A 144,179-nucleotide genomic window follows, 5' to 3' on the forward strand; every position below is an offset into this window, starting at 1 on the left:
TACTTTGGAAAGAGAAATGGAGGTCATGAGTAAGCTGATAACCAGAGTATAAAAACAGTGTTTGACAACAAATCCCAAGTTGTATCAGAATATCCGGGACCTCACTTGGCATCAAATACAAACTTATTGGAGTGCAACAACAACAATAATAATAGAAAAAGCAAGATGAATGAAGCAAAGCCTTTTCCCAGGTAGTCCTCATAACACGTTCATTCAAAAATGTCACAAGTGCATATTATATCAAGTTATCAAAAAGATCTAAAATAGATAAACCTCATAACATAAAGAGGTATTAAAACCAAAATCTTCTATGAAGCCTTGCACGCATCCTTTGCTTACAGAAACACTAATTTTCGTTCTCCCTCTTTTTGATGGTCTACCTCTACCTCTTTTTTCTTTCTCCACAACTTTTATTACAGGTGAAACTTGTACTGCAATTTCATTAGGCATTCTTTGATATGAGCAGAAAGACATAGCCTTCATTTGCTGCAACACCTCTGAATAACACTTTTCAATCTACAATAAAAAAATTAAAATTATATATCAACAAATTGAAAGTTAAATAAGAATATACTACATTTAGAAACACATATTGTTTCAAGTCTACCCTACAAATTTTCTACATTCAAAGCTAGCTGATGTTTTTTGTTTGTTAAACTTTCTATCTATGCTCCAATAAAAAAAGATAAATAATTATTGATAAAATATGACATTTAAAATAATTAAAAAAAACACATTCTAAAACAATTTTGCACAGCCTTTCTTGAATATATTTACAAGCTTCTGTATTTTGCATGACAAAGACACACATTCTCATTAGGAGAATATTTTGTTTCTTAACTTTGTAAAAGTTTTATTAAGTGATCAAGTTTATCTTCCAACTTCTTCTTTTCAGAAACTGCTAAATTGTTTGGTACCTCCTCAAATACAACAGCTTCATCATCTTTGCCACTTTCACTAAACACAACTGAATCAATCAAACGATCAATTTCCTGTTGTTGACTATCTGAAACCGAACCATCAATCCTTACAGAACGTCTAACATTAGCATTAATGCCTCTCTTCCCTTTCCTTTTTGAAGAAACATCTACATCATTAAAACAATGATCTCCTTTTTCATTGCTATCAAGATTAAGACTTTATTAGAAAGACAAAAGAAAAAAAAAAAAATAATTAAAATATATTAACAACTAATTATAACAAAATAAAGATTTACAACCAAAAGAGAGAGAGAGAGAGAGAGAGAGAGAGAGAGAACAAGATAAACCTCCTACAACAGTCAAACTTCTCTTCATTTGGTTAAAATATAACTTTTGCTGTTATATCATTATCCAATTAACTAAAAGCCTTTTAAATAAGGAACACATCAACGAGAAATAAACTGAAAAATATTAACAACTTTTAACAACTAACTCATATTCTTCAGCACTACTAAAATGCCTATGTACTAGATCTAACAAGTTGACTTCTAAGGACCCACATCAAAGACAACTTTGAAAAAATTGGTAACAAAATATCCTTTAAACTGATGTTTTTCCTTAATTTACTGGTACAAGAATCAAACTTCCCTTAATTTCCTTACAATAGAAAACCGTAACTCACTATTCTGTTAATAACAACAGATTCTACATGAAAAAACAAAATAATGGTTCCATTTTTTGGCATTCTCTCGAAATAGACTATTTATGAAATTAAACACTTGTATTTTACAATAAACCTACTCTCTATAATCATAACAGTCAACAATAGTAACCAAAAAATAAATGAGACAAAACATAACAGAGAAATAAGACAAATGATGTAATCATCTTTGGAGTAAGTCTCAACAACAACGCCAGACGCCACTAACACAACTTTCAATCTTCAAAGAGAGAAAGAAATTAACAATGCCACTTAATGAACACAAAACGAAAAAGGGAAACGCAAAAAGTAAAAACGTAAACAAACAGATAAACCGGTTCAATATCCGGTAAAAAAACACCGGTTTAACAATTACAAATAAACCGATCCAGACATGCCAATTCACACTTACAAATAATTTACTGAATTACTAAAACATGTTGCTATTATTACTAAAAATTGGTCAGACAATTTCCATATAATTGTACCCATTGTTGAACAATTCTATTTAATCCTACAATTTTTAACATTGCTTAACAATCCTGTTATATGTTAACAGTCAAAGATGCAAAGTCATTAGTTTTTATAATACATTAACAAATTGAAAAATACTTCTTTATAAACAATAAATATATAATATTTATTTCATATATAATATTTTATTTATTGATTTTTTAAAGTATCAATTAAATATAAAATGAACTTTAATACAGAAAATAAATATTTATAAAAAAAAATGTAATTAAATATAAATTAAGCTTCAATATAAAAAATATATGGCTGCGTTTGGTTGGATATTTTTATTCATATTTTCAACCAAATTTTGGAGATAGCGTTTGGTTGAATATTTGTGTAATAGAATCTTGAGAATATTAACCTGACCCTTTTATGACCGTTTGAAGACAGTTGCAGGCCTAAAGTTATTTCACAGGTTCACTTTTCTTCTTTCACTGCTCCTTCCACTTTTCTTCTTTCACTTTTTCTTCTTTCTTCTTTCACTGCTTCTTCACGTCACCTATTCACCATTTCAGTTTACATTACGACAGTTTCAGTCCTCCTTTTATTTCACGGTTTCTCTTTTCTTCTTCACTGCTTCTTCACTTCACCATTTCAGTTTACATTACCAGCTTTTTCACTGCTCCTTCACTTCACCATTTCTGATCACCGTACTAGCTTCTTCACTTCAGCATTTCAGTTTGCATTACCAGGCTCTTCACTGCTTCTTCACTTCACTATTTCAGTTTGCATTACTAGGCTCTTCACTACTTCTTCACTTCAGCATTTCAGTTTGCATAACCAGCTTCTTCACTGCTTCACCACCGTCAGTTTGCATTACCATTTTAGTTGCCAAAGGATCGTGACAACCCCAGCGCAACCACCAACGGACGACTCAAATCTGTCACCGTCAAGCCACAAACTCATCAAACCGTCAGATTTATCACTGGAAATATCCGATTTCAGTGAAGGGAACAACATGAACTGGAAAGGGCTGTTTTGTATTTTTTTTTTTTTTTTTTTTTGTTTTTCTTGCAGGTTTGTAAATGTGTGTACATGTTGATGAGCGCGTGAATTGGTTTGGTGCTGGAGTTGGCGAATGAGTTTAATCTGTCGTTTTTTTTTTTTGTTTTTGTTGCAGGTTTATAATATGTTGTAGCGTGAATTGTTCAAAGAAGGGAAAGGCTGTTTTGATTTTTTTTTTTTTTTGGCAGGTTTGTAAATGTGTTGTCTGTTTATGTGCGCGTGAATTTGTTTGGTGCTGGAGTTTGCGAATGAGTTTAATCTGTTGTTTTCCACTACAAGAAACTGGCATTCTGCGTAACAAAATTAGACGCAGAAAGTCACATTTAGACGCTAAGCCTTTTTTAGCGTCTAAATTCGGTTGTCGCCCCCTTATGTGCGTAGGCTGGTCGCAGATTCATAGCGCGTCATATTGTGGTTAAGACGCAAAAGTTTTTTTTTGGCGACTATCAAATAGTCGGAAAATATTGTTCAAAATAGTCCCCCCACTTAGACGCTAAAAGTTGAAGGGTAATTTGGTAAAATTGTATAGTGACTAATCAATTAGTTGCAAAATGTTAGTTTTAGTGTCTAATAATTTGTCGCGAATCCCACACAAATTAGACGCCAAAGGTGTAAGGGTAATTCCGTCAAAGGCTTGCGCACTATTTTATTAGTCGACGAATGTATCTTTTTGTGACCAAACTTTAGTGGCTATTGTAACTCTTTTGATGCTGAATGTAGAATCCAAACGGTTTTCGCGACTATTATATTAGTGGCCGAAGGTATCTTTTGGTGACTAAAATTTAGTTGTTAATTATAGTAATTTTAGATACTGAATGTGGAATCCATAGGTTTTCGCGACTATTTTATTGTGGCCGAATATATCTTTTGATGACTAAAATTTATAGTTAATTATAGTCATTTTAGACGCTGAATGTGAAATCCAATAAGTTTTTGTGACTATTTTATTAGTGCCGAATGTACTTTTAGTGACAAATTTAGTGGTTAATTGTTATCATTTTAGACGCTGATGTGAAATCCAATAAGTTTTTGTAACTATTTTATTAGTGGCCGAATGTATCTTTTAGTGACAAATTTAGTGGTTAATTGTTTTCATTTTAGACGCTGAATGTGAAATCCAAAATGTTATCGCGACTATTTTTTAGACGCTGAATATGAATCAATTATACTAATTACTTTTTGCTACTAAAACATTAGTTGCAGAATGTGTTTTTTTTTTAGCATTTCATATTGGTCCAACGGAATGCATTTTGCTAAATGACTTTTGCTACTAAAAATTTTTGCAGAAGGTTTTTTTTTTTTTTCAGCATTTCGTATTGACCTACATTATACATTCACATGAACAAATATAGACACAATATAAAAATCTGATCACTAAATCAAAAATCATATTTTCATACATATATATAGTCCATACATGGATTTTTATGCATGATGGCAATAAAAATCCAAAATGCACTATCACATGTGCATAACCCAAAAGACAGCATGCACCCATATTTTCCTTTCTCTACTATCTATCTGTGCATAACTACAAAAAAATGCCCACCCATGTACACCATCTAACACATATATGCAAACAATCCGAAAAAGATGGTTTCACCCCCATGTCAAAATATCTTTTGTCCATACAAAAAAAAAAAACCTTCAATACCGTTAGCATGTCAAGTGTCACCACTTCTGGTATTTGAAATACATAGCTGAGGAGGACGAGTCATCATCACTTCGAGAAGGCAAGTGTTGTCGAGTTGGAGCTTTATCAGATTTCTCTAGTTCAAGGGATATGTTAGCTACTTCATCATCTCTAACAGGATGAATTGTTGGTGTTCAAGGCTTTCTATTTTCTTTTTGCTGATCAAATAAGATTAATTGGTCTTCCAACTGTTTAATCTATTTTTTTGTTGCACAATGCACCTTAACTCAGCTTCTGCTACAGTGGATTGATGCTCAATATGTGAAAATCAAAATTCTTTTTAAATCCGGAAGCTTTACCCAGACTTCCTCACATATCTCAGCTTCTGTTTTTTCACTTTCCCCTGCTGTGGTTTCCTCTTGCAGCTCTATCATTTTTCCTACCATCAATTGAATGCATAATCAATAAGTCAACCAACAAACTAAATAGCAACTAAAAGAATACAACAGCAAGAAAAATAAGTCTGATGAGTAGAGAAGCAAGTATCTCAAACATTATCAATCTAATACTAAAAGGAAATTTCTGACATAAAGTTTTTTCTATACACATATAAGCAACAGATTTACTTGTATATGTTTCAGCCGTGCACTTCTATACATGCAAACATGGTAATTGTGTTGAACAAAAGTTGGAATGGCTATTCTGAAAATTTGATTTGATGGATCTTGAGGAAAACTTAACAGAATTCTATGGAATGTTAGATGGATTCTTTTTTACTATTGGAGGTCAAAGTCTAATATATCAGTTCTACTGGCATAATTGAGTCCTACAAATGAAATTATATTGTTTATAAATAAAGAGTACCTGTGTAAAAAATTGTTAGGTGTCAAAAGTGTTTTGTTTAATGTATTGTCAATTATTTACCATCATACCAGCAAAAAATTATCAAATTGATGGAAACTGATGGTGTCAACAGTATTATTTCATCTAATTGCTTTCCAATTCATTCATTTCTCTATTACAAAAAAGTTAATGGATTCTTCATATCAAAAGTTCTGATTCAAATGCATAGCCTAACAATACATTATAATTATAATACTGTAAATTCATGTATGTACAACTGCCTACATGCAGCATTGAGATGAGAAACAAAGAGTTGATATCTCTGTATGGATCTAGGTTTTAGCTGTAGCAGTAAATTGAAGACAACTTAATCAAATTAGCTCTGTAAAGGATTAGATTCTTTGAGGCATCTCATTTTTATTGTTCAGAATGATCTTAAAATTACTTCATAATTTTATCTTTTTAATTTTTTGTAGCATACTCATAAAACTCCCAATGTATCTATGTTTCTCGGACTGTAGTGAACTCAGAAAAATCATACTAAAGTGGATACAGTATTTTCCTACTAGCCATGATACAAGTTTTTCCTACTAGCCAACCCAGCAAAGTTATAAACCAGGATACAAGTTTTTCCTACTAGCCAACCACAGCAAAGTTATAAAAGTTTGGTAACACTCAGGAAAACTAAATGCCAATATCAAACAAATCATAAGCAGCAACATAATTACAGGTGATCAAAAGATGACAGGAAATGCAATGAGACTCAAATAAAAACAAATCCAGCATGGCAATATGGAACAGTTACGAAAAATGATCAACTTACATATAGCTCTCTTGCTTGTTCATTAATCCACCCTTTCTCCGCACTCCAACGAGTGTCATGAAATAATTGTATAGACCGACAGATCCCCAACTTGTTGCGCCTTAACAATTCATATCGTCATTGACCATAAATGATAAATTTAGTAACAGGACAACAATTTGTATATTTGCATAGGTGAATCATATTAAATACCTTCTCCTTTTTGTGCTGGATAATTTCTTGGAACCACCGCGGTGGTTACACCTCATCTTCGACCGTTCTCAGAGTAAGTTTTTGACCGTGCCTAACACCACAAAATCATGAAATTAAAATACAATACATATATAACAGCATTAAAATCATGTTGACCTTACCTGAAACTTTTCACTCGAAAAAAGGTCACAAAGATATATCCATCATCAGGATCTTTAATTTCTTCTGGTTTATTCGGTAATGCTTCCTCCTTAGTAGCATATGCTTTGAATTTCTTGTGTAGGGCACTCCGGAAGCTGTTGAATCTCTTACACAATTTGTGCTTCAGCCTTTCAGTACATGGGCTCCGTGACATCAATGTCAACTTGGTCTAAATTCATCAATAATGTCATGCATTAAACTTATATGGGTATTATATATATTATTTTCGTAAGGAAGTATACAATATGGATAATGATATTAAACTACATTACCGTGCCGAGCAATCATTTGTTTTTCGCATCGTACGGAACTTCTTCCAAGTAAGCCCTCTTATGGGGGCATAGTTCCTTGCACTATTCCTACCTCAGTACTCAACTTTGATGCATTTCTCCAGTAGGTACCCATCTTCTTTCTGAAAGTCTACATGCAACTTTGACTCGCTGTTTGTAGAGTCTTTCACATCCAACTCCTCTAGTCTTCCCTCTCACGTTCTTCGCCACTATATTCTCTACAAAATCAAAATAATGCTCAACAGTTAATACTAGTTATCACAAGGACGGTTTACATGTTGGTAAAGTAAAATGTATTCTTAAATTTTAACAAACATTGTACTCGATATCTAAAATCCAAGTATATATTTCAGTATGCTTATATGGACCAATATCATAACTTTACCGTGATTGTAGCAATTTCAGTGTGCGTACAGACTATGATTCTCTTGAACAACATTTGCACGTCTAGCTACGGTCCTTCTTCTACCAGGAGCCATCTTCAGAATCGTCAAACATCAACAAAGAGAAACTGTACCAGGTAAGATATATGACTTTATACAATTAATCTCACGACATTAGATTAACTATATTTACACATTCAGAAAAGAGTAAAGAGTACATATAATCATACAGCATACCATCAGAAGTTGTTATCAGAATCACTCATTAAATCAATCTTATCAGTACAATAATCAATCAATGTATCATCTTCTTCTTCAACATCAGCATTGGCATCATCTCCCACCACTTCGCTCCAACATGTGTAATTGTTGCACAACCAAGTCAGGATCAATATCCTGTCTAATGAAATGTCCCCTGTCAAACTCTCTCTGAACAGGAACAATATCCTCCTCTTCTTACAGTAAGGGTCTTTCATACACTTCCATGGAGCAAATTGTACGGGACATACCACGGCCACATGCTATATAGAGCTCATGTTCACAAAAGATTAAAACCATCAGTTGCAATACCCATCCACATTTCGGGCATCTTGTGCAAATGAAGGGTAATTCTTGTCAAATTCTTTCCAATTCAGAATCAGCAGGATGCCTCACATATCTTCTGTATTTAATCGTTTTTCCTTATGCCACACCATATCTTCAGCTGTGTGCCTTGACATGAGAGTCGTTGGAGTCTAGGTTTCAGTGGGAAGTACGCAAAACCTTATGTGCAATTTTTTTGCCCTTTCCATCATTAATCTTATATCAGGTTCATCACATACAGGACATTTATCAGCATTCGCATGCTCCTTCCAAAATAATGCACAATCAAACCTACATGCATGTATTGATTCATAGCCTAAGCCTAATTGTTGCATATTTTTCTAGCTTCGTAGTAGGATTCGGGGAGATTGGATCCTTTAGGCAACACACTTTTTATCAACTGTATTATCAAGTCACATGATTTATCAGTCATGTGAGTAATGACTTTTATATGCAACAATTTAACTATGAACTCTAGGATTGACATGTTGGTGCACCCTGGATACAATTCTTGTTGAGCATATGCAAACATGTCATCAAATTTCTCATAGTCTACAGTCCTAAAATTATGGGTTGTACTACCACCTACATTTGATGAATCCCCATCCATATGCATGTTTAATGGACCAGAGCCATTAAGCATGTCCATGATGTCATCATCATCTTCATATTCATTTCGACTTCGTCGCCAGACACACATCAAATATGGTTCCAACATTCAGTGTTCCCCGTGAAAAGTCCATACATCATAACTCTTGAAAACCCATGTCTTACAAATGTAGCTGAATGGTGTATATATCATGTGATCTTGTATTCAACAAGATCTACTGGGCACGGGTCTTACCCTCAGTATCCAATTTTGTTTGCAATGTCTATGAAAGAGTCAATTCCTTGAATATATTCATCGCACAACCTATTAGACAACCAAATCCATCTTCTATCCATTGTGACCTTCTAGGTTCGCAACAAAACATAAATTCAGTACATAAATATGTTCTATCCCAAAGCCAATAGTCAACCCAAATAAACCACATTCATCCATACAAAGAATATAGTACTAGTGATAATGTAAATGGGTAATAACGTCAATAAATTAATTAAATATCAATTTACGTAACTTATACCTTTTTGTTTGGTTGTAGTAGCAGTGGTGCCCGCAGTCTTCTTAGCTCGGTCTTCAAGTCAACTTTAAGATCCTCAAATACCTTTTACAACAAAATAATTAGGTTATAATTTTATATTTATCAAGAATCTCATTTTCCTTATATGAAAAGAAATACCACACTCAAAATTAAATGAATCAGCAAGCATGGCAAAATAAATTCAAAGGTAGCCTCAAACAAGCAACAAAGTATGAAATACCCAATGATAGCTATATCAAAGTGATGTATCTGTCTTGATAAGACTTAAATTGGCATGAGATGCAATCATCTGCATTTGTTTTTTGGCTTAGAAAAACCACAGCTATGAATAAGAAGGCAAACAACAGGGCAATAAATGAATGAAAATTGCTTTTGATTGATCCCCTGTTCCTGCTACCTAGTTTTAAAGTCCTTTAAAGTGCTTAGTTCCTGATTTATCACCCATATCCAAATGATTGACAAACTAACTGAAGTTGTTTGTAGCAAGCACCTTTGCCCAATCAGCATAAATGTCATTCAAACAACAATACTTTAACTCACACCTTCCCAAATACTACCCAAGAAGCACTATTGGTAAAGCATACATGAAATTTAAAAATATTAAAGAAACAAAAGAAATCTGGAAATCACATTTCTGCCCTGAAATCTTAATAGATTAACCCCTTATAAATGCAATAAATAAATGCAGGTTGTGAAGTGCAGAATTGCAGTTTGTGCAGGGTGTTAGCTGTTGATTGATTGTAGTTCTTGTAGAAATGCAGTTTGTGAGGTGCAGTTTTTTTTTTTTTTTTTTTTTTTTTTTGTAATTGAATGTAGTTTTTTTTTCTGCAAAAATGCAGTTTGTGCAGTGTGTAGCTGTTTTGACTGCAATTTTTTTGTAGAAATGCAGTTGGTGCAGTGTGTGAAGCTAATTTGTGCAATGTGTGGAGCAGTTGTTGACTGCAGTTTTTGTGAAACATTTTGATGCATTTTTCTGTGAAGAAATGCAGTTTGTGCAGTGTGTGGAGCAGCAATTGACTGCAGTTTTTGTGAAGAAATGCAGCTTTGTGAATTGTGTGAAGCTGATTTGTGCAGTGTGTGGAGCAGTTGATGACTGCAGTTTTTGTGAAACATGTTGTTGCAGTTTTCTGTGAAGAATGCATTTTTGTGCAGTGTGTGAGCAGTCAATTGACTGCAGTTTTTGTGAAGAAATGCGTTTTGTGAATTGTGTGAAGCTGATTTGTGCAGTGTGTGGAGCAGTTGATTGACTGCATTTTTTGTGAACATGTTGTTGCAGTTTTTTGTGAAGAAATGCAGTAAAATTATCAGCATCACAAACCATAAACTAATTTTATTGCTATTAAACAGAAATAAGAATGGCAATTGATCATATCATAAGTCCAAGCACGCGCATTAAAAAATAAAAAGTCACAATCTTTAACTTTGATACGATATTTGCATCAAACCTTCCAAGTGTTTCTACATCCATTTTAAGATATTAGACCAAATCTAACATTTAGGTCCTTAACAAATTAGGCTGTGATTAACATGCACCACAAACATGATTAAAAAGAAAAAAAAAAACTATTATTATATACTTTCCTTTTAGTAGGATTTGACTCCATTTTACTTGCCCCCGCAAGATATTGGCATCGCCAACTTCAAACTTGTGCGTCCTATTAGCAAAGATCTAGTCCACCAATTGATAGGGATTTATTTATCTTGATTCATCGAATTTAATGGAAACTCTATACAGTCATAAATTAGATTGAACAGAATTATACTTCTATGCATCACCAACACAATATATAAAGAGTTCCAAATCTCATAAATAAACATTGCAAACACATAAGAAATTGATATTTGCCTTGCGCAGATTAAAATGAAAACATAGGACTAGCTTACAGTTGACATGTCTATCTATAAAGGGGGAGATTGACCGAGAGTGCTCACAGTTAGAATTACGCAGGAAGAAACTTGTATTGATGTGTCATCTGAAGTGGTCTGCATCCACCCAGGATCACAAACACATTCATAAAAGAAAGTGCTTCATAAAGTTGGCAATCTCGCCGTCCACATTCCACTTCTTTGCACACACTATCTGCACCCAAATCAAACACAAACACAAGAACGACATCAGTCTTCAAAATCAAATTGACCCAGTTGCAAAGTAGTAATTTAATCTTCAACTTCTTATCAAAAATAACAATATTGCAGTAGCAATTAAACACACCAATACTTCAACTTCTATCATCACACCACAAGACTTCAATCTTCTTATCAACACACAAACAACTCTAAGTGAACAAAGAAAGGACGCGTATAATAAACAAATCAATGCAATGTCAATAAACGAAAAACACAGCTTCTAAAAATTTGAAATCAGATTCAATATTACCATGTGAGAGAACTAAAGAATCAAAATTGTACTTACAGGAGTGAGGGACTGCCTCTTATTGGATGAATGAAGGAAGCCAAGAACATCAATTGAAAGATGCAGATGCGGAGAAGAGATGAAGTCGGTTCGCAGTTCAGAAATTCGGCCAACAGAGATTAAGATGAAAAAGCGTTAGATCGAAGAGATGAAGATGCGTGGGGAGTTCGAGAATCAGGTTCTGTATGTGAAATTCGCAACACCGACGCAAACATGCTTCAGAAGAGATATGAAATTTGGGTTGTGCCTTGGGAAATTTGGGGAAAAGCTAGGGCAAACATGCGTGGAGAAGAGATGAAATTGACAAAATGCTTGCTTTATATGTTAGGGTATTCTGTAAATAACTTAAAACCCTAAGGGTTCTAATTAGTTATTTAATTTTGAAATATATTTCTATTATGCAAATAAGTCATTTGTAACTAAAAATTAGTCAGTAAAGAATAATTTAGTTGCCTATAATTTGTCTGGCGGGAACATAATTTGGAGGGATATGCATTTTTTTAGTTAAATTAGCAACTAAATCAAATTTAGTTGTTGTATATACTTTGGGGCCTTGTAATTACTGTTCAAATATGGGATTTTGGTAATTTCATTTTTTTACAACAATCATAATTTTCTAATAATTCCTAATTATTCGCAACTAATTTTGCTACTAAGGGTAGTTGCAAAAAAGTGTTTTTTGTAACAAAAATGTAGATGCAAAATATATATTTTAGATGCAAATTATAAAATTTTGGAGGGAAAAATCATCAAAAAAATTGCAACTAAATTTATTAGTCACTAAAGCAACCGGTTCTGTGACTACCAAAATAGTCTCAAAACCAACTTTAGATGCCAAATGTTGGAACATGTGGGCCCTAAAATGTTAATCCTCTTTGCTCGACTAATGTCAATTTAGTTGGTAAATGTAGCCTTTTTGCAACTAATTCTGGTTAGTTGCTAAAAAATTGGTTGCAAAATGTCATTTTTCTTGTAGTGTTCTTTTTTTTTCTTTTTTTTTGCAGGTTTATAAATCTGTTGTAAAGAGACCCGTTGGCTTTTGCGAATCCAGTTAGCTTCTGTGAAGACACCCAACGCAATTGTACTTATTTCTATTTTAATTTTGCCATTGTTAGTACTTTTTTTGCCTTTAACACAGGCGTCAAAAAATTGTGTAGCTTCATATGTTCTGTATGTAACATTCTATATGTAATGGATAAATTTTGGGTGTAAAAAATTATTGGATTATTAGAAATATTTTTTTTCGGATTTCACTAACTGATATATTTGTTTTGTAGATTCGACATCGTTCTTTAATCGTAACAAAAAATTACACTCATATGCACAGATGTCAGTATAATTTGTCTCGATGTCACAGGGTTGATTACTACTTGCAATAGAGGCGAAAGTTTTGACGTTTTTCCAGCCTTGGAGTTCGTCATACACCCAGTTGGTCAATATTGTCTATATCTGCCCCTGCATTGATGTCATCAAGCAGTGTCAGATCGAACGAGGTATAAGTTTATCTGTGTTTACTTGATTACCACCACATGTTAGTATTATATTTTGTAATGTGATTGGTGATTCGTATGGTGTCCCAATGTTGGTTGTCCCTCACTGTACTGTCCTTAGATGAGTGATTCTGTGGCCTGGTCCATTGAGATGACCCACAAATTTCTAGTCCTATTATCTGAGCGAGCCAAAACTTCGCATAGTACTGCAATAAAAATAGCAGATTACTAGGAAATGTTGGACGATATATTTTCAGTGGCTGGCAGGAGACTCAACGTCACACAATTAACCTCTAAGTTCTTTAGCTTGCGAAGATCAAGCATGGCAAAAATTGCTACAACACACGGGGTTCGGGTGAGATCACGAGTCACAAAGTCCAACGTATCCCGTTGAGGTTTGACAAGAATATGTCAAGGTAAATTTTCATATTTTTTAACTAATATTATTCAACGACACCGTAATTGTACACATTTTTTTTTCGGACTGCTAAATATTAATATATTATTCTTTTAACTTACCAGCAAAACCCAGTGGCGCAACAATTTTACCACAAGGAGCTTTATGAAATTATATTTGAGAAGCAAACTGCCACTGGGAGATATGCGTACACATCTACATCTCAACTGGCGGGGGCCTCCAGTTATTCCAATCAGGGTGCGGTTCCCATTGATGATAGCGACTTTGAACCTGATCCAGATCGCACGACAGGGGAAAAATGACCAAATAGATCTGGCCATGGAAGAGTGAGAAATAGGATGAAAAAAAGCGGCCCAGGACAATCACTTGCGGATGTCCTTGGTAGATTGATGGACGAGCTTGTGAAGAAGCGGACTATGGGATCAAGGGCTAGCAATTGCAGTGCAGATGAGAGGGACGAAGAGAACACCAGTGCTCCATCTGATCCTTATTGACATCATGACGGCCATGCAAGTACCAACACAATTTTACCTGCCGGTTGTCTAGTACTTATATGAAAATCCAGGGTGGCGGGAGATATTCGTGAAACTCCCGCTCAAGGAAAAGGCTAACTGGATTTATAACAAATTTCCCAATAAGTAGATGACACTATATTTCCTAAGTGTTTGGCAACAATTTTGTATGCGTCAGTGAGCAGTTGTCATTACAATTACAATTTATAACGCTACTGTATGAACTTATTAACTGTGGTACTATTTTATGTGATATTACCTGTTTAAACACCATTTTGGATTGTCATTAGAATTAAATATTGACTGTTATATTTTGCTAAGTAGTACAACAACTGTTAATTGTTGATAATTGTTGATAAATGTTTTGCAAATGTGTAGGTTTAAATGGCGTCGTCTAGCCGCACAGGAAGAAGATGACGTGCTACAGATGAGAGGGACGAAGAAGAAATACTGACAGATATAGCCATTGCACTCTGCGGTGTTGCCGCGTTAGAAGCAAGTGGGTGTGAACTACGACATGCATCCGTATTAACTGGTCATCAGTACATGTTGGAAGTACTCAATGGTCATCCTGACAGGATCTATGATAAGTGTCGCATAGACGAAGACTGTTTTACATACTTATGTGAAATTTTGTTCGATCAAGGCAAATTGCAACCAACTAGGAATACGAGTTTGGAAGAACAAGTTATGATATTTTTAACAATCGTTGGAAAGAACGAGACAATCAGAACGATGATGGAGGATTTCCAACATTCGGGTGAGACGATCTCTAGATATGTTGCCGCAGTTTGCGACTCTATATGTGAGTTGAATACAGAGTTTATTAGACCACCTGACTTCAATGATGTTCCATGGGAAATATCAGCCAACAGAAAATATTACCCTTTCTTTAAGGTATTGGTTCATTATGTTTTCCATTAGTAGATAGTTAAGTTCATTGTGTTATTAATTTTTATAGTCCGTTAATATGAGTAAAAATCAATTTTCATGATAGGAATTTATTAGAGCCATGGATGGCACACATGTAACCACTTCGATTCCACATGAATTTGCCGATAGGTACTGGAATTGCAAAGGAACGACGTCACAGAATATAATGGTTGTAGCGACTTTAGGATGATGTTCACTTATATCGTTACTGGATGGGAAAGATCTGCACATGATTCAAGAGTTTTAAATTCAATTCTTGATGATCCTAATTCTGGATTTCCACATACTCCACTAGGTATAAGTATTTTCTTGACGTATTATAGCATATTTGCTCCACTGTTGGGGCCCTGTAATTCAAATAAAATGTATGATATTATTACAGGGAAATACTATTTGGTTGATGCGGGTTATCCAAATAGAGATGGGTTCCCCGCCTCTCATAGGTGAGTGGCGTACCATATTTTTTATCACCGTCGCAACCGAAGGGGGCCACAAGAGTTGTTTAACTACAAACATGCTTCACTCCGCAATATTGTCGAGAGAACCTTTGGTGTTTTGAAAAGACGGTTCCGTATTCTGAATGGAATGAACAATTATCCGTTGGACAAACAAGGGAAGATTGTTATGGAATGTTGTGTACTTCATAATTTTATCAAAATGTACAATATGGACGACCGTATCTTCGAACAAACCAATAATAGTACAGGAAATGAGCAAGTATATTGTGATCGTCAAAACGGGGCAGAATATGGCCGAAATGGAGAAGGCCGAGTCAACCGCAACAAGGTATTATAGACAACATGACGACTGTACGGGGTAACATAACGAATGCACTGTAGGTAGCATAGTGGACTATGTCGTAGTTGTTAATGGAGTATACGTGTAAGAATGATTGTAAGGGTTGATAATTAGTATTTTTGTCATATATGTATTAATATAATGTGTTTTAAACAGTTGGATTAGTACTTGAAATTAATATGGGTTTTTGTTTTTTAACGGGTGACAAAATTACCAATAAAATGTTTAATATTATTAAAATGTAACTTAATAAGTTATATATATAATAATATATTATTTTAACAAAATGCAACAAAATATTATATTAATAATCACTTATAAAAAAATATATTAATCAAATGTTTAACATAAATATCAAGGTCAAAATACTCTATCAAACACATATTTGACAAATCCTATTATCGTAATTATAACTCTACTCAATTATCTAATATTATTTCTAAAATCTTATCTAAAATAATGAACCAATAGCAACCTATACTTTGTAAGTCGATTTTTATCCAACCAATGGCATTGATTGGAAGTTCAGTTGCCGAAAATTCCCGGTCGTTGACGTCATACTAAAAGCATCTTCATCTGCCCTCCCAAATCTTCCAAAATAAAGGAGCAAATTATAATAATAATAAAAAGAATCATTTAATTCAAATCTTAAATTTCCTCTTACACACTTCCCAGCAGGTCTTGACTGGAGCCCATTTATTTCTCTTTTGACGGATAGAGATTGAGATTTGGGCACGAGGGCGAACACAAACATGGAGGTGGAATCAAATGAGGGCAAGACTAGTAAACGACGCGCGTAGGCTTACTCTACGATGACAGGATGTGTAAGCATCACACGCCTGACGGTGATCATCATCCTGAGAATCCCTATCGTATTAAAGCTATTTGGAACAAGCTTCAAAAAGCTGGCATTCCTCGAAGGTATATTTTGATATTTATAATGTTTTTTAATATCAAATTTATGCTCTTTTAGCTGTAGTAATTGGTTTGTTTGGTTGCTTATGAGATGAAGGGAAAAGCGAAATGAACAGGAACAGTTTTGAGTGTTTGGTAATGTTTCATGTATTTTTATTTTTTTGTGAGGCTGAGCTGAAATAAGTCTGAATTTTGTTTCTTTTCCTTTTTCTTGCATTTTCTTGGTAACCAAACAGACCTGTAAATTTGTTATTAATCTTCTGTTTAACGTTTATCTTTGTGAACTTATTAATAAAAAGAAAAAAAATGGGCAAATCTGGTTTTCACAGCATGAGTTTTGACTAAATTAAAGTCTCTCTTGCTAGGGAAGTGTATTTAAATTTTTTATATAACTTCTGAGGAGTTTGATAATGATTCTTGAAAATTCAGGAGAGATTACATTAGTTAAGGATTTGACATTAATTTGACATGAAGTGTTATTGACCTGTCTAGTTTTATTTTCATTTAGATTTGCTTTTATCTTTCTATGTTTTTGGTACACTAAATTGTGTTATAGCTTACTTGTATACAGCTTTTTAATGTGAATAGTCTCGTTGGTTGGAGGCCTTAGAATTTTTTTTTTTTTTTTTTTTNCAAGAGAGGAGAGTGGCGTTGGAGAAGAAGAATGAAGGGTTTGCAATGTCTTAATTCCTTTTAATGAAATTTATACACAAGCATTCCCATTTTGCCCTTACTCTTCTTTGGGAATTCTATCTATATCCTTTGATTCATTACAAACACACCCCCATATCAACATATTCTCCATGAAAATTTCTTACATTTTACTCCCCACTTTTCCTGCTAATTAGGGGTAAAATGGTCAAATTGCCCTTAGGGAAGAAAATATCTAAAACTTAACAAACATTTTGGTCGGCCTGTCGCCGCGGCGAAACTGTCCAGCATGTTTCCCCGTGGCTTCAACACCTCTTTGCCGCGGCGAAGATTCTTCTTCGCTCCAGCGAAGCTTGGTACACTGAACTTCTTCTATTTTCAACCAATTTCAGGGCAAGTATTCAACACAACACTCAATCAAAGGTCAACCAAACAATATTACCAAGAAACCAACTCAAATAAGAGCAAAACAAGAAACAATAACTACGTACCTCAAGTGGGGCGTTACAAAATCAAAACCTGTAGCAATGGATCTAGTTTCGGTTTTGGGTACCCTGTAAAATTACATGACCCCCCAAAATTTTTAAAAAGGCAAAAAACCCTTAAAAACTTACAAATACTCCCTCACCTGGCACTTGTTAACAAAATAAAATTACAAATTATAAATTCAAAATTACAAACTCCATTACTTTGTAAAGGTAGATTCTCAAAAGTCAAACCAACTTACTTTAAATGTTATGAAATATAAATATAAATGTATTCACGTTACTTTTTCTACAAATGTTTTTATTAACCCCTCTAATCTTTAATTTTATTTTATATTAGTCTCGGTTTCCAATTCCGGTTCTAGTTCCTATAGTTAGGAATCGGAACCGCACAGTAACGATTCCAAAAATTTGGAACCAGAACCTACCCATTGACGGCTGGGTCTAGGTAAGAATCGGAATCAAACCCCGAGTACCTGTCGGTTCTGGTTCTAATCGGTTCTTTTGAACACCCATAGTAAAAACTATATAAGAACTTGGAATTTACTGATAATAAGGTTGTAGATGTTAAACATTTCAAGCTCGCGGTACTTCAGAACTATTGAGTCATTTGAGATGATATTTCTCAGGTTGTATCACTTTAGCGAGGCGATAAAGACCTTCCCAGTTAGGCCCCAATACTTATACGCTTGGTTCTCGAGTATCGAGAAGGACTTGTTAGAGGACCAAGTCGTCGATCTGAAAGTCTTTTCTCTTAATTTTAGAGTCAAAGAACCTCTTAGCTTGTTGTTGATAAGAAGTTATCCTTAACTAAGCCTTATTGCAGTGTTCTTCAACTAAGTCCGGACTTACACAAATAAGTGTTTCATTGTCTGTCTCATTGTTAAACTTTCTCTAAAAGGAACTAGTCCTTACTTCAATTGAGACCATTGATTCGCAGCTATATGCTAGCGAGAATTGTGTTTCCAAAGTAGAAGTTCTTGGATTGGTTCTATATGCCCATAAAACCTTTAGGAGATTGTCGACCTAATTGCCTTTTGTTGCGCTAAGTTTGGCCTTCAAAGTGTGCTTAATGGTCTTGTTGACAACTTCAACTTGTCCATTAGCTTGTGGTCCTGCTACTAAGCTGAATTTCTTATGAATTCCCAAGTTTTCACAAAACTGCTTGAACTCTCCATTGTTGAACTGCTTCCCATTGTCTGAGATAAGAGTATGAGGAATTTCATAACGGTACATTATGTTCTTGAAGACAAAGTCTTTGAGTTTCTTTTGGTGATCACGACCAAAGGTTTTACCCATTTCATGAAATAATCCACTACGACCACTGCATACTTGACGCCACCTTTACTGGTTGGTACAGGACCTATGAGATCGATTCCCCACATAGCAAATGGCCAAGGGCTGGTCATCGTTGTTAATTGGTAGGAAATAGCTCTCAGGATGTTCGCAAATCTCTAGCATTTGTCACACTTCTTCACAAAGTTGTAAGTGTCTTCGTGAATCAAGGGCCAATAATATCCTTGTCGGATAATCTTATTGGCGAGAGATCGTGCGACAATATGATTACCATAAATCCCTTCATGTATCTCTCCCATGATGTAGTATACATCTTCATCTGTCACACATCAGAGAAGAGGAGTGTTAAATCCTCGTTTATACAATTGATCTCCGATTAGGGTGTAACGAGCAGCTCTAGTCTGTAGAAGTCTTGTCTCAGTCTAGCTATTATGAAGAACTTCCTCTTTGAAATACTGAATAATTAGAGTCATCTAAGATACAGATTTGGTTGTAGCCACTGTCTGGTCGGGTGAGTTGATGCTGGGAACTTTGATGTATTTGACTGGGATGTTATCTAACACATCAGAGTTTAGCAATGAAGCTATCTTTGCCAAAACATCCACAATAGAGTTGCTATCTCTTGGGATTTGCTTGATCATATATTGTTTGAAGGACTCGAGTTCGACCTTAGCTTTCTTCAAGTAACTGATCATATTCTCTTCTTTGGCTTGATACTCTCCAAATATCTAATTGACTACCAGCTAGTAGTCGCTATTGATGTCGATCACTTTTGACCCAATCTTTTTTGTTAGTCGCAGGCCAACAAATAGCGCTTCATACTCAACCATATTGTTAGTGGCTTTGAACCCAAACCTAAAGGCTCCATAAATGCGAGTACCCTCAAGACTGATGAGCAGAAGACCAGCTTCGACTCTTCTTTTGTTAGAAGATCCATCAACATAGAAGTTCCATGTTGACAGATTTCGAACAGTCTCTTGGACAACTTCACTAGTTGGCTGATCAGGTTCCCGATCTGGCTGATGAGAGAACTCCGATATGAAGTCAACTACAACTTGCCTTTTGATTGCTACTTTTGGCTTGAAATGCAGATCGAACTGACTTAATTCCATAGCCCATTTAAGCAATTTATCCGAGGCCTCTAGTTTTTGAAAGACTTGTCTAAGCGGATAATTGGTTAAAACATGGATGGTATGGGCATGGAAATAAGATTGCAACTTCTTAGAAGCGATTAGCAAGGCAAAAGCTAAACGCTCCGTTTTTGGATACTTTAACTCAGCGTCCAGTAACCATTTACTTGTTTAATACACAGGCCATTGAATTATGTTTTCTTCCCAAATAAGAGTTGCACTAATCGCATATTGAGAAACAGACAGGTATAGAAATAAGATTTCCTTGGGAAGTGGCTTGGACAGAAGAAGTGGCTTTTTAAAAAACGTGCTCACACGTTGGAGTGTTGGCCTTGAGTACATTGAAGAATAGCAAAAGAAGATCTATAGCTCTTGATATGAAGCGATTGAGAGTCACTATTCTCCTATTCAAGCTCTAAACTTGCTTAAGTTTTATGGGATTCTTCATATCTAATAGAGCTTGGATTTTCTCAAGGTTGACTTCAATTCCCCAATGTTTAACCATGTACCCCAAAATATACTTGAGGTTACTTCGAATGAACATGTAAGAGGATAAAGTTTCATTTTGTATTTTTGAAGTATATCAAACATTTTTGCAAGGTGGGCTACGTGATCTGAAGCGACATGCGACTTGATCAGCATATCATCGACATAGACCTTCATTGTTTTCCCTATCTGCTCGAAAAATATTCGATTAACCAGTCGCAAGTAAGTTGCCCCTGCATTTTTGAAACCAAAAGGCATGACTTTGTAGTAATACAGCCCTCGATCTATGATTAACGAGGTGTGTTTCTCATCGAGCGTGAACATCGGGATCTAATTGTATCTCGAATATGCATCCATGAAGCTTAGCAACTCGTGCCCGAAAGTGGCATCAACCTGGTCGATTGGGCAGGGAAAACTATCCTTGGGGCAGGCCTTGTTGAGATTCATGAAAACAATACAAGTTCGCCATTTACCATTAGGTTGTTTCACCAAAATAAGATTGGCAACCCAACTGGGGTAATGAGCTTCTCGAATGAACCCAATTGAGATGAGCTTGTCCACCTCACTTTTAAGAGTCGTATAGCACTTTGGGTCCATGGCCTTCTTTTTTGGCAAACTAGTTTGATCTCACTGTCGATGTTAAGTGCATGACAGATGACGTCGGGGTTGATCCCAATTATGTCGGCATGTGTCCATACAAAAACATCAATGTTCTGTTTGAGAAAGCTCACTAAATTGGCTATGAGCTAAAGACTGAGATTACTTCCGATTCTCAGCACACGAGTTGACTCATGCTCGTCGACAGGTATCTTAAACAAAGTCTCAACTAGCCCATTGTGGGAATACTCCTCTTGCACATGATGATCAATGCTATCTTCTATTGGACCAGGTTGTGGCTTGATCCTATTGATCGTTATTGCCTGCTCGGGCTTGCCTCAGGCTTCATTTTCCCCTTGCATGCAATCTAGACTGCCTGATTATAGAAGTCACGAGATTCACGCTATGATCCCCTAACTCTCCACACCCTGTCGGAGTGGGGAACTTCATCTTTTGGTGATAGATGGAAGTGATAACTTTGAAGTTCTGCAATAGAGGTCGTTTGAGAATGCCATTGAATGCTGACGAACAATCCATAACTAAAAATTATGTCATTTTGGTCACTTTGCGGGGGTCTCCCAAAGTGACAGAAAGAGTAATCATTCCTCGGGGAGTTAGATGGTCCTTGGTAAAACCTTAAAAAAGAGTAACTACAAGCTTCAGGTATGTCTCTTCCAGCTTCATCTCCTCGAAGACTCGCTGAAATAGGATATTCATAGCACTCCCATTGTCCACCAACATCCTCTGGGCTTCACACCTACCTATTTCAGCCACGATAACCAATGCATCCTCATGAGGGTGGTGCATTCGTTTCACGTCTTTTTCAAAGTAGGTAATCTCCTCTTCTTTGCGTTGCTTATGAGGTCGCAATTCCAAATTGAGAACATTGTAGGGCTCATATTGGGTTTCTTGGGCATACTTATCTTGTGCATGCCGAGAGGTCCTTGTAATATGAGGTCCCCCAATGATGGTCCCTACCAAGTAGAGACCTTTACGACTTCTATGCCTTTCCTCATCATCCTAATCTTTCTCCCTCACGAGAGTTGGACCATTAATATACTCCTTGAAATGACTTTTTTGGACAAGATCTTCAGTTGTCTGCTTGAGAGCTCAATATTTATCGGTATGGTGCCCATTATCCTTGTGGTAGCGATGGTATTTCTTGCCGCTCCTTTTAGACAGGAGTTTCTTCATAGGCTTAGGTTCTTCAAGCAGATTGGCTTCTGTTGGCTTATGTTGAAGTAGCCAGAATGGCTAAGACTGATGCATTGAGTGGAGTAAAATTGATTGCGATTGCGACGAGGAAGTGGTGTATAAGCTTTCTTAGGCTCAAACCATTGCTTTTTTCCCCTTTCTCTGATCGTCATTGGCCTATTTTCGATCATTCCTTCTACTACTCTCCCCTTGGAATTCATCCCTTCGACTGGGAGCATTGGTCGAAGGCTTAGGTTCGTGGCGATTTAGATCTGCCACAAAGTTTTTAATCCTTAGATATTTTCTATGAGATTGTAGAAGTGAGTAAGGGAAATATTGTCTTCCGATTGCAGCTTGTTCCACAAGTCGGTTTGCGGGTAGACTCCGACAATTATTAGAGTTCGAACTAAATCCTCAGGTATATTAGCCATCTTATTCAAATCCTTATGGAACCTGTCAATGTAAGACTGGAGAGATTCATTCTTCTCCTGTTGTATGTTGCTTAGATAGTTGAATGACATTAAGAACTTTCGATTTTCCTGAAGGTGTCTCAGGAACAATAAGCTCATTTGCTACCATGAGTTGATAGATCCTAGTGGAAGCGATCTGAACCAACATTTAACATGGACAGTCAAAGTCAGTGCCAAGCAGTGACACTTCGCCAAGTTTGAAACTTGGTGAAGCTCTATAAGGTCATTAAACTCATAGAGATGATCTTGAGGATCAACATTCCCGTCGAATGCCTTCATGTCGGGCATTCTAAATCTCGATAGGAGAGGTGCTGTCAAGATTGCTAGGAAAAAGGGAGACACATCAACGATCACTCCCTGCTCATTATGCTAAGCTCGAAGCTGATCTAAAGCTTGTTGTAACCTCTCTATCTGAGGAAGTTAAGTCCTTTGGGGATCACTCTTCGCAATGTGGGTTTGCTCCCAACGATTGCGGTTGATGAAAGACCTTAGGTCGATGCTTTCTCTATTTTGGTTAGAGCCTTCATGCCTTGACACTTGTGGGTTGGAGTCTGCAAAGGCGCTGAGTGGCTAGGGGAGTTTTCCCTATCTCTACGGTGGTCAGAAATGACGCACTGATGATGGATACTTCCCTCGCGGTGATGGTCGGAACCATCATGCTGACGATAGTGGAAACCTCCCTGGCTGGCGCTTTCATGGGCGTGCCTTTGCGACATACTATAGGACTACTCTTGGCGTGAAGTACTGTTGAGTCATTAAGCCAGAGGTTTCTTTCCCTGCTCGCGGTCAGTATTCGCATGCCCTTTTGAGTCTGTCTGCCTTTGCTCGTCCATTCGTTTACCCTTATTCTTTTGTGCTGTAGTGCACGTGATACGAGACTACACTCGTTTCCACTTTTTAGAATGGCCTATAAGCATCTTTGGGGGTGGTACCACCTTGTATGAATTTGGTGGAACGACCTAGTCCAACAAATCTAACCTTTGGTTCATCGTTTGGAGGGTATTATCAAACTTCTCCAACGAACGGATCAAAGCAGGATTCGCCTAAGAAGTTGAAGGGATGCTCTTCGCAACATTCTGGGAGGTGGAATTACCTTGGGAGGAGTAGTTTCTTGATTGTGGAGAATCTCCTCGTTGTTGGTGCTAGTGCGCTCAGTTTCAAAACCTCGAGCCATGGAATTTTGTGTTGATCTTTGAAGATGAAACTTACGGATCAGTTAAGATTATCGGACAAAGAGCTGATGTGAATCTGGGCCCTCCTTCTAGCGCCAACCAATTGATGCTTGATTTTGATACCGACGACTTTGCACGTGCAAAATGTTGAGCAGATCTTAAAAATTACACGTGAAATAATTATAGGAGTTGAGTGAGGTACTATTCTCACATTAGCATGCAAAGATGTAAATAGTAAAGAAGACAGTAAAGTTTTTATAGTGGTTCAGATTCTTAAAGCGAATTCTACATCCACTGTTATCTTTTATATGAGTGTTCTTTTGGTCTTTAGCCAAAATTACAATAGGTCGCGAACTGTAATCTGAGGTTACAGGTGTTTGGTGTTCTAAGTGTTCTTAGAGAGTGTCAAGCCAATCTTTTTCTATTGGTATGACTGCTATTTTTTTGTTGATTACAAGGGGTTTGATACAAATTTTGTGAGGGGGAGCTGCCTATTTATACCTGTTGTGCTTAAGGTAATGATTACATTTCTACAAATCTCTCTTATCTTCCCATTGGTTGAGAACTTAAGAAATATCCTTAAATTAAATGGGGCTTGGACAGGTGTGCAAACCAAATTCATTCACAGACAAAACTTGAGTCGGCTGAGTTGTTGACAGCTATATTCTTTTTGTTATAGACAACGTGGCAAATTCTGGGTGGTGCAAAGCCTTCTTGAATTCAGATCTGTGTTTGTTGACATCAGAAAACGTCAACCCTTATTTTTCGGCATAACATCCTTGGACCTTGACTAAAGTAAATTTCTTTTGTTAGTAATGCAAATTTTTCTATCAGCAATGGAATTTTGACTATTGATGACGAAAACAAGCAAAACATGATACGATTTAACTACGTGGAAGCTTGATGTCGCTATTCTTTTTATATATATTTCTTATGACAGCCTAATATCAAAACAATAATGGCTGGAAGCCTGGAACATTGGGACTTCAGCAGTTTCTGTACCTTGTTGTAGCGAAAGCAATATTAAAAATAAAAAATTTCAACTGAGCTCTTCCTTATTATGTTGAGATATAGTGGTTTCCTTTCAAAATGCTATGTTAAATCTGTAGTTTCCAGTATGCATTTTATGTAAAACATTTCTATTCCAACATTCATATAAATGTTCATAATATAATCAATTATAAACATGTTAAATACTCATGGAATATTGCGGAAGTAATTTGCAAACCTCTAGCCATAGCAATTATTGTTTTAGTCTTCTTGCTTCTATCACTTCAGAATACAAAGTCTTCCACTGACTGCAATTTTTCAGGGCGATGGTTATAGGGAATCAAATGAATTAATTACATCAAATGTGGGGACCTGTAAACTCTCCCTTAATAAATGCAGTTGTCTTTCCATCAAAGACAACTGTCCAGGAGAAACAACTGCATGTAATTGCTCAGCAGTTACCCATTTACTTTATATTAAAAGTGTAGGACCAATCCAATTAAAGAATTCTAATATAATTAAAATTCTAACATTCTCCCACTTGGTCCAAACTTTTATTATATAATCCACAACATAGGAGTTGTATAATTTGTATGTTTAATCAGAAAATAAAAATTACATGAATAATCGCGGTAAGTCCCTTTTAAATAAGTATTACCTTTCATGTATTACTATGCAATTTTTCTCTTTCTAAATAAGCACTTAAATGTGGAATATTACTTTATAAACAAACCTCAAATGTTTGTTCCAGGTCCTCCAAAATGTTTGTTTGTCTCAAACCAAAATGTATACAACTTAAAAGAGAAAACAAACTAAATTACAAAGTTTCAAAGAATGAAAGTATTACCTCTCATAGTGACAAATCGGGACGTAGTCACATTTGAACTACATGATCCTTGAACGTCTTTGTTGGCATGCCTTTTGTTAGAGGATCAACAATCATCTGCTCGGTATGTATGTGTTCAATGAGCACTTCTTTGGCTTTAATGTGCTCCCTTATTGCTAAATACTTAATGTCGATGTGTTTACTTCGACTTCCACTCTTATTATTCTTAGCAAAGAATACAGCAACTGAATTGTCACAATACAACCTTATTGGCCTAAAGATAGACTCAACAACTCCAAGCCCAAAAATGAAACTTCTCAACCAAATACCTTGTGTAGTGTCCTCAAAACGTGAAACAAACTCAGCTTCTATGGTAGAAGTGGCAACCAAAGATTGTTTGGCACTTCTCCAAGATATAACACCTCTAGCTAGCATAAAAACATATCCGGATGTTGATTTCCGAGAATCAACACAGTCAACGAAGTCTAAGTCTGAATATCTGACGACTTCTAAAATGTCGGACCGTCTATAAATAAGCATGAAACCTTTAGTTCCTTGAAAATACCTCATGACCTTCTTTGCAGCTCTCCAATGATCCAATCCTGGATTACTTTGATATCATCCTAACATGCCAACTGCAAAAGCAATGTCAAGTCTAGTACAGACTTGAGCATACATTAGGCTTTCAACAGTTGAAGCATAAAGAATAATTTTCATTTGTTCCTTTTAAATCTCAAGTGTAGGACATTAGTTCAGATTGAACATGTCACCCTTAACAATGGGTGCAACACTGGGTGAACAATCCTTCATCCTAAATCTCTCAAGAATTTTATTAATAAGACTTCCTGAGATAGTCCCAAAATATGTTGAGACCTATCCCTATGAATCTTAATGCCAATGACATAAGACGCCTCACCCATATCTTTCATACTAAAATGTTGAGAGAGAAATTGTTTCACCTCATGCAGCAAACTCAAATCATTAGTTGCAAGTAGAATATCATTTACATATAACACAAGAAAGATGATTTTACTCCCATTGATCTTGTGGTATATACACTGATCTATGACTTTCTCTACAAAACCAATTGAAGAAATAACAGTGTGAAATCTTAAATACCATTGTCGGGAGGCTTGTTTAAGTCCATAAATTGACTTCTTAAGCTTGCAAAACAAATGCTCACCATCACTTGAAATGAACTCATCAGGTTGTTTCATATAAACCTCTTTCTCCAAATCTCCATTGAAGAAAGCTGTTTTCACATCCATTTGATGTAAATCTAAATCGAAATGGGCAACTAATGTCATTATGATGCGGAAGGAATCCTTTTTAGAATCTGGAGAAAATGTTTCTTTATAATCTATCCCTTCTCTTTTCGTGAACCCCTTGGCAACAAACCTAACCTTGTATCTCTCAATGTTCCCTAATGAATCCCTTTTGGTTTTAAATACCCATTTACAACCAATAGGTTTCTTTTCAGTAGGCAACTCAACAAGGTTCCAAACTTTACTATCTACCATTGAATTCATCTCGTCAATCATGGCATTATACCACAACTCAGATTTACTACTGTCCATAGCTTGTAAAAACGTGTATGGGTCATCCTCAACACCCATGTCACAGTCAAACTCTTGCATTTACACTTCATAATCAGTAGGAATTGCTGATTTCTTTGTTTTAGTAGATCTCCTCAATGTCGTATCAACAGTCTCTTGTTGAGACTGTTGCACAACTAGTTGTTCCTTCTGTAGCGGAGGTTGTTCAAAATGATCTTCTAAAACAATCTCATCAGAACGTGGACTTTGATTGATTGGTTCCTCATTTTTCACCCTATTTGGATGAACAACCAATCTTTTACTTGATGTAGGAGCATTATCTGAAACATCAATTTTCTCAGGGACTAAGTCTCTGATTTGATCACTCCTACTAACCACTTCATTTTCAAGAAATTTGGCATTTCTTGATTCAACAATTCTACTGGAATGATGTGGACAATAAAACTTATATCCCCTGGATTTTTCCGCATATCCAATAAAATATGCACTAATAGTCCTAGGATCTAACTTTCGTTCTTGTGGATTATAAACTCTAACTTCAACTAGGCAACCCCAGATGCGTAAATGATTTAAACTTGGTTTCCAACCTTTCCATGACTCGAATGGCATTTTGGGAACCGCCTTAGTTGGAACTCAGCTTAATATATACGCTGCAGTTTTGAGAGCTTCAATCCACAAGGAATGAGGAAGTTTGGAGTTACTCAGCATACTCCGTACCATATCCATTAATGTTCTATTTCTCTGTTCTGCTACACCATTCTGAGATGATGTGCCGGGCAAAGTGTATTGAGCCACAATACCTTACTCTTGAAGAAATTTAGCAAATGGACCAAGTGCTTATCCTGTACCAGTGTATCTACCATAATATTCACCACCTCTATCAGATCTCAGGATCTTAATTTGTTTTCCACATTGTTTCTCTACTTCTGCTTTATATATTTTGAAAGCATCCAACATTTCATCCTTGTGATAAAGCAAATAGAGATACATATATCGTGAGTGATCATCAATAAAGGTGATGAAATATTTCTGACTACTAGAGCTCATGTCAGGGCAACAAATATCTGTGTGTATGATCTCTAAAAGTTCAGAACTCTTCCTGGCACCCTTCTTGGATTTGTTAGTCTGCTTTCCCTTAATGCAGTTTACACAAGTATCAAAGTTAGTAAAGTCAAGAGTTTCAAGAACTCCAGCATTTACCAACCTTTTAATCCTATTAATGGAGATGTGTCCTAATTTCCTATGCCGCAAAAAATAAGAGTTTTCATTCATAATAGTACGTTTAATTCCAGTACTAACATGTGAAGTCATAAGACTATAAGGAACAATATCACTTAAATGAATTTTAAACAAACCATCAACCAAAGTACCATTTCCAACAATAGATGAGTTCTTAATTAAATTAAAAGAACTACCATAAAAGTTGAAAGAGTATCCACAAGGTACAAGTTTAGAAACTGAAATTAAATTCCTAGAAAAACTAGGAATATAAAAGGTTCGTTCCAAATCCAAAGCATGATTAGTACTTAAAATAATTCTAAATGTTCCAACAGCTTCAACACGTGAAAGCATCTTGTTTCCCGAATAGATGCTGCATTCACTTCCCAACGGTTTCCTTTGATCCAAAAAACCCTATATGGTATTAGAAACATGGATTGTAGAACTAGAATCAATCCACCAATCATTTGTGAAACACAAATCATATTAGATTCATAACACACAAGAGATGTGATGTTACCTTTCTTGTCAAGCTAGGTCTTTCTTTTAGGATAATCTTTCTTCATGTGTCCCTTCTTTTTACAGAAGAAACACTTAATGTTGTCTTTATTTCCTTTGCTCGTAACCTCATGCAGCTTGCCTTTTCCCTTCCACTTCTTATTCTTGTTTGAAGTGTACTTGACATTTCCTATCACCAGATGTGCAGTTTCATTCACTTCCTGAAACAGTCTCTCCTCCTCTTGAACACACATGGTCAAAAGCTCATTGATTGATCATTTATCCTTTTGTGTGTTATAAGATATCTTGAAAGGAGTATAATGAGACGAGAGAGAGTTCAGGACATAATGCATCAAGAAATCATCATTAATCACCATCTAAAGGGATCTCAACTGAGCAGAGATGTCCCTCATTTTCATAATGTGCTCACGAGCTCCTTTAATACCTGTGAGCTTCATGGATGTCAATCTACTCATTAGGGTGCTACCTAATGCCTTGTCTGATGTTTCAAACTAAGCATGAATTGCATCCATCAGATCCTTGACATGTTCACACTCCGGTATCGACCCACGAATACTACTCGTAATGTGAGATTTGATAAACATCATGCTTAAATGGTTGGATCGCTCCCACCGTTCATACAAAGCAATCTCAGCCTGAGAACTAGTATCCGTAGGTGTAGGTGGCTCTTCCTTACGAAGAGCATAGTCAAGATCAATGTACCCTAAATGAAGAAGGACATCCTCCCTCCAAGATTTGTAGTTATCACCATTTAAACAAGGAACCTTATCCTCAACCATCATCAAAGTTTGATCAACTGTAGGTATCTCAACAGACATGCTTACTAAATAAATTATGAGGCACAAACCATCAACAACAATTATAAGTTTACCAATGTAAAACAAATAATAAATCATATATGAATCGACATATCATAAAATCTCCCTATGGGTAAAGACATTACATATTATAATTCATTATCCTTTAGCGATGAAACTAGAAATTATTAATATTTCATAATACCTGAGGGCTAATTTAGAAATAAGAATAATTTATATTTCATCCCTAATTAATCATGAAAATATAACATTCCCTGTGGGTAAAATGATTATATTAATATGATTAACTACAAAACGATGTTATTAACTTTAATATGATCATAATTAATATTACTTAATGCATATATTATCATAACTTAGATGTTGTGGCTACTTTAAATTAATCAAATATATACGATCATAAAACATCATATAGTATTATTACATATAATACAACATAACATAAATCAATACAAGAATAATACATTATTTATGTATAAAAGACTAATACATGACATAAAAACCATCACACGCGTTGTCACCAATTCCCATGCGCCACCGTGACAAGACCACACGCAGCCACATGACTCTACACGCCGTCACGTGCCTCCAAAAGACAACACATCCTTGCACGCACCTTAACGACCTACCATGCGCTGCACAACCTAAACACTCATCCCCCACGCACCTGATACAAGCACACACACCTTCCCGCGCTCACACACGCCATAAGTCAACACAAGTCAGTTTGACCCGTTTAACCAGGTTGGGTTGACCTTTTACTCGGTTTGTGACCCAGTTTGACCTATTTGACTCGGTTTGACTTGTTGACTGGTTCGTTGACCTGCCTGACTCGTTGACTGGTTCATTGACCCAATTTGAGTCGTTGACCGGGTCGGGTTGACCCATCGGGCGGTTGGGATAGTTTTCCCTAGTCGTTTTGACCTTTGACCAGGTCAGTTTGACCCGTTTACCCAATTGAACTGGTTCTTCTTGACCCGTTTTTCTGCAACTTTTGACCCATTTTATGCAGATTTTAACAACCCGATTCCGGCCATTTTTTTGGCATTTTAGAGGGGAAACTTGAATGTGGACGTATGACCTATGTTGCTGACACCCCAAATGACATTTTCGTCCCAAATCAGCACCGTAAATGGTTACCGAAAACACCCAAACGGCAATTTTAACCAAAACTTTAAACTAGCATAACTTTGCAACCATAACTCCCTTTTTGACAAATAATATATCGTTGGAAAGTTTTTTCAACAAGGATTCCAATAACACCAAAATCGAAAACATATTCTATTTATAATAAAAGTTATGCTTGATTTACAGTACGGGTTTTAATTGGAAAAAATCCCAATTTTATGCAATATTCTCCAAATTTGTATCAAACAATTTCATGCTAGGCAGAGATTCAAATAAAGGCTCTGATACCAAATGTAAAACATTTCTACTCCAACATTCATATAAATGTTCATAATATAATCAATTATATACATGTTAAATACTCATGGAATATTGCGGAAGTAATTTACAAACCTCTAGCCATAGCAATTGTTGTTTTAATTTTCTTGCTTCTATCACTTCAGAATACAGAGTCTTCCTCTGACTGCAATTTTTTAGGACGATGGTTTTAGGGAATCAAATGAATTAATTACATCAAATGGAGACATGTAAACTCTCCTTTTATAAATGCAGTTATCTTTTCATTAAAGACAACTACCCAAGAAAAACAACCGCATGTAACTGCTTAGCAGTTACCCATTTACTTTATATTAAACGTGTAGGACCAATCCAATTAAAGAATTCTAATATAATTAAAATTCTAACATTTTAAGATAATTTTATGTTATGTCCGGAAACTGCTAAATAGATTTACCATGCTTGGCTTTCATGGCATCAAATAGAGTTATTTCTAAACTCGTGTGACTCCATGGGTGGTCGTAGTGACTCTTTTGAAATGATTTTTCTGCGATTTATAAATATTTCTAATGTAATCGCTGGAACAGCGGTTGGTGATCCTATAGGGGGTTGTCATGTCACACCATATGGATATTCAGTTATGTTAAAGGTGGTCAGCACTAAAATTTAATCATCTATTACTTTTTGGAAGTATGTTTATGGTGATGTTCCCTTAATTGCTGAATGAGGAGTTGTAATTTGTAAAGTTTTATCGTCAACAACACAGATGATATAGTTCACTGTTTGCGTCATGCTGGGTTTTTACTTTGCTGTTTCTTCTGTAAATGCTGATTATATATGGGGGTAGACTTTCAATTATTAAGCACATTCCACCTCCTGTGTTTTTCTTTTATACAGTTTATGTGTTTTGCTCGAGGTAAGATTGCGTTAGCATTGGAAGGAGGCTACAATCTTGATTCTATAGCAAATTCGGTCTTGGCGTGCATGGAAGTTTAGTTGGAAGACGAGCCTGTCACTGAATCCTCAGATGCCTCTCCCCTTGAGTCAACACGGCGTGTAATACAAGCCATTAAAGTACATATCTTACAATGTTATGGCTTCTTTCTGCTTGTTGAAATTTGAGTACACCTAGCCACTCTAATTCATTAGTGACAAGTTTTATTGCTTGCTAAGGCATGTGTACTCTTTATTTTCAGGTTCGTAAAAAATTATGTGCTTTTTGGCCAATACTAGCCGAAGAATCATCGTGTTCGATCTATGGAACAGGAACTTCATGATAGGTATTTGAAGGAAGTTGATGTCTCTTCGTCCTAATTAATTCAAAGTAATAACTTGGAGGCTCAAATTCAATTGCTAAAACAAGAGCAAAATGCTGCGCTGGTAGTGAAGGTGACTTTCTTCGCAAGGAACATGACAAACAGTTTATTCTTCGTGAAATAGCTGAATTTGAGACGGAACAATTCCAGGAGGAAATCTGCCTTTTGCAGAAACAATGTTAAGAAAAATGCAATTTAGCAGAGTCCGATGCTCACTATTTGGCTATGCTACAAGAAATTATCGATGACCTTAAAGCAAAGGTAGAATGGACGTTCGCAAGGGGTTGATGTTACCCTTCCTGCTCGTCTTCGTTGTTTTGATCCCGACAGTTTCAATATTTATATGGATTTAGAACCTGAACAATATTCTCCTGAATATCACTTCAATCGTGCTGCCAAAGACCACCCTGATTATTACTTGAAACGCTTTGATCGTGCTGTCGAAGACCAAGAACGCAGGATGAAGAATGCCGTTAAAATTGGGTGTTTAGTTTTTAACAAATAGTATATGAAGCTGTTCTTAAGCATTTTGTGAATTTTGGTACCTTAATGGATTTATTTCTATATATTTACGTTTTGATGTAACAACTCCTCCAAGTTAAATAAGTTTTCCTTAGCCAGTGATGCACCTTGTCCTTGATACCAACTGAAATGAACTTGTTCTAAGTTGCTTTGCTTTCATGAACAACGAAATAATTTTTATCAGCCAAGAACAATTTTTTCGGGATGATAACAATTTATCCCTCAGGTTTGGTCTAATAACTTTTTAGTCCGTTGGAATTTTTATAGTAATGATTTGGTCCTGAGGTTTGATACTTACAGACACAGACTAAAATGTTACTGAAATTTTGTGCTAGTTAAAATCAAATACAGGGATGAAATTGGTATATCTTTATTTCATTTGTGACTCGATCTGCCATGCTTCAAATAAAGAACCAATTTGAGCCAGGATTGCCCGGGTTAGGCTCCATGTGTAACTAAAAAATGAGGGTCTGGGCTCGGAAAAAGGCTCACTTTCTTTATACCCTGGCCGGGCTTTCCCAGGTTTTTTGTCCCATGTATTTTTATATTGGATATGATTGATAATTATTAAATTTAATACTTGTTGGATTTGACTTTAGGTACTCTTAATTTAATCGGGTGGTCTTTTAACATGTATATTGGATTTTGATTAAGACATATGTTGAATCCACATAAATATAAAATGTTATTTCAATATAGTAACAATTATCATTTTTAAATAAATTATATTAATATTATTAACTTTTTGCCACATACTAAACGATGACATTAATTTGTTTTTATAATTGCAAATTATTGGATTCAGACTCACTACTCAGTTTTTTCTAAAAGTTGATTAAAGAAATCGATTACATGAATTAATTCGTAGTTTCAAGATCCTGAAAGATTAGTTGAGATATGCGTAAATTGATCTGAACACCCCCTATGAAAAAAAAAAAAAATTTCCCAATGTTACATAATAGCCAGGGAAACTTTGATACGATTTATATAACTTGTATTTATATAAATTCAGTAAATATTATGGATATAAAATTGGCATTCTCAGCCAATAGCTGACATACAGCTCTCATAATGTTAAATCAATAATACTATTCATCTCAAAACATGTCCTAAAAATTATATCCCAAAATAACCTGTTATTATATATGACATTATTTGTACAAACTTTCATATTTGTGAAAATCTTAGGATCTATTTAGTACGGCTTTTTCAAGTATAATTTATGGACGAAAAACTTATTAAAATAAAGCTTTTATGATTATTTTGTTTGTTGTTTGGTTAGAAAAAATGTAAAGATTTTTTTCAATATTTATTTACTTAAAAGGGCTTTTTGTATTAAAAAAAAAAAAAAAAAAAGAGTAAATTTTATAAAACAAAATGGGGATGGTTTTGAAATTTTAATAAACATTTTTCAATATTTATGGTTTAAGCTTAATCCATAAGTCATAAAATAGGTTCTTCAAAATCTTATAAACATCTAAACAGTGGAATTTTTTTTCAGAAATATTTAAAACTTTAAATAACCTCTTTGAACCAATAAATAAGTCAGAGCTAATGACATCAATCCTCTTAAAGTATGATATAATAACAAAAAAAATTTCTAAAGTTTTTGAAATAACATAAATCCCATTATCATTAACGAACTTTTAATAAGCTATTAAAATTTACATTATTAATTACTTCTGGGTGATCGGGCGATTCGATAAGAACTCTTGGGTGTATTACTCAAGAAGACCTAAGTTCCGTTTATAAAATAGTAAACATTATCCAATTAGCTTTCTTCCGTTTCTTTTAACACTTTAATAATGGAAATTTCTATTATTTTAAAAGTCTCAAAAAATATTTATCAATATATATATATAATACTGAGGCATAGGCTGAGGGTGTTCAAAAGCAGTTAACCGAACCAGTTAATCGCTTTTCTGAACCGAACTAGTTTGGAGGGAAAACTGATTTTTTGGTTAACTAAAAAACCGGTTAACCACTTTAAAAAAAGCGGTTAACCGGTTTTCCTTTTTTTTTTTTTTTTCCTAAATTAAATTGTAAATATAAACAATATATATTCAAATAAAAATTAAACATTCATACATATCCATTAACCACTACTAACAATACATTAAAAATTGATACAAATAAAAGTCCGAAATGAAATTGTTTTTTTATTTAATATATAATATATATTTTTATTTATTTTTAATATATATACCGGTTCAAAAAACTGGTTTCAGTTAACCGTTTTTTATTTTTTCCCGAACTGGTAACCGAACCAGAAATCTGATTTTTTGAATTTTTTGAACCGTTTTTTCGATTTACCGGTTTTTCGATTCGGTTTTTGTATTTTTTTGAACACTCCTAACATAGGCTATATGATTCTCAATTTGAGGAGGTAAAATTCTTTCATTTTGTAACGTAGGAAGATTGTCTTAGAGATGGTTGCATTTGATTGAATTGGATTCTTAACATTTGGTTGAATGTTATTGGTCATAATGTGTAATAGATTGATGAGTTGGATTTGATAGTATATATGGTTTATTGTAATTGGTGTTTGATATTGTTTGTTAGTAATGACAAATATTAATAACGTTATTGATTGTTATGTGAATTTAAAGGGTTTGATAAGTTTTATTTTGTTACATTGTATTAATATCACATACTGAACATCCAAAAGCCTAATTAGAACTTGATTAATTTCCATAAAAGACAGACTATTCACATTCACATAAATCGTTTTTCGGACCTTTGCTTCTCCCCATCTTAACTGAATGAGAGAGAGACTGAACAAAATAGAAACAAAAAAAAAAAAAGAAAAAAAGAAAAGAAGAAGAATAAGAAGAAAGCCGCTCAGATCTCCGATGAAGATGACGACGACGAAGAGCAATCAGATCCATCTCTGACACTCAATCTCAGAATCACAACGCTTGCTAGAAATGCAGAAGACGGCACAAGCATGGTTTATTGAAGGTCTGAGCACCGGCAACTCAAACGGCCACCAACAAAAGCCTTCGTCTCTGCTGGCCCTCCCATCCCAGGAATAATTGAAGAGAGTTATCTCCAGTCACCAACATTGGCATAAAAAAAGTATGGATAAATAACACATAAATCGATGGTTATACGGATCCTCAGACATATATGAAATCAGAAAAATCAAAGCTCACAGAACATGAACAAAGGTCCAAGAAATTTCAGATTAGGCTCAGGGAACAAGAAAGGTAACAAATCGCAAGCTTTTAATCCAATATTAATATTTTGTTTTTCTACCCCTCATGAGTTTATGTTTTCTTTTTTCTTTAACTATGGCATTTGCAGCCATGAAGGAGAAGAAAGTCAAGTTTGATAATTCTTCAAACCCCGTTGGTTCCGCAGTTAAGTTTGAAAGCAAGCAGCTACCGACGAAATCGGAAATATCTACACCGAAATCAGAGAAAACATCTCAATTAAATGTGGCTAGAGAATACATATCAATTGAGGGTTTTCTGGTTCTCTTCCTATTTGTATATTCTTTATCCTTCGGTTTATTAAATATAATAAATAACATGGGTTTGACTTCGGTTTTATGGGAGATTTTTAACAAACCCACCATGGGTGATTTTTTAAGAGAATTGATAATGTTTATCGCACCTTTGTGGATTGTTGGGATATTAGTTGGTTGGGTGTGGAAGCCCAAATGGATCAATTTGGGTTGTAGAGATTTGGTGTATGCTTCATTTCCCAAGGTTTCGAATTCATCTGCTATTGGCTTGGCTTCTATTCCCAGCGACAACTTTTTGAAGTTTCAGTTCCCCACTTGCATATCCGAGGTTTTTGATGATGGGCTTCAAACGAACGCTTTCAACAACCAATCTACTATCCGCTCTGATTGCAGGTTATGGTAATTTAATAATCAATGCTTATTTTTTCTTTCTTTAATTCTGATTGCAAGTTCTGGTAACTTAATAATCAATGCTTATTTTTTTTCCTTTTTATTGGGTAGAAATCTTTGTTTAAGGACGAAGAAAAGGCAGAGAGGTTTGTGAAGAAGCAGACAACAGTAAGGAAGTGGAAGAGATGAAGATTGAGCCTATTGAATAGAAAAACAAACTGAAATTTGATTTTGAAAAGCCAAATCACGATGATGGAACAGATAATGCCTGTAAACCACCTAAACCTGGAGTTCCTAAAGTGGGAAAAAATTGGTACTTTGACGATTTTGGTCTTGCCTATTAATATGAGTTGACTTGAATTATGATTCAATAGATTCATTGATGGTATCTTGACATTGTCCAACTGTCAGCTCCCTTTTCATTGAAATCGAAATAGTTTTCTTCTCCATTCAGTTCTACAAATTCATCACAGGGTTCGCCTTCTCTGCCTCGAAAGAGCGGTTGTTTTTGGTGTTCTTCAAAGAAAATTATCTAGCCAAAGAGCAAGGAAGATTGATCAATGATTAGTAAAAACGATGAGTTCTTATCAGATTTGGGTATTTCCTCAGTGAAAGAGCAACAAAAGATGCTGAAGAAGGCATTGAAGGAGGGAGAAAAGGTTAGCTGAGAGGCAGAGAAGATCGTGAAATGGGCAAAATAAGCGTCAATGAGAATGAGCGCTCATGACATTGAAGATGAGCTCAGTGATGATTAGAGTGCAAACTAATGAGTATGGTTTAAGGGTTTTGATTTTTGTTTAAATTCATCTTTAATACTGTAAGCTTTTCTGTTTTCTCTTTGATGCTATAAATATATAGTTGCGTTGTAAGGCTGATAATCTTTTCAATATGCTTATATACATTTGAGAAATAGATGGAATTTTTTGTTAATGGAAGTTCCAAAATGGTATCATTTACTGTATTTGTCTGTTGAAATTGTTTGATATTTACTATTTCCAATTCATTTGTTTGTCTGAATTGGAAAGGGTGCAGAATTTTGACAATGTTATAGAAAGTTATGGTTGTGGTGTGGTTTGGCACTTTGTTTTCAATAGATTCTTTGTTATAGCTTAAAATTTTGATACTCAATAAAGAGAATGATCAGCTGATTTTCACTAACACCTGACAGAGATCATACTTGTGAAGATGATGCTGAAGAAGTTGGTGGGAAAAGGGTTGGTGTGAATCCGTAATTTGGACTACTTACCTGCTAAAGAACAACCTGAAATACATGACTTCGTGACACAAGAGAATTATAAGGATTATGTGAAACCAAAATTTGGAGTAAAGCAATTTTTGTAGTCTTACCTGTTTTGATCATTGCAAATTTGCAATCTATTATGGTTTGATCTTTTTATTATATAAACATGTTAAATGAGATTCTCCTGAATAATATTTTGTTGTGGAGTTGTCTACGAATTTAAGCTCATTGATGAGACTTAAATTCTATCGTTTTGTATTCTTTTATGTCAAAATTGTAGCATGATGGTTTTGCAAATGCTATGCAAAAGTCAAGAATTTTTTGCTGGGATATGTTTAATTTTGGTTTTGGCTTGAATGAATCTTGACCTACAGTTGAAGTTCATGGTATCTTATACCAATGAAATGCTTCCCAAATTGTCCTAAGAAAAGTGCTGCAACTCCTCTTATTCTACTTTGAAACGGAAATATATTCTTATCACTAAAATATTTTACTATTATTTTGTTCTCTAATTAATTAATTAATTAATTTTTTTTTTTTTTGTCAAAACCACTTTCATAAATAACCCGCATAACGCGTAGGCCTTTCAACTTGTGAATATGTATAGATGTGAAAAAATTAGAAAAAAAATACTATTATTAATTGTTCAATTCAAAATATAAAAAAATTACAATAAAATATTGCTTTTTCAAATAAAATTTAAATAAAGTATTACTTATTAATTGAACATTTCCGTAAGCACTACAACAAATATTTGATGATATATAATTCGAAACATAATGTCAAAATCAAATTCATAAACAAATCCAACGTAGAAATGTACGATCGGTATCCACATGAAGACAAGATGTAATTAGGTTAAAAAAATTTAATATTATCCAAATCAATATTCACTATAATTAATATTAGCAAATTCGATTCAATGAGTATATATAAATGTGTAATAATGAAAAAGAAATTACTATTATTAATTTTTGTATTCACTGTATCTACAACAAATATGTCATAATATATTATATCAATCAAAACTATTACCAAAATAATATATAAAATAAAATACAAATAGCAATAAATCAAAATATCGAAATTTCAAAAAAAAAAACATAATATCAAAATTAAATTCATAACCATAAAAGATAAACAAACCAATTTCAAAAACAACCCGTGCAATGTGCGGGCCTTTTAGCTAGATTATAATATAATATACTTTTTGAGTCGATTTTTATCCAATGGCATTGATTGGAAGTTCAGTTGCCGAAAATTCCCAGTCGTTGACGTCATACTAGAAGCTTCTTCATCTTCCCCCCCAAATCTTCCAAAATAAAGGAGCAAATAATAATAATAATAATAATAATAATTTAATTCAAATCTCAAATTTCCTCGTACGCACTTCCCAGCAGATCTTCACTCGAGCCCATTTCTTTCTCTATAGTTCAATCACTTTGAGACGGATAGAGATTGAGATTAGGGCACGAGGACGAACACAAACATGGAGGTGGAATCAAGTGAGAGCAAGACTATTAAACGACGCGTGGGCTTACTCTACGACGACAGGATGTGTAAGCATCACACGCCTGATGGTGATCATCATCCTGAGAATCCCTATCGTATTAAAGCTATTTGGAACAAGCTTCAAAAAGCTGGCATTCCTCGAAGGTGTATTTTGATATTTATAATGTTTTTTAATATCAAATTATGTTCTTTTAGCTGTAGTAATTGGTTTGTTTGGTTGCTTATGAGATGAAGGGAAAAAGCGAAATGAACAGGAACAGTTTTGAGTGTTTGGTAATGTTTCATGTATATTTATTTTTTTGTGAGGCTGAGCTGAAATAAGTCTGAATTTTGTTTCTTTTCCTTTTTCTTGCATTTTTTCGGTAACCAAACAGACCTGTAAATTTGTTATTAATTTTCTGTTTAGCGTTTATCTTTGTGAACTTATTAATAAAAAGAAAAAAATGGGTAAATTTGGTTTTGACGGCATGAGTTTTGACTAAATTACAGTCTCTCTTGCTAGGGAAGTGTATTTAAATTTTTTATTTAACTTCTGAGGAGTTTTATATCGATTCTTGAAAATGCAGGAGAGACTACATTATTTAAGGATTTCACATTAATTATACATGAAGTGTCATTGACCTGTCAAGCTTTATTTTTATATAGATTTGCTTTTATCTTTTTATGTTTTTGGTACACTAAATTGGGTTATAGCTTACTTGTGTACAGCTTTTTAATGTGAATAGTCTCTTTGGTTGGAGGCCTTAGAATTTTTTTTTTTTTTTTTTTAAATTGTCTTGATTGCTTTTCTAAATGTTGTATGTTGCTTTTCATCTTGTAGATGTGTGGTTTTAAATGCCAAAGAAGCTGAGGACAAATATATATTGTCTGTGCACTCCAAAAATCATGTTAACCTGATTAGGAATGTAAGCACTAAGCAGTTTGATTTGCGAAGAAATAGGATTGCATCAAATTTCAATTCAATTTACTTGAATGAAGGTTCATCTAAGGCTGCTTACCTTGCTGCTGGTTCTGTTATTGAGGTAAAGTCGGGACTCATAGTTGAAATTTTATTGAGTTCTTATGTATAATTTGGAAATTATCTGTGCTTTTTTGTTTACTCAGCTAAAGAATGATCTTCTGTCTTTCCCTATGTGATTCTCTTATCTTTAGATGATACACTTATATGCTAAAATGTGCTAAATGTGCTTAAGCATATTAGTGATCAATCTGTGAAGAGTGTCTTTATGATATAAGTTTCAGAGAGTAAAAGTTAATGTTAATACAATTTAATGGGGTTTGCTTAAAATATAGTGGCTATAATCACCTTTTGTATTTTGGACTGATCAATTCCAAGGCACTAGAAGGCTGTTTCTGTGATGTCTTTGAAACTTGATCGACTATAAAGGGAAGTTTATTGAATTTGTTGATTTACATTTCGCTTCCCTTCCAATTAAATGTTATTATAGCAAATTTTAAGTGAACTACATTAAGCCATAATCAAATTTATATACACTGTCAAGTGGCCATAAAAATTTCTAAAAGTTTCTTTTTTTCAAGTTTAGTTTGCTTGTATGATACCAACTTTCCTAAACATTCTGTTAGAATATTGAAAAAATAGTGAATCAATGGACTTTTAAATGGATGAAGTCCTTTCTTTTTGTGATACTTTTCAAGTCATTGAAATTTAATGCGACCATTTATTTCTTCTTTGTTTTCCTTAAGTTTGGTCAATGACATGCCATCTTGTAGCAATCAAGCAATCTTATATGCATGAAGTTGTCTTTGCTTTGTTGAGTCAGAAAGTATAATGGTTAGAGTAGACTTGTTACTACTTTTTCTTAATTATGAATTAAAAGCCTAACTCTGAATGTTATATCAATAGGTGGCAGACAGAGTTGCCAAAGGAGAATTGAATTCTGCTTTTGCTGTTGTGAGGCCTCCTGGCCATCATGCTGAACAAGATGAAGCAATGGGATTTTGTCTATATAACAATGTGGCTATTGCAGCAAGTTTTCTATTAAATGAAAGAGTGAGGGCCAGTTTTCTTTCTATTTTTTATTTTTAATCAAGCATGGACATATTATTCCTTGTATGTAATATGAAACACTGCTTTTTGAGGTTAGCCTATGTTTCTCTTATTTAGTAGTGTCCTTACTACCCCTTTACTGATATGTATATTACAGCCAGAACTGGGAATAAACAAAATTTTGATTGTTGATTGGGATGTCCACCATGGTAATGGTACTCAAAAGATGTTCTGGAAAGATCCTCGTGTCCTATTCTTCTCTGTTCATAGGTATATTAGACATTTTAACTTAATCTCTTCTCTTACTTCATTTTCAGACTTTTAACGTAATATTGCACATGCAAAGCTTCATAATGGATACCTTGGTAGATTTTAGATCATGATATATCTGGCTTTTTTTAAATCTTGTTTTATAGAAAAAGTTACATTTGCTGTAAGTAATTCTTTATTCTCCTCAAGGACTCTGCTGCGATATATCAGTTTTTTAGTTTGTTGCCTTTTTTGTTATTTCTATCTTCTTTCTGTTCAAAGTCTTTGGCTCTAAAATCTACAGGTATATGTTTTATCACATGGGACAATGGTACTGGTCTCCTATATGTTAATCACATGAAGTTTTCCTTTTATGCAGGCATGAGTTTGGGACTTTTTATCCTGCTAATGATGACGGTTTTTATACTATGATTGGTGAAGGACCTGGTGCAGGATACAACATTAATGTTCCTTGGGAGAATGGGAGGTGTGGTGATGCAGACTATCTTGCAGTTTGGGACCATATTTTGCTTCCTGTTGCCAAGGAATTTGTTCCCGACATAATTATAGTATCTGCTGGATTTGATGCAGGTTTGGAGCTTTTACTTTACCTACAGTACTATGTTAGTGTGTCTTACGTTTTCATTCTAATATTTGTCAAACGCTATGGTAATGACCATTCTAGCATATGTGTCAAATGAAGTCTTTTTCATATAATCTGCTCTAAGCAGGATATATATGACATATTACTTGCTCAGCAAAAGTTTACAATTACTCAACTGGGTAAAGTGATGACATTGGAAAGAAGTCAACAAAACAAACTAACTGAATTCAGCAGGTATTTATTTATTGGGGTCATTCAATGAAAGAAACAACTTCAGTGAAAACTAAAAGCCTCGTCATCTATTAATATTATTATCAATTATTTTTCAGGAGGGGGAATTGTCATTGAAACTTCCTATATCTAGGTAATATTTGATGGTAGGGTAGTTAAAAACAAAGCAAAAATAATAATTTTGAGTATATAGCTATTGATTTTCAGATAGAAACCAAAAAAAGTTGGCCAAATTCAGTTAGAAAATTTATCAAGATTATGATCACGATAGAAAGATCTCAAACATATTATTTTAACTGCAAGGAAGGTTGATTTTCTTATGTATGGGCCTTGATCAAAAGCATTTTTCGTTTACGTGTAATAAAGTGTTTACTTGTATAGAACAAAAGAAGTAGGAGCTGGCATGGTTGTGAAATGTAGCCTTGGTGCCTGAGCCCACCTCAATGTCTAGTTGATAGTAGTGTTTTATTACTGTTTGTACTAATTCTTCTATTTATATGTAATTTTTTATTTGTTACATGATTCTTCCTATTATATTCCTCAAGATTGCGCATGCTATCAAATCTGCAGTGGTTGGAACACTCATGCTTAAGCAAGTTCATACCTTCTTCCTCATGAACAAAATGCATAAAATTCATAATAGGTTGAGATGCACCCTTTTTCTGCACATTGCTATTTTCCTGTACTAGCTGCTATGGTTGATTCAATGTACTTATCTTTCTTAAATCAAACAGAATTACTTTTTAATTCTTGGGTGACTTGGTGGTGCTTGTAGTGACTCTTTTATAATCATTTTTTACTGTTATTAATATTTCTAGTGTAATTCTTGAAACAGCTGCTGGTGATCCTCTAGGGGGCTGTCATGTCACACCATACGGATACTCGGTCATGTTAAATAAGGTTAGCATTTAAAATTCTTTAGCTTTTTGGTAGTGATTTCATGGCGATGTAACCTTAATTGTTGAAAGAGGGGCTGTTGCACTTTTATTGATAACATGGATGATATCATTAATATTTCTCATCTTGTTAGATTTTTGTTTTGCTCTTTTTGCTGCAGCATCTGGTTATGGATTTTGACTTTCAATTATTTAGCTCATTCTGCCTTTACTTTTCATTTCTCTAGTTGATGGATTTTGCTCAAGGTAAAATCGTATTGGCATTGGAAGGAGGATACAATCTTGAATCTATATCAAATTCAGTCCTTGCGTGCATGGAAGTTTTGCTGGAGCACAAGCCTATCTCTGGATCTTCAGAGGCCTATCCATTTGAGTCTACATGGCGTGTAATACAAGCGGTAAAAACAAGATATTTTACTATCTTGGTTCTTTACATTTGCTAAATAATAAGTTCTTTTTCTACCCTGCTACCCCACACCTGTATCAATGATAACTTGATATATTTGTTTTTCAGGTTCGCCACAAATTAAGTGCTTTCTGGCCAACACTGGCTGATGAATTGCCAACAAAGTTAACAAGTCAAAAAGCTCCACCTGCGGTGAGGCTTTGTTTTCTCTTTTAATTGGGAATATTCTTAAATGTCCCTCTTGCGTCACATTTTGGTGTAGCTAATAGATTTTTAAACAAACAATTTATTTTATTTAGAAAAATTCCATTTTAAGTGGTACTTGTACTTTTGAGGTAGGAGTTCTTTTCAGATAAAAGGTACAACAATTCAATATTCATGGGCTATCATGTGCACACTGGAGAAAGAATGCATGCTTTTAATTTTTAATTAATACATTGTTCATATGGTGAAAACAAAGGAAACAAGAATAGAAGGCAGTCTTCTTTAAATTTTGTTGTAAATTTTTCTTTTTTTTTTTTTTTTTTTTTGGCTTGACTTGAATGAGAAAAATTTTCAGAGGAATCTGTATAGCATAGGTATGTGTTACTTATCAAAAGCATATATAATGCAATTTTTGGATAATTCCTAATTGTTTTGATTAAGAAGAATATCATTCACTTCTAGTATTTGATATTTAAAAATGAAAATGTAGTTCTGGTCAAATACATTTTCAGAAAAGAACTATAGACTAACTATAAGATTTATTTGGTTTTTGTCTTATGTTTAACCATTGCCATACAACAATATTCGGTTAATTACACACCCTATTGAAATAGTTGCTTTGTCATTCCAGCATATGATCTCTAGCTCTGATTCTGAAGATGAGTATGAGAAGACTCCGGATGTGGTGTCAGAAAATCTTGAAGCAGTTCTTCAGGATGTTATAGAACCCCTTTCGAAGCTGAAAGTTGAAGATGGTCATGGTAAAAATTTGAAGTCAAAATGCCAAGTCTGAAAATTCTTTTTTTTCTATGATTTCTATTTCATTTGATGAGCTCAAATTGAATGCAGCTATAGTGGCCACAGAGTCTGCCCCTTGGAGATCAGAGCTCTCGAAGGTTGACGTTTGGTATGCCTCATTTGGATCTAATATGTGGAAACCAAGATTCCTTTGCTATATTCAAGGTGGACAGGTAGTAACTTGACATTACAATGAGGGTCTCAATGCTGAATTAGTGATGCTCTGAAATAGATTGGATTGAAATTAAAGATGCTTTGAAATGCATGAAATGTTCCTTAAGCTTAAACCATTTGAATCAGCATTTAGGGCTCCTTTTTTTTAAGCTTAATAATTCTATCAATATCAAGTAGTCATCTTTGATCCCTTAAAATTAAGCTTGGTCACAGGAAAAAGGACGATGGGACCAGAGAGAATTGAAAAGAATAATGATAATGAATACAAAGCTGACAGGGTGATTATAAGTGTCTTGGTTTTGTTATAGCTCCCATGAAATCATGTCTTGTGCTTTCAAACTCCTATCTCGCTTCTTTCCAATTTTTGGGTTAATATTTTTGCATAAATGTGTAGTGTTCTTAGCATAGAGGATATATTGCTCAATGGCACGGAGATTGTTGGTTTAACCATAGTCAAAGGCTTTATATTTCGTTTTTTAAAAAGAATTTAGAGAGTGAATTAAACAGGATTCATACGCTGGTTTGCTGTTGGGAATTCTTATTTGTTGATCATTTGTTTAGAAGTCTGTGATGGCTTTTATAATCATCACCTTCCACATGTCTCAGCCATGATTTAATTTATTGCAAAGCTATTTATTTTTCTAATATTTTAATAGTTATAAATGGATTTTCAGGTGGAAGGCATGAAAAAGGCATGCTCTGGTTCAATGGATAGAAATCCACCAAAAGAGACTTTGTGGAAAACTTTTCCTCACCGATTATTTTTTGGTCGTAATTCTACTCGCACGTGGGGTACTGGAGGGGTTGCTTTCCTTAATCCTGAATCTAATGACCAGGAAAAAGCTTACCTGTGCCTAAATAGAATTACGTATGTCATTTCCTGGTTTTTTTTTTTCATTTCTATACTGTATTGGTCCATCTTTACCATTTTCGAGATAAATCTATTTTACAGGAGTTCTTTGTTATAGAAAGAATGTCAGTGATTTCCTAATGAAACTTTGGGCTAGTGTTAGTGGAATCATTTCAATGAAATCATCCACTGATCTTTTTAATTCTTTCGCTTCTACGACAGGCTAGAACAGCTCAATGATGTTTTGCTTCAGGAAAATGTTGCAACTGATGAAAAGGATTTTCCTTTTTTAGATATTACTGCTTTAAACTCTAGTGCAGACAAAAGGTCCATTTCTTTAGAGGCTCTAAAGGTGTGTATTATGCGATGCTTTTTTTCCTAATCTTTTTTTTTTTTTTTTTTTTTTTAAATTTCTATGTGCTGACGATTTTAAGCTCTTATTGATATCATATTTCCAAGAAATTGTGTACAATCTACTTTGGTTTTTCTTTGCAGAAGGGCTGGTATCATAATGTTGTTTACTTGGGAAAGGAGCGCAATACCCCCATATTAACTATTACGTATGCATAAAACCACATTTTCATTTTTGTCATTCATTTCCTTTGTATCAGAATTTCTTCATTTAACCATTAATTATTTTGATCCAGGTGCTCACCTTTGGATGTTGAAAGTTTCAAATCTGGGGAGTTTCCTTTGCGTGTTCCAGCTGTGGAGTATGCCAACACCTTAATAAGAGGGCTGGTAGAAGGGGAACAACTCTCAGAAAAAGAAGCCATGGCTTACATACATGAAGCTTCTACTAAAAAACTGTGAGTACAAACTCTGTATCACTACTTTCTGTAAGTAAAACCTTGGTAGTACACGGGAAAAAGTAAAAAACATTCTTGTTTAGACCAGAGAAACTGAAAGTCATTGAAGTGGTAGGAAAATATGTGATTGTGTATTTTTATGTGGATTAAAACAACATAATTAGTAGTATTGTAAATCTTTATGTGCTCTTTCTTACTCTTCTCTGTAATTTCTTTTTGGAGTTTGTGTTATTAGTAACATTTTCTAACTTGTTTTAGTTTTCTTGATTTATGTGTTTATATTTGGTAATTGCTCATGTTACAATATAAAATTTTGTTGTGTTTCTGTTCAATATAATGTTTTAACTTTTTTTTTGTGTGTGTGTTATGTCAAAAATTTGTGTTACAATATCCTAACCTTTTTAATAATATGAGTTCAATTATTATGAATCTCAATCGTATACATGTAATTCCTTAACTAATACCACCATTTAATTCCTTAAATAATAATTAAAAAAAAAACAATTTCAATTTTTATTGAAGAATATCAGAGTAATGGTAGAATATTATTATTATAAATCACAGTTATTTAATTACTGTGCTAATAAAAAAATTTGTATTATTATTATTTAATTTATTAGATAAAATTGTATCAAAATTCAATCAGTTGACTACTCAGGTAATCGTATATCATTTCAAGTATAGTATAGTAAAACTTCTATATAGTCATAATGGTGGAATTAACTAATTTTATTACTATAAGGAGGTTATAACTTAATAGAGGTGTAGTTACAAAAAATATAGTTTTAATTTCTTATTTTATAATTCATGTTTTAGTAGTACAGTATTAAGATTTCAATTCATATTTTAGTAAATTATGATTTCAATTTAGCGTTTTAATTGTCTACTTTTAAAACAGATAAAAGATCGTTTCTTAGAACTAGCAAAAATAAGTGTCATTGATGGAATTGTAAATGCAGTTGATGTATGGTCAATTGATGTGAAGTCACAGACAATTGTCAATGGTTTTAAGCGCTACAAAATTAGGATCACTAATTTCAATGAATTGTAAGTTCCAAATGAAGTGGATGAGGAGAATAAAAGAGTCACTATAAAATTGAGTGATCAGATTTGACAATTTCACTATACTAATCGAATAGATATTAATGTCTCCTTCGATTATCCAAATGAGCAACAAATCGTGTATGTTTTAATCAAATGAGAAATCATTGTTGCAATTAGACAAGAAGATAAATAAAATAATCCTAAGGATAATAATACGGAAATACAAAAAGTTTTGTGTCATGAAGCTCTAAACATGTTTGAGAAACTAAAAATATTTTGACTTCAACAAAAAGGTATCCATGCTAACGAGCTATTACGTATTCGTAAGGTAAAAGATGTGATAACAATTCTAAAGCATAAATCATTGTCCCAAACAATTTTAAATAAATATTTTATTTCATTTTAAATCTTTAATTTTACATAACATATATTTTTTTGTAATATACAGATAATTATTATTATGTAAAGGCAACTTTCCTTAAGGCAGGAATAAGAAAAATTATAACTTATTACAATGTAGAGTTTATTTTTATTTATAACTATCCCAAATTGGGACTAGAATTTTTTATGACTATGAAGAGTTTATTCCTATATAAAGTACCACTATAGAAAGGTTTTACTGTACTAGTAATTAAAAATATGAAACATAATGATATTAACTTTTAAAGTTTTAAAATAAAAAATCCCCGATATTGGGCTAAATGATCAAAATTCTGGATATTTTTGAAATAATTTAGTTGGGTGGTTATTACCTTTGTTTTAAAAATCGAACCGTACCAGTCGGTCGGACCGGGACTAGGCAGCTTCTCCAGTCCGGTTCAAGTCTTAGGGGGGTTTTTGCAATATTTTAAAAGTATAAGGGTTACTTGTAATTTTATAGGGGTGTTTTGGAGATATGTCAAAAGTTTAAGGATTAGTTGGCAATATTTTGGGGTATTTTTTAAATAAATAAAAATTTTAGGGACTAATTAAACTTTTTTAGGGGAATTTTTGTAATATATTAAAGTTTAAGGGATTAACATGTAATTTTTTTAAAATAAAATTGTCGTTGCCATCATCGGTCCAACCGGTTGGACCGGTTGACCCGTGACTCGGGCAACAAAACGGGTTGTCCTCCAATCCGGGTTTTAAAACAATGGTTATTACGAGGTAAGATTTAAAAATTAACAAAAACACTTTCACCCACCCATTAAATATCGATAGTTAGCCACCATCGTCGGAGAATGGCCAGAGTCACCGTATCAGTGCACAATCGATTGGATCTGGTCGATCGTGCATTGATATAGCATTTTCCAACCAGATACACTATGGATCTAGTCGGAAAAGAACAGATCTACGGCTAGATCTAGCCGTGTTTGGTTGTCAACGATGGCCAATATGGTCATTGTTGACAATTAGTTAGGCTAGATTTGGTTGTCAACGGAAGATCTTTGGTTGTAGATCTGGATTTTTTCGACTAGATCCACGGTGGATCTGGTCAGAAAATGCTAAATCGATGCACTACCAGTCAGATCTAGCCAGTAGTGCGTCATTATACCAGATTTCGGCCACCTTTCAGCAGTGGTGGCCGAAATCTGGCAAATGTGGGTGGGTGAGGGTGTTTTGTCAATTTCTAAACTTTTTTTTGGGGGGGGTGTTTAGTTAAATTAACAAACCTGGGAGGTTTAAAAATAATTGAATAAAATAGAATAAGATTTTCATAATAGGGAAACAAATGTATATTTTGGGTAGGATATGGATAGGATAGTGCAAAAATACTAAAACAAACACACCCAAAAATATTTTTGTCCTTAACGTTAGGTATTAAAATAAGAGGAATGCTACACTTACAAAGATGCATACAAAGATAAATTCAACCCTTGAAAGAAGAGAGAGAGAGAGAGAGAGAGAGAGACAATCATGAAGATTAAGGGTATGATTTATCTTTGTATGTCCATCTTTGTATATATCTTTGTAAAGCTAACATTTTTTAAACTGTTAGGAGATAAATATGTAAATATTCATAAAATCGTCTGGCTACAAGGAATTGTTGTTCAAGAAATATTAGGAAAGATGTTTGGTAGTTAATGATCCATGTGGACCATGTCTTTTAAAATAAGCACTTCTATTTTTAGCTTTTACATAGTTTTCTCCAATATCATAGGATTTTGAACTTAATTATTTTAAGTTTCACATAGTTTTCTTCCATATCATATTATTTCTAACTTTAGAATTTTAGATGGGGTTTGTTGATTCGGGATTTTGCACCAATAAAACGCACGTGTGAAATGCTATGGGGGGCCCCGAAATCACACGTGATAGTAATGGATAGGAGATAGTAAATGCAGTGGAGACAGTTTTTAAAGTGGTTCGGATGCTAAGGTAGCAAGTCCTATGTCCACTGATGCTTGTATTGATGATAGGGGTCAGGTCGCTATTAGCTGACTGACTTTATAATGATGTTACAAGGTATCAATTGTTAAGAAAAGAGAGAGTAATTAATCTAGTGAAAAATGTGCGAATCCCCCTAATAAGAGATGAATTCTTAATTTATAGACAGATGTCTTGAGGCAATCATCACTAAATCTACGAGTTTGTGAGATTATCCGTGCAAATCCTTCTTTATGTCACATTGCCCACCTTCCAGAGTGATTTGCGCAATTTAGAGCAGGGATTGGACACGTGGGAGCACCACAGCCTCCTGAGTAGCCTGACGCGCACCCACTATCCTGACAGATGCAGATGGTGGCTGTTCCAATGATCTGACTTTTGCGGGCTAAAGGGTCCTGACGTCAGCCCTTATATTTTTAGGCGTAACAGAAGCCCCCTAGTTTTTAAGGTTTGAGGATTGAACCTTGGAAACTACAGGTCGTGCCGTGGTTAGATGATTTCTGAAAACTTTAATCTACTCAAAAGTAGGTCAGAGCGGCATATGCACGAGCGCAACCTCGCATGCTCAAGGACGAGAGACCTGGTTCCATCTAACGTCACCTGTTTATTCTGGTAACAAGAAGGTATTTAATGAAGCCATCCCTGCGTTGACAGTTGTACCCCTTACGTGGGGAATGTCAGCCAATCACATTTAATGCCTTGCATGCTGAAACAGTGCACTTTATCAGGACATTAAATGCAATATGCGTTGGAACAGTGCACCTTACCAGAGCATTAAATGAAGATTTGAGGCGCAATTAATGCACTGAGAGAGATATGGTCGTCGTTTAAGCTTTTCAACTGGAAAGGTGAAAGTCTAACTTCATCTAGTCATTTCGCTCACCCTTCCTCACTGACGAGTGACACGTGGCCAAGATCAACGGTAAGAAACCTTTACCGCTCAAACATCGTTTCAATTTCGGGAAATCCAAATGCCGATCCACGCACTATAAAAACCACAAATCGTTCTCGGGTAATGTCACCAAAGCCTTTTTCATAGAGAACAAAAGATTTTCGCAGGCCAAGAACCTTTGTCTTCCAGACTTGCATTTTTCCGGCATCTGAAGCAGACACCGTCATTGTACTCCGAAAGGTAAAAGTTTTCTTGCCACCATCTCATTTTTTCATGAGTTAATGGCGTCGATCTTCCGGTAACCCATCGGAGACCAGTCGTCTACGTCGGGTTTGACCTGCCATTTGCTAGGGTATTTATTTAGGGTTTAAGTGAGTTTATTTCCTCCCATGTCATCGTACAATATAGCGTACAGAGACCAAATAATCCCTTTGCTTGTCACTTTTGCAAACTGGCAAAATGGACCCCTCAGATACCAGACTTGAGCAGGGAACCAGCTCGTCCCCGCATGGTGCTCCTAGCGTCCCTCTTGAGGTTTTCTCGATACTCACCGAGGAAGAGCTTGAGAGGGTAATAAGCCAATTCGGCATCGAAGTGGACGTGTTCCACGACCTGACGCACTCGTCGCGATATCCAGCAAAAGGCCTGGCCGCGATCTCTGAGGAGATCATCAAGGGTGGAGGACTTATCCCCCTACACCTTTTCATCAGGTCGTTTTTGGACTACTTTGGGGTTACACCGATGCAGCTGACCTCGAACGCGTACGTCATTGCTATTGCAATGTACATCGCGTGCCGAGAAAACAGACTAGGTGAACTGACAGCCTTGGAGCTCGGCTGCTCGTATTATCTGAAGAAGAGCAAGGACAAGGATTTGTATTACTTGTCCAGGCGACCTACCATTGCCGACGGGATACACAGTTATCCCAGCAACGCGGGGGCCTACGAAACGAAGTTCTTGTTCTTTCGTTACGATGGCCATTGCCGCTTCTAGGATCCAAGTAGGCTTCTTTCTCCTTGTTTGTATTTCTGTTTTGTTTTTGACAAACTTATTGCGCTCGAAGCGTGTTTGCTCTAACGACCTGGTTTTTCTTTCTTGACAGTTAACAAGACAATTGAAATAGGGCTGCTCCATGACAGGAGGAGAATTTTGTAGTTCGACTCCCTTCCTGAGGACAAGCGCGATGCGAGGACGCTTGTGACAACCGCAAATTTGCGGAAGTATGGTTTCTTTAATGCCAGCGTGTCGTTAGAGCCTCCAACATGTAAGTTTCCCTAACCGATCCTTTTCCTGGTCGTGGAACATAATGTCTTCACTAACCTCGCCTTGCATGCAGCAGCAACCATGCCACCGAAGGAACCAAAGCAACCTCGTCGATGGCCCATCAACTTTCCTCGGACGAAGAAAGCTAAGGCAGCCGAAGCTGAACGAATAGCCTCCCAGGCTGAGGGCGCGACCCCGAGCCAACCGGCGTGACCTTCCAGAATGTCCCAGCCACAGCCGGTAGAGGATGCACTAATGCGAACCACGAAGGTCGCCCAGCCGTTGCCTGCTCGGCCAAGGATGAAAACCATGGCTAAGCGGAAAAGAGGAAGCAGATTCAGGCTGAGGAATCGGAGACTAAATCTGAAGGCGAGCAGCCAAAGAGGTCACGACCAGACGAGGGCAAGGAGGGCAAGGTGCCTATGGACGACACGACGGCTGCTGAGGTCACCAAGAAGGGTCACACAGTATTGGACTTGCTGGGGAACCTGCCGAAGTACCTGCAGCCGGTGGTGTATGCCCTGCTGGAATGCGGACTTTCGGAATCTTTCGAGCAGTTCGCAAGTTCCAACAACGTGGACCTAATGTCCACATCGATCCAGCATATAAGCAAGGTGAGCAAACTGTCATCGACGAGGACTTAACTTCTTTTGATTACCTAACTCTTTCTTCTTTTGTTCGCAGGCTCTTCTTTCCATGAGAATGTCCATGGAAAAGGTACAACTGGAAGCTGCGAAGGGAGGTGCTACCCTGTAGGAAGAGAATGTAGTGCTTAAGCAAAACTTGGAAGCTATCGAAGCAGAGAGAAACATGTCTCTCGAATCGACAAACAATTATTTGAACGAAAGAAATGTGGCTCTTCGCACGATGGATTTCCAGAAAGCACAGCTTGAGAAGTAGGGGGAGGAGATAAAGGAGCTGCAGAGGACCGTATCCAGATTCTCCAGACTGGCCAAGGAGAAGGACCAGGAGCTGAAAGCGACCTCCTTGCAGGTCGCGCGAGTAGAAAAGGATAGAGAGGCCTCTGAGAAGCTAAGGCAGGCTCTTGAAGTTGCTCTTCAGGAGAGTGAAGGGAAAGTTGCTTCTTTGACAGAGGAGCTCGAGGAGAAGGCTACCGAATGGGCAATTGACTCCATTTATGCCTTGCGACCAAAGAATCCTCTTCTTGACATGTCCGATCTCCCGGCAGACTAGCAGGAAACACTTATGTCCATCGCTCGGGAGGACGATAAAGCGGCGGCCTTCTGACCAGAAGGTTCCAGACCTGCAGCGGACAAACCCCCAGCTGACCAACCCTAGGACGAGGAGGTCAGCTCCGTAGGGGCTGGCTTAAGTCTTGTAATCATGTCTTCTTTCCTGTTGTACTCCGTAGTAATGAAATACATTTTGCCTTTACAATTTTCTGTTCGCTTTATCATACATGAGTTCTTTCCGATCGTTTACATTCATTGAGTCAAAGATAACATAACTTATTCGCATGAAATGGATTATACATTGAGATTGTTTACAAACGCTCAAGATAAAAACTTTACAAAGAAATGACTTACAAAAATTAGAAATTAATTTACAAGGAAAGCTGAGTTCGGAATTACTGATAGTATGGTCAAAGATGTTCAGCATTCCAGGCCCGAGGTACCTTAGAACCGTTTAGCCTTTTGAGATGATAAGTTCTCAGTTTGATTACTTTATCAATGCAGTACGGACCTATAAGAATCAGCATGCATGAAGAGTGGTGGAGATGGAGAATGAAAGCCTGAAAGCATGGATTCTAAAACCGGTTTTCAAACAAAGCTTGGAAAAGAGATTATACCTACTCCTTTGCTTTGGATTGATGAAGATTAGCTTCAAAAGGATGAAACCTCCACACTTTAACACCACCTTGAGAGATTAGAGAGTGGCCGTGGGTTTGAGAGAGAGTTTCTTGTTTGTGTTTTGTGAACAAGTCAAGAATGAACAAAAATGCAACCTTTTGCACTTATATATACTTGGGCAATTTTGCAATTATTTATTTTTCACTTCCAAGCCCAATAAAATCTTATTTTATAAAGGGACCTCACGAATTTAATATGGTACCCTTTGAATAATCAATATTATTCAAGGGCCCATGTAAACTAAACTAGTTTATATTAATCAACCCATAAATTTACCCTTTAACTATTAAAAGGTTATTTTTGTTCATCTCATTAATCTTAACACTTTAAGATATAATAATTAAATATAATTAATTATTGCTTGACCATTTTAACCCTTAAAATGTCACAAATGATTTCTATGTAACTATTACTATAGAAATCCCGTTATTACCCTCGGAAGGTGCTAGCCTTTTTCGGATAATCATTTCTCTCTCTCATTCTTCTCTAACTTCTCAAGGCTATTGGTGTGACCATGTAGGTCCACCGTGGATTAGCCGTGAGTCGGTTCTGGATGAATCCGAAAACCTGTCCGGAGGCCCAACGACTATGGTAAACATCTAGCAATGTGTCATAGTCCCTAAACTACGATGACGAAATACTTCATCCAACCCATTTCATATCATACATACCATGCAGGTAAAGTCCCGCCATTGAGATATCCTAATCGAGTATGGATTCATGGAACGTCAAAATCCTAAACTCGATCTTCTACCGAATCATCGATCAATATGTCCGGAACTTGTCATCACAAACTTACTTTTGTATGACTAATAATAAACTCTGGCCAGAGATTCAGTTTTTTGACATTGATCGATGTTCGTCTAGGAACTTGAATTCCGATGGAGTCAGCGGTACTCCCGATCCTATATTTCTGAGTCAATGGATCCTCTCTTGACCATCGTTCGTTTCCGCATATGAACAACGCATAACCAAATAGGCTTTATTATACGAAACATGATTAGTCTCATACATATACACCGTATGAACCATACACATCCATAACGGATCCGACTACAATGTCTCAGGTCAAAGGACTACATCGTGCACTGATGTAACCAAACAATAAATCATTGACTACATGCTTTTCCAAGTGATTTGTCGTTATTCAGTCACGTTCGAAAAACAATTCACCAACCGTTAATCCATACCAATGCCCCAGTGACATGACTATCATCGTCATCTGTACTTATATCAACTCATGATATCTTTCGGAAGCATCCGGTATGCCTACTGTGCAATATAGTTGCCCAAATTATATTGCTTCCGTAGGGAACCCTTTTCGATAATTCATTTACCGATTAAATGAATCATCTGGACAATTCATATACATACTTTATTTTAAATGCATGACTGAATAAAGGAAGCAATTTACATATATGAATTGAAGAACTCTTTCTTCTATTATTTATGATATATATATATATATATACAAGATAAAATGCTCTGAAACCGACAACACGAATAGTTTCTAGGGCATACACTAATATACACTAACAGGACCTTCCCAGTTCGGCCCTAAAATTCCCACACTTGGTTCTCTGGTTCCGAGGAGAACTTCTTTTAGCACCATGTCACCGACCTGGAAGTCTCTTCGCCTGACCTTCGAATCGAATAACTTTTTCGTGCGTTGCTGATAGGCTGTTATCCTTAGCGAAGCCTTGTTGCGATGTTCTTCAATAAGGTCCAGGCTCACCCTTGTGAGTGCTTCGTTATCGGCCTCACTGTATAAGTCTCTCCGAAGTGAACCAGTTCCTACCTCGACGAGGATCATTGCCTCGCACTCGTATGCCGGCGAAAAAGGTGTTTCCGAGGTGGAGGTCCTTGGAGTTGATCGATATGCCCATAGGACTTTGGGGAGGTCGTCGACCCAATTCCCCTTAGCTGTGCCAAGTTTTGCCTTCAGAGTATGCTTGATGGTTTTGCTGACAGCTTCAACTTGGCCATTTGCTTGTGGTCTTGCCACAGAGGCGACTTTCTTATGGATGCCCAGCTCGTCACAAAACTGTTTGAATTCCTTATTGTCGAACTGCTTTCCATTATCTGAAATGAGGGTATGAGGGATTCCAAAACGGCACACAACATTCCTGAAAACGAAGTCCTTCAGCTTTCTAGTCGTGATCGAGGCTAGCGGTTCGGCCTCTACCTATTTAGTGAAGTAATCTACCGCGACCACAGCATATTTGACTCCCCCTTTTCCAACTGGCAAGGGGCCAATGAGATCAATCCCCCACATGGAAAAAAGCCACGGGCTAGTCATAGTTACCAGTTCGTGGGAGGGAGCTCGCGGTATGCTTGCGAACCGCTGACACTTATCACATTTCTTGACAAAGTCATAAGCGTCGTCTTGAATTCGGGACCAATAGTACCCTTGACGAACAACCTTGTTTGCAAGAGATCATGCGGCGGTGTGATTACCACAGATCCCTTCATGAATTTCTCTCATAATATAGTCCGCTTCTTCGCTGGTTACACATCGAAGGAGAGAGACACTAAATCCTCTCCTATACAGCTGGTCCCCGATGAGGGTATAGCGAGCAGATCTTGTTCGTAGGACCCTTGCCTCGACCTTGTCGTTTGGCAAGATTCCATTCTTGAGGTACAGAAAAATGGGAGTCATCCAGGAATCAAAATGGGTCGCATTCACGGCCTGTTCGATCGGGCTGATACTTAGGGTTTCAACGAGCCGAACAGGAATGCTATCTAGTGCTTCTAAGTTTAACGACAAGGCTATCCTTGCCAGGGCGTCCGCCATAGAGTTGTTGTCTCTAGGAATCTGAGTGATTTCAAAATGTTTGAACGGCTCGAGTGCGGCCTTGGCTTCTTTCAGATAACGGATCACGTTCTCTTCCTCGGCTTGATATTTCCCTAAAATTTGGTTGACGACCAGCATGAAATCGTTGTGCACACTGATCGCGGTTGCGCCCATTTCTTTAGCCAACCGTAACCCGGTGAGCAGAGCTTCATACTCAGCCTCGTTGTTGGTCGCTTTAAATCCAAACCGAAGAATGCCGTGAATACGAGCCCCTTCGAGGCTCAAAAGAAGGAGACCGGCACCGGCCCTTTTTCTGTTCGATGACCCATCGACGTAGAGACTCTAGGTCGACAGGTTCTTAATATCTTCCTGAATGGCTTCGCCAGACTGTTGCTCGATCGGAAGATAGGAAAATTTTGAGATGAAGTCAGCAACTGCCTGCCCTTTTATAGTCGATCTCGGCTTATACTTAAGATCGAACTGACTTAATTCCATGGCCCATTTAAGCAGTTTACCCAATGCTTCTGGCTTTTGAAGGACTTGTCTGAGTGGGTAATTAGTCATCACATGGATAGTATGGGAGTGGAAGTAAGGTCGCAGCTTTCTAGAGGCGATCAGCAGGGCATAGGCTAATCGCTCCACTTCTGGATACCGCATTTCGGCATCTGTCAGGCACTTGCTCGCATAGTACACTGGCCACTGCGCCTTTTCCTCTTCCAGAATCAAAGCTGCACTGGCTGCGAACTGAGAAACGGACAGGTACAGAAGTAGGATTTCTTGTGGAAAAGGCTTGGACAGGAGAGGTGGTTTCTCGAGGTGTTCTTTTATGCTTTGGAATGCCTGTTCGCACTCGGGTGTCCACTCGAACTTCTTGTTGGCTTTTAAGACATTGAAGAATGGCAAGTAGCAATCTGTTAATCTTGATATGAAGCGACTAAGTGCCGCTATTAACCCGTTAAGACACATGACCTGCTTTTTGCTGGTCAGGCTCTCCATGTTAAGCAGAGCTTGAATCTTCTCATGGTTTATTTCTATCCCCCACTGGTTGACCATGTACACCAGGAACTTTCCTGATAACACTCCGAATGAACACTTGAGAGGATTCAATTTCATCCCACATAGCCGGAGGATGTCAAACATCTCAGCGAGATGCGCAATGTGCTCTAAGGCAACCTGGGATTTGACTACCATGTCGTCCACGTAGACCTCCATTGCTCTTCTGATCTGGTCGGAGAACATTCGGTCAACCAATCGCTGATAGGTCGCGCCAGCGTTCTTGAGGCCAAAAGGCATAATTTTGTAACAATACAGCCCCCGGTCTGTAATGAAGGATGTATGCTCCCCGTCCGGCCCATACATCAGAATTTGATTGTATCTCGAGTATGCATCCATAAAACTAAGCAGCTCGTGCCCCGAGGTGGCATCCACGAGTGAAAGATAGATGCATGGAGAATCAAGAATATTATACTATAACAAGTATAGTCATAGTTTAAAAATAAATTTCAATCAAATTGAAATAAGTAAGGTAGAACATGTTACCTTAAGCCCTTAGCAACCTTGGAGACTCTTAATTTCAAGAGAAATTAAGCAAAAGAGTATCCACACCAAGGGAAGAAGAAATTTGATCAAGAGGGAGATTTAGGGTTCTTAGAGATTTTTCTCTACACAAAAATTGATATATCATTTTCTTTATATAGGAATCCTTGTAAACAATTCAATAATTGTTTTGGACTTCCTTAAACAATTCCATAATTGTTATGAAGTTGTTAAACTTCTTTAAATGATAACATTGGATTAACATTTAATCACAATTAACAATTTAACTCTTAAATTGTTTACATAACAATTTAACCCTTAAATTGTTTACAATTACAACCCCTTGTAAAATCCAATTTAATATAAAGAAAATGATTAATATAAATAACTTTATTACCTTTGGTAGGTGCTAGCCAACCTTGGATAATCAACTCTCTTTGGCTATTTCTTCATTCTCCTTAGTTTTTATGTGTGACCTCTTAGGTTCACTGTGGCCTAGCCGTGGGCCTAATATCACAGACTATTTCGATATGTTTTGTCATAACTCTTTATGAACAAAACTCCCACTGATTATGGTAGGCATCTAGCAATGCTCCATAACCCCTAAGTCACAATGAAGATATACTCCAACGAACCTTTTACAATCATACATGTTGTATAATCAAATCCTTCCGTTGTCTAATCCTAATTAAGAATGGATTCATGGTATGTCAAAATCCTTATCTTAATTTTAATTCAATACATATGGAACGTGTCACCATGAAACAACCTTTCATGTAACATTTTATATACCCCGGCCGGAGATTTCCCTTTTCCAATGTATCTTGACATTTGTCTTGGAACTTGATATCAATCTATACCAAGTCAACGGATCCCATCTTGACTATCACTTGTCCTCACACATAAACAACACATGGCCAATTCGGCTTATTAACACATGGCATGATTAGCCTCATGTTTATACACCATATGAACCATATGCGTTTATGCAGAATCCAACCATGATATCTCAGGTCTAAGGATTAATAATACCCTAGTACGATCTTATGATAAATCATTGACTATATTTTAAATGTCCATGTGATTCATCATAAATGGCCATATTCGATAAACAGTTCACTAACCGCATATCCATGCTAATGCCCTAGTGATATAACTTTTATGATCACCCACACCAATACCATCACATGATATTCTACGGAGGCATTCAGCATGCCTACTATGTAATATTATTGCCCAATTAATATTACCTATGTAGGGAATACTTTGATGATTTTGATCTTCTAAAGATTTCTATCATCCGGACATTTCACATGTAATACATATATATAAATGAAGCAATAAACCACATGTGAAATAAGAACACTTTCTTTTATTGATAAGATAAAATGTACATACAAACTATATACATTCACATATATATACAAAACATAATGCCTCGGAACCGATGACACGATTGGTTCCTAGGGCATACACTAACAACAAGCTGGTCAATTCTTGGCAAGGGAAAGTTGTCTTTAGGGCAAGCCTTATTGAGGTCGCTGAAGTCGACGCAGGTTCGCCACTTGCCATTTGGCTTCTTTACCAGAACCGGGTTGGCAACTCAGGTCGGGTAGAGTGCCTCTCGGATGGACCCATTTTGGAGGAGGTTATCCACTTCTAATTTCAAGGTGGCATACCGCTCTGGATCCATTGCTCTTCTTTTCTGGCGAACTGGCTGGCTTCACTGTCGATGTTTAACACATGGCAAATGATGTTCGGGCTAATCCCGACCATATCTGCATGTGACCAGGCAAACACATCGATATTTTCAACCAGGAAGCTTATCAGTTCAGACGCGACCTGGGGGTTGAGACAGCTCCCAATTCTTAACACTTGGCTCGGCTCTTTTGGATCAACTGAAACCTCGAACAGATCCTCGATCGGGCTACTGGGAGGGATCTCCTGGATTTGAGGATCTATATTATCCTCTGCTGGGCCAGGCTGTGGTTCGATCTGGCTGATCGTCATAGCCTGGCGAGGCACACATCGCGAAATGCCCTTTCCTTTACACGCCATCTATACTGATTTTATGTAGCAGTCTCGAGCGCTTTGCGATCTGCTCACTTCCCCTATCCCCGTTGGAGTTAGGAACTTCATCTTGAGATGGTATATGGAAGTGACTGCCTTGAAGCTTCTCAATAGAGGTCGCCCCAAGATTCCATTGAAGGCCGATGGGCAATCTACGACCAAGAATTCAGTAACCCTAGTCACCTCGTCGTAGTCACCGAGCGTGACTGGGAGCTGGATCATTCCTTTGGGGATCAGGTGGTCCCCTGTAAAGCCGTAAAGAGGGATCGAAGCGGGCTTCAGGTCGGCCTTGTCCAAGTTCATTCTTTTGAAAGCGGTCTAGAACAGGATGTTCACAGCGCTTCCGTTGTCCACGAGCATTCTGCAGACATTATCGCACCCTATCAGGGGCGTGATCACAAGAGCATCGTCATGAGGATTATGCAAATGAGCTGCCTCCTTCTCATAGAAGGCAATTGGCTCCTCTTTTTGAGCCTTTTGTGGTCGCTGCGATGTGCTCATCACCCTGATCGGGTCGTGATGGGCTTCGCGAGTGTATCTTTCCTGCGCACCTCGCGTATTTCCTGCGAGGTGCGGTCCTCTGAAGATTATGTTAACGCTGCTATACCCACTGTGATCACGACGCTTTCTTCCTTGTTCCTCTTGGTTCTTCCCCTTTGTAGGAGCGGAGTCGTCAATATACTCCTTGAAGTGCCCTTTCTTAATGAGCTCTTCGATTGCTTGCTTTAGAGCTCGGCATTCATCTGTATGATGCCCGTTGTCCCGATGGAAGCGACAGTATTTTTTATTATTTCTAGCTGTCGCGGGAGTTTTCATGGGTTCTGGATCACTAAACAGACTGGCCTCCTCGGATTTATCAAGAATGGCCGATACAGACACATTTAGTGGAGTATATTGAACCCTGTCGCGGTCGCAACGAGGAACAGGAGCATAGGACTTCTTGTGCTCGTAGTGGGGTTTCTTCCCTTTTCGCTAATCGTCAGTGTCCCCTCTATGATCAGTTCTTCTACTTTCCCCCCAACCAGACATACTGCTCGATGTACCGGGGTCACGACGACGTAGCGCTGCTAACGAATTTTCTATTCGGAGGTATTTCTCCGCAAGATTGTAGAATCCTGTGAGGGAGACATCATCCTCGGCTTGTAATTCCTTCCACAGGTCGATTTGCGGGCGAACCCCAACTATAATGAGAGTCCGAACAGACTCTTTGGGAGTGTGAGCCACCTTATTGAGTTCCCTGTGGAAACAGTCAATGTATGATTGGAGGGATTCATCCCTTTCTTGCCTTATGTTGCTAAGGTAGCTCAAAGGCATTGAAAACTTCCGATTCGCTTGAAAATGCCTTAGGAACGTTGTGCTCATCTGAGGCCATGAACTGACTGACCCTACTGGGAGCGACCTGAATCATCGTTTGGCATGAGAGGTTAATGTTACCGCTAGACAGCGGTATTTTGCCAAGTCTGAGACCTAGTGGAGCTCCATCAGGTCGTTAAATTCATACAGATGATCCTGCGGATCAGAGTTTCCATCAAACGCCCGCATGTCGGGCATCCTGAATCCTGGCGGGAGTGGAGCGGCTAACACCTCGGGAGAGAAGGGGGACGCAAATGCGACCTGTACCTGCTCATTTTGCTGGGCCCTTAGCCTGTCTAGAGCTCGCTGCAGCTCTTCAATTTGCGGCAACGGAGCCACTTGGGGGTTGCTTTCACCCACGCAAGTTCGATTCTCGCAGTTACGATTAAGGAATGTCCGGAGGTCTGGCTCTTCTTCGCCCCGGCTGACTGTTCCAACCACTCTCGACACATGCTGACTAGAGGCGTACGATGGCGATAAGAGGTGCGAGGTATTCTCACGACCTTTGCGGTGGTAAGAACCGCCCCGCGAAGTGTGGGACCCTCTCGCACGATGGCGACCAGGATTGGCTTGCTAACGGTGATGAGAATCGACCCGTCCAACACTTTTATGGGTATGTACCTGTGACGTGGCGTGGGACAGCTCATGCTGTGTCTTTTCACCGAGTCTCAACGAGACTGGTATTCTGCTTGGGACGCGATCGGTGTTTGCTGCCCTTTGGAGCCCATAGGCTTGCTTTTTACCACTTGCTTACCCTTTCGCCTTCGCGCTGCAGTGCTCGCGGCACGGGCTATTTCCTTTTGTCGCGCTTTCGCGTGACCTGCAGGCGTTTTTGGCGGTTGTATTGCCACAGCTGACTTGGATGGCGTGCCTTGGTCCAAACGGTCCAACCTTTGGTTGACCGTCTGGAGAGTATTGTCAAACCTCTCCAGGTAGCTTCTTATAGCGGGGTCAAGCTGTGAGCTTGACAGGATATCTCCCATAGCATTCTGCTGGGCTGAAGGTTTTTTGGAAGAGGTATCCCCCTGAACTTGGGGGAACCCTGAGTGCCTTGGTTGGTTTGCTCATGTTCTGGTTGGCGGGCCATTCGTTGCTGTTGGACCTGTAGGTTGGAGACTCTCCTGATGAAGGATGACACTAAATCAGGCCCTCCTTCTAGCGCCAAACTGTTGATGCGGGATTTTGCACCAACAAAACACATGTGTGAAATGCTGTGGGGGGGCCCCGAAATCACACGTGATAGTAATAGATAAGAGATAGTAAATGCAGTGGAGACATTTTTTTAAGTGGTTCGAGTGCTAAGGTAGCAAGTCCTACGTCCACTGATGCTTGTATTGATGATAGAAGTCAGGTCGCTATTAGCTGACTAACTTTATAATGATGTTACAAGGTATCAATCGTTAAGAAAAGAGAGAGTAATTAATCTAGTGAAAAATGTGCGAATCCCCCTAATGAGAGATGAATTCTTAATTTATAGTCAGATGTCTTGAGGCAATCATCACTAAATCTACGAGTTTGTGGGATTATCCGTGCAAATCTTTTTTTATGTCACATTGCCCACCTTCCAGAGTGATTTGTGCGATTTAGAGCAGGGATTGGACACGTGGGAGCACCACCGCCTCCTGAGTAGCCTGACGCGCGCCCACTATCCTGACATACGCAGCGGTGGCTGTTCCAATGATCTGACTTTTGCGGGCTAAAGGGTCCTGACGTCAGCCCTTATATTTTTAGGCGTAACAGGGTTATATAAGGTTTAAAAGAAACAAAATCCAACGGGGGCATGAAATTGGTATATAATATGTCATATGATTATTGTGTAATCATAATTCTCGTTTTTATGTTCTTTTATCATGCAACCCATTCTTATAGTTTCCCTTTCTTTTATAAAAGAAGGCCGAATATGTAATTAAAAATAAAAAAATCTTCATCACAATTAATGTAGGGATGGGAATAATAGATTCATATTTACAAAAATATATATTGTATAGATTAAAATCAAATTGATCCAATTATTTAAAAAAAAAAAAAAATGGAGTTGAATTACTTTCTATAACTTCAAACATTTTCTAACCAGCCATATACAAATTACGACATAATTTACATTAATTCATTTAAATCAAACTTTCATTTAAGTTAAAATTCAAATTTTGTGAGTCAGTTTATACATTTATTCAACTCAATAACATCAAATGTTGTGTATTTGTGCTCTAATATGTATTTTATGGTATTCATAAACATCAGCCTTTCTCAATTTAAAAAACAAATCTTCTATATTTTTCACATAAATAAAATATTATTAAATAAGTTACATAAAAAGACACATATAAATATTTCCCTTTGTTTAATATAGATAAAACAAATATTTACGGGTGTGTTTGGCTTATTGTTTTTATCCATATTCTCAATCATATTCTTCAAATGTTGTTTGGCACGTTATTCTCAAAATATTAGTCTATTTTTGTTAATTACTTTTAGACCCCACAAGTTTATTAATTTCATTAAATACCCCTCAGAAAAAAGTTTAAAAACTAACAAAAACACCCCCACCCACCAATACTTGCCAGATTCTGGTAACCACCACCGGTGGTAGCTGGAATCTGTCACAACAGTCACATGACCAACGGAAATGGCCGGTAATGGCCAGATCTGGCCTTTTTCGGCCAGATCCATCGTGGATCTGATCGGAAAATGTCATATCTTTGGCCATCGCTGATGGCCATATCTTTGGCCGTCGCTGACGGCCAAAGATGACCTTTTTTGACCGTCGAAGGCAACATGCGACCTTAGATCTGGCCTTTTCCGGCCAGATCCGTGGTGGATATGGCTGGAAAAGGCCATATCGATCGAATACCTGCTAGATCCGACCGGTATGTATGGTTATTCAATTTTTCGGCCAGATTCCGACAGTGGTGGCTGGAATCTGGCACTGCGGGTGGTTTGGTTTTTGTCATTTTATAATATTTTAATATATTAGGGTGTTTATTAAATTAGCAAACCTTGGAGGCTTTTTCATAAATTTTTAAATTTTATCTCGTAATACTCTCTTATCCAACTATCCAATACTATCCCCAAAATCTTATCCAAAATAATAAACCAAACGCATCCTACACTATCATGGTCTATGATTTTAACTTTGTTATATCTTTAAGAATAATACTACACTTACAAATATCTACATACAAAGTGATGTGTCAAAAAATGAATGGAAGGGTGAATATAATGAGTTTAACTTTTTATTTCACTTTTCCATTTATTTTTTGTTACCTCACTTTGTATGAAAATCTTTGTAAGATTTTTTTGTAAGTATAGTATTATTGTATCTTTAATATTATATTCCTCCTCACTTTATATTCCTATAACTAAATATTATTAATTTATATATAAGAAGAAATGTAAATATTATTGATATGCAATTCATTGATGGTCAAAACAAATTTTTATTTTTTTATGTAAGCATGATATGTCAAAGTGCATGTAAATTGATCTAGACACCTCAGTGATTAAAAAAAAAAATATAATGTAGAATATATCTTATAAAATGTATTCTTTCTCTTAATTATACTTTATTAATTATTAAAAAAATTATTTTAACTATTTTTTAAGGTATTATTAATTGAAAATGGATGAGAAGGGAAGTATCTTGCTCTCTACCTCTGCATATGGTTTTCTCTAATATCTTATTTGTTTTAACTAAATTTGATTAAAACAAAATGAATGTATCAATGAATATTAGATGACATTATGGTGTGTCATGTCAAATATTGTCGTTATTTAATTTTCGATTTTCAAGTATCTTTTTCACAAAATAAAGAAAGAAAACTTCTACAGTTAAATCACTCTTGGTTGAATTGGGATTCTTAGGTTATTACCCAAGAGATCTTAAGTTCAATTCACCTCAATTGCTAATAAGGGTGGTCATTAAAGGTTTAACCAACTGTTAACTTAGGGTTCCGAGGATTAGTTGAGATACGTCCAAGCTAGCTCGGACACCCACAAAAAAAACTTCTACAATTAAGATTTTAAATTTGGAAACAAAAGACAAATAAATAATACGTTAGTTTGAGTAATACTACACTTACAATCTAATCTCACTAATTACAAACTATCATGTAAAGATTATGAGAAAAAGTGTATAATATTAGGATGTGACTTGTACGCCCATCTTTATTGCCAATTAAATAGCTATTATATTAATACATTCAAAGAATCAAATTGACCAAAATAGTTAGGATCGCAATAAACTGATCCACTTATTTAATTTAAATTACTTCACATATAATGTTTATTATATCAACTCAAATAAGAATGAATTAAAGAGGTGTTACATGTACCAACTGATGTGATATAATTATTTTGTAACTCATCATATTATGAATAAAATTGTAAAGAGATTTACGATTAATCATTAAACTCAATGTATTAAAACATGACTTCTGAATTATTAAGCTATTGGTTTTAGAGCTCAAAAACCCTAGAAACCAATCAAACTTGTCTTCCTAATGAATAAATCAGATATAAATATAAATATGAATCAGTCGATATAAAAAACAGATTTAACAAAATGAATAATCAAGTGAATTGATTCTACACTAACTGAGATGAAAAACAGATGTCATGGAGAGTCACTGTTATTTCAAATAAGGTCCGTTTGGATGCTGAAAAATATGCAAGAAATTTCTTTTCTCCTTCCATGCTCCATTCTTTCTCTTTACGATTTCAATTTCAGCTTCTCTCTCCCCTTGTTCATCTTTCACCGGAATCATTATATCACCTTAATAGAATACATTTTATTTAATGACCATGTATTTCTATGAGTTATCAATTTTATAAATTACAACAAAGTAATTGTCAAACCAAAATATTGTTTATGGTAAGATCAGAAAAAAATTGTAATTTTTTATGCAATTAATATTGCAGAATATATCTTAAAAAATGAATTTAAAATGACTTAGTTATTTCCATGTAAAAGAAAAAGAAATTATTTTAACTATTTTTTTTTTTTACCGAATTATTGATTTAACTAAATTTGACTATTCATTATGTTATGAAAAATATAAATTAGCATGACTTCATATATGCTTTAGAGGTTAAAAAATGAATGTATCAAACATTAATATTATATATATGACATTGGGGTGTGATTCTCATTTCAATTTTCGACTATGTTTTCCAAAAATAAAAAGGTTTCAACAATTAATATTTTAATTTTGGAATACCAATAAAGCGTCATGAGCCAATAAACATTAATATTATAAAATTTAAATATTAACATATAATCAATTAAATTTTAAAAAATTATCTATTAATTTTAATTGGGGATTCTCTCTCAAGTCATGTTAATGTAGCTGCTCTGGCCTGTATGCAGGAATCAATCACCAATTAAATTAGTAAATTCAAAGAATCAAATTTAACAAAATATTTAGGATTGAAATAAATTGATCACCTATAGTTGAAATCAATTCATTTAAAACCTACTAGACTTTGTTAAGTTAAAAGTCACATAATAAATCCTTAATCCCATTTTTCATGCTATCAGATTAAATTAAAAACAAGAAATTATCATTTTCCATATTTTCAATTGATTAAATAAAAATCAAATAAAATAACATAACATAAAGAATTAAAAGTTGTAAACATATAAATTAGTTACATTACTTCACATAGTCTTATTACATATCAACTCAAATCCTGTCCACAAGACTATAAATTCAGTTGATCCATTCTTTCTTTATACATTTCAATTGCAACTTCTTTCTATCCTCATTCATCTTCACCGGAACCGACCTGCTCGTTACAAAACCCTAACCAGTAATTATAAAATGACATCATTTTACTGTAACGACTCTCTGAATTCCCCACTGTCAGCACCTTTTGCACTGAATCAAACCCTAATCCACATGTAATTCCGTGCAATAAAATTGAGAAAAAAAATTTCCCAACAAAACTTTGGAATACAATCCATTATCTAATTTTACAGTGTAGATGTAAAAATTGGGAAATCTCATCTGAACTTCAACAAGGCGTGACCCGTGTCACTTAAATGCTTATGTAATTTATTCCTGCCACGACAATAGCAACGATAAGATATCTTTCTTATTTCCAATATATGCAAAAATTTCAAAAGCAGAGAACTGACCTTGATTCGAATTCCTCTCCACATTTTTCACACGAATTGCCAGAATTCTTTGATGTTGCCTGTGTTACAATACATATTCCGAAAATTAGACAAGGGCGAAAAAACTACCATTGTAATGGACATATAGTAACAGCACAATATATGAAACAATAATATCCATATTTCAGCTCTCTCTTGCAGTTGGGCCTCCACAAGCTAGAAAGCAAGAACAACCTAAAATTGAAATTTGGCAATTGCTGGGCAGTGCCAGAATCAGCTTAGTACAAAGCTAGAGACAGTAACTATTATGCTTATTATGGTTTCCTTGCACAAATTAAAATGCATGTCCACGGGATATATATTTTCTAAAGTAATGTACAGTTAAGAGTTAAGACTACTCACTTTTGTCTTTCTTCAGATTTTTAGATTTTTCTATAAAACATTTTTTAATGTTAGGAGAAAATTTTCTCTTCTCTGTTTTATACCTTTTCCTTCCTTTTTTACTCTTTCAGAAACAGTCTATTGCATTATTCCAATGCACTTAGAATTCACTGATGACCAAATCCACACCAAGAGGCAGATTGTGGCAATGTGTATAACAAAATCGATTATGCCATATTTCAACTACTTAGATTTATTCTTTGGTCCTAGAACCATCTAAAGTTCATGAAATACAAAAATTCCTCTTTCATTAAATCTATCTAAAGTAGAACTATAAAACAACAAATTAGCAGTTGATCTAACAAAATATGGAAGTCAAAATATTTAAGGCATTCAGCAAAACAATAATTGTAAATGTGGATTATCAAATGTTTGAACATAGTGGAAGGGGCAAAAAATCTAACTAATGATATTACCTTTGATTTCTTTCCTTTGGAAGGGTTTTTCGATTTGGCTTTTTTGTCCTTTACGGTCCCATTTCCATCAACTGGTTGGTTTGACATATTGAAATTTGTTCCTGACTGATCATCCCTTGTACCATTGTTCACAATTTCCACAAAAGGCTGGGAAGAGGACTCCTCCCCCATATGTGAATAATCATGGGCATTAGCTTCCTCATTCTCACCCTTCCTTTCATTTTTACCACTCTTTGTAGCTTCTCCTGTGCTCTTTCTACCTCTCTCTTTCTTGTTTTTCCTTCTTGTGCTCTTGCGGTTATCATATTCCATAACCTCATCCTCAGCAATCATGTTCTCGACGTGAACCTGAGGTTCCGAAACCTCATCCTCTTGCTTCGAAGCCACCTTCTTCCTAGTCTTATGTCCTGAAACCATAGCTTTAAGCATACTCATTTCTTCATCCTCATTCTCGTCATCATCCGCATCCTGAAATCCCTCAGCAATGTCACTATCCTCAACATCAAAAAACTCATTTTCCTCATCGTCATCACCACTCAATCCACCAACCCCATTTTCGACCTCTCTTTCCTCAACTCCTAAACCCTCCTTAAACCTATCTCCTAACTCCTCTATCTCACCATCCACTTCCTCAAAACCATTCCTCTCATCATCCTCGTCCTCATCCGCAAAACTCTCACGCAACTCTGCCACTTTCTCCTTATGCTTCTTCGACTGCTCATGATTCTTCCATTGCTTCTCACTCTTAAACTTCTTTCCACACGCCACACAATAAAACTCATTTATCTTCTTCTCATTCTCCTCCTCTACTTCCTCCTCAAACCCAACATCATTTTCACCTTCGTCATCTATTCTTGCCCACTCCGGCTCCTCATATCTACTCGCTCGCTCCATTCTCTCCCTTTCCAACTTCTTCTTCCTCTCTCTCTCCTCCTTCCTCTTCCTCTCCCTCTCCTCATTCTTCTTCACCACCATATCAATCACTCTCTTATCCCTCTTCTTCACAAACTCAGCCAGACCTCTCACCGTCTCGTTGTACTCTCTCTTTGCCTTCTTCCTCAACTTCTTATTCTCCTCCTCCATCATCCTCCTAGATTTTCTATTCGGTCCTGCCATAACATCATATTGGTCGACCCAACAGAAATCCATCACCGTACTAAACCCTAACCAATAATTATAAAACGCCGTCACCTGACTGTACGGACACTCCAGATTCCCCATTATCGGCGCCTCGCGCACCATATCCAATCCCAAACCTAATCTCTTAACAAAATTGACCTCATTCCTATAAATCTTATCAAACAAATCCGAATAAACCTTATAAAAACCTTTACCCGAATCCGAATACCCGGAAAAGGCGGTGTTTGAGAAATAAGAGAAGAGATTAGGGACAACGGAGTTGGGACCGGAGTTCGACGACGAATTGAGGTCGGAGAAAAGAATCTGAGAGCGGTGAGAATCGTACCAGGCGCGTTCTTTGGGGTCGGAGAGAACCTCGTAAGCGTGAACGAGTTCTTGGAACTGAGCGGTAGCTTGTTCGTGAGTCAAGCCGGATTGGACGAGCTTGTCGGGGTGGCGCTGGAGGGCTAGCTTCTTGTAGGTCGATCGGATTTCGTCCGGCGAGCAGTCCTTGCTCAGGCCGAGTACCTCGTAGAGGCATCGTTTTTCAGATGCCATTGATTTTATTTTTGAGGATTTTCAGCTCAGGATGCTGAAGAGGAGACAGGAGTTGGGCTTTGTTGTAAATTTTAGGGTTGAGGAAGACGGATTCTACGGAATAGTCGGTTTAAAAATGCTGCAGTTACCGTCACCGTTAAAAGCTACTGTTCCTTGTACTACCAAAGTCCAAACTCGGTTTATTTAGTAAAGGGATAATTTCAGTGAGAGGACACAAGTTTAAAACATTATAATTAAAAAAAAATTCTAATTTTTTTTAAATAAATATTTTTAAAAATAAAAGATAAAAAAACACAAGAGTTTTAAGTGCATAAGAATGTAGTACTTGGATAATTCTTTTGAATACTCATCTTAATGCATATATATATATTGCTGATACAATACTAACCAATGAAATCCGATCGACATTGTCGAGATTAGAACTGATGTGTGCGTGATTAAGAATAATTAGCAATGTATGTAAAAAATGCAATAAAGTAAAGACAATGAGAGTTTTAAAGTGGTTCGGCGAGGTTAACTCTGAAGCTTACGTCTACTGTTTTTGTATTTGCTGTGAGAGCTTACAATATAGTTCCTATTTGAAATTTGTAACCCCTTCCTCATCGTTTGAGAGGGTTTATATACAAGATTTGTACAAAAAAAATAAAAAATAAAAAAGCAAAAAGCAAAATTAAGGGAATTACAATTGATCTGAATTGCAATTTCGATATTCTAGCGATTGGTCTCTGTATTGCGTAGTGTTACGGTTGATCTAGTCATTCCCGTAATATTAGAGATCTGAAATAATCTGGAGGTTGATTGAATGATTATTTGAACTATTCACAACTAGCTTATGTTGGGTCAAGCTTCGGTTCAACGAGCTTATGTTGGGTCGATCAATCATTGTTGTCGAGCTCATTATGGGTCAAGCTATATCCTTGCGTTGGCCCAACCTTGACTAAAAAGCCACACACAACATATATATAATCATAGCAGTTAACTTAATTACTCTTAGGGGGCGTTTGGTTCTGATAATGTTTTTTGATAAAAAATATAAAATTATCAATGAGATAGGTAACCTTGAAAATTAATGAAAATAAACTATTATTGTGTTTGATTCGTGTGGGTTATATAAATAATTAATGTGTTTGGTTGACAACAATTACAAAACACTTAAATATTCTTTTATTGAAATGCCTTTTACAAAATTATATATATATGACATTTTTGTCTAAATAATTAATTAATGAGGTTAAAGAAATTATTCAACAAGTTGAATTAATTGTTATTTGACATCAAAGTGAGTGTATTTGTGTCCGAAATTTTTATCAAATAAGGGTAAAATTTGAACAAAAATAAGATTAGCACGGTAATCTTAAAATACCACAATATGAATCAATAATTACATAACTCTCTATATCACCTCTCGTATTGACTAAGTAATAAAAAAATTGTCGAAAAAATATTTTATTACTTGTTGAATCAAACAAAATAATGACTGGATTATAAAAAAAATAAAAAATAAAAAAGATTACGAAATTAATCTCCTTAAGCCCTAATGAAATCATTAATGACATCAATTCACATGACCTAGATAATCTAATAAGTTAAATGATCTAGGTAATCTCATATTATATAAATTTCAGCTTTCAATATTCTATAATCTATATAGTAAAATCATATTACTAATTTATTACAAACAATGAAATCGATTCACATGATTTTTTTAGTTTTTTTTTTTCTAACTTAAATAGAATCTTTCTAGTAAAATATCGAGATGACTACTTGTAAAAATACAATTTTTTTTTTATGTTGGATGATATCAGACTAAATATTTATGTTCAAATTACAAAATTATATGTATCAAGTTTAAAATCAAATTGAATCCACTTTTTTAAAAAAAAGGGAGAGACTTGGATTATTCACTCTATCCAAATTCCATATCAATCGAAACCCTCTATTTACAAAACCTTAACAAGTAAACTCGTAATTGCAAAACGACAGTTACGACATCACTTGGACAGCAAAACGACCTCTCTCTTTCCTCAACAACTAAACCCTCCCTCCACCCTCCTTAAACCTCCCTCCTCAAAACCCAACGTCTCATCGTCGTTCCTCAATTCGAAAAAACCTTCTCACAACAATACACAATCGTCCCAAGCCGTCGTCGCTTTAATGCATCTCCCACACAATTCCTCCCTCTCCTCATCTTCCTCCTCGAAACTCTGACCGAACTCCGCCAAATCCTGCAAACGCTTCCTCCATTGCTCACGCTTCTCCCTTTGAAACTTCTTCCGGCACACCACACAATAATATTTCTTCCTTTTCTTCTCCATCTCCAACTCCTCGTATCTTTTCGCTTGCTCAATTCTCTTCCTCTCCTCATTCACCATTTTCTGTAAATCTCTCTTATCCTTCTTCCTCACGAACTCCGCCATTTCTCTCACCCTCTCATTATACTCCCTCTTCAGCTCCTCCACCGTCTCTCTCTCAGGCCATCGTAAGTCCCTCTCCGTACAAAACCCAGACCGGTATTTATAAAAGGCCCTCACTTCCTTCACCGGACTCTGTAAATTCCCCATTTTCGGAGCCTCTCACACCGTGTCCAATCCCAGCCCTAATTTCTTGACGAAATTGATTTCATTCTTGTGAATCTTGTCCAACAGATCAGAATATACTTTGTAAAACCCGTTAGCCGAATCCGAATACCACGAAAATGCGGGAAAGGCGGGGTTGAAGAAATGGGAGAAAAGATTGGGGAGGTTAAAGAACGAGTTGAGGTCGGAGAAAAGAATCTGGGAGCGGTGAGAATCGTACTAGGCGCGTTCTTTGGGTCGGAAAGGACATTGTAAGCGTAGCCGAGTTCTTGGAAATGTGCGGTTGTTTGGTCCTGAGTCAAACCAGATTGGACGAGCTTGTCGGGATGGCGCTGGAGAGCTAGTTTCTTGTAAGCGGAGCGGATTTCGTCCGGCGAACAGCGGTTGGTGAGGCCCAGTACCTCGTACAGTCATCGATTTGAAGATGCCATTGAAAATTGTTTTGGATTTTGGGAGGTTGATGAGCTCAGAATGCCGAAATGTTAGGATTTCTTTTTATTTGGAAGAAATGTTGTACGGAAGATTTGCAAAGCAAGTAATGCGAATTTCTGGATTATTAAAAGAAAAAAGAAAAACGAAAATGCATGCTTTGGCGGAGAATCACAGTGGTGCGTTTGTTTATCAGGACTGCACTGTATTAAGAGTATGAACAGTAATTCATGCAGTGCTTTACTATTTTAGTCGAGTGTTTCATTGCAATTCCAATAGTCTCTTAAGTCTATTCCTCAGAAAATCTACCCAGATTTGGTCGAAATTGAACCAGATCTCATTGATGCTGATGTCGACATTCTAGATCAAATCTTACCGACCTGGCATCGACAATCCTCCCCATCATCCCGAAAATACTCTCCTCTTTCTCCTAACTAAAACCCACCTTACCCCACCCCACCCCAGTTAGCCTCACCAATCACTGGTAAAAACCAACTGTTGCCACCGCCAGTTTATACCAGCAGTGATTATGAACTGTACTAATTTGAAAAAGAAAGTCATGCAACCTTCCTCGTTTACTCAACTGTTTATTTAGCTTTAGGAAAAAGAAAAACATTTTCATTAAATAATAATTAATATAAAAAAACTAGAAGCCAATTTGTATAATATTTAAAAAAGTGAGATGGATTGGCCGGAAGCCCTAATCTACCCAATGGTGATAATGAAAAACTCAACTGTAATGGTGTTTCACCCAAAAAAAGAAAAGGTTGACCGAATCTTTCCATACCATCAATATTTTTGTTACCACTGTTGGATCAATGGAATGCCAACAGTGTCACTAGACACGTGGCTGGCTGTTGGGCAGCAACTCCGCTAACACTTCCTAAATTTTTTTAAATCTTATTGAAAGGTGACCGGTTCACAGTTTAATAAACCAATTGGCAATTGGTGGGACAGAAAATTTCAAGCAATGGAGTTGTTGCACTACAAAGAACAAAACAAGAGATGGAATTACTCGATCTAAATGTATCATTTAGTGATGTTCTCTTAGTTGATTAACAAGGTTCCTAGAAGATATACAATTTGGGTCAAAATTGAGATTTTTTCCTATGCCACTTCCCGTATAGATTTTTTTTTCTCTATGGACAAGGTTGCAACTTCTTCTGTAATATCATTCTCTAATTTTTGGTTAAAATGGTCTCTGAGGAATTCGACAGCCATGAAAGTGAGAGCAGAGGCTGGAATATACCAAGTAATCCTGGGGATGCTTCCTCTGAACATTCCCTTGGCGCCTTCGATCATCCAGATCCTATGAACCGCATCCAACCAGCCCTTGTACCTATGAGTTTCCGATAATATTAGAAATGTTATTTTTGCTAAAATTTCTAGTTCTGACGCTCAACCAGTAGTTGACACTCTACCCAGAATCTATTTCAAAGCACAGTTTGAGAAAGTCTATTGACGAATGCATCTCAGAAAGTGATACCTCACAGTTGATCCCTGTACTTGCATTCTTGTTTTGATGACATCCAATGGAGTGGTAAGATATGCGGCAAAACCTGCACAATTTAATCAATGAATAAGTGGAAGGCAACATTTATCATGAATTGAGAAGAACCAATTTAGAAGGGTAGAATTTACAATAAAGCAGATGAAAGACACATACCACCAGCTAATCCTCCTAATACAAGTCCTTCAGCAGAACTATTCACATAGAGATCTAAATTGGGTATCCATCTTTGCTTCCCATATTCTGTCAGATCTTTCAGAGCTTCATAGAACATAACCTACAAGGAGTAAACATCTTTAAATCAATATATGGATATAAAAAGCAAAGATTTATTAAATTTTCCTATTGTGGAAGAACTTTCCTAGTGGAAGGTAAAATGATTAAAAGAAAAGAAACCCACTGCTCGAGACCATTGTGATACACCACTTTTGAGAACACAATAAAAAATGTGATAGAGAAAGAGAGATGCTAAGAACAACTCTCCATATGATAATTGTTCCTTCTATATTTGAGCAAGGGATGTAGACAGTAAAAAGTTAAAGTTACCCTAGAAATTCCAATAGAGGTATAATATGAAACAAGCATGACATCAAATCTAGAGCAATCTTAGGAAAGAAAACCAAAGTCTCACGAATCGTCAACATGGCAACACACTAAGGTCACGTAACAAAAATATTCTATTATATGCATGTTTCAAAGACAATTTTGATAACAATTAACACTCATTTTATGCATCCAGAACTTTTTAACTTGCATCGCAACCTATCCCTCTTTTTTATGGAAAAGCAGGAGTTTTAATAAAAATAAACTACTGATATTAATCTACAAATACCACAGAGAATTAAGTCAAAATGTACATACCATGAGACCAGCAAATGGAACATCCCTTGCAAGTGTAGACCAGTATCTGCCACAACCATAAGAAGAAAGTAACAATCAGCCAGTCCCAACCTAAAACCAGGTCAATAACCCTTGAGAAACCTTTCAAAAGCAGCCATGCACACCAAAAAGGGTAAGTAGCAAATTGGGCAAATCATTTTTTAAATGTCTCACATGTTCATCAGCTATATTACACCACAAAACGATGGAATTACATGGAAGTGATAATAGTAATATCTAATCTTAGAAGCTGTCAGCTGTACAGTATTAAACATCTAAAGAAACCCCCCCCCCCCCGCCCCCCCCCCCCAAAAAAAAAAATAGCAAAAATAACTACTCATACAGACTCCTGGGCACAGACAAACAGTAATAATACAGTCTCAATTTCAGTAAATCACATATCAGACAATAACACCAATTAAAAAATCTAGAGTGGTTGTTTCGACATTTACCCAGTATATAGTCCCCTTAGCCCCTGTTCCCTCCATATTGAGCTACCAGCTTGAAACATTCCAGTGTAATAACAGTACATTTCCGAACCAGATTTCGCTAAGATGTCTTTCCCAACAGTGGAATTCCAAGATGTTTTTGAGCCTTGAACCTGCATGCGCTGCTTCATCACTTCGCATGGGACATATACAAAAGAACCAAGAGTATCTCCTGAAATGCAAAAGAACAAGATTGGAACAAAAATGTTAAGTCTTTTGTCACATACCAATGGCAGGTGAGTCCATAGTTTACTGAATCGCTAATCATTTACACAAAAAGGACTCGCTTCTTGTGACAGTAAAACAACTATAAATCAATCACTGGATATTGATATGTATAATGGCATGTGATGATAGTCTATACACATCTAGTGCCAATCTACAACAGAAGACCAAAAGAGAAAGCACAAAATCATCTACAGCATACAGTTGGTATCTATGCAGAAAGAGGATGTAATTAACAAGCGTTTAAGACAACAGTAGGCCATGAATGCTGACAAAAAAAGCATTACATGCAACAAACCGTCCTGCACCCTCAACTTAGCTTTAATGAAGGACAAAAAGTTATAACAGGAAGAATACATCTTAGGAATTAATAAATGGTTGAGAAAGGTTGTGTCTTTCATCTCAAAGCAAAAATATTCCTATTTTTAAGAATAATATGTAATTTATGCATGATTGTCGCTCGCATAATGAAGATCTCAGTCCTCGGAGCATTAGAACTATAGTATCAATTATAAATCATTTGACAATTTATTTTGGTACACTGTGTGCATAGAATGTTTACAACAAATTTAAGTGGCACTACAATGAATTGGTTAAAAAAAAAAACAGAATCCTAGGGAGCTCTACAACTTACCAACACCTCCAGAAATGAAATGTGCCCAGTGGCCCCCAAGACTAGGATGTGATTCTTCAATCCACTTTTTGGTGGACTCTATGAAACCAAAATATGTTGCTCCAGTGGCTAGAGATCCAGTTACCCCAGGAGCTACACCTCTGTAAAAGCCTACAAGGATGATCAATTCAGACAAAACCATGGATTACATCAATGACCAAAAGAATTTCCACAATTTAAAGTAAAAAACATGATTAGGGGTCTGTAATTTTCAGAATCAAATGATAAAAGTAACGAAGAATTAAATATCAAATATACCAAAATCGTGTGAAAGTTCACAGCAAACATATAAAATACACAACTTGTTGTACAGAAGATTAGAGGTGGGTAAGAGATTAAAACTGGACTAATGATCATCACAAAAAAATATATGAGATTGATAATCCTGTACCTCGTAGTCCATCAGCAACCCAAACTGCTCGAACCATCTGCAATATGCTCTTTTGGTTCTGAAAGTAATGAAACAAATGGCACAAAGCATCAAGAACCAAACGGTTAAATTAAAAAGAGGAGCTTTGGCAAGACTAAACAATATGATTCTAGACACTATTTGAGTAAACTTCCACCTTAGTCGGGTGCAATATCCCTAAGATTAAAGCTTCTTAAAGCTTAAATACTGTAGGGGCGTGACATATTAGCTTAACATTTTGGGTCAAGCATAACTTAACAATGCCACAGCATTATTCTCCTAAAAATGAGATAAAATTTAACATTCACAACAGCAAGTTTTTCTTTTTCCACAATATATCCAGAGGAGGGCTATATCATGCAGCCAAATTAACGACAGTTCATACCTGACTTCCACTAAGAATTGCTTGACTTTGAATTCGTGTTTTTACAGTGTCTACCGGATGCATCATTCCTTCCCCAAAAGCCCCAGCAACAGCTCCCCACAAGAACTCTCTCCATACTACACATGAATCAAACTTAAAATTCTTTCAGCGCACAATTATATTGAATCCACTGCCTTGAACATTCAGAACCCAAAAAGAAAAAAGGCAGCAACATCAACACCACAGCATTTCCAGCACAGCATTTATAAGTTCAAACCAGAGAAGAAGCAAAACCAATATAGTTATAGGAATAGAGGGGGAATATTAGAGAATACTTTTTTGTTTGTATGGTAAGTGCTTCTACGAAAACACAATCACTTGAAACTTAAGTGCATTCTGAAATAGCATTGATGAAATGATATTCTTAAAAACACTTTTTAAGTAACATCAAGGCTTCTTTCTGCTATTCGTTTTTTTTAACTCAAAATCACTTCAGCCAAACACTAACAAATCTAAACAAAAACATTTAAAACTAATTAAAAGAGCTTTTGAAGTGTTAAAAAACTCATGAATCAAACGTAGGGAGTTAAAAATGGAAAAAGAAAAGCATACCGAAGAATTGATTAGGAGGTAAAGGAGGTTCCATTTGAGAGGAAGTTGGGGGCAAGGAGGTGTGAGCGGTTTAGGGTTTATGATTTATAATTTAAAGAAGGCGCGGTTGTCAAGACTGAGAAGCGCAAGGCATTGTGACAACTGTTTACGTTACTGATTTTGACGGTTAATTGTCCTAATTTAATTGGGTGCATCATTCATTTAGTATGTACTGGACTTCTCTTTCTTAGTCAACTTTTTTTATTTTCCAGTTTCTTTAACTTTGACTTAAACAGTAGAAAACTAGATTTCGGTTACAATGTTATAAATTATAATTACCGCTTTCTTGATCGTCGGAGCGTTTGGTTTAGAAATATTAAATTATTGAAAATATTATATTATTAGAATTTTATATTATTTTATTATTAAAAATCTTTAAGAAAATGTGTTTGATTAAATGATGAGTATGTTATATTAATATGTTTGCTTAGGAAGAATAAATTTGTGGGTATGTTATTTAAATTACTAAATTGTCCCATTTTTAAACATTAACATAATATTATTTTTATTATTAATTTTTGAATAATTTTTTTAACCCTCAATATTTCAAATTTAGCTAAAACACCCCACTTATATAAAACTTTAATTTATGATGAAATCACCTCCACACCCTGCCGCCTCTTTGCCGCCACCGTAAACCATCGTCGGAAGTCTCTGAAAGTCACCATGACCACGAGGCTTCGATATGGACGTTTTCGGCCATCAATATGGCCGAAAACGTCCATATCGAAGCCTCCTAGAGCCTCCAACAGAATCTCAATCTTTTTTAGGGACTCCGACGACTTGCCAATGGTGGTCCATGGTGGTTGGCCCGTTATCGGCGGTGGTGGCTAGGTGGCAGTGGTGGTATGTAATTTGTTTTAAATATAAGGGCATTATTGTTCAAAAATTGAATTAAACAAGGGTAAAATTGAAATAGTATATTAATATAAATTTATTTTAAAATAGGGGCATTATTGTCCAAAATTTTATTAATAAGGGATAGAATTGTAACAAAAATAAGATTACCTTGGTAATCTTACAATACCTAAGAAAATAGAGGTAATCAGATTACCTCCAATATTACTAATAGTAACAATTATTGGTAATACAATATTACCAGAATCTTATATTACTTGACAACCAAACATTATAATCAAATAATATAAAATAACATAACCCTAGTAATTTTCCTTAACCTCCAACCAAACGTCCCCTTAGCCTTAACATGGGTCCTTTTTTATATAATACTATAATTATTTTTTTATTTAGAATAATGATTTGTTGGAATATCAGATAAAAATTAAATATTTTCAATTAAAATTTGGAAATATATACAAGAATATAATTTTTAATTTAAAATTTTGACTTAAATTATTGACATAAATTTTCAACATTAATTTAATTACAACCTAATGATTTAAAAGTTGATGAGGTGATAATAAAAATAATCATTTCCAACTTCTATCAAATACTAATTAGAGTGCAGTTAATCAATAGTTGCTAATTTGTGTTTTAATTTAAGTTAAAAAATAAAATATCTAATCCCATATATAAGTATCTAAATAAACCCCGTGTATTTCCAACCTAACTCTTTTTATTTATATTTCAACTACTTTCTCCCATGTCATCAATCCCTACTTGGCATCGATATTTATGACAATCATACATTTATTGTTTAGTGAAATATATGCTGTTTTGATATTTAAATCACATACTAGATGAAAAGCACACGCGTTGCACGCGTTTATTTATTATATTATTTTTATTTTATTATCAAATTTTTATATTTTAAGAAATTGTAAACGATTATTATTTTATAAAAAAATATGTCAAATATTGATTATAATAGGACATTTTGTTATTGTTCTTTTTTTTTTTTTTTAATCAGGTTTTTATGTTTAAAGATTGTTGAGAATCGTTATATGATTGCCATTTAGGATGTCGTTAATTGGTCCCCGTATTTGCTGCTTATTGGTGTTGATAAAATATAGATGATTCACATGCATGCAATTAATGTATGCAGTACAGATCTTTCACATTCCTCTTTTAATTTGATAAAATGCAAGTGATGGAATATTGAAATGGTCAGTTTGTAATTCAACAGGAATTAAATTAACTGAATTCAATATATAGAGGTTGAAAGTCCCACAACTTATGAAAGTGGTTTTGACACAAATTGATTAATTAATTGAAGAACGAAATAATACTGGAACATTTTAGTGATAGGAATATATTCCCTTTTTAAAGCAAAAGAAGAGTTGCAACACTTTTCTTACAACAATTTGGTACGTAATAATATAATTGAAATGACAATTTTGCCCTTCTTAAAATTAGTAGTTCTTGCATGGAATATAACCATTGCTTTGAGGTCCAATAGTTAATCTTTCACCATTTTAAAAAGGCTGCCCAGCATCATGAAATGAGCAAAAATAAAATAAAATAAAACTTGTCATCCTTCATCATCCAACACAAACTCTATTCGCCACAAACCCAAACTATTACTAGCTACAAAGTCCACAAAAAAACATGTATAACCTTCTAAGAAGTAAGTTTGCAACTTTTTGATAAAAAATATGCTTCATTGATAAACAATTTGCAATATAACATTGTTTATAAGACACAGAAAAACAAAATAATGGACAATGTTTTTTTTTTTTTTTTAATGGTCACATATGTCTACGCCAAAAAAGAAGTGTTCATAAATTATTCCGAATGTCACCCCATCAATGCTCATTGTGACCATCACTGCCAAAGGTTGGCTGCATAATAAATCAAAACTGAATCAATTTACGTTCAAAATAAATTAGTAATAATGAATTTCATAAACAAACAATGGTTAAATAAGCACCTATGAGTGGGTAATGGTTGGCTACACTTGGAATGACCACTTTCGGTTGCTCAATAGGTGGTGTATAGGTTGTTCTTGTAGGTGAACAACTCTTAGTCAAGCACAGAGAGAAGATGGGAACTGTAGTTCCAAGCTCCATTAATATATCAAAACTGATAATGAAATGGCATCATTGATTTTCCAAAGAGCTTGATGTTGAAGCTTAGTTCGTCCTTAAGTCAAGAGGTTAGTCAAATTAGCCAAATAGGAATATGAATATCCAATTTGTCAAACATCCCATATGTTTTAATCCAAACTTAAGTTCTACACAAAAGTTCACTAAAAACTTAAAAATTTCTATTTGAAAACTCTTTCTGCAAGAAGTTTGAGTTTATACTCAAGAAAATAATGGGTTCCTAAATTTAGTCTGGTTGCATAAAAGCACCAAGAAAAAAAAAATTCATACTGCATTTGAACATTAAGAAAACTTAAAGAGTAAGTGCTTTTAAGATTACACTAAGTTGGCACATAAATCATCAATTTTTACTCTATAAAAGAAAATATGCCTTTCGAATATGTCTTTACTTTCCATCATGTTAGCTGTGGGTTTGAGAACAATCAAGTTTATTTATGATTAAAAAAAAAAAATTAACAGGATATTACTCATTTATCCCATCACACACACATGCACATGCACACACATAAACACATACTGTACATGCATTAAATGTGACAAAGTCAAGAAAGTTGTGCAATTCTTGGAACTAATACATTGTGCAGTAGCAAACATATCATATCCAATTTGATGGAGATCTATGGACAAAACCATACCATTATGTTGCGTACCATATCAATCTATAACTTCACATGGAAAATATGAATGTATGAAAGAAATAATACCAAACATTGACGGAGTTAGAATGCCATCACCAATACCATGCTGGTTCCCAAAAGCACTACCAGTAGCAATAGAAGTTACTCATTCCTCAATTGATCTTACATTTTATCTATTTTTCTAGCACAAATCTTGTGTTATCAAAGGGCTGCAATCTCCACATACAAACATCATAAGTTCAAGATTTAGTCTAACATATCTAAGAAAAATATGAGAGGAAACAAAAAGAAATGAAACCTGTTAGAATCATTCACAATGGCTTCAAAAACAACATCATCAACCTACAGGAAATCCCAATTCAATTAATCACAAAACATCAAACACCGCCATCAATTTCCATAAACATTTGAATTCTTCACACAAATGAAATATACCCGCCTGGCAAGGCCAAGGCTAACACGATCAAGAATCTTGAAATCAAATCTTGAATCTCATAACATGCCCTGATTCTTCTTCCTCCACAAAAACAACCTCAGATTCAACTGAGAAACAACCTTCCTCGAATGAACACTGAACTCCAAACTTCTCCTCTGAAACATCACACATGACTTTGACTTCCCACAAACTACCTACTAATCAGCCTTGTTGACAAATTCCCACTTAAATTCCATCTCTCAACACCCTCCAACTCGGACGGAACCAATCCCACATATCGCCATAAAGCCAATCTGCAAAAAGCCAATTTTGGATCATTCTGAGAACAAAAACAACTGTAGACGTTTATTTCTCATGTCATTTTAAGGAACATATATAAAAAATCAATATTTAAATCTAAGTCATTGATTATAAAGAAATGAATAATTCAACACATATAGAAAAGTTAAGTTCAACTGTTGAGAAACTTTTCACTACTTTTAAAAACTTTTAAATTTAAATCCAACCCATTCAGTGGATTAAAGGTGTAAAATAGTGATGTAGAATTAGGCGTTAACTGTAGAATAAACATATTTACATTAGCTTCTAGTATCATCCTTCAGTGGGAATAATATAGGTGAATCTTTTATCGTTTTATTGATAATAGAATTGTTTAATATATTTGTCTATTTTTTTTCTTGAGAATACCAAGTTCATTTTCTTTGCAATAATCAAGGATTCACGTTTCTGTAAATCGAATATTACATGTAGGGTTGAGCCTGTTTTTATAACAAAGCATTCATTGTATCTCTGTTCATCACTCTGGCAATGTTGAGTTTGTCCAGTGTGACTTTAAGGTTTTGTAGAATACCTTCTAGTTCAGGCGAACCATTTGACGTTGCTGCGTGACCTACTAAAAATAAAAAATGGACATGTAAAAGTAGATATGTAGAGGAATATAAGAGTAATCAGTTGATGTTATTTACCGCACGCTTCTATTTGTTTGGATTTTGGATTGACAATAGTTGGTCGTTTGTCTTCCATTTGTTAATGGTATCTGTGTGAAATGAAAAAATATTTGAAGTGTATGGATTTTTGAATTCTCTACTCAATGCTTTAGATTGCATTAGTAATATTATATGATAATTAATGATTACAACAACTGTTCGTGTTATGTTCAATGTAATTGGATTATTTCTAATTAATATAACTTTTGATATTTTTAGTAAGTGTTTGCATGTTGTTGGTTATGGTTTTTTTATACAAATGTTTTATGTTATGGATGAGTTTAAAATTTTCAGATTTATATTAAATGTTAATGATAATACGTTTTATAAAAGCATTTTTCGTTATTATGTTTGATATTTTTGTTTAATTGAATGTGAAAGGGGTAAAGATATATTAATATTAATGATAATTAATTGAATGTGAAGGGGTATACAAATATAATATTAATTAATATAATAATTATATGCATGATGAATGAACGTTGAATATTAATGGATTAATAAAGTGTATTATTAAAATTTATGAATGTGAAAAGATGTTGTATCTTTATCAAATGAAAAAGGAATGTGAAAGATTTGTATTGAATACATTAATTGAATGTATGTGAATAATTTCATTATAGCAATCTCTTAATATTCATGGAAATCAATAATACACACCGATCATTAGTAATTTATCAAATTAAAAGGAATGTGAAATTTTGTATTGAATACATGTGAATAATCCCTATTATAGTAAGCCCAATAAACAGCAAACATGGACCAATTAACGACATCCTACATGGCATCATATATCAATCCTACGTGGCGTCAGAAAAGCAGCTGCTTCAGCATTATATAAATATATAGATAATATAACTACAGTACTTAATCATTTAAGATAATTTTAACCAATCTGATTGCAAATAAATATTTGTTAATTAATATTGTTCTTCATTTAAGCCGCTAAACAATTTTAAAATGTTTTAACATATTGAAAGTGAACGGCTTTTCCATTATTTAAGAAGATATTTGGGGGAGTGGGTAAAAGACTTAAACACATTTTTTTTTTTTTTTTTTTTAGCCTAAATAATGAATTAGTGACATTTCTCCATGCATACACTTTCCCATTAAAAAAAAAAAAAAAAAAAAAAAACCTTTTTGATTGGACAGTGAGTGGAGTAACTCAGTACTTTTTTTGGGGTTTTTGAAGAGAGAAAGTTAATGATCTTTTAGTGGTGAAAGTTAGATTAGTGATCGGATTGATCGGAATTTGACTTGAGAAAACGATTACGGAAACCTTAATTGCTTGATTATCGACAATTGTGGGTTGATAAAGTAGATTGAGGGTTTTTGTGATGATGTTTAAGGAAGAGAGTGATATGGTATAGATTGCAACAATGTTAGAATCGATCAATGATTAGTGGAATCTGAAAAGTGTCATTAAATGTTTTCGAGTGAAAAATGGTATTTTAAGAGTCTGGAATTAGAAAAGTATCATTCAACCATAATTGATGTGAAAAAGTCGCTTACTCGTGTTAAATCTACAGAGTGAGGGTAGGTCATGGTAATTATATCAAAATACTACTGAAACGACGTCGTATGTTGAGGACGCAAACGACGCCGTTTAGTTATCTCCGTCAATTTGATTTTGTAAACCCCCGATATTGCCAAGTCTAGTCCCCAACCTGAGCTCGGACAACCCTCGCACACATATAGCTATCGATCTATAGCATTCGAATATTAATCTAGGGTTTCTCGCAACCGATCATCACCAAAATGGCCATGGCTGCTCTCAGACGCGAAGGCCGGCGTTTCGCCAACCCTCTCCTCTCTCCCCGTCCCATCACCGCCGTTCGACCCTCTCTCTTCTCTGAGTACGATTTCACTAGATCAATATCTTCATCTCCGATCCCTATTTACTTCTCATATCATTTCTCTATTTATTTAAAAATTTCACTTGTTATTTGCCTTGTCGATCATCAGTACACTGAAAGTTCTTCATATTTGTATTTTAGGTTTTTTTTTTTTTTTTTTTTTTTAATTGTAAATTTTTTTACATTGAGGCAAAATGTAATATCTATTATTTTCATTTTCTTTTTATTAAATCTCGGTTGAGTGAAATTTTTAGTTTTATATTGTTTTGTGACATACAATACTTTTGGAATACTTTTTAGGAAGGAATCTTTTAGTCATCTGTGATAAATTGTTTTGTACTAAATGTGAGTGGGTTTTCTTGGTTTGGGAGTTACGAGTTTCTTGGTTTTCAGAGCTGAATGAATCAAGTTTAGTTATTCTATTTTGTTAGTTTCTGTTTATGCGCTTTTTGTGGAGTGTTTTGTAGTTTTGATGGGAGTGGAATGAGCATGTATAAATAGTTGTGCTGAATGTGGGTACAATTGGAACTGAAAAGGTAGACTGCCCAAGGAGCTTAACCAAATGTACCAACACGAGTTATGGAACGAATGTGTGCTGAAAATATGAAGCATAGAATATAGCATGTTTAATTTAAATTTGAGGAGTATCAGTGTGTGCACTTCAAATAATGGTTTTTGTTTCTTATTAAATGTTATTGAATGCTTGTGTTCCTGCATTAAACGAATTGTTCTGTTTCTGTTTTTTATGTGATTTACTGATAAATTTGCTTGAATGGGCAGGGAGGATGGCCCTACGGGATTTCGTAATATTTCAACTCAAGTGGGTAAGGCTCCTTGTTTGTTATTAACTGTTGTACTTCTCAGGTTTGATGTCCACCTTTGCTGCATTTTGGCAACGTGAGTCCTGGTAGATGTTTGTTAATAGTTGTTGTGATATCACTGATGCAGTTAGAAACCGGATGAAGAGTGTCAAGAATATTCAGAAAATTACAAAGGCTATGAAGATGGTTGCAGCCTCAAAGTTAAGAGCAATTCAAGTAAGAGCTGAAAATTCCCGTGGCCTGTGGCAGCCATTTACTGCACTTCTTGGTGACACTCCCAGTATGTTTGTAGCCCAAGTTTGTTTATATTTTAAGGTCATTTAAGTTTTGATCTGATATGTTATCTGTCAAACTTATTGGTCTGGACACATCTCATGTCAACCATTACTTTTCTCATTCTATTATGCACTGCATTCATTCTTTCTTCCATTTCATATGACATCATACAGACAACTACAAGAAGGTTGTACTTTTTTTACGGGTTCTACACTACTTTTAAATGACGTCTCCAATGACTGGTCATGCTATTTCCTTCTGGAGTAATCTGTAAAATGGATGGTCCTATTTGCATGTTTAGCTATTTGAACTCTAGGCAGTGCATCTGGGCATGCTTTGCAGGCTCTCTTTGATGGCAGCTTGATATTCAAATCCAAGTTGGTTGCACCATGTAATTAAGAGTTGATAGAGAACATTTATTACTATTGTCAGCGTAGACTAACAGAACAGGCTAAAATAAATTCTCTCATGAATTTTCAAATTCAAATTTAAATGGTTTTAGTCTGGTCATTCCCATTAACATTTTCTTAATCACTGTGTTCTGCATGATTTATAACATCTTTGCTAACAGTTTCTCTTTTCTAACCTGTCCAATACTCCAATCTTTTATTTATTCTTTTTTACTTTCTATTACTTTATTTGTTTTTCTGTTTCCCTCATTATATTTTTCTTTCGGTTTAACTGTAGGTGTTGATGTTAAGAAGAATGTTATCGTGACCATTTCTTCTGACAAAGGTCTATGTGGTGGTATCAACTCAACATCAGTCAAGACAAGCAAGGCTCTGCACAAATTGGTTTCTGGTATATTTTTCTAACGATTGATTCTGTTTTTGTGGATTTTTATTTCTTATGTTTCTTATGAGTTAAACCTTTTTCTCCTCTGCAGGTCCTGACAAAGAAACTAAATATGTTATCTTGGGAGAGAAGGCAAAAGCAATATTAATACGTGACTCAAAGCAGGACATTGAGATCAGCATAACTGAGTTGCAGAAAAATCCTCTGAATTATACCCAGGTTAGTCAATGTGTTTTCACCTTAACATGATGAGTAAAGAATTATTCTTGTGTGACAAATTTTAACATTGGCTTCTGGTATGTCTCACATCTTTTTGAATCCCTTGATTTAAGCCTATGCGTTAATTGGTGGCAGGGTTCCCATCCTCACTAAATTTGTCCCAAAGCTTACTGTATTTAGTTAGTGCTGTTTTTGTTTGCAAAATTCTAGAGAATTTTGTTGATTACCCTAAGCTCTGATCACATTTTTTCCTCAGGTTTCTGTTCTTGCAGATGACATCTTAAAGAATGTGGAGTTTGATGCTTTGAGGATTATCTTCAACAAGTTCCAATCTGTGGTCTCATTTCTGCCAACAATGGCAACTGTCTTATCTCCTGAGGTGACTATAACGCTTAATCCTAATAATTCTACATTTGTTTAATTATTTTTTATGATCGTATTCAGCTTTTCCCTTCTTGATGTTATTTTATGACAACTAATATAGGTTGTGGAGAGAGAGTCTGAATCTGGGGGACAGATTGGTGATCTAGATGCCTATGAAATTGAAGGTGGAGAAACAAAGGGTGAAATACTTCAAAATCTGGCTGAGTTCCAGTTTTCTTGCGTAAGTAATGCTGGTTCAATTAAAAATTTTGCTGTCCCTGGTTCTATACAGAGAATTATGTATGAGCAATATTGAGACTGTTCTTTTTGGTAGTATTACTGCTGTTTTTTTCTATTTCAAGCTTTATTGTTGCTGGAACTGTGATATAACCAACTGTTTCCGTCAAATCATTTTGCAGAATGAAGAAATCATAACAATTGGTTTCAATATTTTGTGATTTTTTAGGGATTGTGTAATACCCTAGCCCCATAATGTTATTAAAAAAAAAACAAAGGGTTGTTGATGTCGGGATTCTTATGCCCCGATTCACTCAATTGGTGGTGGGTTAAAAATTTCAGAACCCTTGCACTGAATCAATATTAGGTTTAACCATATAAAAACAGAATTTTACCGGATTTGACTCTTAACAGGGTAATAAAGGAAAAACCTTCCCCCACTTACTGAAAGAACCTTATGTGGAATGTAAAAACACTTCAGTGAGCAGTGCTTAGTTATGTGGATGTCATATCTGGCAGTTCTATCAAATTGTGCCTGAGTTTGGTTCGAGAAATTGATGTTTCCCTATAAATTTTTGGTTACTGACTTGCACATTTTTTCAGCAGCTAAATCTGTGGTGGATCTTTATATTATATGTTTCCTTCTATTGGTACTGCATACCTTTGAAGTGATTCTGTCTGTAGCTTTGAAATGGTTACTTCTATATCTGCCTCAGGTTTATAATGATTTTCCAATTAAACAAGAAAAAAATGCTTTTTTTTCTTTTTTTGGGTTAGGTTATGTTCAATGCTGTCTTGGAGAATGCTTGCAGTGAGCAAGGAGCAAGAATGTCTGCCATGGACAGCTCAAGCAGAAATGCCGGTGAAATGCTTGATCGTCTCACTCTTACTTATAACAGGTCTCTCTCTCTCATATGTTAACAGGATTATTATCCTACAGCCTGTAACTTTTAGTCCCTTTTATATTATGGATTAGGACTGAATATTTGATAGTTGATCTATGCTACTTAATATTGGTGAATTTTTTGTAACAGAACTCGTCAAGCATCTATCACCACTGAATTGATTGAAATTATATCTGGAGCATCAGCACTGGAAGGTTAAATCGCAGAAATGGTTCTGCTTGTTATCTGAAGGTGACGAAATAAGTTCTTGGTGGAGGCTTTATCAGAACTTCACAGTGGTATTTTTTCCGGTATTTTTTTTTTTGAGCTAATCCAATAATCACTCCAGTGTCAAGACTTCATTTTGGGGAATTAAAAGTTAATTTTATGGCTGTTCCAATTGATTTTTTCTTGAATTTTGTGCCTTGCACTTCAAAGAAATGGGTTGAGTTGAGGACTTCACAATGTTGCACGGTAATGTTTCAATGAAACCTTTTCTTTTCACACAATTTAGGTGTTAGTTCGTGGAATAAATTAAGAGATTGCTTTAGCTAAAGAATTGAGTGCAGTGGAATTGACCATAGGTGTGCCAATATGAAGATTTGGATATAAAAGATTTTAGGCCAGAGGTAAAATTCCGTGATTGCTATTATGTAGCTATACTTTTAGAATGGCAGTCGAAGAGAACTATTTAATATGTATCAGAGAAAAGGACCCGTATCACTGCCCTTTATATTGTAGTGTTGTTACTAATTGCTTATCGCTTAGCTGGCTTAATGCCTTGCAAAATAGAACCTCATCATGCTAGCAAGGGGTTATCAGGTTGATTCAATATTAGGTTTTATCGTAGGCAATTTCAATTGCTTGGTGTGAGTGATTGGATGCCACATTTCAGTAATATTTCTAGGGTATCATATATCAATGGAAGTATACCATTTAACTAACAGTAATACCAATTCCCAGGGACAGAAAGAGGCAAAATTTGGTAACTGACTTTTAGCCAGGATATAGAAGTCTGTAAGTATTGCATCATCAATTGTTTAAAGCTATGAAATGAGAATATAGTACAATTTCTAACTGAAGATTTGTTTGCTAATTGAATTTGGTTTGCCTGGAGAAGCAAGAAGAAGTTACTTCTCAATGCTTTCATCACAAACACTATAAAGAAAAAGAGGGATGATAGTAGGTACAAAAAAAGCTAAGAGGTAGTTATGCCATTTCCTAATATGGAGTTGGCAGTAAAGCATCAGTAATAGAAAAATACATCTAATAATTCTCTTTGTGAAACACAAATCTTGTATTGGTTTTGGTTGAGAATTTGGTGCACAACCTCGCCAACTCTCTTGCCAATCCTGATGGTCCACAGTAGAATACCCCTATCACAACCAAAACCACATTTTAAGTATGCAATTGTCACCAAAAAAAAAAAAAAAAAAAAAATTATTGTTGTTATTATTTTTAAAAGAAAGTTGATAAAGAGAAACCTCAAGACTCACCCATGTTGATACCGGTGTTGGCAGAAACTGTTTGATATGTGTATGTAACCATATCATCTAAACCTCATCACAAATTCTCCTTTTATGTCACTTTTGGATTAAGTTTTAGGTTTTTCAAAGAGGTTAATTGAAATTTCAATATAGGAATTTTTGATATGGTGAAAAACTGAATGTTGAATTTCTTGATCCTATTAAGATGTATAAAAGAAAATTTATTGAAATCTCACCAATCCGTGCTCCTCTATGCTTTCGTGCCAATTTTGAGAAGACATTTAACCAATTTGGTCGAGCAAAATGTGTGCGTACCTGAAAGCTCCACAGATTATAATGCTTGTTTTACATAATGAAGACATCAAATTTTCTAATATTAAGGTGACTTTCCCCAGAAATGCTGTTATCAATTTTGCCATAATGAGCATTACTACTGGTAAACTATGAACTAGAACGACACTTACTGGTGTTCTGGAGACAATGTCGATTCCAGTTTTGCGATAATACAAAGCTTGAATTATACTTATCAAAGCTGACCGCACGTTGCCCTCCTGGTAAATGCTGGTTAAAAAGTTGTGTATCTCTATGACAGACTACACAAACAGCCAGAGCAAACAAAATGGTTACAATTATCACATTTTGCGGTGAAATTCACAAGGGTATCTGCTTATCTGAACATGTACCTGCTTCAGGTTTGGTTTTGATATTTCTTTCATGATATCTCTAAACCAGTCAAAGGAGCTTTGCTCTCTTGTAACCCAGTAAAGATAGGCTTTTAATGGACCCTTTTGGCTGCTACAAACCTGCATAAACTCCAACAGATACTTTGTCAAATGGCTACAATATACAGGGCAGTTTCCTTCTGACCTTTTTGATGCATACTGAAACAAGAATTTTACTTGATCAAGCTGTGTGTTCTGGAGACCATTAGCTATATCTTTGAGGATGCTAATGAAAGGTGTGGCTCCGATGCCAAGGCCGATGAGTATGACAATGTCATACTTGATGTAGTCTTGAGATGCAGCACCATATGGTCCATCAATGTAAATTTTTGGTAACTCCTTTGCTCCAGTTAAGACTGCCTGATAAAAAAAAAAAAAAAAAAATGTTGATTCTCAACTAATATGTGGGGTTCGAAAAATCGGAATGCGGTTCTTCCCTTAACCAAATTTTACCTCTTGGAAGAGACTGTATAGCTGATAACTCCAGTCTCCAAGAGCTCTGATATGTACACTTAAGTGATCGTCTGCTGGTCCAGAAGTAAGTGAAAATGGGTGCCTGAAAAAGGAAGAGAAAAGCAACAAAATTTATAAATCTAATTAGAGTTTAGACTTTATGATCATCAAAAAAAGTTTGGTTTGTCAGGTTAATTACCATTCAAAGGGTGAAATTTGCGGGCACTGAAGAAATGTATACATCCCACCCTTGTGATTGAACCCTTTTGGTTTGTTCAATTTGAGAGACAACACTTTTCCTGGATAAAAACTTACCTGGATATGCAAAGATTTTAGAATTTCGTAGTGTCAAATATGAATTTTTTTATCGGAACTCTTTCTTCTTATAATAGTTTGTAATGATAAAACACCTTCAAGACTTCAATCTCATAAAATCTTGATCTTACAGCTCGAAAAATCCGTTCCCCAGCATACAGTAAAACTGGAATCGCAATGTAAATCCACGTCTACGCAAGAAGATTTTTCCATAAAATTTTTAATCATAATCAGTATGACTCAATCAATTTGATGCTGCAAACATGGAAGTTGGCAGATGCAGGCTCACCGTTTTCTCGGTTACATTGCTGGTTAGAAACAGGAACATGGAGTGAACAATGAGCAAGGCATACACAAAAATGAAGAGGTGGTGAGAGTACCAAAATGTATTGTATCCAGTGACTTGTCTGACAGATCTTGGTAGTGAAGGTGACTGCCGGCGAGGCCATTTTGTTGCCAGTGAAAATGCAATGCTCATTAGGACAACCATAGCAATTCCTGTTGCAACCTCTGTTGTGGCCAAAATCTGGATGTATGACGGCTGATGGTACCCGAAACTCGCTGCTATAGTTTGCCGGAAAATTGAGCTGTCAGAGCCACTGATTCTTGGGAAATCACAAGCCAGATGTGTTCCCCCATGTAAAATCACACCCACTACTATTCCTCCTGCAATCAACTATACCCAAAAAAAGAGCAAACAAAATTGATGTCAATGCAAGCAAAAAACTCTTCACTAGGACAATTTACAAGCTACATTACCTTGTGGAAGTTGATGTTGTCATTAAACGGAATAACTGAGCTTATGCGACGGTTCTTGCGGAGCCAGGTGATGGAATTCCGGCAAACAGGGAGCAAAATTATAGCCATGTTGAATTTTAAGGTTTCTGCAGCTCCTTTTGCAGTGGAGAGGCAGTAACCCATGACTTGGAATGCTGTTCTGTGACTATATTGAATGAATTTCCAGGCAAAAAGTGCAACGCAAATCATCAACCAGAACAAGATTATCCATCCGCGGCGCCAGTAAGATCGAAACATGATTTCAGCTCTTGAAATTGGTTCTTGATACAAGCCATTCTGATGCTGAACATTACTAGCATAGGATGAGCCTTGTGGCATACTTAGTTCGAACAAACTTTCCAGCTGTGGTGCCTGCAAAATGGTTCATTTAATTACCTTATCAATTAATCCGCTCAGGGAAATTCATTTCATTATAATGAAGTGTAAATCCGACACCTGAAGATAGCCTTGATTATGATGATGAGTGTCAAGTGCTTCCATAACTAAACCGGCATGTTCTTCTGCTTCCTCATGAGTTACTGACAACTTATTTGCAGTAGCACTCATCAAAATTGTCTGCAAAATTTTGCCAACAGAGTTATTAGCATCAATGAAAGAAACAAACATTTTCAGGATTTGTTCAACCAACCTGCTTAATATCCACTTCTGTGATTCTTCCATCCATATTTCTATCAATCCTGAAGCATAATATTAAACTTCAATCAGAAAAGATTTAACAAAATGATTCAAATTATAAAACAAAATGGAGGTCCATGGTGATTAATTACATGTCAAAGAATAATTGTATTCTATAGTTTATAGAAGGGTCAGTCATGCGAAGCCAGTAGCGATGAAGTTCCTTCTTTGTAATATCAACTTTACACTCTCTTCTTCCTCTTAATGCCTTCAGAATTTCATTAGAAATTTCTGGTGATCTTTGTATCCCTGCAACATGAATAAAAATTACATGCTATTTAATTTACATTTATTAATAAAAAAAATTCATATTGTAATGTTTTAGATGACAAGGTGTCAAGAAAAATCAGGCTGATCTTCTTGAGGCATACGTTACATTCCCCTGGAAGACGGTGCCGCTTTTGTGCCGACAATTTAACATTCATTTCCTGACACTCTGGCTTACCTACGCAGTAACCAAAATCCGACCATTTGACCACGGGTTCAGGCACATTCCGGGTTGAAGCAAGGCGGTCGAAACGGTGTTCAACGGTGGTCCAGTCGAGCTCTGTAAAAGTGAGTCCAGTGACACCGAACCCGGCCACTGAAGAGTAGTGATCCTGATCCCCATTAGGCTCCACGTGTCTCCATGGCGGTCCCGCTGTTAGAGCCGGAGAGAAAGAGAAAGGGACACTGCAAGAGGAAGAAGTAGAAGAAAACGAAGAGGAAGTTGAAAGAGCTGAATGATCATCATCATAATGTTCTCGCTCTGCTTCCAACTCCGCATGCATTTTTTTTTCTTCAATAATGCATTTTTTCTCTGTTTGGTGATAGGTATATTATTTGTGAAGAGTATAGTTGAGTGGTTGAGTGTTCTGGAAAAAGAATGGTTAATTAAGTAAAATGAATTTGGTCTGGTAGATAAGAAATAATAAAAGATAAGTAGCTATGGTTTTGTTAGAAACCGAGAGAGAAGGTAAAGTGAGAGAGCAGGTAGAAGATAGCTAGGGGGGAATAATTCATGAAAATGGTCAAAACTCTTTCTTGCTCATTCGGGTAATGAGCTGTTTTTGGTTTGAATTAATGTAACCCTTTATAAATTAATTAAATTTTCTGGGCGTGTCTCTGCAGATTATTCCATGCATGGATAGGTACTGTTGAAAGCTTCTGGTCTTTGTTTTATAATGAAGAAAATTGGAGTTAAGTGAGAGAAAGGGCTAGGGATACACTGCTGTTAGTTATTGATAATTAATGTCTAAATATGGGAACTCTTTTGCCTTTCGAATAAAATTAACATTAATTTTTTATTAATTAATGATCTAATATCAATATATTACTTATCCCAAAATTTATCTCAAATTTCAGGGAGAACAACATTTTCCACCCAACGTTTGGTGAAACAACCCTTTCCCACACTACCGAGTTTCAAAACGATATTTTCCCACTCATTGTTTGTTAACTTTAATTGAAGAAGGACATAATGGTAAATTTAAAAAATAGTCAAAGTTAATTATGTCATTTTATCCCCTGTATATAAACTTAGGGAAGAAAAAAAATAGAAACCTTGAATTCAAACCCTTTTGCTTTCTTCCCCACCCCAACGCCCCAAAATCCTTCACCCCACCAATTGGCCAGAATCGCAATCAGCTTGGTGCGATATGACCAAATTCAAACCTTGATTTGGTGTCATATTGTTGTTATTTGGGATAATGGGTTGTTTTTTGTGTATTTAATTGTTGGGGAAATTGATGGGATTGAAGAAGGGATGGTGAAAACGAAATTGCACCAGATTTGTGTTGATTTGGTAGGGTGCGATTCCAGCCAATTGGTGTGAGAAGATTTTGTGCATTGATTTGTGTGAGAAGATTGTGGTGAGAAGGCTAGGTGTGATTCCGACTAATTCGCATTTGGTCAGGTGTGATTAGGCCGAAATTGCACACGCCAGGTGCGAATCTACTGAAATTGTTAGGTGCAATTTCGGCCAACTATTTTTTTCTTCTAGTTTTTTAATTTTTCTTTTATTTGGATGATGTTGTTGTGTGTTGATTTGGATAAAAGTGGAGATTTTGTGTGAGAAGGCTAGGTGTGTGAGAAGGCTGGGTGCAATTTTGACTAATTCGTGCCTGACCAAGTGCAATTCTACCATAATCACTGGATGTGATTCCGACCGAATCGTTGGGTATGGATTTGAATTTGGATTCAAACAATAAGGGTATTTTCTTCTTTATACTTACTAGATTATGTCAGTTAACATATTTTACTAATGAATGGATGAGTGGAAAAGTATCGTTTTAAAACTTGGTGTGTGGGATAGTGTGGATAGTGTCGTTTCACCAAACCTTGGGTGGGAAAATGTTTTTCTCCCCAAATCTCACGTCTCAACATAAATGTCATCATATATTATATTGACACGTAAATAAAAATAATGATCCATTAAATAATATCTCAAAACCATATAAGGTGACGAATCATTTGAGATATGAAATTTGGAATAAGTATTATTATTCTTAATCTACTCTCCCTGCATCAAATCTTATATATCAAAGTCTTCTTCTTCTTTGAAGTTATACACAAATAATAAGGTAGCTGAAATTGACATTAATTGAGCACCATTAATTTGAGAGTTTGTGATATTTTTGTCATCTTCATGTAAAACACATAAATAAATTTTAAATAATAAGTTGCCATGTGTAAATTTCTTTAAATAGTATTTAATTAATATACTAATTATTGTTTTAAGTTTTGGGAAATTTTCGATTTGAAAATAATATTTTGTGAAATTAAAAAAAAGACACAAGTTTTAAAATAACTTAAAAGGGACAAAACATTTGTTTGTTACCGTTAAATCTAACGAATATAATTAAAAGATTTAGGGTGCGTTTCCTCCCTATTTCTACCCATATTCCCAATTCTATTCTCCAAATATTGTTTGGCACATTATTCCAGAAATATTACTATATTTTTTTAATTACTTTTAGACCACTTAGGTTTATTAATTTCATTAAATACCCCCACAAAAAAAGTTTAAAAATTAACAAAAACACCTCCATCAACCCATATTTGCCAGATTCCGGCAACCACCGTCGGTGGTAACCGGAATATGTAAAACGACCTACACCACGACCAGAACTTGCCGGTAGTTCACTGAATAGTAGTCGTTGACGGTCAACGACGGCCATATCTTTGGTTATCGCTGATGGCCAAAAATGGACTTCTTTGGCCTTTTTCGGCTGTCGACGGCCACGTCTGGCCTTTTTCGGCCAGATACATGGTAGATCTGGCTGGAAAATGTCATATCGACACGTTACGACACAGATCTGACCGGTCTGTGTCGTAACACAATTTTTCGGCTAAATTCTGGCAGTGGTGGCAGGAATCTGACACTGCGGGTGGTGGGGTGTTTTTGTCATTTTATATGTTGGGGTGTTTAATTAAATTAGCAAACCTATGGGTTTTTTTTATAAATTTTTAAATTTTACCTCGTAATACTCTCCTATTCAACTACCCAATATTATTCCCAAAATCATATCCAAAATAATAAACCAAATGCACCCTTAAATATCTATATACTAATATTTACAGAAAATATATTTAAAAAAATACAACTATAAGAAAAAGTGAAAAAAAAAAACCAGCTAAATTAAAAAATAATTTAATTAAACCAAGGAATTTAAAAAATAAAAAACCGGAAATAATAAAAAAACCAAACTAAAAAATAAGTAAAAATTGAAAGGTATAAAAAAAAAATAAATAAAAAATAAAAAAATAAAAATTAGCCACTTATGGTAGGCCACCGCCGTTGGTGACAAACTAGGTGCAAAGTAGCGGTGAAAGACTTAGGACCTTTACCTTATACCTATGCAAATTAGAGAGACAAAAGCTTGGCTAGTGAAACAAAAGTTCCAAAGGCAATGGTACACTGATTAATGCATCTATAGAGGAATTGCCCTCTGAACTATCTGTTTATGAGATGTATGGCGCGAATATATATAATAATCAGGGTATTCGGATCAATTTACGTGTATCTCAATTAATCTCCAAGATTCATTGAATACCCTATAAATCTAAAGGACTAGATAATCTATAATGTTATGGTGATAAGTAGCCTCAAGGTTTGAACCCAAGAACTCAGGAAAGTAAACAAATCTCTTTAACTGTCAGGCCATCCCTTGAGGTTGTATGCTACTATCTGACATGAGCGAAAACCAGTGGCAGATTTACTTAATGACGAGTGGGGACCATGGCCCCCACTCAAACTTTAAAAAACTTCGATGGTATAAATATTTATATTTAGTTGTATTTTACCCCCTATAAGACTTTGACATTTTGCCCTTACAAATTTTTTTTGTTTATTTTTTGCCCCCATCAAGTGAAATTCCTGGACCCGCTACTGGCGAAAACCCTAATACATTCTCCCCCCCTTCCCTTTTTCTTTTTTAATCATTACAATTTTTTTTAATTATTATTTTAATATAAGGGTATTTTTTAAACTAAAACTTTTAAGATAATATAAAATTATAAAATATTATGTACTTATCCAATACCATTTTTATCCTTACAAAATGTTAAATCTCACCATCTCTAGCATCTTTTTGTCCTTTTTAAAGTTATAATTTTGTAAAAATTTTATTTTTCTAACATTTTCCCATAAAAAGATAAAACCCATCATCATTATAGTTTGGGTTATAAATTATGATTCAATTTGGACTATGGAGGAAACGTGATGGAAAGATATTAAAAAAATAACCATTAGTGGGTACCCACGGTAAAAGAGCAAAAAAAGCTTCGCGAGCTTTTGAGTTCAAGTGTCCACAGGCACTAATAGCGATGATCACTAAAGGGTTTACTTAGTCGTCAACTTCAAGACCCTGAAAAATTAGTTGAGGGGTCCTAATAGTGGTGACCACTGAGGGGTTTACCTGGTCGTCAACTTCAAGACTTTAGAGGATTAGTTGAGATGCACACAAACTGGTTCGGACACTCTCAATCACCAAAAAATAAAAAGATATTAACAAAACAAAAAAAGAAGAAGAAAATGACATAAAATAAGTATTGCGTTATTTATAGCATTAGGGATTAATAAATTATCAAAATATATTTATTTAAAAAGAAAAAAAAATAATACTAAAAAGGGCTACTAATGATAGGGACTAGAGTTTTTTTAAATAAATTCAAACTTTATCAGAGTTTTTTACAATTAATCCAAATTATAAGGACCGTAAAAAATTACACTACTCGAGTAGTTATCTCTAACCTTACCAACCCCATGGGTATGTGTGCAAAAAAAGTAAATATTTGGTGTAATTAGTAATATTTAAATTCGCACTGCGCAAATACCATCTTCTTGGAGGCACTCTTTTAAAATTTTACTACACATACAATAAACACTCTCCATTAATATAAAGGTGGGATCTTTGCAAGTTTTCACCAAACATAGGAGAAGCTGCAACGCAAAGTAAAGCGAATCTTCAGTTGCGAGAAATAGCAGAAGCAGATCTAAGCTTACAACACCAACTACTATTTTAACATTAACAGATCTTGGCTTGCGTACGAAGTGGTAATAATCTTTTTCTTTCTTCTAAATTTTAAAATTTTTTTTTCCTTTTCGTTTCGGCTTTATGTGTAAATGGTTTGGCCGCTTTTTTGTTCTGTTGCTGTTGTTTGGTTCGTGAGAAAACGTTGGCAATAGAAATGGAATTGATTTTTCTTTCTGGGTTGTTCTTTTCAGGGCCTAGAATGACTAAAACTATCTTTTTCTTTGGTCCCATTTTCTTTTCTTTTCTATGGCTTTCTTAGCTGTCAAATAGAGGATATGTGTGTTTTTCTACATTATAGCATTTCTCATAGATTTAGAACGAGTGTGAATTATGAATGAGTCACCAAATTCATATTGCTTTTGGTTCTATTTTATATGTTTACGTTTATGTGTTAATTGTTGGTTTTGTTTTTTTTTGTTTCTGATATATAAGCTGTTGTGTTTTAGTTTATGTAGATTGTTTTTTATTGGATAGTTTGTACTCAAATCATTTGATTTTAGAAGATTTCTCATTTTCATTTTTGATTTATGGGAGGCAGATATTTTGATGGAAGGATTGGTGAATTCACGTACTACCTCAATTGGTCCTCAGTATAGGCAACAGCACTATCTTTCTGTTCCCCCGTTTTCATTGCAATTGACTAAGAATTTGAATAGAAGTCGAATTTCTTTTATGAATAATCATCCTAAATCATTCACTTCAGTTGCTGCTTCGGTTCAACCAGTAGAAGCCTCAACATTGAATCGCTTCAATAACACACTGCCTTCCCAAGGTTATCATCAGTTCCTTATGAAATATATTCTATACGTTTCAATTGTTTGATATTTTGGTTTGAGTACGAAGAAAAAGAATGGCATTCTTGTGGAATTTAACATAGTATTGTTCAAAGAATTTATAAACCCAATTGGCTCACCCAGAAGCTTAGCATTCTATATCATGTTACAGGTTTCTAGTTCCTTAAATTTAAATAAAAAAAGTGTGTTGTGGTGGTTGATATTGCAAGATTGTTTTACTTTTGTTGATGGTTGCTTTCTTAAATTTATAGAGGTTCTTGATTTGTGGAGAAAGACTGATGCGGTGTGCTTTGATGTGGATAGCACGGTATGCCTAGATGAGGGCATTGATGAACTTGCAGAATTTTGTGGAGCAGGAAAGGCTGTTGCTGAATGGACTGCAAGGTTGGGGGTTCCTTTTGTTTGTTGCAGATGATTCATGATTGATATTCTTGGGTGTTCATACTGACTTCAATTTTTTTATTTTGCAGGGCAATGGGTGGTTCTGTTCCTTTTGAGGAGGCCTTAGCTGCCAGACTTTCTTTGTTCAAACCTTCATCATCCCAAGTTCAGGATTTTGTTGAGAAGAGGCCCCCAAAGTATGTTTACTGCTGATTAACCTGGTTAATGCCATTTTTTTCTTTGTCCGTGGGTTGGAGCCCAGGTTGTGTAGGGGATGTTGTGGTGGTCAGCTTGATTAGGTTAACTAGCTTATGGTATTTTACATGGAAGTTGAAGACTTGAGCTAGAATACAAATTCCTTTAGTGCTCTAGTACCTTGTATTGCATGAAAAGATTACCATCCTGTGGCATAGAGTTGTTCCCTTCAGTTCATGCAACATAACGTATCTCTGCATTGCATTGGGATGTGTTATTCTTCTTCTTTCTTTTTTCTTTTTCCTCCACAATCACATTTTTTACTTACACTTCTATGTTGCCAAATTTGAAATTTGTTTGCTGGATTATGCGTTGCTTTATATTTGAATTCTCGAAAAGATTTCATTTGGAATTTTATGCATCAGAGGACCCTTTTCTTTTTCCTGTTACAGGATATATTCCTGATAACATTTAATTCCTTTTTAATAATTAATGGCTAGGTACTAAGAATGCTGATGTGGAAATTTTTCATATTTTGTTTTAATTATCAAGATCTTTCTGTGAGGCTGATCTTTATACTGATTCTTGTTAGAATAGCTGATGCCAGCGAATTTGTTTCATTTTAATACCTTGGTCTGCTTAATTAACTATATCACAATCATTTTTAAAAAAAGTTTTCCTTCAGCTGTTATTTCAACTAATGCCATTCTTTTTACAACCAGGCACCATCACTTTACTTCTTTTTCAGCAAGGCCCTTGTTATTTCAAGATTTAATGTGTGAAGCCGATATTTTTAGATGACCTAACTAGTGTAGCTTATGTTACTATCTTTCTTCTTTTAGATTGGCCCCACTTTTTCATTCTGTTGTTACATAATAAAATAAGTATTATCAGTAAATTTATCATGTAACTAGTTATTACGATCCTCAACTAAGGTATTATGTGGTGGCGTTGCTGAAGTTTTTTAAGTAAAAGTTTTCAGTTTCAGCCATTCTTCCTTAATTTCCTTTATAGTGGGCAATAGTCATTTACTACGTCATTCAAACCCTATGTCTCGCAGTTTAAGAGGGTAAGGGCTGATTTTATGACTAGTTTTGCTTAATAATACTGTCTCAACATTCTTTGAATCATGAATACTTTTAAAAAGGAGGAACTAGGAAATAGATGAGGCATTCTAGAATGTTTATCATCCACCAACTTATCATGCTATTTGGTTATTCTTTACTTTGATGATACATGATTTTGTGATTCTTGTTACAACTATTTATTTTCTTGTGTTCTTTCCTTTTTCTCTTTTTGGCAACAAAAAGAATGATAGTATTTTCATGAGTGTTAAATAATGCTATTTATTTTCTTTTTCAATGTTTAGACTTTCTCCTGGCATAGACGAGTTGGTCAAGAAGCTGAAGGCTAATAACATCAATGTTTATCTGATCTCTGGAGGGTTCCGTCAAATGATCAATGTAAGCAACTGATAATAGGTTTCTGTTGAACATTCATCAGGATTTTCATTTGTTCTGCACTTAGCTGTTTCTAAACAACTTTTATTCAAAAACGAAGTTAGAGAAAATGGTTGTAGTAATTGTTAATACTGGATAATGGGTCTTTAAAACTTGAAATTACTCTTGTCAAATATAATTAGATATTGTATTGGCAAAGTCTTAATGAAGATAGTGTAATCCAGGCAACATGCTAAAGATTTTCAAGTCTGGAATGTCTAAATTTGAGAAAACTGCTTTTTAAAATTTTGAGATCTTGAATTGCAATCTTCTAAAGTTGGGATGGTAAAGAAACACATGCCGTGTTTTGTATAGGTGGAACTCTTATATAGCATATACATTCTATGTTGACAAGGGACATAAATTAGACAGCACTGCTGTCATTGCAATTTTCTTTTTTACTTTTTGCTCAATTTGTGTCTGAGCTTTCAGCACCTGACTAATTGAGGACTTATTGCATAGATTCTTAATTGAGTATTTTCCTTTGAAGCCTGTTGCATCAGTACTTGGGATTCCACCTGAAAATATTTTCGCTAATCAACTGCTGTTCAAGAGTTCTGGAGAATTTCTGGGTTTTGACGCCAACGAGCCTACTTCAAGGAGTGGTGGAAAAGCCGTTGCAGTGCAACAAATAAGGAAGGTCAGTCTCATAGCTGTGTTGTTTATGTCTGGTTGCTGAATTTGTTGCTAGCAAAGTTAATAATATTTGGTTGTTTCAGGCTTATGGATACAAGGCACTAGTCATGATTGGAGATGGTGCTACTGATCTTGAGGTTAGCAAATTCATCTGAACTTCTTAAAAGTGAACTTAAAATTGTTGGGGATGTTGCTATCAGGGTTGATATTTATATTGGTTTCTTTCTTTCTTTTATTTCTTTTCACTCACACTATGGATTGATTTTCGGGTCAATGTTTCTGAAATTATGGCTTAAATGGACCACTTTGGTGTGTTGAAAAAGCAGAAACAGAACCTACAAAATTAAAATGATCAATTGCTGTCTGTCCACATAGTTGGCAAAAATTATGATGACCGTAGTTGAATTTTTTTATTAACTTTTTTTCAAACCGGAGTGTGTGAAACAAAGAACTGCAATTTTCATAGTACTATTTTCTGCATACTTTAGCATGGAGTTCCCTCCCTTTCTAATTTTCATGTTCTTTTTTATATTTAGGCTCGTCAACCAGGAGGCGCTGACATATTTATTTGTTATGGCGGTGTACAACTTCGTGAGGCCGTTGCTGCAAAAGCTGATTGGCTGGTGTTCAACTTCAAAGATTTGATAAATTCCTTGAACTAGCTTTGTCTTCTCTGAAATCATGTTAACTATATACTGTATAATCTTTATTACAAGGCCATAGCAGCTCCTGCGTTATTAACTAATATTCTTTCTGTTGTCGCGGCGTTGGGAAAACTGTGTAAAAACTGAAATTGAAATATGAATGAAGAGTGTGCAATTGCTATTCTATTTGTCCTGCAAATACAAAATGAATACTTATCTTCTCTGATCAAGTTTCCTTTTTCTTCGGTGGAGTTACCAATTATATGCTAATACTTGTGATAATATGAAGAACACTAAAATATTTTGATTCTTAGAATAAGTTCTCATATAATTTCAAATGATAGTTTAAATTCTCAGAAGAAATAATTTACAGTAGTATAAATGAATATTATCACTATCTATCTATCAATTTCATTAAAAATCCGAGCAGTTTCTTCCTTCCCCATCAATTCAACTTTAGTAACTTGTACAGCAAGCAATATCTTGAACTCTTCCTTCCCTTCACTTTTTGCCACTGTTTCTGCAACGATTTCTGTCATCTCGGCCCTCACGAACTCACCAACATCAGGATCAAGATTCAAACTGGAGACCATGTTTTTAATGTAAACAGTTCTTGAAAGCGGAGTAGGAAACTGTAAAGGAATGTTCAACACAAAGTGGAACTCTGGACTAGTAATGTCTTCAAGAAGAACAACATCATCTTCCTTGGGTTTGCACTTGAGTAGATATCTTTCTTTAATAAGCAATTCAAAGGAGCCTGAAGGGTTTGAAGACGGGTTGGTGTTGGCTGGGTTTCTTGAAATGGAATTGTAGAGATTTGAAGCACATTGAACTACCATTAGAGACATTGGAGAGAGCTTGGGGTTTGTGAAAGAGAATGAAACTTAATGTTGATGTAAAGAATAATGAAGTGAAATCAAGTGAAGAAGTAAAGTATATTTATAAACAAGAGCTTGGATTCCAAATTTTACAACGATTAGTAAACTTGAGTAATTCTCATATTCTATTTGTGGGTAGGATAAGGAAGATTCCTAAAGGAACACTAAATCTACAGGATTTGGAAAACTAGTACATTTTAAAGAACCGATAATAAAAGGAATTAATTTTAGTATTGCAATCCATGTAAAACACAACTGAATAATTCAACATAATCAAGTTACCACCACCATATCACCCTTATATTGTATCAAATGCAGTTTGTGTAATTTTTCTTTCTGTTTTTAAGAAAAAATATCCTCTGAATAACAATACTTCAAGTAGAAAAATATTAAAAGTGGTATTTTGAAGGTAGATAAGAGTTCATTATCTTTTCAAATTCTATTTAAATTAAATTAAGCTTATTGATGTAGCAATTTGCATCAACGAGAAATACGTAGGAGTTTGTATAAAACTTGCGATTTCAATGTTCTATCGATGGATGAATAAAGAATCAAGAAGGAAACAATTTTTAAAGTGGTTCAAATGTTAAGTGTAAATATTTCGTCCATTGTTCTTGTATTGTTTCTGTGCACAAGTACAACTTACGAAATATTAATCAAAATCAAATCCCTAATTTTAATGAAAAGTAAGCTTGTATACTATTGCAATAACAAACTTATAAATAAAGTTAACCTAAAAGAACGACACGTGGCGTGAATTCGTGCGAATTTATCGCACAACAAAACTCATTTTTAAAATTTAATAGCATTAATTCTTAGAAATAGAAATTTATGCTGGAGTAATGTACAAGCTCGTTCATCTATTTATTCAACATATAGTCCCTTACCCTGATCTTGATAACAAACTTGAGGGTAATTTTGTATTATTATAAACTTAAGGGATTCCAATGATATATTCAACTGTCAAGACAGTTCAGTTTAACTTAAACAAGAATCAGAACGTTGCTTTATTATCCTACAAAGAATAGGAGAAAGTTAAAACTGATTCTTCTGCAAATTCTTCTTTTATAAATTCTTTCTCGTTAAGCTCATCAAAATGCATTCTTCATTTCATTCTTTGCTGTAAAACCAAGCTCTGTCTCTCTTTCTCAAATAACTGACCACAACAATGTCTCTAATGGCAGTTCACTGTGCTTGCAAGCTTTACTATTCCAATTCAAGAGCACAAACCGATACCGACCCATCTTCAAACCCTTCAGGCTCCTTTGAAGTTCGTGTTAAAGAAAGATATATTCTGAAGTTTCAATCAGACGATGGTGTTGAAATTGTTCTTGAAGACATTACTAGTCCAGAATTCCGCTTCGTATTGAGCATTCCTCTACACTTTCCTTCGCCGCAAGCAAGAACGGTGTATATTAAAGACATTGTTTCGAGTTTGAATCTGGATCCTTATGTTTATGAGTTCGTGAGTGGTGAGATGACAGAAGTTGTTGCGGAAACAGTGGCAAAAACAAAGGGGAAAGAAGAGTTCAAGAAGATGCTTGCTGTACAAGTTACCAAAGTTGAATTGATAAGGAGGAAACTGCTCGGATTTTTATACAAATTGTTGGAGTTTAATTGATACAACATTGTTTCATATATTAATTGTTGTGGTTCTTGTTTTTGTTTCCTATAAACAAGTGATTTACATTTGAACATTGGTTCTCGTCATAGATCAAAATATTAAGCACTGCACGTTTATTTTGCAATTGAATTAGATTTTGTTTAGTAGTCGGATTTAGTTGCTGTTTCGGTTCAATCTGTCTAGGTAATACTATATTGACAAACCGTTTTTATTAATTTTTTCTCACAAACGTGATATGTTAGCCTGTAGTGGGTCTTCTCTGAGTAAATGCGAAATTTTATTTTTGATACCAAGGTATCCGGGCAAGCTCACGCGCACCATAATTAATCCTTGGGGTTCTACAAATGTAATAGGTGATATCAAAGTGGTTTGAACCCAGAAAATCAACGAATGAAGCAAACCTTCTTGATCATCAGACCAATCCCTTGGGGTTAAATTTTTTCTTTTTGGTATGTGGGATTGGATTAAATTGAATACATGATGGTTATTCAATTTCTATGGATATGATATGTTAATGTCACTCAAAAATCACAAATTAACTTCAAATGTATAGTATTACTTATAATCCGTAATAGACAAAAGATTTTTCTTTTTCTTTTTTCTTTTTTAAATTTTCTCCCAAGCTAAAAGATTCAATCTATGAAATAAAGGTCAAAGAAATTTTCATTTCATAAAAGAATTATAATAATATCATCTGCGTAAAGGAATTTTACCATTAATTTAGAGATTTTGTCCCACATCGAGCTTTTATTTATGAGTAGCATTACACATACAACTTTTTCGTACAATCTTTTCATATAACCTTGATGTGGCTGCTCACGATTGGTTAGCTCGCAGTGGATCCCGTCTGCCCAAATACAAACTGACTAATCGCGAGCTACCACCTCAAGGTTGTATAAAAAAGTTTGTATGAAAAAATTGTAAGTGTAGTTTTATTGTAAATAGAAACCACCACTGAGTGGTCGAGTGGTCAACTAAGACTCTCTGAGTATATTATTTAAGAGATCCTGAGTTCGATTCACCTTGGCTACTAATAGGGGTGACCATTGGAGCTCTTACCCAGCCAGTAGTTCTAAGGTCCTAGGGGATTTATTCCAGTGTACGCAAGCTGGCCCAGACACTTCCAATCATTAAAAAAAAAAAAATAAACAGTAAATAGTAAAAAATGTTAAACTTAACTCTTTTTACTATTGGAAGTTCGACTTCTCCAAAAATATCCCCATTCTAATTTTTAAATTTCAATCATACTCCTTAAAGTCTTAATCTTTATGAGCAATACTATACTTACAACTGAATCATACAACTAAATAAAAAACAAATGACAAAGTAGTCATTTTATATAAATTTTGTACAATTTTTGTCTGGTTGTATGACTCAGCTGCAAGCAAATCATTATTGAATCTCTATTAACCTATTTTATTTAGGTTCTTATTTTACATTTATTGTAGCAGATATAGTTGATACACAAAACTAAAAACTAAATCAAATTGTTTGCAAAATTAAAATATATTCGTCATATTTTATCAAATTTATAATTTGTAATACAAAGTATAAATATATATCATACTTAACATTACCAAGGATATCTATGTAAAAATGCTAGTTTTCAGATATTTAAAATTTGTAAAAACAAACACTTAATACTTATAATCAGATATTAGAAAACTACAAACAAACATATCATAAATATTTATTTCACTCTTATTAATTTAGATTTATTCAGTTGTGAGCACCAATGTTTTGAATCCCAGTCTGGACCAATCGGTTCGAGACCAAGACTTGGCCACTTTACTAAGTTTCACCTCAAGCCAGTCATTATAGCTAATGACACAGGCCAGGTTTATGCTCGACCCGAACCAGTTGAGGCTCCAGTTCTCGGTCTGACCAGTTGAACCAGTCGATCCGAGCCAAGTTTCAAAACATTGGTTTCCTAATCCTTCTACTAGTGAGAATCCAATTTGCTCTTTATAAATACTTTTGTTCTTTAATTAAGTTGATTTCAGCTCATCACTCATTCAATAACATTATGTCCCAATGTCTCTTACAAAGCCAACTGATAAGAGCTTGAAAATACATGTTTTGTTAGTGATTCAATTGGATTATTTGTGGGAAAGATTATTTGTGGGAAAATGTATTTAAATTGTGAAATTTAAGTTAATTATTTCATAAATATCTTTTATAGGACCACGGGTGTATTTTGAGTATTTTCAGGTTATAAATGATATTTGAATGAAGAAAATGATGTCGATAGAAATTGTGACAAGTAGAAACAAACAATGCAAGAATCGGAATTGAAATGAGGAAGTTATAATGCGTTGAAGATGAGACATAAAACCTGGAAATTCTTCGAGATGAGCATGCCTCAATATTTTAATCATAACTTGAGGAAATCGAAATTCAATGAATCTTGTGGTGTTGGAAAGCTTATTCAGAGGACTACAAAGTTCGTGTTGATTATTTTGTAAAATTCTGAAGATTCTAGACTTATGGGACAGAAAGAACGATCGCTGCAGTAACCGTTTCTGTCGTTGCAACAATTGAATGCGGGCCTGATGGGTTGTTTTATTTTCCTAGTCCGAATCTGACTTGCCTAAGGCGTTTAATTCTTTCTTACTTATCCTCTAAACCCTAGCACTATAAATAAGGGTTTTTAATTAGTTTTTAGTGGGATGAAGAAGGAGAAAAGAGCAGCCACTCTTTGGAGATTAGAATTTTAAGAGTTTTGGTTCACAAATTAGAGAAGTTTTTCTATTTTTCTTTCTTGCTCTCATATTTGTTAATACAATGATTGTTTTTATTACTTAAAGTATGGACTAAATTTATTGTCTAGGGCTAAGATGTAACCCAATTTTATGAATATGCATTGAATTATTTGTTGTTAATTTTTATCAAGTTTTATAATTGCACTTAGTGCTTTCAATTCTTAAAGGACTGAGAGTTGAATGATTTTATGGATTTGGTTGAAATCGAGAGATGAAACCTAATTAGTCCAAGCTAATAAAATCATAGATTGAGCGAACACTAAAGATAGGTTACCACGATCTATGAGGCTCTGGTAAATTCTATAGAACTTAACAATCTTTTAACTTCTGAATCCAACTTAGAGATATTTTGGATTGTTGCTTAAGAGTTAATTTGCTAATTGATCGAGAGAAAGCTAGTGAAATATGAGGGAATTTAACTTTTAGAATAAGCTTGATTAGGTTAGCAATATTTGTCAATACATAAGATTAAATTGTTGTGAAATCTGTACCCTAAGTTTAATATCTTTTTACTAACATATTAATACAATTATGCTCTTGTTTTAGTTTTTAGTTTGTTTTATTTTTCATTAAATCATTCTTAAAATTCTGTTTTATCAAATAGTAATAAAATATATTAGTTTGGTATTTGGTAAGTAGTTCTCTTGGGATTCGACACTTGTTTATTCGAGCTTTATTATTTGTGCGATTTTGTATACTTGCAAATACCCTGTCACCAACCTCTCTCAAAAACACCACCACAACGTCTCTAATCGCAATTCAGTGTGTTTCAAAGCTCTACAATTCTAATTCAATAAACCCAACCAACACTAAAGACAGAGGAAGAAGTTTTATCAATTTAGAGTTGCGTCTTAAAGAAAGATATATTCTCAAGTGTCAACCAGAGGAAGAAGTTGATGTTGTTCTTGAAGACATTACTAGTCTAGGATTCTGCTTTGTATTAAAGATTCCCTTTACGCTTTCACACACTGCTTTCAAGAACATTTTACGATTTCTGTTTTAAAGACACGATTTCAAGTTTAAATCTTGATCCTTATGTCTGTGGGTTCATGAAGGCTGAGATCACAGAAGTTGCAGAAACACTATCAGGGAAAGAAGAGTTCAAGAAATTGTTTGCTGTACAAGTTACCAAAGTCGAATTAATGGGGAAGGAGGAATCTGCTCAGATTCTTCAACAAATTAATAGAAAGTATGGGTTATAGACTTACAAAAACGCTATATCCACTGAAAAATTGCACCGAAACACGTGGAGGCCACTACATTGGACGATTGAATACTGACATAAATGGACGGCCGTCCAACGATTTCGGACGGCCGTCCATACATCCTGGACGGTCATTCATAGTGGAATGGACGACCATCCATAAAAAATTGTTTTGTTTTAAAAAAAAAATAATGGACGCTTGTCTAAATTTTATGGACGGGTGTCCAGTTAATATGGACGACCGTCCACATTTTATGGACGGCCGTCCATAAAGATGGACGTCAGTCCATCTTTATTCGTCTGCCTCTTCTTTAGAAGGCGCCCATTTCTCTATAGAGTGTCCTACAACACCTCCATTCAAGAAACACTTCTTCAGGATCATATAAAGAATACCTGAGGTCGGGATCCAGGAACTCCTGCTAGAGAACTTCTGCTTAAAAACAAGACTTTTTGAAAGGTGATCAATAAAAAAAAATAGGATCTCTGAAAGCCAAAAATTCAAAGTTCTTTCTACCGTTGAGTTTAGCCTTTGTTTGACAGTCTCTCAACTTGCGTTTAAGTCTTCCACTAATGGGAGTACTAGCTAACTTTCTCAAAGTAGACCCCTGACAATTTACCAGGTTATTGTCATCATCTTGATTCTCTTGCGTCCCAAAGTCAATCAAGCACATTGCCCTGCACCTCAAACGACCATTCAAAATATTAGAGAACTGTAGAAACAAAGAGCCCCAAAACTTAAGAGAGGATCTGCTGTAGTTCGTGAAGAGGTTGAGAAGGAAAGGGAAATGATGCAGTTAGGTGATGTATTGCGTGAAGAGAGAGCTCAAATGAAACTCTCAAAGGCTAAATATCAGCTTGAAGAAAAAAATGCCGCTGTTGATAAACTGAGGAGTCAACTTGAAGCTTTTATGGGAACCACACGTTAAGCTCTCCAGCGTTGAGTTCCATCCACAATGCGTTACAAAACATCCTATCGCTAGGTTTGACAATACCTCTACTTGTGAACACCACGACACTATGATACCTTGTTGCTCTAGTTCTTCTCTAGATCTGGGATGAGGAAGACCAAGAACCAGAGCGCATATGAGATGAAGAAGACGATGAACTAGAGCGCAGATGGAGGAAGAAGAAGAAGACCGCAGTTGATTTGTTTTTTGAAACACTTTCCCCAAAATTTTTTAACATAAACGTTTTTTAATTAGAGTAGGGATGCCCATCCAAAAATAAAAGACGGCCTTCCATTCCTTATGAACGAGCGTCCATTACATACGGACGGCCATCCTTACACAATGGACGGGCGTCCATTCCAGTTTTTTTAAAATTTTTATATTTTAAAAAGAGGACGAACATCCCTTATTTACGGGTGCCCGTCCAAAATTTATGAACGCCCGTCTAATATTTATGGACGACTGTCCATAACCTATGAACGACCGTCCCTAATTTTTTTTAATATTTTTTATTCCATTTATCGATGGACGGGCGTCCTTTAAATGGGGACGTCCGTCCATAGTAAATGGACCCCTGTCCATATAATATGGACGTGAGTCCATGTAAGTGAACAATCGTCCATATTTTATGGACGGTCGTTTACTAGAAAAAGTTTAATAATGTCAAATGCGTTGAATGGTCTAAGTCAGGGGACACGTAGATCTGTACAAAATTTCGGTGCAAAAACCCCGGTGTCTGTAGTATTGTTGATAGACTTATAGATATGGAGCAAGAAAGTAGTGCTTTTTGTAGTCAAATTGGTTAATATTTTATTCTATACAATTTTTGTTTTTAGCTTATGATTAATCATCGGGGTGGGACTCTTTATTTTAAAGAACGTCTTTCATATAAATAAAAAACATTTTGTTTAATTTCTAAATATAAAGAATAAAATTTTTATTCAAATACAATAGACTCTTTAAATTTAATGAAGATACTCTTTATTTTCAAGAAAGAGACTTAATAGGAGAGAGAATTAATAAATAAAATACATAAAAATTTGTAATTTTTTTAATTAAAACTAGGATAAAAAGTGAAATTTGACTCTTTAGATGTAAAGAGTCAAATTTACTCTTTAATTTTTATTTAAAGGATAAAGAGTAAGTTAGACTCTTGTTTTTATAGATAGACTCTTTATAATAAAAAATTTGAGTCATATAAAAAATTCTTTAAAGATGCTCTAAGTGGGTGATTTGCTATAAGATTAGTTCTTAAGGGGTGTAAAAGAGTTGAGTCGAGTCGAATTTTGAACTAATCGAACTCAGCTCATTTGCTACAATGTCGAGCTTAAGCTTGGTAAGCTTGAAAATTCAAGTTCATGTTCGAGTTCGAGCTCGAACTCACAAAAACTCTCCAATTCTTCATTTTTTCGCTTTTCCAATCAAGTTTTTCAAGTCGAGCTTGAGTCGAGCTGAAACCTAACCGGCTCAAACTTCACTCGGCACTATAGCCGAGCCGAGCCGAGCCGAGCCGCTTGGCTCACACCCCTAGTTCTTATTAATTGCAGCACTGTTAATTTTCAATTAGTATGTTGAAACTTAAAGCTCTGCAAGAATAATAAAACTTAACTGAGGACCAAAGGATAATGAATAAATAAATATATGGTAAAACAATGTAACGAATACAATAGAAAGATGTCCAATTTTATGAATTCGCACAGAAAAAAAATCACACTCAACAATCCTAACATATAGCAGCAACTTGATGCACTTAACAGTATAGCAAAGAAATATATTACAAACATACTCTAATTGAATAGCACCAAAATCTAAAGCATTTTCAATCCTTGAAAACATCTTCCACTACTCAAACTCCTAGTCATTCTAAAATACAATTCAAAACTATCTAATGCACACCAATTTGGGCACCCTTCTCAAGTAACTTAATTACAAGATGTTTGACTTTGACCAACAACTATGTTCCCATTTTAATGATACAATGGATCGATTTCTAGTAAAAAACTTGTACGAGAAAAATGTGAAAATCTCCAGCACATTGAAGGTAATCATGCAGTCATCGATGTCTTTTTTGCCCAAATCATATTTCAATACTATCTACAACTCACTTGCATAATGAAGCAAACCTGCAAGAGCAAAGAAATTGACCCATAGATAAATAAAGTGATTAAAGGATTTACAAACTCATCCACAGAAAAGGCAAAAGAATGATATCCTAGCATCCTGGGAATTGTGTGAATGGTAAACTATATTGACTCCCCTGACCCATGCCTTAAGAACAATCCCGCCACTTAGTTTTGGAAACTGAAAACATCACCTCGATTTTTCAAGTTCAGAAGTTTAATTTAACTAAAGAAGGATATTAGTGTCATTTTGCCTATACATATAACATTAAACATCATAAACCATTCATGCTTACTTTAAAATTAACCAATTATGGGCATAATAAGTGGAGGAAAAAGAAAAAAATAGTCATATGGATGACATTCTACCTGTTCTACCCTCCAGGACTTTTACTAACGGCTACGTTTACCAATATGTTATCAATTTCCAAGTTTCAGAGAAGATGGAATTCAAACATAACTTTATGAGGACAATAAGATGCGGTCCATGCTATTATATAAGAACTCTGAATCCAGTTTAACTCCAGCCCTTTTTCATGGAAATTTTTTTCTTCAACAGAAAATTTGTTATTGAATTTAACTTAAACAGAGAAAGACTGTTGTACTAGGGACTTTTGAATCTTGTAAAAGGGATACTGCCATAAAGACACCTGCCCTGGCTTTCTAAAAAAAAAAAAACTAAACCACAAAAAAAAAAAAAAATAATAAAATCAAATAAAAAAAAAAAAAAAAAAACAACAAAAAAAAAAATTATAAAAAAAAAAAAAAAAAAAAAAAAAAAAAAATAAAAAAATATAAAAAAAAAAATTATCAAAAAAAAAAAAAATTAAAAAATATAAAATAAAACAATATATAAAAAAAATATAAAAAAAACAATAACAAAAAAAAAAAAAATATAAAAAAAAATAAAAAAATCAAAAAAATCTATAAAAATAAAAAGAAAAAAAAAAAAAAAAAAACACCAAAAAAAAAAAATTTTATAAAAAAAAATGTATCTCTCAAAAAAATAAAAAACTAAAAAAAACCCCCAAAAAAAAAAAAAAAAATAAAAAAAATGTAAATCATGGATTTGTGCTCAATAATAGATCACAGTTATCAAGTTAATAATAATATATTATCTAATAATACAAAAGGTGATTGGATAGCCTTAACTTCAACATTAATATGTGATATCTATAGCTTTTTAGGGCATTATGCCTAACAATAATTTCCAATAGGAACTAGGAAACCCAATGAGTCCTAAGGTCCCCAGAATTTTTAAAAGCATAATCAAGGGATGAAGACACAACTATATAACACTAAAAGGTGTAACAGAAGATAAATAAGGCAATTGATGGTTTGATCTCAAAACCTAGCTACCTGATGGTGGTAAAGGCTTGTCCTTCACCATTCCAACTCAATCTCTCATTATTTCTCTAGGATTTGAAGAGTTGAAGTTGTTAGACACCAGATGACTCAAGGTGCAGAGCATTGGGTCCAAGTTCTAGGTAGATGGAACTCGATTTATGAATCTAAAGATACAGTTGTAAACATTTATAAGCTCTCCAATGCTTCAAAAGCATACCAATTTAACATGTGTATCAAATAATATCGTTAAATATCAAGCAATGAAACAAAGAACTGATGCAAATTCTTTAAAAAAAAATAAAAAATTATGATTTACATAACCGTTAGTAAGAAAATCCTTTATGCATGATTTATGATATAAACAATTGTTGGAATAATCAAATTCTATGTATTACTTCTTTCATGTTAGAACATTGATGTGAGCAATGTCTCTTCAATTTTATTGTCTTCCACTAGGATCAAATTATTGTTTCCCATCATACAAAGATGGATCATGTAGGAAAGGCCTAATTCATATCAATGAGTAATCAACCAAGCAAACAATAACAATTGCCACATGACCCTAGCTGAAAATCAGAGTATATAAAATGATCCATGGGAACAGAAGAATATCCAAATGGAACACAATTATGACCGAGTCTCAAAGAAATTACTATTCTGTATGTTACCTCCATCTTCAACCCATTATACAACATTTCAAAAATAAACATTACAGCTTAAAACAACTAAGCAAATAATCAGAAACAGAACAAGAACCGACCAAAAACAAAGACAAATAACATATCAAATCATACAGAAACCAAGTTCATTCAACAAAGTCATAGAAAACAGAATGTTTCTCAATTTAACACCAATTCAGTAAAACAACACATACACAGTATAAGCAACTAAACATACATGTGCACTGAATCCAAAAGAGGCGGATTAATACAAGTACCAATCTGTATGAACAGAATTAAATCCCACATGCAAGATTAAGCATAACTAAGAATAAGATTTCACCTGCACAGTTGAATCACTTAGAAACCAAAAGAATTTCAGGTTTCTTCACCTTGCCGGGTGTATTGACATTGGAAGATGAATTAGCCTCGGTGGTGGCGGCAGCAGAGGCCTTTGCAGCAGCAGCAGCTCGCTCTCTATTATCAAGCTGAATCAAACTCCTGGTCCCTATAATCGCCTGAGGGACCAAATCATGAGAAGCCCTAGCATACAATCGCCGAACAGCAAGGGAAGCCGAGTCCTTAACATCTTGAGAATTCATTGGCCCCAACAAACAATGCCCCAGTATCCTCAAAACAGGCTGCAAAAATTCCCAAGGTAAAGGAATCCTCACTCCCTTCAATTCAACATTTCCATTTGCACCCCCATTTTCTTCAATTCCCAGTTTCTCCAAACCGTCAACAACTAAATCATCAATATTATGGCCATGGCCGTTCACATTTTCACCCTCAAAATCCAACCTATTTTGACAATCACAATCTTGCCCAGCCCACACCGCCGCGAATTTACAAAATTCAAGCTTGGACCAACTCGGCATCTGCGAGATCTGCTTATAATAACAATCAAAAGCGGTTCCAAGAATACAAGCACGCTTCGTTGACTTCACAGCAATCTGCGGCTCCAAAGGGGCCGATAAAACTCCAACGGACGGCCTAGATTTTTTCTCCTTAGCTGACTTAGTGGGCTTGTTTCGAGGAGTGTGGTAGAGTGAGGGTTGAGATAAGTCCGGGATTTGAACGAGCAAGGCTTTCCCCCCACGTGACTTGGCTTCAGAGCTATAAATCGCGAGAATTACGGCTTCGAATCCGGAGAGTGAAGGAATTGAAGAGGTTTCGTGGGAATGGAGACGAGAGAGATAAATAGCGGAGAGGAGAGGGACGAAAGAGAGGACGATGAGACGGAGATGGGAATCGGACGAAAGATACGTGTCGTAAAGCCATTGGCAGAGGGGATCTGAGCCGGAACCGGAGAAAGGAGCCGAAAGGGCGGAAGAGATGAGGGAGAAGGCCTCGGGGGAAGAGAGAAGAGAGAGAGCGGGACGGTCGGAGTCGGCGAGGGAGGAGAGAGAGAAAGAAGAGGAGGAAGAGGAAGAAAGGGAAGAGAAAATGTTGGATAGAGATAGGATTCGAGAGCGGGCCTTGGAGACAGACTCCCACCAAGAGTGCATAGGGTCGTGATCGGAGGCAGTGGTGGTGGCGGTGGCAGTGGTGGTGGGGTGGGGATTGGAGGAAGAGGTGGAGGAGGAGGAAGGGGAGTTGGTAGAGTGGTGGTTGTGGTGGTAGTTGACGGTGAAATCCATCGTGGTTGGAGTGAGATTTGGGTGGTGTTCACTAGGGCCGTTGATACTTAAGACCACCGGCTAATTCAACAGCTTGCACAGTTTTCTTATTCTCTATTATAAGTTATTAATGAATTAATAACAAAAGAGTAACGTCCCACGTCCCAAAATCACTTGAATTATCCCTTTTTAAAAGCCGAATTAAAACTTAACTCCTTTTTTAAATTGATTATGGACAAAATTACCCTTGTTCTAGTTATCACACATACGCAAATTAGAGAAAATCAAAACGCAACATCATTTTGCCTCCAATTGAAATTCAAAATTTCTTCAGTTTGGATTGGACTGAGTTCTCAATGGAGTTTGCTTAGGTATTACTTGGGTTTGTTGATCTTTTGATTCTGGGATTGGAAGAAGAAAGATTGGGTTTTGGGTTCAAAATTCCTCCAGTTTACATTGTAAATGTAACTGATTCGGTTCTTTTTTTTTTTTTTTTTCCTTTTATGACGGGAGGTGTTCAGGCTAGTTTGTACAAACTTAACTAATTCTCTAAGACCTTAGAACTAGCGGTTGGATAAGAGTTTCAATAGTTGTCCTTATTAGCAATCATGTGGACTCAAATTTGAGAAATTGTGTTAGATCCTCCTCTTATATTCTGTTATGCCTAAAAATCAAAACTGACGTTAGTCTAGGTCAGTAGGCACCAATCGAAGTTAAGGAAGGTTTTGTACCGCTTGGGAGCTACCACGTCGCTCCATGACAGAAAGAATATGGCTATCACGAATTTGGCAGATTCAGGTTTTATTTATAAGTGATTGAGGGCCGCACACCTATTCAAGCCCCAGGTAATTTAAGGATAATTCCTAAGTTATCAACCAATGGGAGGCAAGGAAGGACTTGCACGACACCTACCCACTTGCAGATTTGTAATCATCACATTGAATTGCTCTACTATAAATAGAGGACTCCCCCTCTCATTTTCAAGATTTTGATCATGAACCCTCATTCTGATTGTAATCTTTATTTTCAGAGCAAAGATAACCCATGAGAAAGAGACTAACTTGCTATTTTCTCTGAATACTCAGTTATTGTACCTTTGCTCACTGTTCGCTATACGCGACCTCTTGTAATCTCTCATATATAAAAGAAACAGTGGATGTAGGATTCGTTTTAAGCATCTGAACTACTTTAAAAATCATATATCTCATTTATTATTCAGTCTTTGTATCTGATCATAATCATTCACGTGTAATTTCTAATAACAGCTTAGCACTTTGCACGTGCGAGTCGTTGGTGTCAAAATCAAGCATCAATAGTTTGGCGCTAGAAGGAATGCGTGATTTAGTATCTGCTCTTTATCAAGAATCTCTAATCAATAGTTTGGCCATTCTCTATGTGGGGAATTGATTTCATCGGATCCATGTCAACCGGTAAAGGGGCGTCAAATATATAGTGGTCGTAGTGGATTATTTCACTAAGTGGGTCGAAGTGGAGCCTTTGGCTGCGATCACTACAAAGAAGCTTAAAAACTTCGTCTTCAAAAATATAGTGTGCCACTATGGGATTCCTCATACACTCATCTTTGATAACGAGAAGTAGTTCGATAATGAGGAATTCAAGTAGTTTTACGAAGAGTTGGGGATTTATAAGAAATTTGCCTTAGTAGCAAGACCACAAGCTAATGGTCAAGTTGAAGCTGTCAACAAGACTATTAAGCACACATTGAAGGCTAAGCTTGACATAGCCAATGGCAATTAGGCCGATGATCTTCTAGAAGTTCTATGGGCATATAGAACGACTCCAAAAACCTTTACATCAGAAACACCTTTTTTGCTATCTTTCTCCCTAGCATATGGCTGTGAGGCAACGGTTCCAATGGAAGTAGGAGCTGGTTCACTTCGAAGGGAATTCTACAATAAAACAGACAATGAAGCACTCTTACGTGCAAGTCTGGATTTAGTTAAAGAACATTGCGACAATGCTCCGGGTCGATTACTTAATCTTTAGGGACATTCGTTTCTTGCTGATCGTTCTTCGGGGCAAGCTCTTGTTCATCTTACTCTTCGGCCTCGACCATGGAAGCAAGATTAACTTGATAGTCCTCAGGAAGGTCGAAGATATCCATGTTCGGATTATTTGGCCATAAGTTGTAAATAGCTTGCAGCGCCCAATGAGCAGCCTTCCTCTCTAGTTCGAGGTTTTGTTGCTTCATATGCTCGGTCAGCAAAATGATTCGGCCTTGAGCCAGCTTAAGATTCGTTTGCAGTGCCCTCTTCTCCTTCCCTGAGTTTTCCCATAACTCAGCTCAAGTCTTTTTTGCTGCTTTTTCGCGTTCTAAGCTCGCTTGCAGCTCATTTTCTCTTTGGCCCACCTCTTTGGTGAGCCTCACCAATGTTTGTTGGAGCTCCTTATTGTTGCTATCTTTCTTCTTGAGCTTGAGCTTGACCTTTTGAAAATTAGCTGCTCGCATAGCAGAATTCCTTTCAATCAAGTACACATTTGCCTGAATATGACAGCCTTTGCCTCTGCATCTGAAGTTATAAGATCTTGTTTCAGTTTGGCAATCTCTTCCTTCATATCGTGAAGTTTGCTAGCAGAATCAATCTTCATCTTTTATTGGGCCACATTTAGGGCGAGCAAAGACTGCTTGGAAAAGGAATAAAAAGTTAGTTTTTTCTTGAAAAACTAAAGGGTCAACTTGTATGAAAGAAGTTCTCGAAGAGAACAAGTCATTTTACCTGACTTTGCTTTTGAAGTGCGATGGCCACCAGGTCGGTAGGTCAAGAAGCCACGAACCTATCAAAGGTCTTGGCAAGTTGACATTCTAAAAGGGTCTATACCACCGACAGTAAATGATTCGAAGTTTCCCTAAAAGATCCAACACGGTTGGGTCAAGCCTCGTTACGGCAGGGACCTCTTCTACCTGTTGCTCGCCTACTTCCCCTTGAGCAGCCGTGGTTGCTCCCAACCCTTTGCGAACTCCCAAGGGCAGTCAAAGTCCCGGGATCATCCTTCGAGGTCGTCCTAGCAGAGAAGGCTTGATAAGGCTGAAGTCTATCTAGCAATACCTCGAAGCCTTCTGATTCAGATTCAGTTTCCTTTTCGATGGGTATTGTGTTTATCTTCTTAGACTTTGGCTCGTGGTCTTCTTCTTCGACAGACGAGCAGTGGCGAGCTAGGGAGCTTCTCGCATTGCTCAGCGAGTTGTTGTCTTTCAACACCAATTTGTATCCCTCTCGCAGGGATATCGCTGGAGGTCGCTCCAGCTGGTTTAATTGGGTTAATCCAGGGGACTGCGAACCCCTCAAACTTCTTTGACTTCTTCGACGTCTTCGAAACTTCGGTGGCATAGTTGTTGCATGGCATGAAGATGCGTCAGCAAAGAATGTCTTCTTTTGTTTTTGAAAAAATTAAAAAAAAAAACCTTAGAATTTTTTCTGTACAAAGAAATGCTTATGAGATGGACCTTCCAAAGATGCGTTAGGAGTGAAAAACCCGTACTTCTGAAGGTTGGTGGTAGTCACGAGCAGCCTTGCATTGCGACTCTAATCAGGCAATCGACTAAACACTTCGATGCGGCTGAGATCAATAATCTGGTCATCTTTTTTTTTTCTGTAGGAAAGCAACAAAATTCGTTAGCCTAATTTACTAAGAAAGAATCAAAGTTAAAAGATGAGCATTTGGAAATTGGAAGGAAAACCTACTTGGTTCCTTAAATTTATAGACTTTATCGTACTCGAAGAAAAAATACTTGGTTTCGTAAGCCCCAACGTTGTTGGGGTAACCAAATATCCCTCACTTGATCGTTGATCGCTGGGAGAGGTAGTACGAATCCTTATCTTTACTTTTCTTTAAATAGTAGACGCAACCGAGCTCTTATGCTATTAGCTCGCCGAGGTTGTGCTCGCCGAATGCGAATACATAGCGATTGATATCATATATGCATTTGGCGTCAGCTGGAATGGTGCAATCTGGAAGTGGTCGAGGATCGACCTGATGTAAGGGTGGAGGGGTATCCTCACTCCACATTTGAAAATCGCTTCCAAGATCGCGACCATTCCCTTGGGAGGATCCTAAGCAGTGTGCAACTTGTGTTGGAAGACATTTACATTGATTGCATATTGGTTTATCACTTTTTGTATTTTGTCCTTCGTAACTGTTGTTCATATCACTTTTTCGGGACCTACGGAGGTGCCCATAGGTTGCGAGCTTCCTTCTTCGGCTATTCTCAGCTCAGAGGTGTCCATTGCTCTTGAAGTCTGTAAATGTGCAACATATAAAAGTAACTCAGTCTCCGTATACATTACCTCGTATGGCGACTCAAAAGAGTAAGAGAACCTTGGTTTCTCTTCCATAGTAGCCAAAACCCTAAAAACCCCAAAAATTCTTAAGGATGATTTTCTAAAGATCTGTGTCCTAAGTTTTGATTCTTAATATTGTTTCTTTTCAAACATTACTCAAAAATGTTCATCGTCTAAGCCTATCAAACGTTCATACCCATCATTACTGTAAAGACTAAGTTTTTGATAGAAATGAAAAAGAGAATAAGCGAATAAATTTTCTTTACCTCTTGATTGTTGGGAATGGCTGCTTTGTCGTAGCGTCGAGTGCGCATCAACTGGGAAAGGGATGAACTGATCTTTTGAGTGCAAAAAAGTCATTTTTCTCTCTGAAAGTTTGAGTTCTATGAAAAAACTTAGAATGGGGTTTGCATTTTATAGGGTGGAAGACGACACTTGGTTTCTTTTATAAGCGATGTTTGGGCGGGAACGCGTTTCTAGCCATTGATTTTGAACACCTGTCATTAATCCGCGCAAAGAGTAACCTTCATGCTTCGTGGAGATCAACCGGCGTCTTTCTTTATTGAAATCGTCAAATGCCGACATGATTATCTCCTCCACATTAAATGTGCCCTCATCCGCGTTTAATGTTTCAAAAGGGAATGTCGTTTTAGCATGGCTTGCATTTAATGCTCATGGCTGACACTTATTATGCAGAGACACGTCTATCAGATAAAGCTTATTTTATTGACCAAGATAGTTGTCAAGTGCAACAAATAACATATGAGGAGGTCGTTCGAATAAGACATCTGTTCCACATGTCAAACTCGAACACCGAGAAAAATGATTCTTAATTTTTGACAGCAAAATATTCTAAGTGTTTTCAAGTCGTGAATGACAGGTAGAGTTCGAAATACATTTTCATAGCACTGATCATGATCTAGACCAGGTCGATGGACCTTTGTGAAATGATCACGTTAGATCGCTTGTGTAGTTCTTGAAGACCCATGTCACAATCTACACTCAGTTCGCTGGACGAGTCAAACTATCAGCCTCATGTCGTTTGTAACAATGTGGATGTTCTCGACTGTTAGTTCGGGCAAATACTCCTCGAGACAAGTCAGGTCGCAACATAATCACGAAGTTCTCAAGATTCAATCTTTGAACCTTAAGAACTGGGGAGCTTCTGTTATGCCTAAAAAATTAGGGCTGACGTTAGCCTACGTCAATAGGCACCAATCGGAGTTTAAGAAGGCTTAGTACCACCTGGGAGCTACCACGTCACTCCATGACAGAAAGAATATGGCTGTCACCAACTTGGCAAATTCAGGTTTTGCCTATGAGTGATTGAGGGTCACACACATGTCCAAGCCCTAGGTAATTTGAGGATATTTCCTAAGTTATCAACCAATGGGAGGCAAGGAAGGACTTGCACAGCACCTACCTACTTGCAGATTTGTAATCATCACCTTGAATTCCTCTACTATAAATAGAGGACTCTCTCTCTCATTTTCGGGATTCTGATCCTAAACCCTCATTCTGATTGTAATCTTCATTTTCAGAGCAAAGATAACTCACGAGAAAGAGACTAACTTGATATTCTCTTTGAATACTCAGTTATTGTACCTCTGCTCACTGTTCGCTATACGCGACCTCTTGTAATCTCTCATATATAAAAGAAACAGTGGACGTAGAATTCGCTTTAGGCATCCGAACAACTTTAAATATCATATATCTCATTTATTATTCAGTCTTTGTATCTGATCATAATTATTCACGTGTCATTTCTAAAAACAGCTTAGCACTTTGCATGTGCAAGTCGTTGGTGTCAAAATCAAGTATCAACACATTCCCTGTTGTTTCTTATATGGTTCTTGAAATCTTTTGTTGCATTTGGATGAAAAACATATTAGGTTTGAAATTATGAAAATTCTTTGATTTTGGGTTTTAGGCTTGTTTATTGTATGGTTATTGAGATTTTTGTTGCATTTTGAGGTTAGTTGTTGTTAGTATTTGTGGATGTTGTTTGAAAACTTTGGTTGATAATATGATTGAAATTTGAAATATGAAGAAAAAAAATTGTTGAAACTAAGGATGATAATGTAATCTAACGGATTTGTTGCCGCTAGAACTATCTTTAGGTGGCTGAGTGGTTTGATAGAGATTCTTGGGTGTATTACTCAAGAGTGTCCTGAGTTCGAGTCTCTCCTCAGTTGATAATAGGGATAGCCACTGGAGTTTTTACCCGACTGATAGTTTTAGTGTTCCGAAAGATTAATTGAGGTACATATAAACAGGTCTAGTCTGGACACCCCAAGACAAAAAATAAAAATAAAAAATTGTGGTCACCAAAGTCTTGTTTGCTTTGGCTGAACTCTAGCGTTTTGGAGATGCCAAAGTCTTCTCAACTTGGTTCGACCAGACTGTAGTGATATTGGGGTGCTGAAGTCTTGTTGGCCTAGGCCAATTGGACTCTAGCAATGTAAGAGTGCTAGAGTATGGTCGGCCTGTGCCAATTGGAATTTAGCAATTTGGGCTTCTGGAGTGTTTATTGATTGATTGGGCCTGACGAGGCTCTGGCGATGTGAGTGTGCTAGAGCCATGTTGTACTTGTATTATGTTGATTAGGCTCGAGTAATGTTGAACTACTAGAGTCTTGTCGGTATAAGCGCCCTTCTGGTATTGAGTTCGAGTTGTAATGTTGTATCAAGAGGTGTTCAATTATCATAGCAAAAAAGGAGTTGATTCAAAATTGAATTTATTATATAAATAATAAATAACTAAAAAGGTTCGGATTAAATTGAGTAACTATAAAACAATAATGACATAATTAATTTATTTCAAATTAAAATTCAATTAACTAATGTACCTAGAATTAAGTTAAAAACAATACTTACATGTTATGTAAGACGAATAAATCTTATTTAAACGATTTGATAAAATTTGCTTTATAAAATAATTACTTGAGAAAATGTTAAAAAATTACTTAAGATTATTGTCGCAAGCATTTGTTAAAGAAACTAGATAAGTTTCATCACAAATAATTATATTTTCTCCTCCTTGCTCATAGTTCAATTTTGATTTTATTATTAATTTAATGTATCTTTTTTTTTTTTTTTTTTTTTTTAAACAAGGTAAAGCAAAAATTTCTCTCAACGTTGAAGACCACAATTTACAAACATTTCCTAGGTACAGTTTCAAATTTATCTCTTACCAAAATGTTAGAGTTACAGGAAGAAAAATTAAGAAGTATACGTGTTTCGAGAAATTTCTAGATATGAATATGAAGTTTCAAGGGACACTACTACACTGTGTGTTATTGAGGGAATACACGTTCCTGATGCTTTGCCAATGGAGATTTGGTTTGAGGTTGTTATGCCGGAAAAACAGGGCTGACATGGAGCCTCGTCAATAAAGGATGGTCAGAGTTCAGAAGGGTTCTGCGCCATTCAGGTGCGGCCACATCGCGCCTAGCGCAAGTGGCATGGCTCCTATCAGTGCAGCAGGTGAGTGCCAAGCTAGTAAGTGACTGAAGATAGCCCACATGTCAAAGCCCTGCTTTAATTGATAAAATCCCTCAGGCAGGTGACCAATGGGATGGAAAGAAAGGATTTGCACGACACCTACCTACTTGCAGCTTTCATAATCATTACCTTGAACTTCCCCACTATAAATAGAGGACTTCCCTCTCATTTGAGGGGATTAGCTAATTTTACGCTGAAATAGCTCCCTCTCTCTAAACTGTAACTCAGCTCGCTAAACCCGACCTGATCACTCTCTCTTATTAATATAATAGCAGTGGACGTAGGATTCACTTTAGAGCATCTGAACTGCTTTAAATATTGCTCTTCACCTTTTATTTGATTCAATCCCCTCATATCACGTGTGACTTCTAAGTCATTTTAGCATTTTACACGTGCGAGTAGTTGGTGTAAAAATCTAGCATCAACAGTTTAGTGTTAGAAGGAGGGCCTGATTTAGTACCTACTCTTCATCAGAAAAATCTCTGACTAATCGGTCCCACAACAGCAAATGGCTCGCGGTTTCGAATCTGAGCGAACCAATTATGGCAATGAAGAAATCCCCTAGATCCAGGAGGACATTTCTCCTAAAATGCCGCCAATCCATCAGAATATCACGGGGGATATTCCTTCAAGCTCGCAGCTCGACCCAACCGTCCTAAGTTACTTGAAGATGTTCAATAATACTTTTCAAACGGTTCGCCAAAGGCTAGACCGATTGGATCGGGTCATGCCACCCGAATCCAATGAGGCGGTGCCACCACCAAAAACGCCTGCAGGTCTCGTGAAAGCGCGGAAAAGGGCGAAAGCCCATACCGCGTGCACTGCAACGCGTCAGAGAAAGGGAAAGCAAGTGGCACACAACAAACCCAAAGGCTCCGAGGGACTAGTGAACACCGAGGTAGAATACCCGTGGCATTGGGACTCGGCGACATGTCGTAGCATGAGCCGTCCCGCGCCACGTCGCATAGGCACTCTCACAAAAGTGCAAGGCGGGGAGATTCCCAATATTGCCAAAATGACGACTTCTATTGTCGTCATGCAGGGGATTCCCATCGTCCGCGGGTCAGTTCATACCACCGCGGAGGTTGGGAAGATTCCCCAAATCACTCGATGCAATCACACGGCTCTAGCTAGCGTGTGCCAAGATTGGCCGGAGCTTCCGACCGAGGTGAGGAAGAGTCCAATTTACAGTTATTCCTTAATCGAAACCGCCCACGTTGCGGAAAGTGATCCTTAGGTAGCTCCGCTGTCTTAGATTGAGGAACTACAACGAGCTTTGGATCAGCTTAAGGCTCAGTAGAATGAGCAAGGGCAGGTCGTAGAGGCGTCTCCCTTTACTCTGGCAGTGTTAGTTGCCCCTCTCCCATCGAGATTCAGAATGCCCGACATGCGAGCTTTCGATGGGAATTTCGATCCGCAGGATCTTTTATACGAGTTCAACGACCTCATGGAACTTCACCAAGTCTCTGACTTGACAAAATGTTGTTGCTTGGCAGTAACCCTTACCGCCTATGCCAAGCGATGGTTTAGGTTGTTTCCAGTAGGATCAGTTAGCTCATGACCTCAAATGAGCTCGACGTTTCTAAGACACTTCCAGGCGAACATGAAGTTTTCAATGCCGCTAAGGTACTTGAGCAATATATGACAAAAGAGGGATGAACCCCTCTAATCTTATATAGACAGGTTCCACAGGGAGCTCCACAAAGTGGCTCATACTCCAGAAGAGTCTGTTCGAACTCTTATCGTTGCGGGAGTTTCGACCGCAGATAGACTTATGGAAGGAACTGCAATCTGAGGATGATGTTTCCCTTATTCACTTCTACAACCTTATTGAAAAGTACCTCTGGATCGAAAGTTTCGTGGCAGCTCTTAATCGCCATAACCCCAATCCGTCGAGCAATGCTCCTAACCAGGGGGAAAATAGGAGGGCTGATCACTAGGGGTGTTCAAAAGCGGTTAACTGAACCAGTTAACCGCTTTTTTGAACCGAACCGGTTTTTCGGTTTGGGAAAATTCCCGAACCGAAACCGAACCGGTTTGGAGGGAAAACCGGTTTTTCGATTAACCGAACTTTTTTTTAAAGCGGTTAACCGGTTTTGAACCGGTTTTCCCTTTTTTTTTATAAAACTTATTTTTTTTTTTTTCCTAAATTAAATTGTAAATATAAATAATACATATCCAAATAAAAATTAGACATTCATATATATCTATTGACTACTACTAATAATACATTAAAAATATTTTTATTTTTTATTTAATATATAATATATAATATTATTATTTTTTATTTAATATATAATATTTATTTTTATTTAATACATAATATATATATATATTTTTTTTTTGTAAAACTGGTTCAAAAAACCGGTTTCGATTAACCGCATTTTATTTTTTCCCGAACCGGTAACCGAATCGAAAATTCAGTTTTTTGAATTTTTCGAACTGTAACCGAACCGTTTTTTCGGTTAACCGGTTTTTCGGTTCGGTTATTGGTTCGGTTACCAGTTCGGTTCGGTTTTTGCATTTTTTTGAACACCCCTACTGATCGCAGATGGGCTAACAATGATCAGCGAAAAGAAAAAAAGCAGTGGTACGAGTCCAAGAAATCTTATGCCCCAGTTCCTCATCACGATCGCGACAAGAGTCAATACACTCTGAATGCCTCGATATCGGCTATTCTGGATAAATCAGAAGACCCCGGTTTGCTCAGAGAGCTCGAGCCCATAAACAATCCACTCTCAGCCAGAAACAATAAAAAGTATTGCCGTTATCATCAGGATAATGGGCACCACACCGATGAGTGTCGGGCCCTCAAACAAGCAATTGAGGGCCTCATTAAACAGAGGCACTTCAAAGAGTATGTTGATGACTCAACTCCCGTTTGGGAGAAAAATCAAGAAGAACCAAGGAAAAGGTGTCATGGTCGCAAAGGTCTCTACAGCGTGGGGATCATCTTTGAGGACCACACCCCACGGGGAACTCTCGAGGTGCCTAGGAAAGGTATGCTCGGGAAGCCCGTCATGACCCTATAAGTGTCATGAGCACGACGCCGTGACCCGTCGAGGTTCGCAGAAATGAGGAAATTACCTTCTTCGAGAAAGACGCGGTGCGATTGCATCATCCTTATAAGGATGCTCTCGTCATCATGCCTGAAATAGGTCAGTGCGAAGTCCACAGGATGCTAGTGGACAATGGAAGCGCCGTGAATATCTTATTTTAGCGAGCTTTCGAGAAGATGAAACTGGACGAGGCAGATCTGAAGCCTACCTCTATCCCTCTGTACAGTTTCACTAGCGACCATTTGATTCCTAAGGGGATGATCTCGCTCCAGGTCACGTTGGGAGAAACCAACGAGCTGACCAAAATGACAGAGTTTTTAGTAGTAGACTATCATTCCGCTTTTAATGGCATCTTCAGATGACCTCTACTGCGAAACTTCAAGGCCGTCACTTCAATATACCATCTAAAGATGAAGTTCCCCGCACTAACAGGGATAGGGGAAGTAAGTGGATCTCAACGCGCATCTCGTGACTGTTATGTAAGGGCAGTGCAGATGGCGTGCAAGGGAAAGGGAATACCAGTTGGCATCCCTGAGCAGGCAATGGCGATCAACAGGATCAAGCCACAGCCTGGCTCGGTTAAGGATGACATGGATCCTCACATCCAGGAATGCCCTTACAGTGGGCCGGTCGAGGACTTATCTGAGGTATCAGTCGATCAAAGCGAGTCGACCCGAGTGTTGAGGATCGAGAGTAATCTCAGCCCTTAGCTCGCCAACGACCTGACAAGCTTCCTCAGGGAAAATGTTGATGTATTCGTATAGACTCATGCTGACATGGTCGAGATCAGCCCAAATGTTATATGTCATGCCTTGAATATTGATAGCATAGTCAGGTCGGTTTGCCAAAAGAGGAGAGCAATGGACCCCGAGCGGTATGCCGCCTTAAAAGTTGAGTTAGATAACCTCCTCTCGAATGAGTCCATCCGGGAGGCACTTTACCTGAGCTAGGTTGCCAACCCGGTCTTAGTAAATGTTAGGAAACGACCCGGTTGCGTAGCAGAAAAACAAAAAATTACAACCATAGATCGTTCCTTAGAACCCAAAATCAGGGCACAGAAAATTACAGTTTATATTTGATAAGAATCTGCAGAAAAATAAATCCAAAGGTTTAGATTCATACCCACGTTTGGAGGCTCCACCAATATTGTCTCTGAACGTGTTTGTTATCGATCCAAGTGTAGGATCGAACCGTAGAGGTCCACACGAAGACAATCAACAAAGAACCCCGGAGGGATTTGCTAGATCCTCCTTGGCCTTAAGAAATCAAGAAGAAAACAAAAGTGTTTGTTTTTCAATGGAATAGTAGAAGTGGGATGGGAGAGTTTTGGCTGGAGGTTTTTTTTTTCTCTTTTCAAAATTGAAGAATGAATAAAATAACACACACCTTTTCCAACTAAAACCTTTTCCTTTTATAGTCTTATTTTAGTTGCCCTATTCCCATATGGAATGGGCTTGGGCTACAACCCAAACACCCCCAAATTTGCCAAACACTCTCAATTAGATATTTTAATTTAATTCATCATTATTTCAATTAAAATCAATTAATATTTAATTAACATTTAACAATAATGATGATTTAATTAAATATGTGCGAACACACATTTAACCGTAATTTCACTTATTTAATTTTTTAACAAATTAAATAAAAGGCTACGACCTCAGCAAATTTAATTGCACTGTGAAATTACCAAAATACCCTTTCGCCTAAAAAGACGAAAACGCCCTTCTTTCTTCTTGGCTCTTAAATTATCTTCTATGTGTGTGACCCATAGGCTCCTCATCATACCGGTAGTGTATAGTATCGCGATTAACACCAATTAATCGTCTCACTAATACACAGACCAAGATTGGCCCCTAGCAAGGCATCATGGCCACCCGATAGATTCGGATTCAGCAAAGTAGCTACCTGTCAACGATATGGTTACCGTACAATACGATCCTTTCATCATACGTTATCTCGACGAGACGAAGGCATAGAAATAGTGTCAACCTTCGGTTACTCTCGATATTATATATTCAGTTTCTGGACCAATGACCCGTATTATAATCTGGATAGAGCAACAACTCAATCCCACTGTGGCCACAGTTTTAGTGTCATTGCCATATACTGAATTGCGCCGTGAGATAACTTCTCCCGTACCCGGGAGTGATGAATCCTCTGTCAATCCACCATAGTCTTGATACACTCCTTGATATAGCCAATCACCACCGTACTGACAGCTCTGAATAGAACTGCGTTAGGCTAGTGTCAAACTGTACCAATCGGTGCACAAGGCGCTCCGGTGATCTCAAGTCTAAGGATCACATGCACCACCATTCGTTAGAGGATTTGTTCCATAGACACTGGGGTTACCATCCATATGGAATCCTCTGGTGGGTCAGTCCAGTGAACTTGCTGCGGTATAATCGCCTACAACAAGCACCCATGTGTTGCACCAGGTTGTCACCAAACAACCTTGACAAGTGAGATCAGTCACTGCCTTTCGACAGGGTCGTTCAACACTATGATAGCCTTACCGTATTATCTGTGCCCTTACTTCAGAATAATACTGGGGCTACGGACGTTTCTAGAATGGCCACCATATGTGCTCATAGGGTTCTCACTATCAAGATTTGAAACACTTGATACCCTCGTCACGGTTCTACCATTCTAAGGACATATATCAATACATATTGCAATAATAATGATTTACGCGATATAGAATAAAATGCCTTTTATTATTGATTAATGAACATTATTACAAAGAGTCAATTCTACAATAATTGATTGGCTCTAGGGCATCTACTCTAACAGTAAAAAAGCCTACCGGCAAATGGCAAACCTGCATTGACTTCACCAACCTCAACAAAGCCTGTCCGAAGGATGCTTTCCCTTGCTGAAAATCGACCAGCTCAACGATGCCACCTCCTAACACGAGCTGTTGAGTTTTATGGACGCCTACTCGGGATACAATCAGATTCCAACGTATGTGTCGGACGAAGAGCATACCTCCTTTGTTACAGATCGAAGGTTATATTGCTATTAGGCTATGCCTTTCGGCCTTAAAAACGATGGGGTGACTTACTAGTGGCTGGTTAATCGAATGTTTTCTGAGCAGATCAGAAAATCAGCAGAAGTCTATATTGATGACATGCTGGTCAAATCGCATGTTGCCTCAGATCACATAGTACATCTCGCTAAGATGTTCGGTATACTCTGAAGATACAAAATGAAGCTCAATCCCCTAAAGTGTTCATTCAGAGTATCCTCGGGAAAATTCTTGGGGTATATGGTTAACCAGAGGGGAATCGAAATTAACCATTCAAGCTCTCCCTGATATGAGGAGCCCGACCAACCGAAAACAGGTTCAGAGTCTTAATGGGCTAATAACGGCTCTTAGTTGCTTCATATCAAGAGCAACAAATCGTTGCTTGCCATTTTTCAATATACTCAGGGCCAACAAGAAGTTAAAGTGGACTCTGAACTACGAACAGGCTTTCCAAAGCATAAAAGAGCACCTCGAAAAGCCACCTCTCCTGTCTAAGCCGCTCCCTCAAGAAATTCTTCTCCTGTATCTATCTGTCTCTCAGCATACGGTCAGTGCATCTCTAATTCGAGAAGCAAACAGAGTCCAATGGCCAGTATATTACCCGAGTAGGCGTCTGTTGGATACCAAAATGCGATATCCAGAATGGAGTGATTAGCTTATGCCCTGCTGGTCACCTCCAGAAAGTTGTGACCTTATTTCCATGCTCACACTATGCATGTATTAACCAACTATCCACTTAGGCAAGTCCTCCAAAAGCCAGAGGCTTCGGGTAAGTTGCTTAAGTGGGCGATGGAACTAAGTCAGTTCGATTTGCAGTACAGACAGAAAGCAACCATTAAAGGGTAGGCTATTGCCGATTTCATTTCAGAGTTTTCACACCAACCGATTCAAGAATCCGAGCAACAGTTCAGCGAAGTCACCCAGTAAACTATTCAGAATCTATCGACCTGGAACCTCTATGTCGATGGATCCTCGAACAGAAAGAGGGTTGGGGTAGGTCTTCTCCTCCTTAGTCCCGATGAGACTCGCATCCACGGTATTCTTCAGTTTGGGTTCAAAGCTACCAACAACGAGGTTGAGTATGAAGCACCACTCTCTGGTCTACGGTTGGCAAAAGAAATGGGGCCAATCGCGATCAGTATTCACAGCGACTACATGCTAGTTGTTAATCAGATTTTGGGAGAGTATCAAGCCAAGGAAGAAAACATGATCAGTTATCTGAAGAAAGCTAAGGCCGTACTGGAGTCTTTCAAGCACTTCACGATCACGTAGATTCCTAGAGACAATAATTTTGTCGCGGATGCCCTGACAAGAATAGCCTCATCATTGGACTAAAATGCCCTAGAAAGTATTCTTGTTCGGTACATAGAGATCCCTAGTATTAGCTCGCCCAAACAGACCATGGCTACAACCGAATCAGTTTCTTGGATGACCACAGTTATTCAGTATCTCCGAGATGAGATCTTGCCCGATAACAAGGTTGAGGCAAGAACCTTGCGAACTAGAGCTGCTCGTTACACACTCATAGGAGATAAGTTGTATAGGCGAGGATTTAGCGCCCCTCTTCTCCGATGTGTAACCAATGAGAAAACAGACTATATCATGAGGGAGATACATGAAGGGATCTGTGGTAATCACACTACCGCGTGATCCCTTGCTAACAAAGTTGTTCGTCAAGGGTACTATTGGCCCTTGCTTCAAAAGGATACTTTCAACTTTGTAAAAAAGTGTGACAAGTGTCAATGGTTCGCGAATATACCGCGAGCTCCTTCCCACCAGCTGATAATAATGACCAACCCCTGGCCATTCTCCATGTGGGGAATTAATCTTATTGGACCCATGCTGGCCGGAAAGGGAGGGGTTAAGTATCTTGTGGTCGCGGTGGATTATTTCACCAAGTGGGCCGAAGCTAAACCCTTGGCGATGATCACTACCAAGAAGCTCAAGGACTTCATCTTCAAAATTATAGTGTGTCGCTACAAAATTCCTCATACACTCATCTCTGATAATGGGAAATAGTTTGACAATGAGGAATTCAAGGAGTTTTGCGATGAGTTGGGGATCCATAAAAAGTTCGCCTCAGTCGTAAGACCATAAGCCAATGGCCAAGTTGAAGCTGTCAACAAGATCATCAAGCATACTCTGAAAGCTAAGCTTGGCGCTTCCAAGGGAAATTGGGTCGGCGACCTCCTAGAAATCCTATGGGCATGCAGGATAACTTCAAGAACCTCTACTTCAGAAACACCCTTCTCGCTGGCGTATGGCTGTGAGGCAATAATCCTAGTGGAAGTAAGGACTGGTTCACTTCAGAGGGACTTGTTCAATGAAATAGACAATGAAGCACTTTTGTGTGCAAGTCTGGACTTAGTTGAAGAACATTGCAACAAGGCTTAGCTAAGGATAGCAGCCTACCAACAGTGGACAAAAAGATTCTTCGACTCTAAAGTCAGGAGAAGAGACTTCCAGGTCGGCAACCTGGTTCTGAACAAAGTCCTTCTTAGTACAAGGGAACCAAGTAAGGGAGTATTGGAGCCAAACTGGGAAGGCCCATACCGCATCGCTAAGGTGATACGACCGAGGACTTATCACCTTAAAAGGCTCAACGGATCCGAAGTACCGCGAGCTTAGAATGTTGAACATCTTTGCCCCTATTATCAGTAATTCCAAACTCGCTTTTTAATTTCCTTGTAAAGACCTCTTTTGAGCTTTGTAAATAAGACCACTCTTTAATGATTTTGTTCCTCGCATTGTTTTTAACTTTCTGTTCGCATATGTAATGTTTGTGAAGTAAGAAAAATTATAAGTACTCCCAAATAATTTAAATAGCTAGAGGATGTCTCCCTGTTCGCATATGTAATGTTTGTGAAGTACGAAAAATTATAAGTGCTCACAAATAATTTAAAAAATGATCATTTTATTCATAAATTTCTAAGTACAAGAAAATATGCAAGGGCAGTCAAAAGCAAGGTTGTGGGAAAAATAAAGGCAAAAGCGATCACTGGTCTTCATCCCTAGGCCTTGAAGGTGCGACCTCGGTATCTCCAGGTTGGTCGCCGACCACCTGGTCAGCTGTCGGGTCCTTCGAGACGTACTCCTCCGGTTGATCCTATTCCAAGTGAGGCCCTAGGCCTTCCTTTTCATCATCAGCTCTCGCCATGGAGGCAAGGATCCTCTGGTAATCATCCAGAAGGTTGGTGAGGTCCATGGTCGGGTTCTTTGGCCGAATGGCATAAATGGACTGAATTGACTAGTCAGCAGCTTTCCTCTCAATTTCCAATTCTTGTCACTTCATCTCTTCGGTTAATGAAGCGACCCGCCCTCAGATAATTCGAGGTCTGCCTCGAGTGTCTTCCTCTGCTTCTCAGAAGTTTCCCACAACTGAGCTCTCTCTTCCTCCTCCTGCAAGGCTCGCTCAGAGTTCGCTTGTAGCTCTAGCTCTTTCTTGCCAACCTCTTTGGTAAGTCTGGCCATTATCTTTTGAAGCTGTTTAAGCTCCTCTCTTCTCTTCTTCAGCTCGGCCTTCTGGAAGTCCACCGTGTGAATAGCAGAGTTCCTCTTCGACATGTACTGGTTCATCTGAACAACGTGCCGGGTCAACTCTTCTTTTGTAGCTGCTAAGTCTCACCTCAGCTACGTATTCTCTTCCTTCAGCTCGAAGAGTCCCCCGGCAGCTTCTAGTTGGACCTTTTGTTGGGCCAAGTGCATGGCAAGCAAAGACTGCACAGTGAAATAAGCAAGCATTAGACTGTCTCTTTGAAAAGATTAAAGTATTGGAAAGTCCTCGACGACGACAAACCGTCTTACCTAGCTTTGCATTTGAACCGCCCTAATCATCAAGTCTATAGGGTTGGAGGCCACGAGCTCTTCAAAGACTTTGGCAAGTTGGCACTCCAAAAGGGTGAATACCACCGGCTGTAGGTGCTCCGGAAGTTAACCCATAGAGTCCAACACTGGTGTGTCAGCTCCTGAAGTAAAAGGCACCTCACCAGTTGGCCCCTTGCCTTCTCTCCTCTCGGAAGTCGCGGCTTCCCTTTTTCCCCTACGTGAACAAACTAGTGTAACCCTGATCGCGTGCCTCGAGCTTTCTCCCAAGCGAAAAGCCTGATAAGGCTGCGACCTCCCAGGCTGCACCCCTAAGCCCTCTGTCTCAAACTCTGATTCCTTGGGCTGCAGCACTTTTCTTTTCTTGGACTTTTGGCCCATGGTCTTTTGCTTTGGGCGTGCGACCGCGGGCTAAGAAGGTTCTGTCGATTGTTCGATGGGTGGCTACGCCCCCACCTGCGCTCCTTTGAGAGGGGTGTCGCTAGAGCCCACCTCGGCTGATTCTATGGCACCGACCCAGGGGAAAACGAACCCTCTCTCTCTCAATAACCTTGGTACTTTGGGCGGCATATTCGTTGCATGTAGGTACTGTTAGTAAAAGAGTTCAGTACATGCAAAAGCAAAAATTTGAAAAAAACTGCAGACACTTACGAAGTAAGGGTTCCAAAGTCGCTTCAGAATTAAAGAAGCCGTATTTCCTCAAATTAGTAGTTGTCACAAGAAGTTTCACGTCGCGACAGTGATCTGGCAGGTTACCGAGTGTAACTATTCGGTTGAAGTCAGAGAGATCTATCAACCTGGTCGACTTGTTTCCTGTGAAGAGACAAGAAAGATCGTTAGAAAGTAAATCCCAAAAAGAAAAGAAAAAATTCGCTAAGTACAAAAAGGGAAGACCTACTCGGCTCCAAAGTGGTAGATGTCATCGTAATGAAAAAAGAAAAACTTGATCTCGTATGCCTCGACATTACTGGGGTAATTAAAAATGCCTCTCTCGATCGTGGATTGCTTCGAGAGGTAGTAAGAATCTTTGTTCTTGCTCTTTTTTAAATAGTACGAGCAAGCGAGCTCCAGCGCAGTCAGCTGGCCGAGGCTGTACTCAGCGCACGCGATAGACATAGCCATAGCTATCATATATGCGTTAGGTGTCAGCTATAAAGGTGTGACCCCGAAGTGATCGAGGATCGACCTAATAAAGGTATGGAAGGGAATTAGTGCTCCACATTTGAATATAGCTTCAGAGATCGCAGCCATTCCCTCTGGCGGATTTTGAGCTGTACGTGGCCTATACCGGTAGAATTCTACGCTAAGTGCGTATTGGTCTACTGCCTTCTGTACTTCATCTCGGGTAACCACTGACAAAATCTCTTGTGCTAGACCCACTAGGGCGTCCTACGCCTACGAGCTCGTCCCCTCATTTGTTCTGGTCACTGTAGGGTCCATTTCTTCTACGGTTTGAAAAAGGGGGACATGTACAGATTACTCAGTCTCCGTACAGAATTTTGCACAACAACGTGGAAAAACAAAATCCTAATGTATCTTCCAAAAAATCCTAAAAAACCCTTGGGGACCACCCCCAATGGTTTGTACCCTGAAAACCTATTCCTTACAGAATTCTAGCCATAAACACCCACCATTATCACCTGGTTAAGTTGTCCACTAAATAGAAAAAGGAAAGCAATGGAAGGTTTGGCTGTGGGGGTCGAACTTCCTACTGTTAATGGAAAGTGCGCTCCAACTTGAAGGATTTAAAATCTAGTCTCGTGAGAGCTTTTTGCTTTTTTTGAAAGTATGAGTGTTGTAACATTGCTCAAGGTGAGCCTGAGATTTTATAGTGGAGGAAACGATGATTGTTCTTCCCAAAGCCAAGCGACGTTTGGGCGGAATGCATCTCTCACCGTTGATTGCGACCAAGTGTCGTCAATCAGCAAGAAAGAGTAACTGCCACGCTTCGAGAAATTCAATCGTCGCGTCTCTTTGTTGAAATAATCGAGCAACGGCTCGATTCTCTCCTCCACATTAAAAGCAATCTCATCCGCATTTAATGCCCGGATAAGGAATAACGTTTTAGCATGGCTTGCATTTAATGTGCATGCTTGACACTTATTGCGCACAAGACATGTTTGTCAGAATAAAGGGTACTTCATTAATGGATTAGCTGTCAAGCGCAACGGATGACATCTGAAGAAGTCATTGGAAAAGAACACTCTTCGTCGCATAGCGATGTGATTCCTTGCCTCCAGTAGAAATATGCCAAGTGTAATCAGGTCACAAACCTCGATTAAGATAAGAGGTGCATCGATACGACACTGAGTAGGGTCTAATCCAGGTTGTCGACTTCACGGAAGAAGACCACCACAGGTCGCTCATAAAAAAAAAATGTTCTGCGACCTTCTTGTAGCCAAGTTAGCTCGACCAGGCGTCATTTGGATATGTCAAAATCATGGCATAATTATGAAGTTCTCAAGGTTCGATCCTTAAACCTTAAAAACTGGGGGACTTCTGTTATGTTGGAAAAAGTAGGGCTGACGTGGAGCCTCGTCAGTAAAGGATGGTCAGAGTTCAGAAGGGTTTTGCGCCGTCCAGGTGCGGCCACGTCGCGCCTAGCGCAAGTGACATGACTCCTATCAGTGTAGCAGGTGAGTACCAGGCCAGCAAGCGGCTGAAGATCGCTCACGTGTCAAAGCCCTACTTTAATCGATGAAATCCCTCGGGCAGGTGACCAATGGGACGCAAAGAAAGGATTTGCACGACACCTACCCACTTGCAGCTTTCATAATCATTACCTTGAACTTCTCCACTATAAATAGAGGACTTCTCTCTCATTTGAGGGGATTAGCTAATTTTATGCTGAAATAGCTCTCTCTCTCTAAACTGTAACTCAGCTCGCTGAACACGACCTGATCACTCTCTATTATTAATACAATAGCAGTGGACGTAGGATTCGCTTTAGAGCATCCGAACCACTTTAAATATTGCTCTTCACCTTTTATTTGATTCAATCCCCTCATATCACGTGTGACTTTTAAGTTATTTTAACATTTTATACGTGCGAGTAGTTAATGTAAAAATCAAGCATCAACAAAGGTTGATGGTAAGAAACATTAGATTTGGCCATTATGAGTTTGGGTTAATCTCTGGACTACGTACGTTTTGAAACTATCCCAAAAGAAAATTCTTTTGACTATACAGAAGAGCGCGAGGTTGTGGAGAAAACCAAGTAAGGGAAAGAGGTTATAAGGCGGAAACGGGAAGGGATACATAGATTATGAGATAAATGTTTTAGTGGGCATGATAAAATAAGGATTTGAGGACTTCAAGGATTAATTATTTCCTATAGATGACGAATGCAATTAAGCTATCTTTGATACTGGTGCTGGAGATTGTACTACGTGGTAGAGACAAGCGATGTTATATTTAAGTGGAAAAGTTTAATTCTTATTGGTGGGGTACCACTGTTTGGGTGTACTTGCATCGTTCTCTTACTACTGCTTTGGTTAGCCATGCAGAAAATTATGATAAGAAGTAAGAAGAAAGTGATTAATAAAAAGCAAGAGAAGAAGTATAATTTAGGTGGATGTCCTTTGTTTTTTCAGGTACTTACTTTGTCATTAATTTTTTATCACTACAATAAAATTATTACTAGGTATTATCTAATTCATTCATGTTGGTCTGGATGTACAAGACAATTATATTTTGTCAAGGAAAATACGCGGTTGGCCCTCGCGTTCCATGCGTTATCAAGTGGACCTCGATTGGCACTCATTTATAAGTGGTGACGGGCCGTGCCATGCCATGCCAAAATTTTCATGGTCCACAAAAATGTGGGTCGTGCTGTGCCAAACAACCAAAACTCAAGGCCCACAGCATGGCCCGTGGGCAGTGTTGTGTCGTGTCGTGCCTTTGTCAGCTGGCATAGGCTATATAATTTTTTAAAATTTTTTTTAAGTTCTTGAGCCGTGCCGTGCCATCCTCCATACCAAACTCAAAGCCCACAGCACAACCCATGGGCCATGACACGGCATGAAATTTTCGTGTTCAAAAAAATTGTGCCATTGCCACCTCTACACTCATGGTTACGAGGATATCCAGGCACACCAGAAGAGTATTGTCCTTGTTGGATGTTCCATTGTGGAGACACAACATTTTCATATTGCTGTGGAATGTCTCTAATATCATTTGAAAATCGACCCATATTACGATAATCAGTCATCCCATAATCAAACCCATGAATAAGACAACACGACCATCATCAACATCGTCGTAATCATCTGGTATATCATCCAACATTGGATCCATCATAAGAGGACTATTAATAAATGCAGCACTAGCTTGTCTTAAATCCTCTACCATTAGACAATTCAGATCTCTTGCCTCAATATAGATATCGTATTGAGAACCACAATTTTGAACTTGATTTTTGTCTCGTTGCATGGATATATAGAAGGAACGAGACAACTAACTTGGTTAATGGTTACTACCACTTCTTGACTTAAATGGTGGCACCATTGAAATGTCTAGAACATGACAAGGATTTCGTTGATCTGGCGTCACACAAATAGAGTACATGTCAGAGTATATTCTTTCACTGCATGCCAAAAAGAATTGAAGACGATTGTCATTGAAAATAGAGATTTCTGTGGATGGCAAATGGGTTTTGTGTCAACAAGCTTAGCTTGATCTTAACATCCTCAAAGAGTTACATCCAAAGCCTTGTAAACAACCTGAAGAATTTCAATGTACGTTCATGTCTTCTCAATCATTAATGGAACACGTGTACTGCCCACTTATATCCTTTCATTATCGGAAGTTGTTTGTCACTCACCACTAAGGACGAAATCAAGTCAAGTCAAGTACTTGGTAAATCGAACTCGACTCGATTGTTACAATACCGAATTCAAGTTCGAGCTTGATTGACCTTGAGAAATCAAGTTCAAACTTAAACTCGGTACTTGAAATTGGAAATTGAGTTCGTATAATAGAGTTGTTTTTTAGTTTTATTCGAGTTTTAATCAAATTCGAGTTCGAACTCAATTTCGAGCTTATCTAACAAGAGTGGATTTGTAAATTTTATAACTTTTAAATTATATATGACCCATAGGGTGCGTTTGGTTCAGCGAATGTTGGATTACTGAATCTTATATTACCTTTAAAATTAATGAGAATCTTTAAGAAAATGTGTATGGTTAGTTGGAATAAATTGATAGGTATATTATATTAATATGTTTGGTTAGGAGGAATAAATTAGTGGGTATGTTATTTAAATTACTAAATTTCCCTCCTTTTAAATATTAATATAATATTATTTTTATTATTAATTTTTTTAATCCCCAATCTTTCGAATTTAGCTAAAACACCCCCGCTTATATAAAACTTTAATTTATAACAAAATCACCCCCACCACCCTGCCGCCACCGCAAACCACTGTTGGATGTCACTATGAGCAGCCCATTGTGACCGAGAGGCCCCGATATGGCCCTTTTTGGCCATATTGATGGCCAAAAAGGGCCATATCGGGAGCAGTTCCGGCCAGATTGATGGGTCTGGCTGTTAACGACCAAACCCATGGCCTTTATCGGCCAGATCTAGGTGAGATCTAGCTGTTAATGGCCATGGATCTGACCATTAACGACCAGATATGGCACCCAGATCTGGCCGATAAAGGCCAAGGGTTTGACCGTTAACGACCAGATATGGTCCCGATATGGCCCTTTCGGCCATCAATATGGCAAAAAACGGCCATATCGGGACCTCACGGCGACTCCATGTGACTTCTGATGACTTCTTACAGCAACCGGCGGTGGTTTGGCTGGCGATAGGGGGCAGCAAGTGGGTGGGGGTGGTGGCTTGGGTAAGCTGAAATTTGTTTTGATTTCAAGGGTAATTTTGTCCAAAAAGTTAATTAATTGGGGTGAAATGGTAAAAGCAAGATTCATGTAAATAAATTTAAAAATAAGGGCATTATTGTCCTAAAATTTTATTAATAAGGGATAGAATTGTAACAAAAAAAAAGATTACCCAAGTAATCTTACAATACTTAAGAAAATGGAGGTAATCAGATTACCTCCAATATTACCAACAGTAACCACTGTTGGTATTTGAAGATTATTGGTATCTTATATTACTTGACAACCAAACATGGTAATCAAGTAATATAAGATGACTTAACCCCAGTAATCTCAGATAACCCCCAACCAAACGCCCTCATATTACTTTAAGGGGGTGTTTGGTTCAGGGAATGTTGGATTACTAGAAAGTTAGATTACCTTGAAGATTACTGGGAATCTTTAGAAAAATGTGTTTGGTTAATTGGTGGGTATGTTATATTAATATGTTTGGTTGAGAGGAATAAATTAGTGGGTATGTTATTTAAATTACTAAATTGTCCTCTAATTAAATATTATTATTATATTATTTTTTAATATTAATTATTATTTGGATTATATAACCCCCCCTGCATTTAAAAACTTAGCAAAAATAACCACATAATAAAAGTTTGGAAAATCAACAAAGCATCCCCACTAACCCTAGAGAGAAGGTCGTGGATGTTTGGGGGCAAGTCGATTGTTCTGCAACAATGGCATGCTCAGTTTTCCTTTGATAAAAGTCGTATCTCCAAGGTTCCAGTATGGGCTCATTTGCATGGTGTGAAGAAATACTTTGTTTTTATTACATATTTCACAATGAAATGTACAATGAATTTATAGCAAAAAACAAAAAACTAATCTAGGAAGTAAATTGTTACATTCATATTATAACTGATCTAATTCTTAATAGCTTTGATCCTAACCTAATATAGAAGATAGTCTTTAATGAGAATAATCATATTTCCTATTTTACAATGAGAATAATCCTATTTCCTATTTTACAATGAGAATAATTCTATTTCCTATTTTACACTTTAACACTCCCTCTCAAGCTGGAGCATATAAGTCATATGCACCAAGCTTATTACAAATAAAATCAACACGAGAACCCTTGAGAGACTTAGTGAGGATGTCTGCTAACTGGTCGTTGGAACTGACATAACTAGTTGCAATACACCCTGATAGAATTTTCTCTCGAACAAAGTGACAATCAATTTCTATGTGTTTAGTCCTCTCATGAAACACTAGATTTGGAGCAATATGAAGGGTAGCCTGATTATCATAGAGTAACTTCACTTGTGATACTTTAACAAATCTCAACTCTTAAGTTAGCTGTTTTAACCAAACAAACTCACAAGTGGCTAAGGCCATTGCTCAATACTCTGCTTCAGCACTTGACCTTGCAACAACCGCTTGTTTCTTACTTTTCCATGAAACTAGGTTTCCTCCAACAAGAACACAAAAACCTGAGGTAGAACGTCTATCAAATGGAAAACCTGCCCAATCAGCATCTGAATATCCGACAATATGTGAATGGCCCTTATCTTCATACATTAAGCCTTTACCTGGTGCTCCCTTGATATACCTTAAAATCTGGACAACTGCATCCCAATGACTATCACATGGAGTTTGAAGGAACTGACTTACAACACTGACAGAAAAGGAAATATCAAGTCATTTGATAGTAAGATAGTTAAGTTTTCCAACAAGTCTTCGATCAGGATTAGCAAGAGGTTCCCCCTGTCCAGGTGAAAGTTTTAAATTAGGATCCATATGAGAGTCTATTAGTCTGCAATTTGACATCCCTGTTTCCTCTAGAATATCCAGTATATACTTCCTTTGAGAAATAACAATACCAGATTTGGACTGAGCGACTTCTATGCCAAGAAAGTATTTGAGTAGCCCTAAGTCTTTCGTCTGAAAGTGTTTGAACAAGTGTTGCTTCAACTGTCCAATGCCATCTTGATCACGTCCTATAATAATAATATCATCGACATAGACAACCAGATAGATACATTGCCCTAATGATGTATGTCTATAGAAAACAGAGTGATCAGACTCACATCGAATCATACCAAACTCTTGGATAACTGTACTAAATCATCCAAACCAAGCACGAGGAGACTGTTTTAGGCCATATAGAGAATGACGAAGTTTACATACCAAACCAAACTCCCCCTGAGCAACAAAACTAGGACGTTGCTCCATATAAATATCTTTCTGAAGTTCACCATGAAGAAAAGCATTCTTAATATCCAATTGATGCAGAGGCCAGTGTCGAATGGCAGCAATAGCAAAGAACAACCGGACAGAAGACATCTTAGCAACAGGAGAAAAAGTGTCAAAATAATTTGTCCCATAGATCTGAGTGTAACCCTTGGCCACTAAACGGGCTTTTAGTCGATCAACCTTACCATCTGGACCAACCTTTACAGTGTAAATCCATCGACAACCAACAGTCAAATGGCCCGAAGGTCAGGAAACTAACTTCCAAGTATGATTATGATGCAAAGCAGACATTTCTTCAACCATTACCTGAAGCCACTCGGGATGAGAAAGTGCCTCATGAACAGTGCAAGGAACAGAAGCAGAAGAAAGGGTGAATACAAAAGCATAATATGAAAGATATAAATGATGATAACTCAAAAAATTGTAGATGGGATGAGGGTTGATTGCAGACCGCATACCTTTACAAATAGCAATGGGAACCTGATCAACTTGAGACAAGACCGTGGCATTGGAGGAATCGAGCATATGACCTGCAGTGATAGAGGTCTTAGGAACAGCAGCAGGAACATCAGGATCATCTGTAAAAGGAACAAGACTAGTGTTGACAGGAAGAGTGGTATTAGTAGTAGACTGAGGTACCAAATAGACGAAGGTGGAAAAACAATGTATGGAATTGGTAGGACATCTACTATCGGATCAGACTCTAATGTAGGATGAGAAAAAAATGGAGAAGACTCAAAGAACGTAACATCAGCAGAGATGAAGTAGCGATGTGTGGCTGGAGAATAACACTTGTAGCCCTTCTGAAGACGTGAATACCCTAAGAAAATACACTTTGTAGACTTGGCTGACAGTTTATCCTGACCATGAGAGAAAATGTGAACAAAACAGGTGCTCCTAAAGACACGTGGGGGAAGAAAAAATAATGGATGATCAGGGAATAATATGGAGTGTAGGACCTGGTCTTGTAAGACAGAAGAAGGCATGCGATTGATTAAGTAACAAGCGGTCAGAACAGCGTCAGCCCAAAAACAGAAAGGGACATGGCTATGTAACATAAGAGTGCGAGCAGTTTCAATGAGGTGTCTATTTTTACGCTTAGCAATGCCATTCTGTTGGGGACTATAAGCACAAGAAGACTGATGAAGAATTCCCTGAGATGACATGAATTTAGTAAATGAATCAGAGAAATATTCACGAGCATTATCACTCCGTAATATATGAATGTTAGTATTATGTTAGTCTTAATTTCAACACAAAATGATAAGAATATGGAAAATAATTCAGAACGAGATCGCATAAGAAAAAACCAAGTGCAACGGGAATAGTCATCA

The 144,179-nt window shown here is 36.5% G+C and overlaps 7 protein-coding genes across 8 annotated transcripts; 3 read left to right on the forward strand and 4 right to left on the reverse strand.

Annotated features, from left to right (window-relative positions):
• Positions 1 to 39,947: 39,947 nt before the first annotated feature.
• On the forward strand, positions 39,948 to 47,381 carry LOC116111687 (histone deacetylase 5). 2 transcript variants are annotated; one of them, XM_031397828.1, is made up of 14 exons: positions 39,948 to 40,114; positions 40,791 to 40,992; positions 41,835 to 41,981; positions 42,136 to 42,248; positions 42,607 to 42,818; positions 43,898 to 43,962; positions 44,186 to 44,356; positions 44,473 to 44,556; positions 45,200 to 45,329; positions 45,418 to 45,539; positions 46,215 to 46,408; positions 46,613 to 46,742; positions 46,886 to 46,950; positions 47,038 to 47,381. In XM_031397828.1, exons 1-14 carry the CDS (start codon positions 39,948 to 39,950, stop codon positions 47,201 to 47,203), a joined length of 1,968 nt encoding a protein of 655 aa, XP_031253688.1. In that variant the 3' UTR covers positions 47,204 to 47,381. The 2 variants fall into 2 exon arrangements, with proteins under 2 accessions (XP_031253688.1, XP_031253691.1); XM_031397831.1 differs by having other exon boundaries at positions 46,889 to 46,950.
• A 20,863-nt stretch (positions 47,382 to 68,244) lies between these two features.
• On the reverse strand, positions 68,245 to 71,108 carry LOC116111691 (DNAJ protein JJJ1 homolog). Its single transcript, XM_031397835.1, has 3 exons — positions 69,365 to 71,108; positions 68,529 to 68,587; positions 68,245 to 68,451 (listed from the first exon to the last, which is right to left on the reverse strand). The coding sequence occupies exons 1-3, from the start codon at positions 71,039 to 71,041 to the stop codon at positions 68,394 to 68,396; spliced, it is 1,794 nt and encodes a 597-aa protein (XP_031253695.1). The 5' UTR covers positions 71,042 to 71,108; the 3' UTR covers positions 68,245 to 68,393.
• Positions 71,109 to 74,908: 3,800 nt separating this feature from the next.
• LOC116111692 (mitochondrial substrate carrier family protein E) lies at positions 74,909 to 79,288 on the reverse strand. Its single transcript, XM_031397836.1, has 9 exons — positions 79,207 to 79,288; positions 78,616 to 78,731; positions 78,213 to 78,270; positions 77,783 to 77,932; positions 76,888 to 77,095; positions 76,418 to 76,463; positions 75,713 to 75,833; positions 75,533 to 75,605; positions 74,909 to 75,385 (listed from the first exon to the last, which is right to left on the reverse strand). The coding sequence occupies exons 1-9, from the start codon at positions 79,238 to 79,240 to the stop codon at positions 75,154 to 75,156; spliced, it is 1,038 nt and encodes a 345-aa protein (XP_031253696.1). The 5' UTR covers positions 79,241 to 79,288; the 3' UTR covers positions 74,909 to 75,153.
• Positions 79,289 to 85,952: 6,664 nt separating this feature from the next.
• On the forward strand, positions 85,953 to 90,223 carry LOC116111686 (ATP synthase subunit gamma, mitochondrial). The gene is made up of 9 exons (XM_031397827.1): positions 85,953 to 86,166; positions 86,947 to 86,990; positions 87,115 to 87,267; positions 87,951 to 88,064; positions 88,150 to 88,277; positions 88,534 to 88,656; positions 88,762 to 88,881; positions 89,655 to 89,776; positions 89,912 to 90,223. The coding sequence occupies exons 1-9, from the start codon at positions 86,069 to 86,071 to the stop codon at positions 89,979 to 89,981; spliced, it is 972 nt and encodes a 323-aa protein (XP_031253687.1). The 5' UTR covers positions 85,953 to 86,068; the 3' UTR covers positions 89,982 to 90,223.
• A 543-nt stretch (positions 90,224 to 90,766) lies between these two features.
• Positions 90,767 to 94,986, reverse strand: LOC116111688 (respiratory burst oxidase homolog protein A-like). Its single transcript, XM_031397832.1, has 14 exons — positions 94,657 to 94,986; positions 94,304 to 94,460; positions 94,165 to 94,213; positions 93,972 to 94,091; positions 93,498 to 93,887; positions 93,028 to 93,414; positions 92,834 to 92,929; positions 92,623 to 92,738; positions 92,424 to 92,526; positions 92,148 to 92,330; positions 91,932 to 92,051; positions 91,713 to 91,841; positions 91,485 to 91,563; positions 90,767 to 91,137 (listed from the first exon to the last, which is right to left on the reverse strand). The coding sequence occupies exons 1-14, from the start codon at positions 94,979 to 94,981 to the stop codon at positions 91,028 to 91,030; spliced, it is 2,364 nt and encodes a 787-aa protein (XP_031253692.1). The 5' UTR covers positions 94,982 to 94,986; the 3' UTR covers positions 90,767 to 91,027.
• Positions 94,987 to 99,596: 4,610 nt separating this feature from the next.
• Positions 99,597 to 103,959, forward strand: LOC116111689 (phosphoserine phosphatase, chloroplastic-like). The gene is made up of 8 exons (XM_031397833.1): positions 99,597 to 99,747; positions 100,266 to 100,499; positions 100,773 to 100,905; positions 100,992 to 101,099; positions 102,467 to 102,560; positions 103,087 to 103,236; positions 103,316 to 103,369; positions 103,769 to 103,959. The coding sequence occupies exons 2-8, from the start codon at positions 100,274 to 100,276 to the stop codon at positions 103,892 to 103,894; spliced, it is 891 nt and encodes a 296-aa protein (XP_031253693.1). The 5' UTR covers positions 99,597 to 99,747; positions 100,266 to 100,273; the 3' UTR covers positions 103,895 to 103,959.
• Positions 103,960 to 115,773: 11,814 nt separating this feature from the next.
• LOC116111678 (protein MTL1-like) lies at positions 115,774 to 117,057 on the reverse strand. The gene has a single exon (XM_031397821.1). It carries the CDS (start codon positions 117,055 to 117,057, stop codon positions 115,774 to 115,776), a length of 1,284 nt encoding a protein of 427 aa, XP_031253681.1.
• Positions 117,058 to 144,179: the final 27,122 nt, after the last annotated feature.

Source organism: Pistacia vera, unplaced genomic scaffold (assembly GCF_008641045.1).
Source record: "Pistacia vera cultivar Batoury unplaced genomic scaffold, PisVer_v2 Contig649, whole genome shotgun sequence".
NCBI classification, from domain to species: Eukaryota; Viridiplantae; Streptophyta; class Magnoliopsida; order Sapindales; family Anacardiaceae; genus Pistacia; species Pistacia vera.

Excerpts from the sequence above, each read along its gene's own strand:
- LOC116111689 (XM_031397833.1), top strand. The coding sequence starts at position 100,274 with ATGGAAGGATTGGTGAATTCACGTACTACCTCAATTGGTCCTCAGTAT. Across the intron at positions 102,561-103,086 it reads GGTTCCGTCAAATGATCAAT|CCTGTTGCATCAGTACTTGG; the intron begins GTAAGCAACTGA and ends TTTCCTTTGAAG. Across the intron at positions 103,370-103,768 it reads ATGGTGCTACTGATCTTGAG|GCTCGTCAACCAGGAGGCGC; the intron begins GTTAGCAAATTC and ends TTTTATATTTAG.
- LOC116111686 (XM_031397827.1), top strand. The coding sequence starts at position 86,069 with ATGGCCATGGCTGCTCTCAGACGCGAAGGCCGGCGTTTCGCCAACCCT. Across the intron at positions 86,167-86,946 it reads CGACCCTCTCTCTTCTCTGA|GGAGGATGGCCCTACGGGAT; the intron begins GTACGATTTCAC and ends TTGAATGGGCAG. Across the intron at positions 88,065-88,149 it reads TCTGCACAAATTGGTTTCTG|GTCCTGACAAAGAAACTAAA; the intron begins GTATATTTTTCT and ends TCTCCTCTGCAG.
- LOC116111678 (XM_031397821.1), bottom strand. The coding sequence starts at position 117,057 with ATGGATTTCACCGTCAACTACCACCACAACCACCACTCTACCAACTCC.
- LOC116111688 (XM_031397832.1), bottom strand. The coding sequence starts at position 94,981 with ATGCATGCGGAGTTGGAAGCAGAGCGAGAACATTATGATGATGATCAT. Across the intron at positions 92,331-92,423 it reads TATACAGTCTCTTCCAAGAG|GCAGTCTTAACTGGAGCAAA; the intron begins GTAAAATTTGGT and ends TTTTTTTATCAG. Across the intron at positions 91,564-91,712 it reads ACATTGTCTCCAGAACACCA|GTACGCACACATTTTGCTCG; the intron begins GTAAGTGTCGTT and ends TGGAGCTTTCAG.
- LOC116111691 (XM_031397835.1), bottom strand. The coding sequence starts at position 71,041 with ATGGCATCTGAAAAACGATGCCTCTACGAGGTACTCGGCCTGAGCAAG. Across the intron at positions 68,588-69,364 it reads CCAAAGGAAAGAAATCAAAG|GCAACATCAAAGAATTCTGG; the intron begins GTAATATCATTA and ends ATTGTAACACAG. Across the intron at positions 68,452-68,528 it reads GGAGAGGAATTCGAATCAAG|GAATAAATTACATAAGCATT; the intron begins GTCAGTTCTCTG and ends TTGTCGTGGCAG.
- LOC116111692 (XM_031397836.1), bottom strand. The coding sequence starts at position 79,240 with ATGGAACCTCCTTTACCTCCTAATCAATTCTTCG. Across the intron at positions 77,096-77,782 it reads TTTCATTTCTGGAGGTGTTG|GAGATACTCTTGGTTCTTTT; the intron begins GTAAGTTGTAGA and ends TTTGCATTTCAG. Across the intron at positions 75,834-76,417 it reads TTCCATTTGCTGGTCTCATG|GTTATGTTCTATGAAGCTCT; the intron begins GTATGTACATTT and ends TACTCCTTGTAG.
- LOC116111687 (XM_031397828.1), top strand. The coding sequence starts at position 39,948 with ATGGAGGTGGAATCAAGTGAGAGCAAGACTATTAAACGACGCGTGGGC. Across the intron at positions 41,982-42,135 it reads GTTTTCTATTAAATGAAAGA|CCAGAACTGGGAATAAACAA; the intron begins GTGAGGGCCAGT and ends TGTATATTACAG. Across the intron at positions 44,557-45,199 it reads GTCAAAAAGCTCCACCTGCG|CATATGATCTCTAGCTCTGA; the intron begins GTGAGGCTTTGT and ends TTGTCATTCCAG.